This window comes from Aptenodytes patagonicus, chromosome 7 (assembly GCF_965638725.1).
Source record: "Aptenodytes patagonicus chromosome 7, bAptPat1.pri.cur, whole genome shotgun sequence".
In the NCBI taxonomy this organism is placed as follows: domain Eukaryota; kingdom Metazoa; phylum Chordata; class Aves; order Sphenisciformes; family Spheniscidae; genus Aptenodytes; species Aptenodytes patagonicus.
In genome coordinates, this window is record NC_134955.1 from 67,181,971 (window position 1) to 67,323,798 (window position 141,828).

Sequence of the window (141,828 nt, forward strand, 5' to 3'; positions counted from 1 at the left end):
GCAGCCTTCATTATCTATTCACTATCCCCATCCCTAAGAAATTTTTGACGTAGGGACAGGCAGCTCCAGCATGGCTGAGAGCGAGGGGCCAGGGTCCTGCTGCCCATGTGGGTGTCCCTGGCCTGACCCCTCAACCCCTCAGCTTGTGAGATCCCAGCCCGGAGAGTGGGGGGGGTGGTCCCGGCCTCTGCCGGAGTGTCTGGGGGTAGCTGGCCCCTGCCCCTTCGTGATGGGCTGCAGGGCTGTGTGGGGAGAGGGGCCCTGTCGGGAGAGGGCTGTGAGGGGAGAGGGGCCTTGTGGGGAGAGGGCTGTGAGGGGAGAGCAGCCAGGAGGGGAGGGGGGCTGTGCGGGGAGAGGGGCTGTGAGGGGAGAGGGGTCCTGCGGGGAGAGGGGCAGTGGGGACCCGTCCCCGACTCTGGGATGGGGACGATGCCGGTGTGGGGTGAAGGGAGGGGTCCCTGTCCCCAGCCTGGCCGTGATGGCCGGGGTCTCCCGGCCCCGCTGTTCGGCTGTGGGGGCGCCGCTCCCCCGCCTCCGGGCCGCGGGGCGGGCGGGCCGGGCCGGTTCCCCGGGCAACGGCGGCCGGGCGACGTCAGCGCCTGGCGGGGCCGGCGGCCCGGCGCGGGCGGGGAGCGCGGCGGCGGGCGGGCAGCGCCTCTGCAGCCGCCGAGCGGGCCGGGGCATGAGGCTGCGCATGGAGCCGGCGGCGGCAGTGCCGGGCAACCTCTCCCGCGGCGGCGGCGGCAACGAGAGCGGCGGGGCGGCGGCGGCGGGGGCGGCGGGGTGGTCTGCGGCGGCGCTGGCCTCGCAGGCGCTGGCGCTGCTGCTCATCTTCGCCATCTCGGCGCTGGGCAACGGGGCGGTGGTGCTGGTGATCGCCCGGCACCGGCAGCTCCGCACGGTCACCAACGCCTTCGTGCTGTCGCTGTCGCTGTCGGAGCTGCTGGGCGCCCTGCTCTGCCTGCCCCTGGCCTTCCTCAGCCTGCTCAGCCGCCCACCCGGCGCCTGGCTCTTCGGGCAGCGCCTCTGCCTGGCCAGCGCCGCCCTGCACGCCGGGCTGGGCATCGCTGCCACCCTCACCATGGCCCTCCTCTCCTTCGACCGCTACTGCGCCATCGTCCGCCAGCCCCGACACAAGATGGGCCGCCGCCGTGCCGCTCAGCTCCTGGCCGCCGTCTGGCTGGCCGCCCTGGCCCTGGCCGGACCCTGGTATGGGCTGGCGGGCGAGGGGCGGCGAGAAGCCCGGCCCGGGGCCTACCGCTGCATCTACGTGCTGCCCTGGGGCTCCTCCCGGCTGGGGCCGCCCTACGGCGCGGCCCTCATCGTGCTCTGCTACCTCCTGCCCTTCGCTCTCATGTGCTTCTGCCACTACAACATCTGCCGGGCGGTGCGGCTGGCCGAGAGCCGTGTGCGGCCCCTCACCACCTACGGGCACCTGCTGCGGGCCTACGGGGAGATGCGCACGGCCACCACCGTCCTCATCATGATCGTCTCCATCATCTGCTGCTGGGGGCCCTACTGCATCCTGGGGCTGGCTGCTGCCGCTGGCCACCTGCCCTTCTCGCCCACCATGGACGCCGTGGCCAGTGGGATGGCCTGGGCCAATGGTGCCATCAACCCCCTCATCTACGCCGCCCGCAACCCCAACATCTCCGTGCTGCTGCGGCGCAGCCGTGAGGGCGGCTACAGGACTAGAAACAACGTGGCAGCGTACCTGTCGGCCCCAGGCTACCGGCCGGAGCCCCAGAGCCGGGCTGACCGCGTCCGGGAGCGCTATGTCAACCGGCACAGCGGCCCCCCAGGCAGTGCCCTGTCCTCCTCCAGCCCGGCGAGCGGGGGAGAGGTGGCCATGTGGGCCTGCAAGAACCCCGCCGTCCTCTTCTGTCGAGATGGGCAGCCAGACACCATCTCTGAGGCCGCCGTACAGGCCAAAGCGGATACCGTCAACACCAGCCTCTGAAGGGATCAGGGTGCGGGATGGAGGCTTTGGGTCCTGGGGCTGTCTCCCTGAGGAAATGCGGGGAGCCCTGGTGCTTGGAGCCCTTTGCAGCCAGACTACCAGGAAATCGGAGAGATGGGACTGCGTGAGCCACAGTGTGATTTCTTCTCCATCGTGCAAGCCCTGGTTTGGCGATCCAGTCTGCGATCAGCGAGAGATCCACGGGGAAAGGGAGTGCCCCTTCCCTTTTAGCAGGCCTGATGCACTGGTGATAGGCGCTGAACCCAGTCAGCACAAGAGTTTGACTGCAAGAATGAAACAGTGTTTGCTCCAGTCCTGCAGAAAGTGCCACAGTGAAGCTAAGAGACAGACGCACAAATACAGCCCAAACCGACTGACGGTGTGAGCTGTTTGTTAAGTGCCAAAAAAGCAACTGGAAGCTGAGCTCTGGCAGCTGGAAGACACTCTGAAAACACCACACTGTGAAAACCGCATCATGGCAGGAAATGCTGCTTTAACCCGTTATATGTGGAAGTGCTGATAGAAAGTCATAGAGTGTAGGACAGGCTAAAAAAGCGATCTATTAAGATGATTTTTTTTTTTTCCAAACTCCCAAGCATAACAAAACAGCAATTGTGACAGGGAAGATGTATGATACCGGGAGGGAAGGAAAGGAAGATGAAACCTCAGTTGTCAGAATTTCAGCAGCCTTTTCTTTTTTTTTTTTGCAGGTACAGTCAGCTTAAAATACTATGAATATGAGAAATGAGAGTTCTTCAGACAGACTGAGGAAAAGGGTATGGGTGTAGACTATGGTATCACCGAGTTTGTGAACAAGGTGTGCGTTTTCTTTTTGGGCTGATCCGAAGTGTCTCACATCTCTAAGAGTTTAACCATGTTTAGAGGAGCCGTGCGAGAGAGGTGAGTATCTGAAAGGAGAGGTAAAGCAATACCATGCACTCTTTGTGTGCTCTTAAGCATGTGAAAATGTGTATATGCAGAGAACAGATAGTGTTGTATTGATAGCAGCAATCCATCTGGAGTATAATATTTAAAAAACAGCTCTGTTTGCCATTGAAAAAAAGGAAAATAACACGATGGAAGTGCGATTGCAAGGCATAAATTCATATGAATTTATCAGTATAATTTTTTTGTCCAAAGGCCTAAAGCCTTAAATTAGTATTTTGAATCAGAAATCCTTTATCTTTGCCAGAGTTAAATGTGAAAGACAGGCAGTGTTTTTCCTTGTACAGGCTTTAAAAATACAATGTTACTGTTTTACTGGCTTTTTCAACTGTTTGTGACCCAAGTGAACATACTATCATTATTTTGTAAGTGAGACAAGAAATAAATTGTCTTTTATGCAGGAGATTTAAGTGTCTCAGCCTGGCATCATTCTCAGCCCAGCTTTGAGAAGGGAACTTCTGTAAAAAATTGCTAGATGAATGATCGTAGAGAGAGACCTAATTGTTCGTGAAACTTTAACGCAGCCGTTTTTCTTGCTGTGAGCATTAATGTAATTTCATTCTGTGATGCTCCTGAAGTCCACGGGGAAAATATTTGACCCTTGACTACTTCTCAGCACTGATACTTTGCCCTGCAGATCCTGGATTTTGCAAGTTGAGCAGTGTATTCATACTGTTTCAGAGAGAAGCTGTACAGAAAAACCACAGCTTTTCACAGAAGCTGTTTGACAGCGAGTGAACACTAGTGACTTGTTAGAAAGGTGGGACAGGAATTTCTTGAATACCTGCCCTTCCGCAGCAAGGTATGGCTAGTGTACAGTGAAAGAGGTGGTTGTGAATGATGAGATTAGATTTAACTCTTACCTAGGTAGCTGGCAGGTGGTAACAAGGAGATTGGTGCAGGCTAATTTGCCGTACAGAGAGTGCTCTGATGTTTGAAACAGTTTCAAGAGCTTTTGCCTGAGTCCCAGTAGTCATTGACTCTTGTATTAGCTATAGAAAAATTCAACTGCGATCCAGTAGATAGATAGCAAAGAAAACCCGCACGGTTCTTCCTTCCCAGAAGGGACATTTCTCCATGAGTTGTAGCCACAGTCCATAGGTTCATCCAGGAGAAGGAGACCTGAGGGTTACCTCGCTGTTTTAAACCTAGCTCTGAAAGCTCTGCCCATGGTCGCAGCTGCTTGTTCCCGGGTAAGAAAACATTGCAGGAGGTGGCTCCTGGCCAAGCCTTTCTGCGGACACCAGCTCCACACCTCTTACATGCCCATGCTGGTGTCAGCCCACTTTGAGATCCTCTTTCTTTGGGCTGAAGAGGAGTTCAGAAGGTAGCAAGACACCGAGGGTTTAGACACTGCAAAACTAGCTTTGAGGCTCCAACCCTCCAGCCATGGCTCTGCAATACTTCTTTCCTTCTTCCTCCCTTGAGATGAGCCTGGATGCAAGGCAAACAGCAATCTCATTTACAGAAAGGCTCTGTGAAGGACGTTGGGATGCTTTGTAGCACCCCAATTCAAAAATCACGTGAGTGATTCAGTGCAGGATATTAGGCATAAGAGAGAGAGCAGTTCCCATGATATGAAGACCAGTTCAGCCCTGGATACCAGTGGCATTAGTCAAAGCCAAATCTAAACATTAGTCCTTGGGCTCTTCAGTCCCTTGTCTACTTTCCAGCATACTTACCCTCAGTTTAAGAGTGCCATACTATTTGGCAATGATACACATGGCACTGATATGTCTTAGGAGGGAAACATTAAGTCTTGATGAATGAAAAGCGCTTTAAAAGGTACTGGTCCAACTGGTGTCAGTGGTAGTTTTGCCATTGATTTGATCATCAGATTCATTCAAGTCATTATTTTCTGCTCCCTTCCTAATCTCTAGATGAAGTCTGGGTTCAAAGCAAATGCTTTGTGCATAAGTTACGAAGTATGAACAATTAACAGTTTATAAGTGGCAGCCTGATGGGCTGTATTAGCTGACAATAATCACCAGAACTGGAATAGCTCACGTGAATGAGATCCCCCATCCCCGCTTCTCTTTCAGCACTGGTGTTGGTTTGCATATCCAGTAGATGCCAGCAGAGATCTGAGCAGCCAGCACAGCTTTTCCGCTAATGATCCTAAGAAAAGCCTCCTTCTGTTAATGAGATCAACCACTCTGCCCTCGGGACTGCCACGTCCCAAATAAAAACATTCAGAGCAAGGGTTGTGACCAATGCAGTGCAAGCTCTAAGTGTACCTCTCTGAAACCTGGTTTCAAAGATGGATTCAGTAGTTGTTGTTAAACTCAACACATGCTGCTCTTTGGAAGGTTTGTCATAGAGGCCGAAATGAGTAATTTGGAAAGCACATCAGAAAAGTGACATTTTGTGCAATGCTGACTAACGTCTGTGCTGCATTCTCTCCAGAGCTGCAAAAGCTGCAGCCTGGATGCCTGGTGAGATCAGTCCTGATGCTGGCAGGGCGCTTGGTTCAGCAGCAGAGCTGCCTCTTCCTTCTAGCTGCATTTGTATTTTTATATGGTGACTGATTATTAATAATAAATGGGCGAGCCTCTAGATCTGCTTGCAAAGCATTACACAGGCACAAGGTAGTAACTAAGCACCAGAAGAATAAAATGGTCCCAAATCCTGCAGGAGTAACCCACAATGGGATCCAGGCTTGGGTGACCCCATGCCTAGCTGCGCTGTGCTGCTCTGCTGCTGCAAGCCGGGAGCTTGCCAGGATCAGCAGGGTGAGTCCCAGTGGCTTCACTGGGGCTGGATGTGGGAGGACGAGGTGCTACCCATACCATGGCCAGCCCTCTTGCTGTTCCCAATTTGCAAAGGAGCAATGGGTTGCTAATGCCGTGCTGCTGGCAGCACACTGCCTGAGTCTTGAAGCATCTACATTCACCCCAGCTGAAGTGCCTGGGGAACAGCTCTGCTTTTCTAGGTATTTTTTCCTGGGAAATCACCACTGTGAGAAGCAGGAGGAAAAGTGACGTGGAAAGAGAGACTGTAAATCCCTCTTGGTGGCATAAAATGGATGAGTCACTGGGGAAATAAAAGTGAAAGTAGCAGAAACCCCAGGGCACAACATCAGGGCCTGCATTAGTCTGGCTGGAGAGTGATGGATGATCTGCTCAGCCAAGAAGACCCCATGAGGCTGTGACCGAAGCCAGAGGAAATTTAGCAAGGGGGACTCAAAGGCAAAGGGAATACTGGCACAACATGATGTGCGCTGGGGGTCAGATCCTGCACTGGGTTCACTCGCAAAGACCCCCTCCTCGTCAGGCATCTGTGCCAGAAGGAAGGCAGGTGGTGACACCTTCCAGCATTTCTGTCCTGGGGAGGTGGCAGCCGTGCCCTGCTCCTGTCCCCATCACTGTAGGCATTGCCACTCTGTGCTCAGCTCCACACACCTCAGAGGCGGGTTTTTGGCTGAGCCTTACACCCAGGCTCTTCTAGTGCAATCTGTAATAGTTGCAACTGAAGAACAATCCATGTGTTTTCTGCAGGGATCGTTGCGCTCATCTTGTTACCCCAACTGGAGGGGCTGTGCTGGTACTTGCTGCTCAGGCAGCAATCAAGCCCTGAAGCTTTGCTCGGGCTGTTTGTCCTGGGTGAGGCAGCACACCAACGTGCCCACAGGCTTCTGGGATGATCATGAAAGATGAGCTGGATCTAGCTATGATTCAGCAGAGGAGGTAAATTCGCTCTGAGAGGAGCCATTTGTTATTTGTGCTATTTCTTGTCTCGCTGGCACTGAGCTCCTCCAGGTTCAGCTGGTTTCAAAAAGGCAAGCCCTGGCAGAAGCCCACAAAACAGATTGGGGAGCAATTTCCAAATACTTGAGCTCCTTAATTTTATGCATCCATTATCCTTGCCTTTATAAACTATTTTCAACCTTAGCTCTTCCATAGTCAGCTCAGAAACTAATAAACAAGGGAGCATGTAGAGAGATTCACAAACTGAAAAAAGGTTCTTTTAAAGCTTTGCTCTGAAAAGAAGATTGCACCTTTTCTCAGAGGGGTTTTTATTCTTGTGTGCACTGAAGTTAAAGGCATTTGCAAACCTCAGTGCTTCACATGTTGTGGGTGCTTTCCCTTCAAATATGGGGACACGCGCTCCTCCTTGACCCCACCATAAGGAGAAGCAGAAAGGTGCAGCGGGGGTGACTTTGGGGAGGTCACTTAGGAAGCCAGCACTCCTCAGCTCCCGGGGTGGAGATCGGGAGTGGAAATATTCAGCACTGCCCTTCTGCATCTGGAGTAACATCTCTGCTTCTCCCAGGGGCTGGAGCAAGTCTGGCTGAAGGCAGCAGGAATCTCTCTACCTGCTTCTGCCAGCAGTACTGATGTGCAGGCTTAAACACGTAGATTTATGCTCGGGGGCTTGACCAGAGGGCTTCACTGAAGTGTGCACACTCCGAGCAGGTGGAAATTGTCCCCAGGTTGGGGCTGCCCATGGGCACTGGGCTGGCTCCTAGGCAAGGCTGACAGCTAGCACCATGCTAGCCCACCCCACCACGGTGGAGGGCAGCTGGGGAGATGCTGGTGCTGCAGCTGGTGAGGAACGAAACCCCCTGCATGAGTCCTACAAATTAAAAACCCTCAGGGTCATAGATGTGGACAAAAGCAGCAAGATAAATTTCTCTTAAATCTCTCACCCAGCAATTCCCTTACAACCACATAAATGTAATGTGCTTACCCGACCTTGCAACATACTCTGAACTAATCTCGGCATCAGGGAAAAAAAAAATGCTCTGAGTAACCAGGTCACTTATTTCTCCAGTGAAATCTAATGTGCCGTGGCACTTGTGATCCTCCCTGACCTGTGCCTGTGGCTGCTGTGCTCAGTCTGGTGCATTTTACAGAACATTTGATAATATACCATCCCTGAGGTCATGTCAAGTTTTGAATAAAGTATCTGAATTGTGGATTCTTTCCAGAAAATGTAACTCAAATGGTAATCGCCCCCTGCTATTAAATTGGAAAGATTTGCCGTAGAAACTAGGTCTTGCCTGGGTGCTTCACACTCTGATTTCACAGTAAAAAGGGTCCCAGGCAGAGGTTGGGAGCTGGGCAAAGCGCATGGCTGGGGCTTCCTCACCTTTCCTTCAGCCCAGGGGATGCTCTGTACAGAGCTTGGCAAAGTAAATCCATGTGAACATACACAAGTGCAAATTCAAGCAGATGGAAAAGCTCCCGGTACCCCGCGGCGCTCAAAGCCCGGGGAAATTCGTAGGCACCATGCCAGCCCGGCTTTGCTTACAGCAGCGTCCTGGAAAGCCCAAGGGATGGGTTAGGCAGCAGGAGCATAGCTATGTTTGGCTGTCCCATGTCCTCCAAACTTGCTGTTGTGGTGCCCAGGATAATCCTGGTTTAGAGCAGCTCTGCTTGCCGTTGCCGAAATACACAGTGACTGTGTCCTACCCCTCCTGCAGAGCCACGGCTGAACTGAGAGCATGGGCACGTGAGCAAAAGCTGGAATACGGGCTGGTAAAGAAAGTAAAGGAAAAATGACAATTCAATGACTTATCTTCACAGAGCTGCCCTGGGAACTGGGAAACTCCACCTTAACGTCGAGTTCATGCAACATGACAACAGAGCGCAAGGAAAGCTGGGTTTTAGCAAGGGGAGCCTGCACTTAGGAGGCTTCCAACACAGACCCTAGCGTCAGGACAAGTCCTGGGGTGGACTGTAGTGGAGTGGAGCATTCTTTGATTTCAAAAGCCATGGTGGTAAGTTCAGATGACCCATGAAAGTATTTTGGGTTAGTTTATCTTACACGTACATGCATTTGTGTTGCCTGCATCCGCACATACAGAGTGCACCAACCTGAAGCTCAGGCAGTGCCGAAAGTCGCAGCGAAGCCACATGTTGTGACCTTTGGCTATTTGACTTGAATTATGATGGATAGAATTAAAATTATCCCTCCTCAACTATGTTGGGAGAAACTTAAATATAAAATTTAGCATTTTGACTGTTCCACAGCCAGAGAACACTGAACTTTTCAGACCACAGTAGAGATCTGGCAGAGGAAAGCAAGAGGCAGGATTGATTTTATACTCAAGACAGCGCTAAAACCATGAAGTCAGGAAAGTGCCAGCAGATGGTGGTGCTGCCTTTCCTGAGGCTCTGCTGGGGCCTGGCAGCACAGGCTCCCGGCTTTCTCCCTGGCTCACCTGCACATACTCATCAAGCCTGGTTTAAGGCTAAAAATAATAGAAAATGCTCAGAGGTTTCAGGTCAGAGTACCTCTGATTAAAATGCAGAACTCTCCTTTTCACATGCATGTATTGCAGGACCCTGAGAAATGCCAGGGAGAGAGCTCACAGGGGAGATGTCTGCAGGATTTGCTGCAGCAGAGGGGATGGGGACGGGGATGGTGCTGGCTCACAGCCTCCCTCCTTCACCCATCAGCCTTCGTGTCAGCTTGGCCTCTCCGCCCCCCCCCCCCCCAAAAAAAAAAGCACAGCTTGAAGGGCACGTTCACCCCACAGCACAGGCTGGTACGGAAATACCCAGGTGCTTTTATGGGGTTTTATTGCTACGCTGGTCTCTGCATTGAGGGATGAGCCTGTTCCTGGGGTGCTCCAGCAGTGCCAGCCCTGCACAAGGGCCACAGATCTGGTGATTGGGCTGTGCGAGATCATGATGTTGGCAAAGTGCAATTTTACCCCAGAACATCTGCTTGAGCTGTGACATAGGCACTGGCATCGGGGACAGAGCCAGGTCCAGCCGCAACACAGGTGGGAGCAGGACTGGCAGTGTCCCCGCTTTGCTTACCCTTTCCCGAGGGTCTCCAGGAGGGATGTCAAAGCCTGACAGATCCATCGGTCCCATTGTACCCTCCCTTGGGAGTAAATAAATATTTTTGGACATGAAGTCCAGCAAGCTCCCGCTGACCCGACACCCTGCGACCCCTTGCCAGTGGCACCAGAGCAGCAGTGCTGCCAGTGGGGCTGGGAGCCTGGTGTCTGCCCGTCAGGCTGTGTCTGCCCTACTTGCTGAGCTGAGTTTTGCATGCAATGCTGTGTCTGCATCAGGTCATCACCCCAACCTCTTGGCTCATCTTTTCCAAGCCGGGGCGTGATGCCAAGGATAACAGGTTGAGTGTGGGAGATGACACCTGACACTCCTCGCTCCGGTGGGACTCCCAGTCGCCCCAGCCTTCGGCAACAGGGAAAGCCGCCGGGCTGGAGTGGAGCACAGCCAAGGCTGGATCAGCAGGTTTGGTGCCACCAACCCGGGTGGCCCCATGGGGCAATTCCTCTGGGAGCGCCATGCCTGGCAGCTCCCCTGGCACCGGCAGGTCTGGGCAGGTTTGGCCCATCCAGCACACCCTCCTCATGGCTTTAACTGGAGGGAGCAGCCAGGATTTGGGGCACAGAAGCCCTTTTTCAGATGAAAACCCAGACAGCCAGGCCATCAGTGGACATGAGTTCCTGGTGACATGGGCTCACACAGCACAGCCGTGCCAGTCCAGCACAGTGCCTGCCCCAGGCCCCTTTCCTCTGGGATGACAAATGTTGTATCTTGAATTTATGTTCTTAAGCCATAGATGCTGCTATTTCAGCCCTGAGGAGCGGTTTACAGGCTAGGAAGCTTGCACATTACTAGGCTTTTTTTCCCCTCAAATATCTTGGTTGAATAAAAAGCTATGCCCTGTCCTTGCTCACATCTCCCACCGCCACCCCGTCCCCGTCCTGGGGACCGTCCTGTGTCACACACTGGTGTGGGCCAGGGAACCTGCAATCTGCCATCAACCAGAATTTCAGGTCCTCATCGGGTTGTAGGGTTTGGCTGGCTTGTTCACATCCATTTATGGATGCACCCCAGAGCACCCCTGTGCTGGGGACACAGGGATTTATGAACGGAAGAGCAGCTGAAGCCATTCCCCTTTTGCTTGGGTCCTTTCACTACGCAGCCCAGGGCTGCTTTCGCATGGCATCACCAGCCCACCCGACCGCCGGGCGCTGCAATGGTAGCCGTGCTCTTCACCACCGCCCCGCGCTCCCCACCGGCCCGAATCTGACCAACGCTGGGTCATAAATATGCTCTGTGGTAGAAAACACCGGCCATGGGATATAAATAGGAGAAAGCTGCCGTGTCTGCCAGCCCCAACGCTGGGTGGGATCGCACCAAAGGAAGCCCCAACAAGCCCAGGGACGTGTTAGACGCCCCATCTGTGCTGGCTCGGTGCCGTCTTCCTGGTTATACTGGGGAAAGCCCTGATCGATGGGGGAAGCGTATGGGTCTGAGCAAGATACAGGTGCTCCCGTCGCTAAGGGCAGCGGGGTCTGGGGATGCTGGGTGCTGCAAAGGTCACTGAATGCAAAAAGCATCGGAAGAAGAAGAAAAATAACACAGAGCCCAGATGGAAATGTGTGCGGGAAAGGCAATGGTGAGCGTGAATAGGCCAAGAGGGGTTTGGGCTACTGCCAAGAAAACATCTCTGGTGTGTCTAGGTAGGCTTGGCTAGAGGCACGCTGGCCAGCCCAGCCAGCACCGGCTCGGCTCCGTCAGCTGGAGAAAGGGAGATGATCCGATCCCGCGATGCAAAACTGGCGGCTGCCTCAATGCAGGCTCCTAGAAAAGCCGGTCACCAAGGTGAGAACAGGCATTAGCAACAACGCAGCGGAGAGAAATGAATGGGGTCGCTAACTGGGAGGCATTTCAGAGCCCACAAGTGGGCGACCATGAGGATGCTGCGAGCCAGGAGGGTGGAAAACCCCCCGATCCCCTAAAACCCAGCCCGCAGGAAAGCGGTGAAGTGGGGTTATCAGCCAACCCCAGCAATGACTGCCAATACACCCGAAAAAGAGCAACCCGCGGAGGGCCTTTTCTTCAACACCTGTCTCAATCCCCAAACATCCCATTTTTTTTCCCCCCAAAATAACTCGTGGCTCTGCCATGTACACTCACCGAAACCGTTTTTCTTTATTGCATATTGCCGTCTTAGAAAATGTACAGTCTCGTAACATTACACAGCATCTCCTGCTAGCTAAGACTACTAACATCCTTGCACCTAACAGACTACCTTGATCACTATGAAGCTAATAAGGTCTAAGACATATACTTCAGTTTACAAATTATTATGGAATTTTTTTTTCCTTTTTGGCATTATTAAAAAAAAAAAATAATCTTTAAAATACACACCCAAGAGAAAAGAGTGGCTACTTACACCAGCACCAATCTAAAGTAGTTTTCGACAATGGCACATGGAATTACCTGCACACAGCCTTTGTATTTATTTATAGAGATATAATATTTTTTCTCTTTTTTTTTTTTTTTTTTTGGAAAGAAAACAAAGAAATGGCAAACTCAGCCTGGTAATGAGGCTGTTGTAAAACAAGGTAAAAAAAAAAAACCCAAAACCAAACAGGTTTGGAAGGGCAAGAGGAAATCTGTCAGGAAAGGTCCTAATGTGGCACTGGGGTCGCGGAGGCAGGAGCCGGGGGTGGGTGCTGGCGGCCGAGCCCCGCACCCAGGGACCCCGGGAGGCGACCGCCCTTTCCGACTCCCACCGCCTTTCGAATTAAACACGTGTGACCAACCATTCCTTAAACCATCAGAGGCCAGACTTTTTTTTTTTTTAAACTTTTTTTTCCCTTCTTTTTTTAATATTTTAAATTTCCCCCAAAGTCCATTCCCTCAATTGTATCAGCCCCATTTTTTCAGCCATAAATAAAAAATATAAATAGAGGCACTTTAGTTAAGGAATAGTATTATCATTACCTTTTGTCTTTATTTCCCCCTCCTTCTTAAAGCAAAGTGCTTAACTCCACCTTTGAACATAATCTGCAGGTTTTGCAGCTGCTTGGATACGCGGTGCTGGACTTTTTTTTGCGCTTACCTGCTTTATTTATTACTGCTTTAAATGCTACTCAGAAAGTCTTTTTTTTTTTTTTGTCTTTTTTTTTTTTTTCTTTTTAAATCTACAGTGCGTCAAAAGTTGCAATGAAGAGAAGAACAAAATGGTAAAACCACAGCTCTTGACAACTCTGGTTAGAGAGAGATTTCACAGCTTTCACTCAGCACGCAGACCCCGCGGCCTTCAGGTGCTTAGAACCATATTTTTTTATACAAATTAGTTTAAACAGCACTTTTGCTATACAGTACATATAGTTAACTGACATCCCATACCCCACCAGTAATACCGATTATCTGACAAAAAAAAAAACCAAACCAACCTTATTTCAAATAGTGTTAATATCTAGTGCAACAGGGACAAACTCATCTCTCCACAGGAAAAAGAACAAACAAACAAACAAAAGGATCACAAAAGTATTGGTGGTATAAAAAGGTTTTGTTTTGTTTTCTTAAAAAACACACCACAAATAAATAAAAGTAAAAAGTAACAGTCCTCTATATACTCAGCATAATTTAAGAATAGAAATGTTAATATGTTAATGGTGGTTACTTTTTATTCTCCAATTCTTAATTTTCTAAACCTTTAAATTATTACTCCCTGAGAGCTTTGAATTATTTTTATTATTTTTTTTTGTCTTTTTTTGGACTGACATTTGACAGGTAGTTCTGCTTAAAATTTGCAATGACAACAAACAGCAAACCAGTCGAAAAAGGCCCTGGCTAAGAGACGAGCGTTTCTTGGCATCGCTGCTTCTGTGTGTCCGATAAAGAAAAGAGAAAAGAAGGTGGGTGAAAGCTGGCGGGTTTTGCACCAGCCCCTTTGTATATCAGAGACCTTCGGTCCTGACCCACCTTTACAGAGGATACAGTTTGTCCCATTGAACAGAAAGCAAGAATAAAAATTACAACTCAAAAGTTTATGCTCTTCGTCTCCTCCGAGAACCGACCTTTCCCACCATCTCGGGCCAGAAAACGTTATAAAAGTATAAATACATCTGTGTGGTGTTAGAGCGATAAGCACTTTGGGGTAAACTTTTTCCTTTAGCAAGGTGGTGGTAAGAGGAAAAAGAGCGTTTCCCAAGGATGACGGGAAGAGCATCACCGGGAGCGCCCACGGCGCCGAGCTCGGGAACCAGCGCGAAAGCACGGATCTGCGAGTTTTTTGGAATAATCACAACGAGGAAAAAAACAACCAACGGATTAAAGTTCAGTCAACTTTGTTTTTTTTCTTTTCTTCTTTAAACCGCTCGGCTTGTGCGCAAGGCATCCCCCGCAAACGGCCTGGGGGGATCCGAGCAGGAGAGTGGCGGGGAGCGGCTTCCCATTGCCTTTGGGGACCACGGGGACCGCTGGCGTCTCTGGATTGGGTCCCCTCTTGCTCCGCGGCCGCGGCATTGTGCTTGTGCATGGGGAGAACTACTTTTCAGAGTGGGTCGGTGGGGAGGAGGTGGCGCTGGCACCCATCAAGGTGGGCTGCCCAGGCACCTCCATCCGCGCCCCCGACCCGACTATATACACAGTATATATACACACACACACTGGCCTGCGGGGAGAAAGAGCGTGCCACTGTTTCGCTTTGAATCGCAAGGCAGTGTAACGGAAATAAAAAAAACCCCTAGCCACTTCAAAAAGACTAACCCGTGGTTTTTGCTGGGTTTTGTTGTTGTTTGTTTTTCAGAAGTTGAGCTTGGTGACGGGCCTCTCGCGGCCGCTGTCGGCCAGCTGGTTGGTGATGCGCTTGCGATTGCGCTTCAGTTTGGAGAGGTCCTTGTCGAAGACTTCGCCCGAGCGCAGGGCCGAGACGAGGTCGTCGAACTCGCCGCCTTCCTCCCCGCTCTCCTTCGCCTTCCTCGCCTTGCGCTCCCGCTCCCGCTGCTCCTTCAGCTACGTGCCATGGCGGAGGGGGAAAAGGAGACATCTCACTCTCATGCAGGTGGTTGTGGGGGTGCCCAACACATGCGTGGTGACCCCCAAACTCATGAAACAAGAGCGGTTTCCCACCCTGGTGCTTAGCACGCGAGAGCTGGTCAGGGTTATTGACACAACCCATGGGCTGAGGTCCACAGCCCCATGGCTGCTGCTGGTGGGTCACAGCAGCCCACAGGCAGCACCAGCTCTGCTGCACGTTTTAGCTCCAAGATCTCACCAACCCAAGGCCATTAGTTAATTAAGCAATCAACAGTGAAAAGCCAGTGGGTCTAAGAGCACAGAAGCTCCTTGCCCAGTCTTCAGTGCTCCCCGGGCCACGATGGCCACCATGGGGACAGCACGGCACGGCTGCCATCCCCAGGTGCCCTGGGGGTGCTGCTGCACTTGCTGGTGCCTGCTCACCTGTGCCTCCATGCGCGCCCGGCGCTCCTCCTCCTCCTTCCTCCTCCTCATGTTCTCGTTCTCCTGCTTGGCCTCGGTCACAGCTTGAAGGAACTGGTCGAAGATGCCAAAGAACTCGTCAGGCTGCATCTTGTCCGTGTCTTCTCCAAAGTGCTTCACAGCCTTGGAAAACTGGGAGAGAGAAGACAGGGGTCCGTCAGTTTTGGAGATGCCCACCGCACCGGCGAAACCCCCCATGGGAAGCCTTCGACCAGATGGAACAGAGAGAAACACTTCCAGCGGCCACGGAGGAGAGCAGGGCTTTGCTTCATCAAGCCTTGACTTGAACATGAAATAAATCATCTGATGTTTTACCTGCTGCCCTGTAAGAGCCAACCTGGATCAGTCCCGAGCCCCCTCTGCCCTTCTCGCCTCTGGCTCTGCCGAGCCTCCCCCCGCCCCAGCTCAACTTTATTAACTAAGCAGCAGTAAAAACAAGGAAGCAAAATATTGTGGGACCGAAGACATAAAACTAATAGTAAACACGGCAGGGGAAGGGAAACTCGCACTTTTAAGTTTTTCTTTGAAGTATTTTTGGGGTATTATTTATCATTGCCACATGCTCTGCTATTGAAACCAAATGTGTTGGTGAAACTTCTAAAAGACATTTCTGCCCGAGCTCAGGCACAGCCCTGGGTAGGGAAATAGGGAGTTTTCCGGCCTTTCGTGCTGTTTGCACACCATTAATATAACGGAGTCGAATGAGGCTGTAGCAAAGGTCAGGACAGGACATCCATGATCTGCCGATGCGTCCTGGTCCCCAAGGAGCCCGTGAGTTGTCCTTGGGACTGACATCCTTTGTTCTCACTTCCAGTTTGAAGGAAACTCTTTGTGCACAGAAAGTTTGTTAAAATTGTGATGGCACGTTCTGGAGATAAGCACGCTTAAAAGAAAAGAAAAACAAAATCAAAGCATAAACAGATTTATTAGTTGCTTTGATTTTGCTGGGTAGACCGAGAGGAACATTTTTAAAGCCTGCCGGTATGATTTAGCTTTATTTGCAGGGGTGCCCCAGGCTCTTCAAAAGACATTTAGCGCATTTTTATTTCTTTGTTTACTTAAGAGACTTAGCACTTCAAGATGCAGGGAGGAATCTGAGAGGTGCCACTATATAAGTCAAAATAATTGAGGTTATTCTTGTTGATTTTCATCAAGATATTAAATTCTCTGCCATGTTACAGGAGATTCTGGTAGGGGGGAAAGGCTGAAAATGTTATCTTTGCAGAATATAAAGTTTATAAAACAATGATATTTCTGCTTTCCTAAGAGAAACCAGTAACACAACTTGAATCTGGACACGTGTTTAAAAAGCGAAGAGCTGGTGCACTTTGCACAGCCCATCCTGTCCAATAATCATGGGAACAGCTGCGCATTGCTTCAGAGTGGACTTCAGTGGGCTCTGGGGACCACAACCAGACCTTCTCCTCCAGATCCAGCCAAGTCAGCAGAAGACGACACAGTTTGCAGAACATTTGTCACCATCTCCACAGTCCTAACTCACTGCAGGCAAGATCTGCCAGGTTACCATCAACAGTTTAAAAGGGTGGCCTGGGTTAGCCATGGCCTCAGGGAGGCAATGGTCAATCATAATGTTCAAGCATGGGTGGATGGTCTGAAGGACAGTGCCAATTGGACATTGGCACAAGCAGGGAGAAGGAGGTGGTGACACTTGGTAACTTGTCTTTGGAGAGGTAGCTCATGGGACAAGGATGGGACCTCTAAAATGGCCTGTGCTGGACTATCTCCCTGCCACTTCAATCAAGGTGAAGGCCAGGCCAGGGAGGAGACACTGGAGGACTGTTCTTGGAGGAAATGGAAACCAGCTGTGTGCCCCTTTGCTGGAAGAGGGGAAGCAAAAGGTGCTTGGGAATCACAGATGTCAGCCAACGGCCACCCCTTTGCCGACATTTAAACCAGCCTGGTAGGGAGAAAAGGACAACATGGCAAGAGGTCATTACATGTGACTGCGAAGCACTCACCAAGGCATTACTCTGGGCAAGGCGAACCTTTTAAGTAGCTTCTCTAACCAGGTCTGAAGTTGGCCTCAATTCATGTCACTGAGCTCCTCTCCCTCTTCTCTGGAGAGAAGAGCTGCGCAGGTCTCAGACCAAAGTTACACATCAGATGTTATTTTGCCCTATAGAAGTGGGGTCACTCGGACAGCCTGGGTTGTCTCTGATATCAACCTCTGGGTGACCTCATGTCCAGCCTGAAGGCCTGGTTGCATTTTTTCCTCCTCTTCCATCAACACCAGGCAGAACGGCCTGCTTTCTTGCCACCTTTGGCCTTCATTGGCCAAGATGCCCCAGCTGCCACACTCCTAACTCTAAAGCCACCAAAACTGGGATTTTTCCGTTGTAAGACATGGAAAGCAAAGCAAGCCCTCTAGGCTTGAGTGAAAGCTCTTCACCAAAACTCAGATCCTCACAAATGACCTATCATCTCCTCCCCTGATGGACACAACTCCCACATGGCTAGCCCCTGCCTTGCACTTCCAAAAGATAGACAGGTATCTCATAGCTTTGTATAGCATATCTTGCGTCCCAGAAGCAGTCTGTTGGCCTGACGTGTGATCCCCTGGCATGTTGGGTTGTGGAGCAGGAAAAAGGCCCTGGGGACAGACAGGGATGTACCCACCCACCCACTCCAAACAAACCATGAAGAACAGCCCAGCACCTTTCTCATGTCAGGGTCTCAGCAAGACACTCGCATGATCTCGTGGGGGAGGTATCTGAGATGTTAACACACAGCATGTGCTCTGGGAAGGCCAGGACCACCCCTCTCCTGTTGGCTGGAGGAAAGGCTGAAACGCTACCCAGATCTCAAAGACCTTACCAGCTCTTTTGCTTCCATCAGAAGATCTTCGACATCCGAGAAGCTGAAGCTGGCTAATGTGATGAACTGGCTGACGACAGACACAAACTTGTCACCTGTTTGCTGAACCTGAGACTTCTGGAAGTCCAGCTCCTTTGGGGAAAAAAATGTAAATCTGGTCAGGCCCTGGCTGATGAGGGACACAAATACCATCGGCCTCCGGTAGTGCCGTTGGGTGTGCCTGCATCAGTGCCATGGGTACTGGCTGCACCGCCACCGCTGCTCCCTCCTGCCATGAGCGAGACCATGGATTACCCCGTTTTACAATATCATGCCTGCAGTACGCTTTTAAGGCCAAATCCTGCAGGAGAGACGGTGGAAGCAGCATAATTTAGCAAGACAGCGAGTCCTTCGGGATACCTCCACCATTTCATCACCACTCCAGCCAGGCTGCAGAAGCGCTCCTCAGCCCAAACCCCAGCCCGCTGCGGTTTTACAGCCAAAGAGAGACCCCTCGGCACATCACAGGTCCTCCACGGGCATCATCACTAAACTTACTCAGCCTCCCTTGGTGTATTAGATATAAACCACACACGTGCCTAACCACATACAGTAACTTCGGTGCCAAAACAGCCCTAAGAGGACAGGCGCACGTGCAGGGCAGGAAGGAAAGACAAACAGATCTCCAGGATGTGAGATAAAAGCAGCTTTGGTGGGAGCTCCCTCGCCTGCCTCCCTAAGGAGGGATGCCACGGCTGGACTATATTTGATTTAAATAATACTTACAGTCTCCACCGCTCTCAGGCCGCTCCTCAGAGTATTTATTTCTTTCTCCAGCTCGGTCATGCTGTTGGAAATGGCAGGATGTTAATTTTCAGCCTTCCCCAGCAAATTCTACAGCTCTCCGACCAACTCGACCGTGTTTTTCCACTGAAAAGACCCCAGCACTGCACACATTGCCTCCTGTTTGCAGACCAGCATGTTTCGAGCAGCAAATAGGGCTGACAGCCTCTAAGCTAGGACAGCCACGCATCTCAAAGTGGCTGCAGTTGCTTGTTTTAAAGCAAAGCACTTTTCTGTATTTTTAATCAAGGGGACTGTGCAGGCTTAGCAAGCTCAGCAGCCTCCAGACTTCTCCAAGCAAAAGGAGAGCTCAGGAGAGGGTTTTGTTGGGCACAGATTTCTCTCCCCCTCTCGAGGGCCAGCAGAAGATAGGCTTGTTGTCCCATTGCACAGCGGACAATTTTTCAGGGAACCATGGTTAGGTGAATGCCATGCAAAGCATCCTTCTGAGCAGCAAGGCTTTCATAAAGGGAGACAACCCAAATATAGAGAAATAAAAAAAAATCATCACGTCTGGCTCTGACTGTGTTTACACAAGGCTCACGCCCCCGATGAGCGTCAAGTTCAAGTGCTTATGGGTTTCTACCACTACATCTGAGTGGAAGTTTTCTCACAAAGACTCGATGACCACAGGCTTGACTTCTTTCCAGGGGTGTCTGTCCTAGGGCTGGGGTCCCTGGAAATGCTGACGTCGGGTCACGGGGCAAGTGTTCCTGGCAGGTTTAGTCTGGGAAAATGCAGTTTTGGGAATCCTGTGCTCCAGCAGTTCATTACTAGTGGTGGGATTGACAGAGGCGGCATTTTGCTTCACAGCTGCAGGGCTGGGGGGAATTTAGGGTTTTCCAGAGCTTTAGAAACTTTTTGGTTTCACTCTATATTGGACCAAACCCAAATATTACATATGGTGTCCAGTTTAGAGCAAAATGATAAAGTTTAGGGGGGGGAAAAACCCTCTATGCAGACTTTTTCTTTCCCATACGTGTATCTGTACAACAGCTGCAGATACATGAGCATGAGAAAGCAGGAGCCTGCACCGGCAAGGGAGCGTGCCCTGCTCAACCATGTCCTCAGCCAATGCCTACCAGTGCAGCAGCCACACACTCCTCCTCGCATGCCAAGATTTGTCTTGTCACTTTGTTTAATCCCTATGGCTGACAATTATTTTACATTTTTAACGTGAGAATGCTTGCTTTGCACGTTACAGATCTTCCGCAGGGAAGCCACTATTGCTACAAGAGCACTTTGAAACTTGAAAGACCCTTGAGCCGCCGTAAACTCCGTGCATATTTGTCATCCCCTCTCTAAAAAGGTGCAGTTTCAGGCCCTTTTCATGTCCACGGCTAACACGAATGCATGCTCACTGCAGAAACGTGTGATCTTTGCTGCTCAGGTCCCCAAAGCAGCAAAGCCCGTAAGCTCCTGCTGAACTTTAAAACCGAAACAGAGCCTCATTGATTTCAGAGGGACTTCAGCACATACTTGAGGGCTTTGCAGAGCAATAGCAGATTCCTCCTGCACTTAAAAGTTCAGCATGTGTTTAAGGGCTTTGCTGAACGGGGGCCTCCGCTGGCAAAGAGACGGCAGCAGCCTGCTCCGAACAGGTCACCGGGAGGCAGGCAGGGTTTAAAAGCTTGCTGCAGACACCAGAAACTCCATGTTGGTGGCAAAACAAGGGCCAGACAGGACCCAGAGGCAGGTGAGCCCCTCGCACCGCTGCCCAGTCCTGCCTGCACTGCAGGCAAAGCCTCCCCACCACATGCAGATAAACAGCTGCCCTTTATCTGCAGCCACACCGCAACCGCTTCCTCCCGGATTACTTAACGTACCATTAGAAATTAATTAAATGCTTCTGTGGTGAGATAACAACAGGAAACGGCTGCTCCAAGCAGCTCCCCTCCCTCGCGGTCGGAGGCTTGCAGCCCTTTGCTGCAAGGGCTGAGATTTAAAGCCACCAGGTGATGTTTGCTCCTGCCTCCCGGGCTGTTCTTGGGCCAGCGTGGCCACAGCACAGGGCCCAGCCCAGCGGCCAGGGTCCGGCCGGGAGGGTGAGCACAGGAGGGCAACACGGAAAGGCAGGCTGAAGCGAGGGGAGAGGCACTCCCGGTGCTTCCTAAGCGCCACCTAAATCCCTGCTTACTTGACTTTGGCTGCCTGCGGGATGTCTCGCAGCTCCTCGTGCAGGCGGAGGACTTTGGGATATTTCTTTTCAACGATAGTGATGAGATAGTGCAGAAGGGTGATGTTCCTAGGAGAGAGGAGTGGTGAGGTCAGCATGGCGGCACCATGGGGAGCCAAGAGCTCAGTCAAAAACCCTGGTTAAATCCCAACCCTGGTAATGAACTATTTTGGGATTTCTGCAAGGATGATGCTCGCTGCCTGTCTGGGGACATGGGATGGGTCTGTCCCATGCACAGCCACAGTGCAGAGCAGCCTGGTCCCTGAACGCAAGGGCCCTCCACAGGAGGGAACCAGGGGAGGTGACTTGAGCATCACTGCTCCCGTCCTCCATTGTCTTTACTGATGGATGAGACCAGGCAGGTTTGAGACCTGACTCAGCCTCTCTTGCTCTGTGCACGGGGCTCGGTGGGGGAGAGTGAATCAGGCGACGCCTGTGGCAGCTTGGGGGCGGTGCAGAGGGGGTTCCTGTGGAGAGGAACCCCTAGGACACCTCCTCCGGCCACTGTGCCATAGCATGACGGCTCTTGGCTTCTCAAAGGGGGGAAAAAGCATTTGGAGGATGATCCTCCGAATCAGCCTTGGCTGCCATTTAGCCAGCCCAGGAGGGAAAGCCCCCATCGATCCCCATGGTGATCTGCAGCTCGGCTTCCCTCGAAATCTGTCCTGCTCCAAAAATGGACAATTGCATCATTGGATGTGCCAGATGAGGCGGCAGGAGGGAGGGGACCGCTCCCACCTACCCACGTCCCAGAGGCAACGCTAACGATCCCTCCGTTCCCCCAGCATCCCGGGGGCCATGGACGCTACCGAGGACGAGAGCAGGGCCTGCTCACTTGTCAATGCTGGACTTGGTGTCCGCGATCTTGTTGAGGCTGGAGATCTTAAACCCGAAAGCGTTGCCCCTCTGGCCTTTGTTCATGTAGTTCCCGAAGGCCAGGACCACCTCCAGCAGCTGCTGGAGGCTGCTGCTCTGCAGCACCGCCTTGGAGCCGGCGCGGATGGCTGAAAGCAGAGAGGTGCAGGACGTTACCCCCTGCCACGACAGCACACCGGACCCCCCTTTGGTGCCCCCATGGCCAAAGAGTGACCACCAGCTCCCTCTCTTCCCCTGCATCACTGCAACCTCCACGCACACCAGGTTCGCCCTGGCACGGAGGGATGCTCTTCCTACAAACATTCCCCGTGCTGGCACAGAGTCCCTCAGCGACCTTAGCAAGTCTGGTCACTTGCCTTCCACCTTGGGTTTGACTTCTGCAACTCTCTCTGCAAACTTCTTCTTGAAGTAGAGGGACTGCAGCCTTTGCTGATAATGGTTTATCCTGGAAAAAAAAGAGGTGCAGATTGAGCTTTGCTTGCTCCAGGCAGAGCTCAGTTGCTCTGCTGCTCGCAGCTGTGCTTACAAAGCACGCTTGAGCCACGGTGATTAAAAAATAATGATCACATTTCTCCCTGAAACTATGCTGGGATGGGAAAAAATGACAACTGAAGCTACAGCTGTCCTGGGGTGGATCCAGGTGGGGTCTTAAGCACATGCTTAAGCCTATCCTTAACTCAGCAGGTTCAACAAGTGCATTTTTACACCCTATTGCTATGAACAAGCAGTTCATTTACGACCACTCCTTAGCAAAGATGCCGATAAGGTCTGGGCTCCCAATGGCTTTGTGATGAGCTGTGGCTGGACACAGGCACACCAACTACCAGCACGAACAAAACTGGACCTTCAGATCCTCAAAATGATGGCCTGGGCTGGAAAGCCACCAACACAGCTCAATCTAGCCCTTTCCTGGGCAAGTTAGGGATGGCTCTGCTCATGTCAGTTGTATTTAGGCTAAATAAGATCTCACTTGTATGCAAATGGCAGTCTGATTTGAGTCATTTGGACCAAGGACCCACAGGAGATGTGCTCACAGACAAGGCCATGGGCTACACTGTTGTTGTACTAATCAGAGGTGACAAAGACATCACACTCAGTTACAGACCACAGGGCAAATTAAAAAGCCGTGCCGGAAACCAAGAAAAATATTTGCATCGGCACGTTGTGCTTTCTGAAAGATGAAGGCAAGGGAGCAACACTTGGGCAAGAGACTGTGAAGAAGAAAGGTGACCTGCAATAGGAAAGCTAATTCTGAGCATCTTCCAGCCCCGAGGGCTCAGGTCTGAACTTCATAGCTCCGTCCTGCCTGTCTTTGACACTCAGCAACGACACGGTGCATCGCCCCGGTGTTCATTGGCGCATTTCTCAGGGAGGACAGGAGCATTTCTAGTTTTGATCTCCCAGTACGATCTCAGATTGTAAAACTCACTGACTTTGCAAACAAGTAACTTGCTTGAAGTTCATCTAAGAAATTCAAAGAGCTCAATACTCAGCTGGATTTAAATAAGGAGCTTCAAGATTTTAAACCGGCACCTCTAGAGGATGTGCATGCAAAAGATAAGGTTATTCATCCCCGAAGACTTCTAAGCCTTAAATGATTGCTACCAGGAGCAGGAAGAAATGACATTTCCTTTCCGTCTCATATATTCTCAGGAGCCCCAGGGACGAGTCATTCCTGAGGTGAGGAGTGGGACTCATCTACACAGTGGGGCAAAATTTACATACATCAGTCTTGAGTATTCATTAGTATACATTTGTGTAAAGGGTAAAGGAGCATCACTACAGTGTTGTTATCATTCAAACAGCACTTCCCACCTGGCCACGATGTAGATGATGCAGTCTTTCAGAGAGTTGTGCCAGACTGAGCTTTTCTCCCCAAAACGAGAGGAGAAATGTGCCGGGACATCCCCTGGGAAGCCAACACCTCTCTCCAGAGGATCCATGTCCCCATCCCTGCCCCCCTGCTCTGTCCAGCTGCTGCTTGTCTGGGACGAACAACACTGATTTTGGGAGTGCAGCAGCACGAGTGATCCTTATGGATTCTTATGGATCCAAGGGAGCACCTTGCTTTGGCCCACTCATTTCTTGATGTGAAAAACAGCAAGCAGAGCTTATTTCCCAAACAGGCTCCATGAAACAGCCACCTCACGACCAGCCCGTGCAGCCGCTGGCCAAAATGGCTGTCCCCTGGGCCACCAACCTGCTCATTTCGAAGAGGAACCGGTCAGCCTTGGCCATGCGGTCCAGCTCGTGCTTATGTTCTTCCAGGAGGTCAATGTCACCTTTTTCAGGAACAAACTTCAGGAGCTAAACAAGGGAAAGCACACTTGTAGACATGAGGTCCATGCACAGTTCCGCAATTTTTCAGGAGCAAAACAGTGATTTATTCACTTAAATCTACTACCTTTCCAGCATGTACAGACAGTGACCCCGAGGCATCTATGATATAAGTGTGTTACCGCTGTCCCTGTGCCCTTCCTCCCATTACCCCATCACATTAGTGTCTCTTGCTTCTGCCCTGCCATCACTCTGGTTTTACAACAGATGTACTATGTCTGCTCCAAGGAGGTTTTGACATCAACTCTACCGGAGGAGATCTCAGGGACTCTCATTTGCTGCAACTCTACCTATTTGCAGATGGAAATTTTGTTCAATTAATCCTTCCACGTCTCTGCTGAAAGTGCAATTACCAGCTCAGCTTGAAGGACAGGTGAATAAAATGCTTCCAAAGGGATTCAGAGGGGGTGAAAAATGGGATTCCCTTTTTGAGGACTGCACAAATGCTAAACAAGCTTTCAAAAATAAAGCCCCACTGAGCACTAACTTCAAGCCACAGCCACAAAACAAGCAACTGGCTCAGCCTTGGGGTCCCAGGGCAGACCTGGGTACAGGTGTGGCACAGGGAGGCCATGCTGCTCCCAGTGCCGATGCTATGACAGAGCTGCTTTCCTGCTGCTCCAACCCACTTGGGTGGTTTTTCAATATCTGGTTGGTAAATAATTCAGGGCCCCGATGCACTTCTCAAAGCTGCGGTTTGGTCCCAAGCGCCTCGCGCAGCAAAGCCTTGGCATGAGGCAACCACAGAGGAGCACGAGACGCAATGCCCACCTGCTCCAGCATGTCTTTCGGGAGGTCCTCCTGCTCGTCCATCGTCAAAATCGCTCGTTTGATCTCCTCGTTTGAGAGTTTCAGCCTGGGAGGTGGAGGGGAAGGAGAGTTATTCCCAGCCCAGCAATCGGACAAGGTTCAGGAGCATTTCCTTACACACCCATGCAACATGAACAGCTTAACTCCCAGCCAGCAGCAGCATCACAAATAACACTATAGAGCGTGTTTTGAAGAAGAACGTGAGAGAAACGCGGTACAACCGCATGCTGCCAAGGCACAGCGCAGAGCAGCCCTGGCCCTGCTGTGAACGGAGGGTCAAACCCCACCGGCCAATTCCCTCTCCATGCAGTGCAGCTGCCATTCCCTGTTTTATGGCATTTTGTATAAATATTGTAAGCAGTATATTATGTGTATTAATAATATGTATCTTTAATACGTAATCCTTGCCCATAGCAATGCTGCTCCTGCAATGCCAGCATGCCCGAAGGCCACGGGGCCAGCGGGGGTCATAGTCCCCGTTGGCAGCGCAGCCCAGCCCAGGCTCAGGAGCGCAGCTCAGTACTACTCCTGAACCCTTTGCCACAACCCCTAAGGAAAATCTGGCCAATTTCTGCTGCTTTTCTTGGATTTGAACATTGCTTCTCCCACCCCTCCCAGCCGCCTTCGGTTGGGGTCTCCCTCTAGGAAAAAAGAGAAAGAAATCCAAAATTTGGGGAAGCGGATGCTCAGCATCCCAGGAAACCCATCGGCTTTGTTTTTGGAGGGGTGGGGATCCAATGTGATTTCAAGTATAAGAGGCTGGAAACCAGCCCCCCCTCTACCTTTTTCTTCCTCTACTTCACATAACAGGAATTGAAGACGTAGCCTCAAATTGGAGATTTCTAAAACCACAGACCATTGTATCACAGCAAGCAACAACAGGCTGGTCTTCCCTCGCAGTGGTTTATTCGACAGCAGCCTGCACTGAGCTGAGGCAATAGAGAGATGGAAAGACGCCCTCAGCTCCTCCTGGGCTAGAACAGCCATTAATTACAGTTTAATACATCTGCAGCACTCCCTGTGACCACTCCCTGCAAGGACTTTGATTGCAAAACCACACATATTTTTCTTCACGTTTTTGCATTGCGATTGATAAAATAATCTAAATGCAAAAGAGGGAAAGCCCAGAAACTTCTGCAACTCTGTCTGCCAATACCTTATCCCTTGCCCAGCTTGCAGTGATGGTTAAAGTCATTGCAATAGATACAGTTAAAAAAAATATAAATCCCCTGTTCTTGCATTCAGAGAAAAGTCGCACAGTTGAAAAGACCCTTTCGTGGGCTTTAAGGAAACCCATTGCCCCTGTCTCGGTGATCAGCGCTGCCAAGGGATGCTGAAACACTGGTTGTGGCTCAAAGGAATGAGCTGAAACCAGAAACACATCCTATGGTGGGATGTGAGACCTTGTGTCAACCTGATCAGCAGATCAAAAAGAAGATCGGGAACTGACTTGATCACTCCAAGTAATTAAACGAGGAAGGTATTTTTCATCCTGGCATCTCTTCAGGGAGCAGACTGAGACCGTAGAGAGCTGGCTTTTGGAAGATGAAGCTGAAGCAGGAAGGGTGCTGGTCTTTAAGACCAGGGTAGCAAGAGCTTGGTTTAGCTTGAAATCTTTTGCTCAAGACCTGAAGTGAAGGATTAGCTTTATCGAGGCTGGTGGATCTTACAGACCCGGCAAGTAAGTATTTGTTCCTTATGAGCTCATGTTTCTTGTCCTGTACCCGGTCCTCTCTCACCTCCTGCTTGAGGGAGCCCCCCAAGAGAGGGTTTGTTAAACGAGGAGTGGGTTAAAATCTCACCTCAGCCAGTGGAGGAAGCACAAAGGTTGCACTGAGCAGTGGCCAGGACAATTGCTAGGGTCACCCCACAAGAGGCAAACCCAGGATCCATGGAAAATGTCCCCTCTGATGCTTGCAGTGATGAGCAGCCATGTCCTGGGGACACCCTACCTGTCCTGTATGAGGGCAGTGGCCGGGATGGACATGACCCGAGGCATGAAGCTGCAGGAGGACTCCTTTTACACCCAAGCAGTGACACGAGAGCTCAGACCGCCAACAAATGTCACATTGGTCCCAACCCTGGTGAAAAGCAGACACTGGCTGGGTTTGGACATTTGGGGGATCTCTGGGAGGCAAAAATGCTCCTAGGAGAAGGGGGTGGGTAGGCAGCTACCCCTCATCCAAAGCCAAAGCGAACACCTAAAGCGCACACTTTCCACTGTGATCGTCTCCAGGAGGGTGGTGAAAGATGAGGGTGACTTTTGTAAGCCCTGGTCATTAAAAGCAAAGTCAACAATAGAATATATTTAAAAAAAAAAAAAGAGGCTGAAAAAACTTTTCTCAGGAATCATCAAAACCCAGTGCCAAGAACAAGAGCCTGCCCCAGCATCGGCAGAGAGCAAGCGCGGGGCGCCAGAAGAAAACGGCTTCTCAGACAATTTGATGGGAAAGGGGCCAGTGAAAGCTAGAAGCTTATCTACAACCACAATAATTATCATTGTTGGCAGCAGCTGTCGAACGCGAGCCGTCTGAGAGGAACGGGGTCACAGGACTTGCTGTCACAGGGATTTAAAGCCAGCAGCCTGCCGATGCGAAGTGACAGCTCACCAGCCTGACGAGCGTGGGGCTGTTTTGCGTGGCTTTTGTAGAATCCCACAGAGGATGTAATAAGTGTGAAGGGGAAAAACGAATTCCGCCGGGAAAGGGACGCGCCCTCTTGAAAAGCCACATTCATTTGAGAAAAATGCTCCATGCCGCCTCGCTGGAGAGAGGAATCAAATGAGCTATTCACCGCCAGCACAGGCAGAAAGTGATGGAGCAAGGGCTTGATTTACATCTTGCAGAACGCAGCACTAAAAATACACACACGTACACAGGGAGCAAAAGCAAGGACATGGTGGGTTCACGGAGGAAGACCCGATAATGACTCACATTGTCAAAGCATTCTCCAAAAAGAAAAGAAGAAAAAATATTCTTGTGCTGCATTACAAGCTGGAGGAAAATCCAGTGATCTCACTGCGCAGTAATTTCTCCCAAAGCAAGGGAAACAGGCAAAAAAATAAATCTACAGAGAGAGATAAAGTATCTCGCTGGCCGTAATCTTTCCACGCTGCAAGCCAGACAATGCCTGGTGAGCTTACAAACGTCTGGGCTAAATCAGGGGCCAAGCTTGCAGGTCCTTTCGCATGTGAAAGTCTGCTCGTCCCTGTGGTGGCCGTGCGAGCGAGGCAGGAGAGAAGCAGCCCAGCTGCAGCGAGCCACCCTGCGAGAGCAGTCCCTTTGCAACACTGGGACCAGGGACCCGCTGCTTTGCCCAGCTTAGGGATGGGCAGCTGGGGCGGGCAGAGATGAAAGGGTTTGCCCAAGGTCACAAGGAGTCTGCTGGAGATGCAGGGACTGGACCTGAGCCCACCAGCAGGATGCTTGGGCTTCATCCCGACACTGCCCTTCCTTTGAGCCACTTAGCATCAAGAGTAAATCACCCAAAGGGATTTTGGGGAGAGAAACTCGATTGTGGTACCTTGCAGAAATGGGGGAAGGAGCAGATTTGGCTGCTGCTGCAGTGCTAGAGAAATGCCCTGCCTGGCTGGCCCCTCTGCCTGCACATCCCCGGGAGCACCATGGGACGACCCCCAAAGCACGTCCAAAGCAGCGGCTGGCACAAGCCACTGCTTCCCCAGAGCCACTCATCCCTACAGGGCCCCGATGCTGCGGGACGTGCACAGGAACAGCTGTATGAAAGTCCTGGGGACCACCCTGCAGGGCAGGTCTGATCCCGCTTCTCCCCTAGGAAATGACCCAAAGGGAAGGACAGACAGGCAGCGGCCTCCGTCATGCCCTTTTTGTGGGATTAATTACTGGCGAGTCGTTTCCAGCCATCAGTTTCTTTGGAAGAGAAAGGTTTGCTGGTGAGATGAAATTAAGATCTTTACTCAGTAAGACACACAAAATGCCTTTGAAGTTAAGTGCTTGGGTAGCTCCCCTTCCCACCAAAGGGGCTATTTGTGTGCTTAACTTTCAATAACACACTTAAACCTCTGGCTGAATTACACCTAAACCCACTCTGACTACGCTCAGCCTAAGTACGCCGGGGAGCAGCCCAGCCAGTGCCCCGAACCCCATTGTTTTACTTGCTAATAGCTGGCTGCCATAGCTGCTGCATTTGCCTGCTGCTTTAAACTCCACTTTCATCATCACCTTTTTTATTTGGACTGTTAGGAAGTACGAAAATCCCCAGAAGCAACCAAGAGCAGAGGCAGCCATAAACATGGCAATTTTACCACTGAACGCTGCGGCACGGGGCTGCAGACCACCTCTGGGAGAGCTTGAAGCAGCACCAGGGACTGCAAGTTACCCACCCAGAGGGGTTTTTTTTTGCAGACATCAGCCTCTGCATGCTTTCTAGGGAAGGAAACCAGCCGGGCTGCCCAAGCCAGGCACCAGCTCCGCCAACCCACAGTCCGGGAAAACACAGAATTTGGGTGCTGCTGCTGCAAGCCTAATCTGCCAGCAATGCTGCTCCATCCCGGCCGGTCCTGGGTAGCACAAAAGCTTCTGCACTTCCAGGCAGCAGAGCTAATATTTCTGAATGGAGCTGTATTTTACTGCTGTTGGAATTTTTTGTTTTCTGGGTGAGTCAGAAACAAATGGCATTTTCTGCTGCTGTTTGGTTTTTTTTTCCAAGTAGCTATGCTGACGGTTCATCCTTTCAGACCACCACAGCCTGGCTTCTCCTTTCTCAGGAATCAGTCTTATTGGTGTAGTTTATCTTGCCAAAAAAGGCCCTTTTTATCCTCTTGGCTGCAATCTGGGGATTGGATTAAATTGCTGGTAGCAGTGCTGAGCCTGCCTGGCGAGGGGCATGTGGGAGGCTGTCATCCCAGCGGGGCTGGGCAGCTGGAAGAGGGGGACGTCTCCTTTCCGAAATCCAGATGTGGCACAGGATACCAACGCGGGCAGCCAGGCCCTGGCTGAATTACGCTGCCGCTCCCCGCACCCTGCCAATACCCAGTGCTTTCCCCAGCCTAACAGAGACCCTCTTCAACCGCCACCAAAGAGCAAACAAAACCCAGGCTGAGGAAGATAAGAGGTGAAATCAAACGCCCTCCCATCCCCTATAAAGGCTCACTGGGTACCCCGGCCCCTCTGGGGCTTTCCAGGGACACCGAATTGCCACGCACCCGGTTAATCGCATCTGCCCCCCCGTGCCACCCCGCCATGAATGGTGTAAGGCTATAGCTGGGTTCAGGTGTCACTGGCTCTCCTCCCATGCTGGCTCCTGTCATTAACTGCCCCCCCACCGGGGATGAGGAGCACCCCCCCAGGCCAGGGCAGGGTATCAAGCATCCCCCCGCTCCCCGGAGGGCGAGAAGGCATTAACCGTACCTGGAGAGGAGGATGTTGCAATTCTGTGCTCTCCGGCCATCTATGACCGAAAGCTCCTTGACTTTATGCCGGGAACTCAAAGTGTCATCGATAACATCTTCCTTCTACAAAAAAACAGGGGAAAAAAAAAAAAAGCCTGGAGAAAAGCCACGGAGAAGCAAAGACATTCAGTACTCTCAGCACATAGCAGCGTGATACACAGCGGACCCCCATTAATCAGGATTGTCACCACGGGCTATGGGTAAAACCCATCGCCTGTAACTGAAACACAGTAAGTCATTTCATAAACCAGAGCTGGCTTTGAAGCCACTGGTTAGAAATGTAAATATTTTCTCAGACAGGGAAGATTTAAGAATCTGCAAACACACAGGCGCTGCTGAATAAATAAAGCTGGGCTTTTTTAGCGAACATATTTGTGATACTTCATTAAATCCTCGCATGAAATATTTCATTACGGGCTGCTGCACACACTCAGCATCACTCTTGTTCTTCACCCCCGCTCCAAACATCTGCAGTCGCCCTTCACGCATCAGTCCTCCCGAGCAAGCTAACCAATACAAGCTACCAGACTTGCAAATGTAACCTGCAGCATTTGCTGCACTTTCAGGGAAATTCTCCCCAAATAAGGGATTTGAAAGCAGGAATCGGTGTGGCATAACCACCTACATCTCCTAAGCAGCTTAAAGATGTTACCTTTAAATGAGTAACAATATACCAAACTGCGGTTGCGGGCGAATGGGCAGATCTACGTAAGAGCAATCTTGCAGGGTTACCCAAGGGGTTCATGTTGCCCCCGGTTTTAATTTACCATATCGCATGTTTTAGTAAGGTTAATCAATTAAAAGGCTATTCAATCCTTCTGGAAGGAACACAACCTGGAGCTGCAAGGTCCTACGCACTACAGATCCGCACTAAATGGCTATGAGTGTAGGAGACCTGGCACACAGCCACTGCACGGGTTGAGAGTGAGCACAGAAGTTCCCATTTTTTACTCTTTTTCTTGTTTGAATGAAAAAAACCAGCTATGAGAAGTGGGAAGCTGCCGGGACAGGTGGCGTAGAGCGAAGGCAGTGGCAGGTGAAGGAAGGTGAGCCCCAAGTCACCTACCACCAGCTACCCCTCTCGTGTGCCTGGCCTGCTCTGACCGCGATGAAACAGAGCGCTTCAACCCATAGGTACGAGTTTGTTTATTTCCATCTTTTGAAAAGCGAAAATGCTCAGGGGTAGGAGCTTCTCTGTGTTAAGCTGCATCTGAAAATTCAACCCCTGGACTCAGACATTGGTTTCGATGTCTGGCCAGACAGCAGAGAGGACAGCTTCATACTTACCAGCCTCCCCCGCATCAACTTTCAAGCTGCTTCTCCTGATGATCTTCATACCTCTCTGATTTAACCCCCACTTTGCCACATGTTAACCCCCCGCGTCCCCTGCGTCCCCAGCCCCACGCTCTCCCTGCCCTCGCCACTCACAGGCACCGGGCTCCTGCGGATGCTCACTTACCTGTCTGGAGTTACCATTCACAAAGAAGTCCTACGGCCATAGCAGAAGCATGGAAAAAGGCAGTAAAAACACATGCAGTTCAGTGATCTCAGAGAAACCAAAAGGAATCGAAGCACAGCCAAGGGTAGGGTGCAACACGGGGGCTCGGCAGCATGGGGAGGCACTCAGGGTCTGCCAGCGCCGAAACAGGGGGGATGCACATGAAAATGTGGTGAGGATTAAAGGATGCAAAGAAGGGGAGGGCTGATGGGAGAGGCGGCTCCATGAAGGGATCAGGCCAAGGTGCTGGTGTGCAAGGAGCTGAGGAGGGGACATGGGACGAGGCAGGAGGATGCTCGCCAAGCCTTGCCACCGCTCTGCGTGAGAGTCAGCAAGCGCTGGCCCAAAGGCACAGCACCGCTCAGCCTGCTGTGCCGGGGAAGAAAATTGCTAGTTTTTGCGAATCTGAGAGACTGAAATGCCAATGCGACTGCCAGGAAAAACAGGGCTTTCAAGTGGAAATAACGAGAGGCTCATCCCGGAGCAAATCTGGCCGCAGCAAAACTTTACCATTTGCCATGGCAACACGTTTCCCCTTGATTTCTCCTCCGACAGGGACAACCTCCCTTCTCCAGGGCTTGGCAGCCTGGCCAAATGCCACCCCAACACCCCGCCAGTGCCACGCTCCTCCGAAGACCTGGTTGTCCTCCCGGGCTCCCCCCACCAGACTGGAAGCATGCGTGGCAAAGCCGGCACCGCACACGCGCACACACACACGAGGGTTTTCCCTCCTTATTGCCTGGGCTGCATCTTATTTTTCTTTCGTGTTTGGCTCAAGAGACCATCCAGCAGCTCCATGATGGGGAGGGAGGTTTCAAAGGTGCATAAATGGTTTGTTTTGATTTTTTTTAGTAAAAAGAGAAGGCAGGCGGTGAGCGGAGGAGGTAGGTGGGTCCAAACGCAGTTGGTTTACGAGGGCGCTTCCCTCCAGCCCCTCCGTGCCAAGGCGGCCCATGGCCCATGTGCCTCGTTCGAGTTGGTCATCTCCAAACACAGCCCATCACTGCTGCCTTTTTAAAGGAAACCTTTTTACGCAGGTTTTCCCCTGACCGGCTGCCAAGGCTGGATCAGCCCAGGACCCACCCGTGGCTCAGGGATGGGCACCCACCGGGGGCTGAGCTGTGCTGATCGCAAGTCCCGTGGCTAAAAACCAACGCGTCAGGCTTTCCTCGAGCCCACAGAAACACTGTGGCCATGAAGCAGAACAAGATGTGCCAGGAGGCAAAGAAACTTCAGCCAAGAAAAGAAGCGACCAATCCTTTCTTTGGCAGAGGGATGGGCACCCATGGGGTGCAGTGCAGGCACCCCAGCATGGCGCTGCGCCGAGCGGTTCCCCGAGGCAGCGTCGCACCCATCTGCGTAGAAACATGTGTTGAAGAGCTGCCACAACCCTCCCCAGGAGCAGAGCTCTGGCAATGCCACCACACTGGGGGCTTTGCAAGGCAAGGGGGACCTGCAGACCCTGAATATGGACACCCAAGCTGCCGCTGCTGTACTTCAGGGAGGTTAGGTGAAAAACCGTACAATTTAGCTGGACGTGAGGCTGTTGCAAAGGCAGAATTAACTCCGTGGATCAGTCAAGGTTGTAAAGGATCAGTGTTTCACAAAGCAACCTCTTCCCAGCAGGCTCCTTCGTGGGACAGGCACAAAGCACACCCACAAGCAGCAATGGGTATCTTCTTGTTCATTTAACTGGTCCTTAATTAGGAAGCCCTCCTTCCATCCCGATGCTCAGACCTGCCCCCTGATGCTCAGACTTGCCCCACACTGCTGGAGAGGAGAAGACGCGATGGTCCTCCTGCAGTCTCCTGCTCCAGGAGAGGGAGGGCTCCCCGTGCATTAAGGTACAGAAAAGGTTCATTACAAAAACCCTCCCTCTCTGCCTCAAACCAGCCTCATCTCTGCCCCTTTCCCTCACATGAACCGCGATTAGCCTCTGTTGCAGGATGGTGGTGTAAGAAGGAGTAGCTTTAAATCCGCTGTCACCGTCCCCACAAACGTTCCCCACCCCTGTTGCCCCTGGCCCCTGCACAGGTCACTCTTGCTTGCACAGAGGAGCTGCAGGCTTTTCTTCTTTCATCCTTTTTTGGGAGATGAATTCTTTCCCAGCTCACTGCTAAGCCCCTGGTTCAATAACACGTATTTTTTCCACTTGGCCCTGGCTCTTTTCCATCACTCACCGCTGCGGGACCTGCCAGGACTGCCCTGGCTGTGTCACTGCTACTTATCAGCATCACTCCCAGCCTCTTCCCCTTGCACGCTCTCAAAACATCTCCGACGGAGGCGCAGACCCCTGCGTACCGCATCTAAGCCCTGATGGCCCTGGACTTGCTTTTCTTCATCACCGCATGCACGTCCTTAAGCAGCTACTCCCAGTCCTGCTGGGTCCTCACGCCACAACCTGAAACGCAGAGCTCCTGCAGGTTTTTCTGTTATATCTAGCAAGATTGGTAAACGCTGGTATCACACACAGCTGCGGGGCTGAGCCCTCCACTGGGGCTGGGGACATCTGCAGAGTTTTGGCAGGAGGACGGGGAGGATACGGGCTCTCCTGACAGCACAGGGCAGGGATGCTCCCAGACTGAGCCCCAGGAAGCCCAGAGGGCTCCTGTCCTCCCTGTGTGGAAAGGGCCTTTCCCGAGAGCTGCAGAGCTCACTTTATAGCCTGCGTTTACATCCCAGCCTGTGATGTGGGAAAAGCATTTAAAGAGATGCTTAAAATTAAGTACATCATTAAGTCTTGGGTCTGTGCACTACTTAGGGATTCCCAGGCACTCCTGCAATAAAATTAGCCAAGTCCCATCAACAGCAGCCCTGCAACAGCTACTCGCAGGGGTCTGAAAGCTGTCTGCACCACGCACACCTCTGCATGCTGCCCCCGAACCCTGCTGGGACATTGGCCACAGCGATGTACCACCCGGCCATGCGATTTCGGAGCCCCGGTTTGCTTGGGGCACAGGCAGGCAGGCAGCCCCCGATGTCCCACATTGTGTCTGAGGATAAGTGAGAGGTGCGATCACCAAGGAAGTGATTTTCGGCCAAGGGCTCAAGACGGGGAGCAGGGAGGAGAAATCCCTGCTCCTCCGCTGCTTGCTCAGAACAGAAACCAACTTTTGCTAGAGCTCAAAAACGCTGCAAATTATTAAGGCATTAGTTCATCCTCCTTCCCTGCAGGGACAGGCCATTCGCATGGAGCTCCCCCAGCCCCACACCATATGCGAAGTGCCCCATGGTGCGTGTGTTATCTCAAGGAGTGCATCTAACCCCGCGTGCTGGTGCGTGCACGGCAGTTGTCTACAGAACCGTCCTGCCAGCAATGTTGGGGCACGTGGCCAGGCACCCCCTCCCGATGCTGGGACTGCAAGTGGGGGCACCCTGGGGACTCGCAGGTGAGCAATCACGTGCCTCACGTCCAGGGGGATGTGTCCCATCACTCGACTCACACAAAATGGTGCTAACATGAAGCCTCGGTGAGCCACAAGGAACTTGTGCATCATGCTCCCAAGGGTGGCTCTAGACCCAGCACAATCTCATGGGTGGGATTTCATCTCCTCTTTCCCAATCTCCCTTCCAGACACTCGCAGCATCTTCTGCCAGTCCCACCCCAGTCCCTTGCTCCCATGTTCAGCTCCTTTTTGGTCCTCATCCCATCTGGGGTGAAAGCCTGTGTCAAAGCTCTCCTTGCAGCATTTCCCCCTTCTCGCTAGCCCTGAACCTAACCAGCCGCTTCACCCAGCAGGACCTCGGCCAAGCCAAATTATTTTTAAATTCCTGCCTGGCAATAATCCGCAGCACACCAGGTGATTCACGGACTCGGGCAGGCAAGCCAGAGGGCAAACTGTCCTGCTGACACACGAGGTTTCTATTCTTGCTTCCCTTCCATTTCCATCTCGTTTTCAGATGTGCCCTTCAGTAGGCGCAAGTCCAGCTCCAAAAACGCCGGGGGAAAGAGCCAGCACCGTGGTCACCTATTCCCAAAACACACTGGGGCAGCACGTACCTCTGGTGGGTTACTCTTGATATTTGCCCTGCTTTAATCCGCCCTGATCTTTGCCTCAATTAGCCTCTGGAAGAGATTAAACTCTCACGTTGCCTAACGAGCTTATGTGTCGGGTCCACTCCTTTCCAGCATTGTCCCTCCACCTGAGCCTGGCAAGAGCGGGACAAGCTGTTCTCTCCTCCCAGCAATGCAGCCAGACATTCAGCAGGTGAACAGAACTTTTTCAGCCTCTCTTCTTGCTTTTTCTCCTGCCCTCTTGAAAAACTCATTGCTTTTGCCCATCGTGGTCCTGCCTGGGGTTAAATAAATGTCTAATTTTCTTCGTGTGCTTTGATGCCTTCCAAACTGGGGCCATATTGCTTGAGCAGGAGATTAAAAAGCAGAGACTTTTGCCTGCAGTGTCATTATTTTGGTTTGGGATTTGCTTTTTTGTTCAAAGCTCACATTTTGCTCTGGGCTCACTACAAAAATAAAAGAAGAGATCCACCCATGGTAGATGTGGGCAAAACTTAGTCCTTCTTGGCCAGAGAGGGATAGAAATTTTCCACCCAATACGGAGACACGAAGCAGTTGCTGTTAAGAGTGATCCAAAAATATTACCCAACCATGGATCCAAAAATATTACCCAACCATGGCCACATCTGGGGGCTATTTTCATACATTCCCTCTCTCTTTTTTTTTTGTTTTTTTGGTGATCCATCTTCATGATACATGTGGTCAGGTGCATGGGCAGGGGCGAAATCAGGCACACCGAGCCGTGAACGGCCACTTCAACGCAAAGGCACTGGCATGCGGATGAGAGGATAAAGCAGATTGAGTCGATCTGGCAAACCCGGCGTTGGTATGAAATAATGACAGGAGACATGTTTTGAGACCACAAGTGAAACAGCGCGATCTCCTAAGGGCGGCGCCTTGCCCAGATGCCTGCACGCGCCCCAGGCCAGCCATTACCTGCTGTCTTTGGTAGGCGGAGAATGTCCTTTCCAGGTCTTCGAGGTCCAGGATTTTGAACACTTTTGTGTCATCTATGTCGGTCCACACGGTGCCTGCCAGCTTGTTCTGCAAGACAGCGGGAGGATTGCAGGTTGGGGGTCCCCTGCCCACCTGCCCCTGTGGCACCAGGTGGCCATCCGGCACCTCCGGTTTCACTGCCTGAATTATTGCCTGGCTTACCTCTGGCAGCTTGGACCAGTTGAAGGACTTGAGGGCATTTGTCGGCTGTGGGATGCTCTTCTTCTTGAGGGCCAAGCCCAGCGGTGCTCCAGGGGGAGGCATCACCCCATCCAGGGGTGGGGGGCCAGGCGGGGGTGGGGGACCGCCTGGAGGCGGGGGAGGCGGAGGAGGCGGCGGGGGACATCCCCCTGGGGGCGGTGGTGGTGGTGGAGGGGGAAGGAGGGATCCAGGAGCTGGAGAAGGTAAAGGACCACCAGGAGCTCCTGGCGGCAAGGGAGGTCCTCCGGGGCCGGCAGCACAGATCGCCCTCTGGGAGAGAAAGAGGAGGGGGGACTGGTCATACGGAGCCAGGGGACACCACCCAACAAATGCCCTCATGCCAATTTTTAAATTCTTTTGCCAAAATTTAACCAGCATAGGAAGCACCCAAAGGCTTCAGCACTCCTGACTGAGGTCCGATGCAGCTGGAGAAGCGAAATCACCCTGTCACCAGGGATGGACATCGTGGTGGTCTTCCCACCAAGCACGTTTTGCAGCCCCCTGTGCAGCTCAGCCTCCAGAAATCACCCCATGGTGTTTGCAGGGGGGTTGGGACTGGTCCACAACGGGGAGGAGGTTCGGGGCCTCACCCTGCTCATCTCGTGGAGTTGCGCTGTGAGATCCGCCACCTGCTGCTTGACCTGCTTGTGCTCGCTGGACTCCTTCTCCAGCTTCTCTTTCATCTTGTTCAGCGTCTGCATCATTTCTTCCTTCTCCTGGGCCTTGGCGTCGCACTCTCGCTCCTTCTTCTCCAGCTTCTGCTGAAGCTCGGTGTGCTCTGAAACAGTCCCATGAGGCCACTTTTGGGTGACAAACACTCCCTTTTGGCAAACGGCAGCGTGCAGGAGACTAACCCCCACGCTGCCCTGCAAAGAAGCTGCACAGTTAAGAAAAGGGAGCACGTGCTGTGCCTTAAGGCCTCAGCCAGGGCTTCTCCATGAAAAAATTAATATCTACTTTGCCTATTTCCCTTGTGAGCCCCATAGCATGATATTATCTCAGCCACTCAGTAAAGCCTGCAGAGTCCATCCAGCTGAATACATGTATATGTTATCTGTCTAGTTTACTGTGCAGGCTAAGGTTAAAGTTAACGCTGTATCTCTCTCCATCACTCACCTTTTCGCATTTTTTCTGCTTGCTCTTTCCACTGTTTCACTTCATTTTCATTGACTAACCTAAAAGGAAAAGACAAGTAGTGCAATGAGATAATCCTACCGCAGTAAACAAGCAGCCATCACCAGCAAGAAACACAACTGAACAAGCCTGGACTGTGGGATTTAAGGTTCCCAAACTGGTATTTCCAACACCTCCGCTCTGCCTCCCCCCAGCAGTGTTTTGCAGGCTGGGATGAAGCGCCGTCTCAACAGCTCCGGGGACGCTGGCTTGTCCAGTCGAGGAGCAGAAACATCACCGAGTGACAGTAAGTGATGAATAAGGAACAGTGACAGCAGCAGTCAGGGGAAATAGCTCACCGAGGACACAGAGCTTGAGGTTAATACACCTGCACATCATGCTCAAGAGGTCGAAGCGATGCCAGCCCGGCAGGAATAATCCCGACCCTGGCCCTCTTGTCTGCTGGAGCGGGAGGCAGCGGAGCCGTGGTGGCCGTGCCAGTGCCGCTCAGCAGCCAGCCCCGGGAAAGGCGGGTGAGCACTTACATTCGGACGACGTTTTTAATATTGAAGTTTTCCAGGGGAGTGGCGTCGGGGTCCTGCCCTTTGTCACTCTGGATGACGATCTGCTGCACGATCCTGTCGAGCAGCAGCCAGTACTGGACTGTGTTGCCGCTTCTTTTATCTGGAGGGGAAGAAGGAGGGAGACTGAGGAGAGCAGCAGGGAGGTCGTTGCCATCCCCGGGGAGGAGATGTGGGCTGCCAAGCCCCCGGCAGCCGTGGGTTTCCTTGCCTCCCCTGGGACTCACAAGGCATTTGGAGACAGTGGTGCAGGATAGACATAAAGTGCGGGTACGCCTCGGTGTGTGTCAGCCTCTTCCTCGTCAGCTCAAACATTTGAGTCGCACTTTTGGTGTCGATGTGGACCTGAGGACAGGAGCGAAGCGAGGTCAGGCCATCGGACTGGCGACAGCACCGCCTGTTTCCTGAGTCTCAGCTCCAAACCCCACGAGCCATGCCCACCCCACGCCTGATGGATAGACAAGCCCCACTGCCCTGCAAGGGGCAAAGAGTTCTGGTCGGCAGCCAGGGATGAAGCAGGCTGTAGGATGGAGGCTACAATGGAGCAGGGCAACAGGAGACAGATTTCCAACCTCCCAATTTTATCCAAAAGACTGCACTTTGTCCCAGGCCATGTAGGTGCTTTTAAAAGGAACCGTGACATCGAGTGCTGGTGTCTGCATCAGCAATGTTCGTACTCACCAGTTCAAATCTTTTGGCAAATTCCAGTTCGTCTTCATTTCTAAGCATTTCGAAAAAGTCTAAGTGCCTGAGGAAAGAAAGGGAGGAAAAAAAGACTGTTAAAAGTAGATATGAATGTGACAACTAATAAATTGCAGGCAGCCAGTCTGGCAGAGCTTCCAGAGCAGCCCACTAGCCGGCAGCGGTCCAGAGACAAGTGGGACTTGAAACATCAACTGGATCTTCAGTCTTGAGCTCCCAGTCATTACAGCCTTTCCAAGGAGCCTTTTGGGGCAAGAAGAGGAGGAGGAGGTCTGGCAGCATCCCCCAGGCCCTCAATAGCACATCCTTCCTGGCTCAACCCTACGCTAGAGCGCAGCGGAACAGTGCCGGGGTTTTTCCTCTCCCTCTATGGCAACAGCAAAGAATTTCCTCAAGTGGGGCCAGACTGACAGTCTAGACTCACATGCTTTCCCCAAAGGCCAAGTCCAGAAACCAGAAAGCAAGGGCGCAAGGCAAAGGCCTTGCTAAACGGTTATTTTTAACCGTTGGGCTGTGGGTTACTACTCACCGGTCGAGGGTTGAATTTTCATGCTCTCGTAGTTTATCAATGACTGGCTGGATCCCAAGCATGAGAAATTCGTATCTCAGGTGGAGTCTGAAATCCAGGCTTTCCTGCAGGGGACAGTTGTGGGGTCAACACAGCAAGGTGCACGTCCTCGGAAACCTTATTGAAATAAAAACACCCAAACCCACCAAAACATCTCCCGCTCCAAGAGCCCCGGCGCTCACCACGCCTGCCCCCTGGCTCAGGACTGCGTTGATGAAGGACATGATGGCTGTCTTGAGGCTCACTTCATCCCGATACCGCCCCGTGCTCTTGTCCAAGTCATTGATCAGCGTCTGCCAAACACGCAACATCAGTTAAACGCCCAGCGACACCCCCAATGTGGCACAAACGACCAGGGGACACATGCAGGAACAACTCCTCATGGTGCTCCCAAACCCCCTGTAGCAACCCGCTGGTGATGGATCATCAGCTGCCGCCTGCTGTAACGCAGCCCACCCCAGCACCCGTTTCGGCTAACATCAGCCCATCCAGATGTGCTACAGCCTTGCAGAGCTGCAATCCCAGCGACCCTGCACAAGCAAGCATTTTTTTTTTTGGGGGGTGCTGCCTTAAATAACTGGTTCTTCACTCTTTGCTCAGCTGCAGACCTCATCAGACATGGTTCTGGAGTAATTCCCAGAGTATCTAAGTTGCAAACGGCCATAATAAATCATTTGCAAACGGTGTTTACATATCCAGGAGGAGGAAGGGACAAGAATGCTGAATTTCAGGAGCTGAGGGGTGAGTCGAGACCCACCTACCTGAAAACGAGTCCGTTCGCTGGCGTATTTCTGGTAGTGCAGCATCGCCTCCAGTACCTTTTTGTGGCCCCCGGGAACCAGGCACACAGCGCCCATGATTTCCAGCACTGCCACCTTCGTCTTAATATTCTCCGTGCTCAGACTCTGAGCGATTACGTTAATACTCTCCGAATGGGCCAGGACGTGAGCCCGGCCCAGGGAGTTGTTCATTAGTGCTTTTATACATCCAATGAGCGAGGTATGTATTCGAGACTCTGCCGTCTCATAGTCCATGCTTTTGAGAAAGTTCAGAATACACGACAAGCCATCCAGGTCGATGAACCGGGTTACAAACCTGCCAGAAAGAGCCTTTTTAGCTTTAAAACCAAATGCTGAAGGACCCTTTTAACCTCAAACAGGGCTGACTTGTCTGTTGTTGTAAACCCAGAACTTTCTTATCTATTTTTTCCTGGACTTTGGATAGCAGAAAGCCTGCAGGCTTAGAGCACAGGGACGAGGTTGCGAAAATCTTAGCAATTTAATTGGTGCCCGGTAGTGTAGGCAACCAGCCATCAGCACAAGCCCCAGGGTGAAGGTTAGGAGTTTGCAGCCACGCTGCTGCAAAACCTTCCCAGTCCCCAACCTGAGTCTTAAACCTCACTCGCTTGGGACCAGTTTTGCACAGGACTGGAAGAAGCTCCCAAGCCCTGGAGTCGCCTCCTTGTCAGCCACAGACACCCCAACACCAACCGAGCCCATGATGCCTGTCAGACTTTCTGCCTCCTGCTACCTCTCCTGCCTCACCACCCACATCCTTATCCTCCCTTCAGCACATCTCACCAATTTTAAGGGATTTCTGATTTTTTATGATGACTTATAACGCCACTAAATAGAAAGCAGACAGCAAACGCACGGCAGTGCCCCAGGCAGATTCACTAGAGCATGCAGACATAACACTGCACACTGCTCAGGCATTTTAAGGCCTCCCTGCCCGATGCCATCCAGGCTGGGTGTATTCTGGTTTGGCAAAAGGCATGGGCTCGGAAAGCAAATGAGCCAAGAAGATCCCAGCATTGGGATGATTTTAATTCGCAACAAGCTGTGCTGATGTGCAGCAACAAAAGGGGTAATTGCAGGCTCGGGGAAAACTGATTTCTCTGCTTCAAAGCCTGCTCTTCTTCCAGCCAAAGTCAATAGGAAATTAGATGTTCGCTTCCCTAGGAGCAAAAGCAGGTCCAACAGGTAAAATTTTCTATAGAGCCTGCAGGATCCTTCTGACTTCCAGTGAGACAGACTCACAAACCACTTTTAAGGACTTTGCAAAGTTTCATGGCTCGGTACCAGCCCTGCTCCCAGGGGATTGCTGGGAGCACCACCCAAGATGTCCGGGTTCCATGGAAATTGGGTGCTCACCCTCGACCCCGGGAATTTCTTACCAAGTACCATCACTGGAACCATTGCAAAAGAGAAATGGAAGAGGGGAATGCAATTACAAGCAAAAGCTCTTTCTTCCGTAACCAGACCAGGTCATGAAACATTTTCCCATCAGAAAATGTAGACCTGAGGCATCTTCAAGGTTTTGCAGATGTCTGCATGCAGACTCCAGAGAAACTGAATTTAGGAAAAACTACAGACATTCAGAAAGAGTCCCACTCTTTCTTTATCCTCCCAATCAAAACCTCCTAGCAACATTTTTTTTTTTTTTGCATTTCATAAAAGCCTCAAGATTCATGTGATTTTATTCCTTTAAAAAGTGCAAGAGAAGTTGAAGTTGAAACAAAGGGCCTGGTTGACCAACAAAAATTGGATTTTTTTTTTTTAAATTCAATCTGGAAAGAATTTTTACATTCTGTTCCAATAAGAACAAAAGCAAATTTGGAAAAAAAAGAAGTCGCCTGATTTGCCTGAACAGATGTGAAGGTCCTGATGGCTCTCGGCCACTAAAAGGACCGAGGAAAAGGAACAAAATGACAAGAGGTGAACTGAAAAAAGCAAGTGGCGTTTCAGGGTCCTTGCCTCCCTCGTCCTGAGCAGGCCCCATTTATATGTCTATCTAACCCCCCCTCCACCCGAGGACATGAATCAAGAGCCATGACCACGGTGATAAAGCCAGGAAACAAAAGGGAATTGCCTCATTGGTTTTGTCCGCAGTGCAGTCTTCAAACTTTCAATTGTTTTATTTCTCTCCTCCTCATCTTCTTTTTCCAAAGCGATCAGCGATTTTCTCTGCGAAAGGAGAAAGGCAGATGTGAGAGGGGAGGTTTCCCTGCGAAGCTCGTGCCTGAGGAGTGGGAGCACCCACTGCCTCACCGTGCCAAGCCACGGGGACAGAGCTAGGACCTTAAACCGACTCTGGAAGTCTAAAAGTCCAGATCCTTTTGGCCATCGCAGGACTCAGGAAAAGGAGCAGTTTGGAAAAACCCCCGCGGTCTGCAAGGAGACAGCCTGGTCTGGGGACAGCAGGGTGAACGCGTCGCTTTAGGCTGAAGACGCTGCCTGGAAGCACCCAGACAACTCGCTAGCACATGTAAAATTAAGCTGCGAGTGTTTGGGGCATCACAAGACAGCAACACCCCAACCCACATCGGCTTTGGAGCAGCATTGCTGATGGCCTTCCATCTCCCCGGCCACTTGGATTTTGTTTCAAAGCAGTGGGAAATGAACATCGGCCAGTGCTGAGTGAGGCTGCAGTAAGCCAGTGCCCTCTTCCCCAAACAGGTCTTCATGTCCCAGCAAGCCCTCGCAAGACACCAGGCTTCTGGGAAGAAGACTGGGACAGCTGGATCACCACCTTGAGAGGACACACTTAGCATTGTCCTGCGTGATCATTAAGCTCCAGAGTTAACGCCCTGCAGGTAGGAGTGGTGTCACCCCAAACTGCTGACCTGCAAATCATCCAGACAAGCCCATGATGGAGGATGCTTGCGACTGTCCCCCTGCAACCCTCAGGCTCAGAGCAGAGAGAGGGAAAGGCTGCAGTTCAGGAGAGGAGCATCCCAACTCATGGACTCTGGATATAAATCCTGGCATGTCCCCTACAGCCCATGACCCTCCAGGAAACACACTTTGTAAAAGAAAGAGGTAAATAAATGGATCCGAGTATCCCATAAGAAAGTGTCCAGCTGAACCCTGCTCAGAGATGCTGCAGGTGACATCTGGGTGACATGAATCTTGATGCGTTTCCAGAGGACGATCCCAGGGCTGGAGCGGGCTGTGAGGATGCAGGGGGCTAAGCCAATGCTAACTGGGGGGTCCACAGACGGAAGGTGCTAAATTGGGGCAGGGGAGAAGGAGGGGTCCTTTAGCCTCCCCTGGTACTCATGCATCCCAGCAGGTACCCATGTGTCCCTGCAGAGGAGGTTGGGGGCTCAGGGGACACCCCACAGCCTGAAGGGGATGGGATGCTCGGGGTCAGCCAGATGGGTCCTGCCAACCCTGTCGCTCCCAGGTCTCCCAGTGCAACCCACCAAGTGTGTGCATCTGGGTTGGGGACAGTGGCTGTGTGCACGGGATGCCCTTTCCATCTCCCACACTGGATTTCGCTATCCGGCTGGCGCTGGGGGCCGGGACCCTGACTCCTGCAGCTCTACCTGGGTAGCATGGCTGCCTGCAGCCCCGGGCATGCAGGGGGTATGGCTTGCTCACCCCAACTCATGCAACCAAGGCCACAGCTAAAGCAACACCCCAGGTGCTTCCTGCACCATCTGACGGTGCTGGGCCCTCAGAGGTGTCAGGGTGAGCCCTGCCAGCACCGGCTGAGGCTAAGCCAAAGGAGAGAGAAAGGGTCCCAGCAGATATAAAGAGCTGCGCTGACCCCTGCATTTAACCCAGCTCCTCTTCGGCAGTGTGGCAGGGAGATCAAAGCCACCCTCCAGGCATCTGGCAGGCTTTGATCACAAGCTCTGCTCAGGCTCGGGGCTTCATCCAGCTGGCAGCCCGTGGCCAGCCCTGGGTGTCCCTGCCTTCCCGGAGGGGAGCAGCATGCTCCCTCCTGCCTCGCAGCCCCCTGCTCACCCCTCTGTCCCTACTCCCACCCCAGCCCTACCTTCCCTGTCACCCTGTCCCTGTGACAACAGGGCAAAGAGGGGGAAAAAAAAAGAAAAATTATACTTTTCTTTTTAATTTTCCATGCTGCTTCCATCCCTAGTGCAGTGGCCACGAACCTTGGCACCTTCAGCCTCTGAAAGCAGGAGCGAGAACGGAGGGGCTCTGAACTGTGCAGCCTTGCAGGAAATACAACTGTATTTCCTACAGAAAACAGCACTATTTCTGTCTCGCCTGGCACGATGTCGACAAGAAAGTATTTCATAAAATTACATCTAAACACGTCCCTCGTGGGACGGACAACCCACAGCGTCATGTTTCACCGCGGCCGCCCAGCACGGAAGGGTGTCTCGGGAGCAAAGCGGTAGCAGGCATCCATGAAAAAGCACAGGAGCTATCGGCTTCAAAGCAACCACAGCAGCTTGGTGCCCCAGCGGCATGCACAATCAAACGGGGTCTTTAAAAACCAGCCTGGTGGCTTTATACCGAAAGCTGCTGTTTGCCATCTGTCTTGCAGCCTCCCAGCCCCAGGCAAGATGAAATGCCCTTCCTGCCATAGAAAATGCCTCCCTTTTCCAGCTGTATCTGTCGGTCTAATGGAGGATATCCTTAAATCCTTACGTCAGGGGTTTCTGAACTGCTGGGACAAATTGCAAACTACTGCCAACTGCAAATTATTGAGAGGTCCGCAGACCCGAAAGGCTGAAAACAGCCAGGTCACAACCTTGTGGCTACAACACCCGTCGCCTTCTCGGGTGCGGTGCTGGCCGTGCCACAGACTGTCACTGCTGCGCTGCTGTCCCATATGGGCTTCACAAGCGCCAAAGCGTTGGGGAAATACTTACAGCAGCCATTGAATTCAGCTGATCGATATAAAACTCCGGCCAGCTGGTGGCTCCTTTATTTTCTTCCTGGTCCTGGATGGGGGGTGGAAAAAGTGAAACGAAGACAGCAGATTAGTAGAAATAATATTGACATCCCCTGCCCTTCATGACCAACTACCTCTGAAGTGCCCTTGAACTCTTTCATTACTTTCTATCAATATAAGCTCGACTTACTACATTCTGAGCTCACCACCAACAGCTCCAGCTATGGGAACATTACCTGATTTATTGAACTAGCATATTTTATATACAGTCTACGTTACATCATCTGCCTGTGACCAAACTCTGCCCCAATGATACTGCATCAGTCTTGTGGTTATCAGCTTTGGAGAAACCACGCTGAAATTTTACATCCAGATTTCTCTTGTACCGACTCTACAGTGCACTTGAAGTTTTGGCTGCACAGCCTTGATGAACGTGCTTTGGGGGAAAAAAAAAAGAGTCTCTTACAAGTAATGAAGAGTGAATAAATGTGACATGAACTAAGCTCCACTCTTGGAGTAGGACCATGACTTGCCAACATCCTAAGAGAGACTCCAGGCACAACAGACAACTCCTCTGGGGGCTTCATTAGTTGTTAGGAGGGAACATGCACCTGGCAATGTCCCCTGTTAAAGGATGTCACCCCTGGGCCCATGACCTATGACACTGAATGATGCAGAGCCTCATTTGGTCATCCTGGTCTACAATGCCCTACGTCTGGTGGGACTCACAAGGGGTTTTCAGGTTCTACCATGTTCTTGTAGGATATAAATGAAGGACCTCTGAGCCCAGCTCAGATAAGTAACACTGCATGTCCCCAGGGACTGCTTGGAGCAAGTAGGCAGATTTTGAGGGAATACTTCAAAATCAGTCCTTTTCCCCCCTGTATTTTCCTAAAAACTTGTATTAAAAGAAGAAAAAGGATTCACAGCAGAAATGCCACACAGGTCTAGGCTGGAGTCAACCGATACTATGCAAATCCCAGGCATCTTCCCTTGGTAACCATCTTCCGTTCACAGCCCGACTCGCTGCACGGCTTTGCCCCCTCCCTAACTTTAAGAGATGTTTGCAAAGGTCATCCTACACCGCAATCGCCTGCGACAGTGGGAGCTGGACGACCTACCCTTCTGCCCCCACATCCATGCATGCAGACAACTACTGATCCTCCGGCTGATTTCAGCAAGCCCAAGGAGCACAGTCCCAAATATTTACTGCGTTTCAAGAGGCATATGGGGGAAATGTTTGTGCATCCAAACTTCCCAAGCTGCAGCTTGCCAGGATGAGAACACACGGAGTCAGCGATAGGTAATTTGGACGGGACTCAGTTCCCCCACGGGCAGCGCAGCCCATCCCTGCAGACCTTACCCTTCACTGTGCCTGGCTCTGGGATGGGAACAAAAGAAGTTTGAGAGCAACAAGGGACCTGGAAACCCCTCTCCTCTGCTTTAATACTTTGGGCTGTTCTCCCCTCCTTCTCCTGCCAAGAACTGAGGTTTTGAATGAAACACTTGATTCACCTGCCCTCCACATTTCATTTTTTTTTAAGCAAGCAGGAATCAGCAGAGAGTGAGAATTTTTCTGAGATGTTAGAAAAACAACAAAAAAATCTGTCCTACGCATGCTAGTGCCAAACCTAATAAACCTGAAAGAGGTCCCACCGCCTGTCTCTGCATGGATGGAGGACCATTCACAGTCATGCTCTGACAATTTTGCCAGCAACAAATAAAACCGTCCCTATCCTGTCCAAATAGTGCTTAAAAAAAGAGAAATGCTTATCTGCTGCCCGAGTGTGCAACACCCAGCCTGATGAGGAGAGACAGGGATGCCTTTGGTCTTTTCACAGCCGGGAAAAATGGGATGTGCTGGCTTCTCTCTACTTTTCCCTCTCCTGAAAACTTGCCTCCAGCAAAGGCAAGAGGACAGAGGGGCAGAGACCTCTCGCCGTCCGCTGGCAAATGGATTTGGTGAAGCAGTACTCTCCAGATAACCTGGGGACCGTCCAGCTGCCCATCCTGCCACATTTCTGGCCACGTCTGGGATCACGTGCAGGGACTGTCACCTGCCAGTGTCGAGTCTGGCCACCCGAAGCCATGGCCAGGGGGAGGTTTCCGCCATGGTGGGGGAAACCCAATGCCTTCCCAAGGGGTTGGGAAGAGGACATCCATTTGCAGCTGACTGGTCGGTCAGAGCTTCCCACCGCTGGATTGTGCAGAGAAGCACCTGCCGTGCCCGCAGGAATCCCGGCAGCCGGCGTGTCCACTCACACACAGCCTGCCGAAAGGCATCCAGGTTGTCGGAAAGATGCTCAGGAGCACTGAGAAAGTGTCAGGGGGCTTGAGAAACAGGGGTGTAATTTATATTTATGAGTAGAATGGAAAGGCACAAATTATATCACCACCTCCTGCAGAGCCGAAGGAAGGTCTTCTGCTTCTCCTGAGCAGGGTGGGAAAAGTAAACCATCATATTTTGCAAAGTATTTGTCACCCCAGGGAAACACACATCATTTCTGCAACCTGTGGGTTAGAGCCATCAGTTTAACCCAGGTGGGACCAGCAGCCCCCGGGGAGCGAGGTGGGAGCAGGATATAGGGGAACTGCCCATGGCCAACCACCATGGGGACGCGGGGATGTGAGGTCAGGCTGCACCCGATGGCAGGTTCAATCTGCAGAGCATTGCTTGCATTATTTTCCTGCAACCAAAGGGCAGTTTCTTGGTGCTAGCCCTATTCAGTGCTGCCCCCACCCGTCCTGCTGGATGACCCCATGGTCAGTGGTGCCAAGCAGCTGGGGGGGAGGCTCCGGCCACCTTCCTGCTCGGTGACAATCCCGTCTGACACAGGCACTCAGGTTTTTCTGCTTTCTCAGCTGACATCGCACACCTTCCTAAAGAGCACTCCCATCTGCTCCTGCGTGCAAAAGCGCACCCCTCCCTGGTACACACAGCCATACACAGCACTCTGTCTATACGCACCAGAAACAGGAGAGCACGTACACGTGGCGAAGGCACTGAAGAAGAAGGGAGGGATGCCAGAGAGCCACGTGCATGCCTGCCAATCCACCCCTCCGAGCCGGGGGAAGGCTCTACACAAACCCTGCAAAGCCTGCGGGCAAAGATTGTGATTTTCCCAGCTTTCCTGCCCCGTTTTAGAGGCTGGCATGCAAACAGTGCCCTGGGGGATGGCGGAGCCATGGCACCCACATGTGCCTTGAACATGGTCCAAAAAGGGACCAGCTCCTGTCACCTCCTGGAGACAACACTGGAGGTCCTCCCCATCACCCCGGGGTACCATCAGCACCTCTTATGAGGAGCATCCCTCTCCCACCAGTGCTCCCAGCAGTGACACCAGCTGGGAAGGGTGGTGAGGTCACCACCAATGCACAGCACCAAGAGATGATGGGCTGTACCCAGCCGGGAGATTTGGGCAGGGAGCAAGACCCATGCCGAGGAATGGGGTGGGAAGGCAGCGGGGCCGGCTCACCACATATCCCAGGGCCTTTCCACATGGTGCAAACACCTGCGAGGCGGGCAGGGATCCGGACCTGCTGCTCGTTTAAGGCTGAAAGGAAGCGGTGGAGCAAAAAAATAAAGGTCTCCGGGGGGGGGGAGGGGCGGAGGGGAGGCTGAACAACAAAATTGGCTAAACTGCTCATTTATAATTAACGTGCTGCATTATAAATATTTCCCTTTGCTCGGCTCCCTTGGGCTCTTGCATTTCCTCCCTGAAACCCCCAATTTAGAGAGCGCTCTCAATTAAGTGCAGCAGAACCTCATTAATTCAGATGAGCAGCCGGGCAGGCTCGTCGGAAAGTAGCTTCCCAGGCAAAGGGGGACTACACAATAAAGCAGGCAAAGATCAGGGCACGGGCTTCCCTCGGCTCGCTGCAGGACGTTGCTCAGTGGTAATTACTGCAGCTAATGGTCTACAGCACACCGATAAGTGTCCTTTAGTGCATTCTGTGGCGGTAGAGAAATCTCCGACAAAGCGACGAGCCCGGAGGGAAGTGACTCGCAAGGCTTTGCTCAGAGCCAGGAGGAGGGAGGAACCTCTCCAGGCATCATGGTTTGAAAGGGTGAATTTGTAAGATGGTTTCCCATCACCCAGGGTGGGTTTTGGGGATGTGAGTTTTGCAGCCTGCCTTTGACGAGGGATGCCCAGACGCAGAGCTGAGTACCGCCAATGTCGGCCCTCCAGGATGCTCCATCGCATCGTGCCCAGCTGGCACTGGGGAAATGTGGGAAAGAAATCTCCTGATTTCTTCTTCTCTGGGCTGTGTTTAGGTCTTTGCTGTGTTTGCTCTCAAGAAGCATAGAAGTGAGGGCTGATCCGAGCTCCGCTGACGGCCCGGTGCCATGCTGTGGCTTACTACTACTACTGCTCTTTTAGAGGCACGCTGATGGCTGTAATTGTACAGTGCAGGGACGGGTATCCCTTCTCATCTGTAACGTTTGCATCAACACCCCTCACTGTCCTCCGGGAAGCAGCCCCGATGTGCCACCACACACGTGCTCTGCTGCAAAAATTAGGAAGCACCAAAGTCATGCAGCCAAGGGCAATCTTTGCCCCATCCCTCACTTCGTTCCCACCCACTCCCCCCAACACCCACTTCTTCCTTCCAGGGACCTGGCAAAAATACAAATCACATCAGCTGCAGCCCTGGCATCGCTGTGCCCTCTCCACGCCTCCACTGCCCCTTTGCCCCTGGGCTCCGTGTGTGGGGCTGATGGATGCTGCCACTTGGCTGTTTCACACCGCGGTGGCAGTAGCAGGGGGGCGTTTTGGTGTGAACCCGACGATCAAGCTCCATCCCCTCCGTCGGCACCGTGTGCCGCGGGGCAAGCAGCGCCCAGTCAAGATGCCTCATTAGCGGGAGCTTTTCCAAGCGAAGGTCACCAATGTGCCAGCTCCAGCCATCCCTTTGCTCTTCCCGGGGAGATTTCACGCTCCCCAGCCCTGCCACATCTTGGTTACAAGCCTGACACTTCCACAGCCCGTGTGCCTCCCCCTCGGGGTGTCAGCAGCTCCCACAGCCAGAAGTGCCCTTGCTCTTCCCAGTGACCCTCCTCAGGACACCGGACAGCAGCACAGAGGTGGTGGCTCAGCCAGCGGTGGCACAAAAGCAGTTCGCAGGCTGGTCTCGGCTGCATTTAGGCACCATTATTTACACCTGGAAGGTGCATCTCCATGAGCTTCTGCCCCTCTGGCCTGCAGGAACACAGCCGCCAGGAGCAATGCACCCTCTTGCTCGCAGCATGTCCCCATGGCAGCGGGGAGAAAGATGCCTGTAAAGCTCCTCTGTGCTTCATTACAGCTGCTTTGCTTCCAAACCAGGCTTCTGGCAATGCTTTTCAGGTGCCCAGCCTGTGGGTGATGTCTCTGTCTGATCCAGCAGCCTCCTTCCCGCACCCGCAACCTGTGGTGGTGTTGATGGATCTGGAGCTGCTCTGCGATACCTGAGCCCCAGAGGGTGGCTGGCCGGCTTCCCCAACCGCCTGATGTCCAACACACCAGGTTAGATCCTTCAAGGTGAAACCAAGTCATAAGGAAAGGGCTGGCTCACAGCAGCCAGCTCCAAGCAAACCCCAGAGAGCCCTTTAGCAACAACGCTCATGACTTTGATGGTTCGCCTCCCTCTTGGCACCACCTGCAAGGCTGGTCTGCTCCAGGAGAACTTCACACCAGGAAAGTCACAGCAAGGGGTTAAAAAAACCCAATCCTCTTCAGTCGCCACCTGCTGCAAAAACAGAAGCAACCTCCTTCGTTTTTACGCATCCTCCTGATTGCATTTTTATTTTGCACAGTGTTCCCCACCCCTCCTTGCTGCTGCATAACGGCGGAGCAAGGGAAAGCTGGCAGCAGCTGGCAGCCCACCGTATTTCGGCAACGCCCCCTCCCTGCCTACTGCGGATGATCCACCTGGATGCCGCTTGCAAGGTCAAAAAAGAAGCAGACAGTGGTGTGGATGGGTTTTAAAGTCGACGGGTCTGCAGCCTGCATGGGAAGTTTAAATCTAGCCCAGCTCCGCTGATACAGCCGAGCCTTTGCCAAGCGTGCCGCGGCGGCGGTTTTGGCCCACCGTAGCCCTCTGGATCTTCCTCGTCCCTCCAGCTGCTCAGCTCCCCCAGGTATCCCTGCAACAGAAACTAAATGATGCAACTAAAGCCGTTTCCCCGTGCGCTGCCAAAGGCTCGCGGAGTGATGCCGTGAAGGGCTGTAATTTCATCGGATTCTCCCCAAGTTGGGATCTCGGGGTCCAAACCGTCCCATCCCAGACCACTCTGGTTTTCTGTATGCTAACACTTCCTATACCCTCTCCTCTACAAATACACACATGCCCCCGTACACTTTTCCCAGGGTTTAAAAATTATGCTCCCCATAACCAAATATAGCATGACCAGATGCCTTTCGTAGTCAGCTGGTTCATTGTTTGAAAAGCTTTGCTTTAAAATCCAAAAAGATTGCTAACAGATGAATTTTTTGGCTGGAGAGGGAGAAAAACCTCGCTTAAACAAAAGTGTGTTGTGATTGGAACTAAAAAGGGAATTACCTTTAAAGATAAAAACTATAAACATTTCCTATTGAAAAATACCCCCAGCCATGAAAACAGCCCATTTCTCTTGGTCAGCCCGAGAAAATGACACCCGAGATGATATTTCAACCTGCTGCTGCAATAACCGCAGGTATATCTGGATGCTCAGGGGCCATGAAACGTTTCTCATCCATCCCAGGTGACCAGGAACACAGCAAAACACCGAGCTATTTTTTCCTCCTTCCCTTGCATGCCATCTTTGTCAGCTTTTGCTCTTAGTTCTGCTACTGCAGCTTTTTGCTTGATGTTTTTTTAGAATAATTGATGTTTTTTAAATGAAGGAAATAGATGGAAACACAAGCCCCGTGAACATGCCGCAGGACTGAGCTACAAGTGGGAGAGTGAGCTGGAAAGCGAAGCTCTCTGGAGGAAGCGGATGGAAGGCGCAGTTAGAGAGGAAAGAGGCCGTCTGGCTGGGAAAAATAGTATTACTGGAGAGCCATCACTCATTTCCCTATTTATCACATTTTTTTCCATTCTCCCCTGCAAACACACCATCGCTGCCTTCTCCTAATGCGAAGGGATCCTGGTTTTATATCTGATGTCTGAGGAAATTTTAGATGTAAGCTTTGCTTGCTGGGGACAGCTTAACACTGCCGAGAGCTACACACCCAGCGTTAGCGATGCCAACGGGTTTTCAACATGAGTTTAAAGAGTGCAGCATCGCTCGGCATCCCTGCAGGTCATTTTTCCCCTACCCCGGCTTTACAGATGCTCAGAGAGCTCAGCCGAATCGAAAGGGAGGGGGGCAGAGTCAGACCCTGCATTCGCCTGAGCTGGTTTTCACTACCAATCCCTTCTACCTGGTTATTTATGCTGAGCTTGTGCCTGAACACCCCTTATCCACCCGTATTTTGAGGCTCATAAAAATTCCCTGGCGAGCTGCTTTAACAGCTTGACGTTACGTACATCGGCTGGCAGGAGCCAAACCTCCTGTAATTAAGAGGTGCTGCAGAATAAGCGCTAAGTGTTAATTATTAACTCCCTTTGGAGCGTGGCCTCCTGAGAAAGGCCATCCTGAGTCACCCTCTTCCACTGAAGCAAACCCGCAGCCAAAGAAACGGTAAAGCTGGAAACTCTCCCGCTTCCTCCCTGCGCTTCCGAGCAATATCCTCTCCTGGAGAGCGGGGCCGGCAGGGAGTGAAATATTTCGGGATGAGGTATGAAACGAGTCATCGTCCAGAAATACCACTTCTAAAAGCAGATTTCATCCCACTGTTAATGCACCTCCCTCTTCGCATTTCCCTGCTTTATTACAGCCGTAGAGGGGGCTGACAACTTCAAAGAAGGTCTCTCCAATCAACTTTAAATCTCCCTCCTGACCCAAGCGCTGCACGGCTGCTGGATTTAATGCCGACTTCAGTTCCCGTTCGGGTCGCTGCCGACAGACTCACCAGCCCCCATCACGAGATGTTTTTTATCCCTCTGCCCCCACCCAGAGCATCACAGGGTGATGCAGGTGGGACGGAACCACGGGCAGTTGATCCAGTGCATCCCCCTGCTCCGAGCAGGGTCAGGGCTGGGATCAGACCCGGCGTCTCCATGGATGGAGAATCAGGGAGTACAAAACTTCCGCCCTGCCCAGCCAGTACTGTGGGCTGGGATAAAAACAGCCGCTTGCGGGGCAGAGAAATCAGGATACGGAGCTGCAGGGCAGGGGGAAATATTCCAGGGAAGGAAATATGATGGTTTTCCCTTATTTCCTCTCGACGAGCACTGCCGAGGCCAGGTGCTGCCAAGTCCCTTGCCAGGACAACCCAGCATAACAATGTCTCATTTTGGTCAGCTTTTACCAAATCTTACCTATCATGGGAATATATAAAACATGCAACAACTAGGATATGCTCTGCAGAGCTAAGTATGACTGGTGATGCCGACGGCAAAGCAGAAGTGCCAGAGACGGCACACAGCAGCAGGGAACATGCTGAAAGGACAGACATTTAGATGCTTTCTGTGCTGCACATATCTTTGCCGTCGATGGAAGCAGGGGAATGCCCTGGCTCCCCGGGCTATGGCCACAGTGCGAGATATTTTGGAGCCTGGCAAAGCTGATTTTCAAGGAAATTCCCCGGGAGAAGGCTGGGCAGCGTTTCTGTCCTGCCTTGCGCTGCTCTTTCAAGGGGGAGCTTGTTGCAACTGGGCTCAAACTGGACTTTCAGACTCAAAGTCCAACCAAAGTCGTCCGACCGAAGTCATCCGACTCAGCAGCTCGTTTCCAACAGGAGCCAAAATTGGCAGCAGAAGAAAGAGCAAAAACTGCTCAGGGGACAATATTGGATTCTTGGTAAGTCAGGCAGCTGCCTGTGACTGATGTCCACCTTTGCCAGCCCCCTGGGACCCACCAGGTGAAACTGGGTGTTACCAGCATCTCAAGTGACGACTTGCTATTAAACACAGGCAGGCCAAAGGGTTTGGGCGCATCCCGGACTTCCCAAATCACCGCTGCTCAGCCTGCAGCTGAGGCACGGAGGTAGGACCCCTGCCCTGTCTCCAGCTCCACTGCCCTGGCCAAAACCCAGCCACTGCTCTCAGCTGAAGAATCTTTTTGGATGTAAGCTGAAGCTTACATCCTTCTCCAGGATGCCCCAGGAGAGGGGCATCGACCCCTCTCCTCGATGCCAGGCTACCCTGTAGGTGATTTGTCCTCATAAAAACATAGGTACATGAGTAAGATTTACTGCGAGCCGCTGGGATAGCCACCGATGTTTCTGCTGCCTCATCCCATCGGAGCAGGACTGCCTAGAGCCTGCTGTGCAGAGACATGTTCTCCAGCCCACGTGATTCCTGGTTTCCTCCGCTGCTGAAGACTCTGTCGATACGGTCTCGCTCATTTTTAATTAAAAAGCAGGAAAAAAGCATTCGTCTCCATGAGCACATCTCCTTCAAAGGAAGCAGTGGCATGTATGCTCTGCAGCTCGCCGAGATGACATCACGAGTAGGGAAGGAGCGGCTGAGAGGGGCCAGAGGAACGAGGACCAGGGCAGAGTTGCAGCCAGGATCCGGCCTCGGACGGGCGCCTGCTCCGAGGACCTCTGAGGATGCCACGGGGTGCTTCTGTGGCTCCTTCCTTCAACACCCCCCAGGAGCAGGGAGTTTCTCAGCATGGTTTTTAAAAAACCATGAGCGCAAGGAGGTGCTGGAATAGGAAAGAGGCATCATCAGCCCCATCTAAACCCTTCCCTGGGAGATTAGATAGCACGTAATCTCCACTCACAATAATAATTTCACGGCTTTGCTTGATTTAAGTCTCTGTTGTCTCCCCTTATCCAGACACACTGGAGCACGGCCCCGCTTATCTGACAGGCAGTGACGAGCAAGCATCTCCTGCCCATTTTCTTGTTGATTCAGACCAGTGCCTGTAATTTGTTAACATCTCTTCTCCCCTCCGATTTAGATCTCGGGCATGGCAGGCCTCTGCCTAACAATAATACAGGGATTTCAGGGGTATTTATGAGAGGCTTAAAACTTAATCCTACATGAGCAAGGTAAGCCTGCTCTTGGCCTAAAACACGGCTGGAAAATCTGGTGCCATTGCTACAGCAAGAGAAAAGAGGCATTAATGGCAGCGAGCGCCCTTCAAGCGGGGCCAGGTGACCGCCAGCACTGCCGAGCCAACTCCTGCAGCCAGGTTAGGGGTCACAGTGGCAAATTTGGGAACTGAATCACAGAATCATAGAACCATTGAATGGTTTGGGTTGGAAGGGACCTTTAAAAGTCATCTAGTCCAACCCCCCTGCAATGAGCAGGGACATCTTCAACTAGATCAGGTTGCTCAGAGCCCCATCCAACCTGACCTGGAATGTTTCCAGGGATGAGGCATCCACCACCTCTCTGGGCAACCTGTGCCAGTGCTTCACCACCCTCAGCATAAAAAATGTCTTCCTTAGATCTAGTCTAAATCTACCCCCCTTTAGTTTAAAGCCATTCCCCCTTGTCCTGTCGCAACAGGCCCTGCTAAAAAGTTTGCCGCCATCTTTTTTATAAGCCCCCTTTAAGTACTGACAGGCTGCAATAAGGTCTCCCCAAAGCCTTCTCTTCTCCAGGCTGAACAACCCCAACTCTCTCAGCCTGTCCTCACAGGAGAGGTGTTCCATCCCTCGGATCATTTTTGTGGCCCTCCTCTGGACCTGCTCCAACAGGTCCATGCCCCCAACTGGGGGCAACTTCCCTCGCAGGCCTCGGCGTCCTTCCATTTGCTTGTGAGATTGAGGATTTTTGCCCCATTTCTCCCCACGGTGTTACGTCCTGCAGGATCTCTGCTTTGGCCAAGGCTGGGAGGGAAAATGAGTCCCAGCACAGATAGCTGGGGATAACTCCTGTGCCAACATACAGGGGCAAAAATGTTCAGTTTACTGGGGAAAAAAAGAGTGATTTTGGCGACCTCACAGGTGGCCAGCCTGCGGTACCCCGTGCCACTTGGGCTGCCCGCCCCCAGGAGCAAAAGCAAACGAACCGAGGGAGAAAGGTGGCGAGGCAGTCTGCTCCATCCCAGACGGACCGTGAGAGCCAGCACCAGCATCACTGCATGCTGCAACTGTGAACCACAGGCACCACAGGCTTTGGCCACCCTGGCATTGATTTACCGGCAGAAATACAAACGAACCTCAATTCTTGACCTCTATCTAAAGGGATAAAGCAACCAAGCTCAGACGTCAGTGTATCTCGGCATTGGGAAGATGTCCGTGCATGTTTTCAGGTTAAGAAACACAGCCATGAGGGCGACATCGCAGAGCAGACACGTCACGCCGGGAGCTCAGCAGACAGATCAGCAACTCGCATCAACCTTTGTCTCTTACCAGCGGTATCTCAGTTACACCCGTGAGCCTAGAGCCCTTCATCACCCCAGGGGTGACACAGCTTGTCCCTAAAAGCAAGCTCCGCACCGCTGGGCCAAATCTCTCGCAGGCTGTGCTGCTGGGGCACAGCTTCCCCAGTGGCACTTTCCATTTGTGCGGTCCTCCGGGAAGAGCTGGTGGGAGGACAAAAACGACGCCCAAGCCTGTTTCATGGCAGCAAACTGGAAACCCAGGGGAGGGGGAGGCTTTCGGGAAGGCTGTAATCAGACCCCCAGACATCAGCAGAGAAGAGCGGGGCCAAGAGATGGTGACCAGAGCAGCCCCCTGCCACCGCAATGCCAACCTCAGGGGCCACGGAGCTCCACATGACCCTGCTTGTGCTGGCAGGGACGAGCATGGGGTGGGGGACACCCATGCAGGGTGTGGGGACACTTCCTCCGGCCTGAATGGGCTCGGGAGGAAGGGCTCTGCATTTTGGAGATTGAAGACCTTGCTTCCCCAGGGAACAGATGTGTTTCTGTGACACCCCAAATACCACTTGGCATCCCAAGAGAGCTGTGTCCCTCCCCACATCTCCTCCCCACCCTACACAGGAGGGAAGGAGCTCAGCCCCCGACCACAGCACAGACGGGTCTCTTACTTTCTTCTTGCTGCAGTAGATCTGCCACTTCTTCTCCGCCGGCAGTGCGAACATGGCCTCTCTGTGCTTGTCCGTGAGGTCAAGTTCATCCTGGAAAGGGGAAAAAAAACCCACAAAACATGCAACATGAGTACACAAACAGGTGATGGCACAGACACAACCCCCCAGATAAGCGGTGTAAATCAATGTGGGGCCACACCACAGCGCAACGGTGGTCCCGCAGCATCGCCCCGTGACTATCGATTTGTCAGGGCAATGATGCTAATTCTCATCCTGCTGTTGCTGACCTCCCCCTGACTCCTGGGCTACAGCTGGCTGTCGAGAGGACAGGGCTGCAAACCTCTCTGTCTTGTTCCTTCCGGACATTGCCTTCATTGCTTTTAAAGGCAGCAAGCGTTTTGGAAAGGACACTCATGAAGCTGGTACAGCTGCCTGCAAGATAGCCTCGTACGAGGATTGAGAGCTCTGGATGATAGAACATATCTAAGATACGTACAGCAAAGAAAAATTCAAATAGCACCTTTCTTTTTTTACCACCCCAGATAACTGCTTCACCACTGAGCACCCCGAGTGGTCCAGCCCATTTCCGTTGCCGACACCCTTATATCATCGAAAATTGGGGATTTTTTTGGGTTTTGGTTTGTTTTCCTATAACTAAAAATAGAAAGCACTTTTCCTAATATCTACAGTTCATAAAGAGGTACATCCTCTTCATCAAAACTGGACTACGTATTGCCTGGCAGAGATAAAGCTGTTTACTGACTGAAACCTTTATCAGTTTATCTGATTTTATTTTAAAGGACATATCCATTTTTGACTTGGAGTCTTGGTTAGCAGCATGCCCTCCACTGGGATGCCTGAGTATTATCAAAGCCTCGTCGCTTCCTGGTGCTAGATGTAGGTCAAAGCTTTTATCAGAGAACTAACTAAATAAAACATTCAGGCAGGGCTGGGAGGCTTGTTGCTAAAGTCAACATTGATCTTACAACCATGGATGTCTCTTAAAATCACCACTACTGATGACAACCCTTGTGTTGGTGCAGCAGTGGGAGCGCTGTAGATGCTGTAGAAGGTCACAGGAGAGCCCTGCCGTGGCCTCCAACCAACTCATCCCACCCAGCCAGTGGATTTAATTAAGAGGATCCCCATTAAAAATCACCCCCTTAATTCCAGCAACTAAAGAAGGAAAAGAAAAAAAAGAAACCACATGGAGACCCATTAAAGTTTCCCTGCCTGAATAATAACACTTATCAACTAAAGCTGCTAGCCCCTGGTACCCCAATCAAAGGTAAAAACCCCATTTGGCGAAGGCTGAACAAGATGCCTATGGGGAAAGACGGGTCCCTGCATCAGCAAGCCCACAGGACATGAAGAAATTCAGCTGATCTAAGTAAAGCTCATATTGCACCCAGTAGCCAAGGAATGGAGCCTTCAGCTATCTTGTAACCCAAACCCAAGGGCCCTCCAGTGCAACACACAGCAACGGAGGGCTGCGGGCAGTCCTGAACATCTCGGAGAGGCTTAAACATCCACTTCAGGTATTAATTTCACTTCCCGATGAAATTGCTCCTCGAAAGGAAAGGTGTCATGGAGCTTTTTCCATTACGTACGCATGGAGGAGCTTTGCCTCTTCCTTGACTTTTCCCCCCATATCGACTGACTCTTCAAACCACCGTTGCTGCACACAGCTGACGTTGGTGGAGCTCTGGAAGCAGACTTGCAAGACACCTTTACAACAGAAATAAATGTGCTGCCGTGACAGAGGCTTGGAAAAAAAGTGAGGACTGAGAAAGCCTGAGCCCAATCTGAGATACCACTCCTCCCCCTGCACCCAGGGAGGAGAACCTGGCTTAGGGACTCTTCCAATGAGCACCGCTTTCAAACCTCCCCGTGCCCCTAAATTTTGGGAGGTCAGGGATTCATATCCAGCAATTGATCACCTTCCCAGCCTTGGGCAAATCTTGTCAGCCTTGACAAGTCTTGTGCATGTGAAAAACAGAAATCGCGCTCGATGACCTTCTCCCTTTCTGTCTCCTCAGGCTACGAGCCGGTCAGACACCCACGCTCTGCTTCAGCCCCAATTCTGCAGGTCTAAAGCCGGCCAACAGGATGACACCTGACACAGGGACTCGGCTGAAATTCAGCTCGTTGGAAAAGTACATCTGGGAGTGTGGGAGAGGACGAGGGTCTCCTGATAATTATTTACCTCTGCAGTGAGGGTTTGAGTGAGTGCAGGAAAATGCTTCCACCATGACCCCATGTCCCTGCCATGGGAATCTGGGATTCAGGCATGAAAGCACCAGCAATGCACATCTGTACTTAGGTTCTTAGAAAAATATTTATTGAAACTTTCAGAATACCCATACACTAAAAATACAACTTGTGCAAACGTGAAGATTTATTAACCAAGAAAAAAAATCTAAACTGAGCTGAAGCCTAAGTGGGAGCAAGAAGGAATAAAGTAGAAGAACATATTAGGTGCTGGTACATGACAACGTGCAAACACATCCAAAAAAGGTGCAGAAATGCTTCTGAGTCCCACACAGCATGTTTCATTGCGCCCCGGCTCTAACATGTTCAGTCATCACAGCCCTGCATCACTCAGCAACACCTACCTAATGATACCTTGCAGAATGCTTGGGAGAAGTCTTTAAATAAATACTACGTGGCACCCAGTAAATATGAAAATCCTCATAATCAAACAGCGACTAACAACTGTTATTCCAAGCTGTAACAGCGACTTAACCATGAAGAGTCAGGTCTTTGCTGGTTTTATGTGCATGGGGATTCCTGCACCCACCTCCAGCCCTTCGTTTACGCTCACTGATGGGTATCTCAGTACTCCTTGGCCCCAAGCAGGCTGCTCATAAACTGCCCTTCAAACTCCAAAAGATCAAGAGGGGACAGGAACATCAGCCGTTTCCTGGTGGCTCACAGACCACCGTTCAAACACAGCTCTGACAGAGTGTTTTGCAATTGCACGGCGGAGTCGTAACGCAGCAGAGAAGCCATGCACAACCTCAAACCCATATGCGCCTTCAATTAATCATCACGAGCTCGATAATTAGGTGATTCTAACTGGCAATTAATTTTATAGGCCATTTGCAAGCCATGCACTCCTGCTACAGTGTGTGATGTTGGCGGCTGTTGAAGAGTGAGAGGATAACCCGTGAGTCACTGTCCCTCACCCCTCCCTTCAGCCTCACCTTTCACAGCTCTGCCCCTTCCACCTGGCTGCCTCCCACGGCAGGATCTGCCAACTTCGCTATTTTAAACATTTTTTTGGAATTGGGTCAAAGGCACGTAAAATAACAGCCTCATTTTGCTACCAAAAGGAAGTCTCTCCCAGAGTGTTTTTACTGGAAAGAGATACGCTCCTATTAAATATTTATCCCATACAGTTAAACTATTCACCTTTAGATCAGGAAACACGTTTCAACATTAAATCTTCATTTGAATATGATTTTTAAAAAAACTCATAGGGGACATTCGATTCTCAGCATGTATTTGCTATTTTTAGGAGGTAAAATACTTCCATGCAGCTTGCTTTGCTGATGGCTCTCCGCTCAAGCCAAGCACCTCCTCTCTCTGAGCACAGCACGAGCTCCAGTGAAGGCGATCGCACGCCATTCTCCTGAAGCTACCTTGGAAACACGTGGCTCAGCTCAGCATGCTGTGAGCAGGATCCCATGAGCCAAACAAGTTTTCATCCCTCCCTACACCTTTGCATTGGAGGCGCTCAGGGGGCAGATGTTCCCATGGTCCCTACCTCCCCGAGCTGGCAATCGGGCGGTATGAGGAGCCCACACCACAGGAGGTCCTCTGGTCCAACCCCCTGATCAAGCAGGGCCACCTAGAGCCATTGCACAGGACAACGTCCAGACAGCTTTTGAATATCTCCAAGGAGGGAGACTCTACCACCTCTCTGGATTGCAGTCAAGGTAATCGCCAACCACCTTCTGAAGGCAAAGCCAGATCAAGCAGAAAAGTGAGGCACTGCCGCTGGAAGAAATGTTTGACCCTCCCAGCAGAGAAGGCGTCAAGTCCAGCCCCAGGCTCTTGCAGGGACGCTCACGTAACGATGGCGCGGTCCTTCAGTGCAAGCTCCTGTCCCTGCTGCTTCACCCATGCCATGGTGGATGTTTTAATGAGCATCTTCCATGGGCTGAGCCATGGGCTTTAATGGGGGCAACGGCAGGAAGCCAGCGTGATGCTGCAAATCTCTGACCTCAGAAACAAGCTCCAGGACGGGCTCTCAGAGCTGGACAAGCCCACGTGTTGCCCACTCATGGCTGCAATGCCCCAGCACGACCATCACTGGTTCTTCCCCTACAGCCCACAGGTCCTGCGGGCCACCAAAAATTCTGCAAGAAGTAGCTGGGGAGTAGAGATTAAGTAAGGGATGATTCCCTTTACAGGGGTCTGCACCTCCGGAATATCTTCAGAGTGGGTAGGAAAAAAGATGAAAAACTTATCAGTCTAATGCACCTTTATGGCTGATAAATTGCGTAACTGTAATACATGGAGATGACAGGGGAAAATAAGGAGGTTATCCATTGTCGTAATTGAAATAAAAATTAATTAAAATTTGCTGGCTTGTTCTGGGTTTATATATACATACATATGTGTGCATATATATACAAACACATATACAGAAAGACATCACTGGATCAATAAATGACCAACATAATAAAGAGCAAGTGAATTTACTCCTGACGGATGGATGTACAGAGTTTAGAAACTTCTGTAAGGACACCAGTGAGACTACAGCACGTAAAGGCAAGGTCTCCTGCATCCCCAAATAAAGCATGAGAGATCCAAGATTGCTCAAAAAAGAAAAAAAAAATAGAAAGAAAGAAACAAGCGGGAACTTTTTGGCAACATTTGGCATTAACTGCTACAGCACGGGAATTAAAAAATAAATAAATAATGGCCTGTTGAAGCCTGCATCAGCTTCCTTTCTCAGGGGTCATATCGCTTTTTCGCTCTCTTCCAGGCATTCTTCTCCAAGTTCATCAGTTTGATTTATCCCAGAACGCTGCAGTGTCAAGGGAAACGACAATCAGCATTTTTCCCCCTGTACCTCATCTAATCTTCTTCCGCTGCGCGAAGGAGCTGCCCGCATGGCCAGCCGGGCAGCTGCCTGCCCGCGACTGCCAGCCCTGACTGCGATCTGCGCCGGCGCGTGACCAACCTCCACCTCAGAATCGATCTTCCTTAGCTCGTTATTTTCTTTTTAAGCTGTTTTCCTAAAGAAACAGACTTACTGGTCAGTGGCTGTTGCAGCGCACACAACAGCCGCCTTCGTGCGCGTCCTGCACCTCCTCTATCTGCAACATTTATTTAGGCGATTACAATTCTCAACATATGCAGATTTATCTTAGCGTGTTTTTTTTAAATAGGAAGGTAGTGAATGAAGTCTTTTATTTTTAGTATTAGTAATAAAAATACATCCTCCCTAGCACACGTCTTTTCAGCCATAGGACTCTGAGAACTTAAAAACAACCTCCCAGACAAACTGGTCCCAGCCAGTATTACCACTATATATTTGTAATTTACCCATGACAACCTGCAGCTGGAATTACAGAACATGAACAAAATGTAACTACTTATATTTATTAATGAATAAGTATAACGGATAAAAGATTTTTATTAATTTTGCCTTTATCGTGTAATGATTTTTTTAAATAAAGGAAATAGCCCACAGCAAAGGAATTAGCAGCAGCAACAAGGAATAATGTGTAAGCACTTTGAAGTGCTTACACCTAGTTGACCTCTTCCCACATTGAATTTTTAGTCCCAGACTGGAAGAGGAAAGACCCCAATCCACCCTGCTCTGCAGTTTTCAGTTATTGACCTGAATGCATTGGACAGACGTAAATAAAATATGTATTCCTGTCTTCTTCTGCAGGAAAGATTACGGCCATCAATAGCTGATTTAGCTCTTCAATAAATTCTAGCTGCAGCTGGTTCATGTTCCCATCAGTTCAAACACCTAACTGAGGCAGACAGCACATAATGCTTTAATATCATTTAATTTAATTCATTATTTTAATAGGCTAAAGGTTTTGAAGGTGTTCATATTCCAATATTAGTGTATTTTAAAAGAGAAGTATCCACTTAGGTTTCTCAATCTTTTTTGTTGTAATATATATCTAAAACCACATATATACTTTTTTTTTAATTTATTGAGCTCGGCCTTCTGTGACCTTTTCACCGACATTACCTAGAAAACCTTTCTCTCATTTTAATTAACACAGGGTACTTTTCCAGCCTGAGTTATTGATCTATGCAATTTTATCCCGAAGAGCACTCTCAGATCTAGAAGCCCCGCAGGTAGATCACCAGCGCACTTTTTCCACACAATTGTACGTAAACCCTGAAAACAAAAAAATAAGATGTATCAGCCCATTATTTACTACTGTGATAGCTAAAATGGATTAAATCAAATCAACTACAGCCGGGCATGACTGTCCTTTGATGGGTGCACCTCCTACCATAACAAAGCACAGAGCTGGGAAATAAATAAGAAGGCGGCTTCAGGTGTGGATTTCCCACCTATTTACGGACCCAAAGAAGCAGCTCCCTTTTCAATCAGTTTTTAGATACCACCTCCGCTGCTGGCGTCCCTGAGAGCTACTGAAGTTGGAAGTCAAGCCAACAGGTCAAGTGTGGCTTCAGATGTCCCCTGCCTGACAGGGATGCTCACGTAGGAAAGCTGTGCATGGTTGGTCTGGGGCTAAACTGCTGCAAGGTTTCCCCAGATAATGCCCTGGGAAGGGCTTCAAAATGGGGCTGGATGGGAATTAGTGGCTGCAAAGCCCCACGCCAACTCAATCCTGAAAGCTTCCCAAGATTTACCACTCTGCATGCGGGACCCGAAGGATGCAGCCAAGGCTAGCAGGAGCCAGTGACAGCCTGATGCTGATGGGCAACGTAAGATGGTAATGGACTCCTTGCATACCCATGGCTTGGGTGGGACAAGTGGTCCTCATTTCCCCACAACCCTGGCTTTAGTCACACCTGGTATCCTGAAGCCATTTTTAAGAACTTAATCAGGTGCAAAGCAGAGAGTCACCCAGCAAGGAGTCGATTTCTGACCGAGGTTTGACATCCAGCAAGATGTCTAGCACAAGCAAGCATCAGATGGCCTTATAGGTGTTAGGTTGTTGTTGGGGAAGGGAAGCTGACCCCCGTAAATAACAGTATTGATTTGAACACTGGAGTTGATGGGAATTAGGACCACCGGGTGCTCAGGCAGGATCCTGCCTGTGGGGCTGCAGAAAGCCTCGGCTGCCAAAAGCCGACCTCAGTGATGCTCGCACACCGAGAACGCCCAGACTCTGACAGCGACGGATACTACAGTGGTACGAACAGCTTCCACTTGCATCTGCCAACGGACACAAGGCAGGCACAGGCTATTCCCAGCAGGAATGCTTCCTGCTGAGGTTGGTGATGAAGCACAACCCACGTGCTCCTCAATCCTGCCCCTAACTCCAGCAACCACTGAGAAATCAGGAAGGAGAAGACCACTGCTGGAGCAAATGCCGCATCCAATAAGGCCGGTACCCTCCGTGGTGACCTGTGCCAGAAACATTTGGAACCGGTGTAAGCCAAAAACCTAAATGCCCCAATTAAGGTCATCGACACGTTACCAAATGAGCTGCCCAGGCATCTCCCAGGGATGTGGCCTCCTCTTTTACAAAGTGCAAAGTGGAAAGCATTTAGCAGGTAGACCATATAATTTTTCCACTTCAGCTGTACTTCTCCTGGAAACAAAAGGGTTTCTTACGTGCTCTCTGCCTTCAGCTGGGGTTCACATTGTGCTATAACATGGCTCCTTTGTAAAATTATGGGTTGGGAGCGGCATGGTTTTTGGGCAAGCCCCCATGCTAGTTTGTAGCTGTAACAGATATTGCAATTACACGAATGCTTCAGCTGAAATATAGTGTTCCTCAGTGGATTACTTCATTCAGGTCTGTGGAATGCGTGTAGGCAGAAAATCCTTATTTTCTTGCCAAGTAGGTGTGTGACTTCTATATCAGATGCTTACCTATCAAAACATACGTTTAAGAGATTATCTGCGAGGGTGTAACGCCACAAGGTGATGAAAACAAGCGCTGTGAGTGGCGGGCTGGGACGAGAGCATGGCAGGTCCAGGCTGTTCGCATCTAACGAGCAGAACCTGGGCAGCCCAGTAAAAGTGTCCACATGGTTCCCTGGAGAGTGAATTAAAGGAAGACATTACCAAATCACTTGGTTTTCTTCCTTAAAAGCGATTCACAAGCTCAAGGGAGCTTGGTCTTGGGAGACGGTGGTGGGACGGGGTCAGGAGCCCCGCGCTGAGTGTCTGGCCCTCGACAGACTCTGCAGAAAGGGGTGTTTTCTTTTGCCCAGAACACAAAGGCTACTGCAATCGTATTTTTTTCTGGGTACCAACTGCATGCTTTTCTTTGCAGATATAGGGGAAAATGGCTTCAGCCACTGTTCAGCGGTTCCCCAAATCCTGAAGTCCTTAATGCTGCAAAGACCAGGCAGCAAAAAACGACAGCTGACTTGCAAGCATGAAATGCAAAGCTTGGCTTTGCAGCTGATCCCTCAGCTGTCACTTAAAAGCCGTGTTGTTCTGCAAGGCCCAAAACCTCATACTTTCTCCTTATTGGATTAGAAACCAGGGGAAAAGCACATTACTTAAGTTCCTAAGTAAAACTGGGTATCGCTAGCAATGAGTTCCCAACCTGGCGCTGCTATTAACACGTAACAGTGCTCACACTGACCGCCCCACTGCCTTCTCCTCGCATTGGGGTTGTCCTCCGCTCCCTGTTCAAGCAGCATATAAAATAGCAATCATCCCGGCACGCCGAGGGGGCGGGAAGGTACAGCTCTGCAGGACAGTTATGGATGGAACATTTTACCCAAGCACCCCACATCGTGAGCCACAGACCAATCGCCCACCATGAAGCATTTCAAAGGCCACACAGAATTAATCTCTGTGACAGAGGATGCTATCTCCTAACAGATAGCATCCAAAGAGCAGCTCTGATGAAATGCATTAGTTGTCCCAAGTACAGCAAAAACAAATGCTGTGATAAATCTTGTAAGCTGCCAGAGACCTTTTTTTTGTTCCCCAGGCTCTTGAGTTTCCACTACTTCATAAAGCAGCAGGGAGGGATGGAGCAGCCTTCCCCATCGCGGGAGGGGAAGGCATAAAGCCCAGCACTTCAGAGACCATGTGTGAGTATCTCCCCTCCAGCAGATCACCGTGAAGGCAGTCACTAACACCATGCAACATCAGCGGGCAAGGGTCTGCACCCATCCTGAGCCCGGGGGACTGGGGACACTGTACAGCCACTTGCCTCCCAGCGTCACCTCCCCAGGTCTCCGAAAACTTGTCGGTTGCTGGAGTCTGGGCAGAGGGACCCAGGAAAGGTTACCCGCTCTGGTTTCATAGGCTAAAAATGGGCTGCTGCACATCACAGGTAGGATGCAGGGCTAGATGGATTTCTTCCGCATCGCTAACGACAAGTCAGAGGTGAAAAGTCTGAGAAGCCCCATTGGGAGCAGTAACTGGAACTTCCTCAAAGCCCGGGTATTTAGGAGGACAAGCCTCGAGGGGCGGCTGGGGCAGCATCTCCTCTGAGCCCATCCCTCCGCTGGCAGGGATGCAGGCTGGGAGCGAGGTGTGGGACCAGGGCGAGGCAGCACCTTGTGCTCCAGGGGCAAGCAAAGCCACGCCGGACCTGGCAGCTCCTCCAAGCATCCAGGTGGTCTGAGGAGTCGCCAGAGCATCGCTCTCATACTGCCGGGACAGAGACGCTGCTGCGACCTGCCCCACTGAGAAGAGAGCCAGCAAGGTGTCCTGGGTTGTGCCGGGGCTCCTGCTGCCCTCTCCAGACCAAGCCATTCAGTCCCCCCATGCCTCCACCCCCCTGCCCGGCGCATGTCCCACAGGGCCGATGCACACCACCACACACAGAGCGTTTCATTACAAACCTCAGAGTGACAAGGAGTGTTAAGCAGATATAAAGGACATCAGTCATTTACCCATCTGGTGGAAAGTCTAGTTGCTAGCAGAAAATAGAGAGGATTGTTACGGCAAGATCTACCATATGGCACCATTATGTGGAGCTTTGCAAGTGCTTTCTCTGAGCATGCAAGCAAGATTTCAGCCTTTGAAGAAACGCCGTATTGTTAGCCTGGATACGCAGGAGCCTCTTGAAAGAAGCCGTGGCAGATGGCACAGCTTTGTTCTCTTGGTTTGCAGGCAGCTCATGCAGCCCCAGATATTCCCCCCTAGCCGGGGCTGAGCAGCCCCATGGCACAGTGATCCTCCTGATGTGTCCGACGGGAGGACTAATGGCTCCTGAAATCCTTAAATCTGATGGATGTTGCTTGGCGGGTACCACACTGCTGCACGAGCCCCAGGAAGCAAACACCACTGACCCGAGCCGGTGGGATGCACCGGTGTCGATGCAAGGAGAGCTGCACGAAATGGCAAAGCCTTGTCCCAGCCAAGGGAGCTGCAAATTCGTAAATCTTCCTGAAATACTCCGCTTTTGTCTGTGCCTCTCTGCCAGCACCTGCTCCTCCCTGGGTGGCTGAGCCTGGCCGGAGCCCCGGCAGGACAGCGGACAAAGAAAAGCCTTTCAGAAGGGGCCGGTGCCCGCTTGAGCGACATCCCAACAATACCCCGACGAAAACCCATTCAGCCCAGGCAGGGGGAAAGGAAGGGAAAGGGAAAAGGTTCCCCTGGGAGGAAGCAGTGATCTGTCATTGACCACAGCAACAACATCTGCATCTGCCCTGTGCCAGGGACAAGCCATCGCCTGCTCCGTACTGCTAGCTGGGACAGGGCGCATCGTCCCTGCAGCCCGGGATGGAAATCGGGCATTTCTTACAGGCTAATTGCTCCTGTTTGTGCCCAGGCAAAAAAAACATCCCCTGTTTCCCTGTTGTTCCTCCTGAGAAACACTTGCACAGCCACAGAATAAAACCCTAACTATTTAACTATTCCATTGAACTATTCTAGTTAAAATCCAAAGTGTCCATATAACACATAGCAGGCCAGGAAACACACACCGGGAGAGCAGATCGAGCCTTTAGCTGACCTTGGAGTCAGCTGCTCCAAGTCCCTCTGCAGCTCAGGCCCTTGTCCTCTGCCGCTGGTGCGGGACAGTCACTGATTTCTCGCGCTACGGATGTTTCCCGACTCAGATGAACAGGTACACTTAAAAACACCCAAAGCCCAGAAAATATTTTGTGGGATGGCTCCAAAAAGAAAGAGTTTTTGCCCTCTGATGTACACAGCAGGCTGGGATCTGCAGAGCAGGGACCCCGCTGGGTTATTGGTCTCTGTGGGAAGATTGTCCATCCTGGTGACCAAACCCACTGCTGCAACGTCCCCAAAGATACCACCCGTCCCAGGCCTGAAATCTTCCACCCCTGCCACTCCGAGTCCTGAATGGGAACAAATGGGGCAGAAACGTCACTATTAAGCTGCAAGAGAAGAGCTGGCCAAGGACCAACTCGAGCTGGCAAAGCCTCCAGATCCCCTCCAGCCCCTTTGACTTCCCTCAACCCAATCAACCAAGACAACCGAGGACTTTGGAGGGAGCCCTGGTCCCACAGAGTGGGCGCAAGCCAGCCCGTCCCGGACGGTCGAGCGTGACAGGCCGGGTGGCATCGGGCTCCCGCAGGCATAAAAATCAGCCCAGCGCCTCTGAGTGCTTTCTCTGTCTCTCTTCCAAATGTTACACAGTGGGTTTATACAGAAACAGTGGGACACTTTCCAAACCATTTAACTAATGCTGAAATTTAATACCCGACACCAACAGGTTACCGAGAACAAGAAGGAGCTGTTGTAATGGAGGGGGGGATTTGCAACTTCACTCCCCCCGAATGGGAATCTGCCCTCCTGAGCCCGCGGGGCAGAGTTCCGCTTCCCCCTCCCTCCCACCCGGCGCTGGCTCGGGTCGAGATCTGCCTGATGAGTTTTTTGGGGAGCCAGGGGGTTGCAGCTGCTTGCACAGGAGCACAGTGAGCACCCGCTGTCCCCCCTCCCTATATGACTTCAGTCCCTGGGGAGCCAGCACTGCTCCTTGCTGCCGGCGTGCCCTGGAGCAGCAGGTGCCTCCAAGCCTTATTCTCACCCTTGGCTGGGGGAAAGAATCCAAAATCTCAGCAGCACAGAGCAAGGGATGGAGAGCAGAAGGGCCACACCGGGGCATGCCCCAGGCCCGACTGGTCCCTGCGAGCACCGCTGGGCTCCTGCCTCGCTGCACACACAGCGGTTCCCTGCAGCACAGCCTCTGCACGAAGCATCTGGCTGAATTTGGGGGAGACGCTTTGAAAATCCCGGGCTGAGGAAAGCACTGTGGGCGTGCAGGTTTGATGGGGCTCCAGTGCATGAGCCTCTGCAGGTGCCTCCTTCAGCCCAGCTGGCGACGCCGAGCCGCAGCGCAACAAGCCCTTACACTGCCTTTGGCAGGGGCACAGCAGGAGTTTTCCATGGGAATGAACTTCCCCAGGAAAATCTGATTTGGCCAAGTTATCAGTGGAGAAAAACGTGGAACAGAGGCATTCGCTCCACCTGAACAAACCAAATCTGACTGGCAGTGTTTTGCTTCTTTGCAAGAAGAGGTCCTGCTGCAGGGACATCTCACTCCCATCGTGCTGCGTCGGGTGTCCCAGTCTGCCTTCTCATCCCACCCATGGAGAAAGATGTCTGGGCAAAACCGGCTCTCGTAATACAACCTGGAGCCCTCCTCTACCAAATGGCCTGGCTCACCAAAACCATGCTGCCTGGCATCTAACGGCACATGCTACACCACGAGGTGTGACTGACCAGCATCACAACTCCCAGCTCCCTCTATGCATCAAAGCACCATAGAGAATCATAGAATCATAGAATCATTGAGGTTGGAAAAGACCTCTAAGATCATCGAGTCCAACCGTCAACCCAACACCACCATGCAACTCCATTACACTGTTAAATCAACCCAAAGTGGAGCACTCTGGGTCCATCCAACAAACCACACCAAAATGTTTTTGCTTAGAGGAAATTAAAGCTTTTTTTGGCTGTCAATTTTTTTTTGATCCATGTTTTTCAGAGTTTTGGTACCGAGGGATAAAGAAACAATAACCTGACTCTCCAAATCTGAATTTAGCCCACACCCAAGGATTTTTGCGGGGCAGAGTGCCCAGCAAGTAAAGTCACTTTGCACCTACGGGGGACAACCTGCTTTACTGGCTCGGACATCCCTGCATCACCCTGGAGGTACAAAAAGCCAGACCAGCCCCCAAGCCCTGCTGTAAGAAATCAAGGCTTTCTAATGAGAAAGAGGAACCACCCCAAACTGGCAGGACTTCAGGGATGAGCAGAGCTCAAGGTTCAGTGCAGAACCGCTCCCAACAGCAGCCCTGATGCTCCCTTCACACCAAAGCTTGCCTGAAAACTCAAACCCAAGCCTGGAGAGACTAGAAAAGGGAAAAAAAAAGGGTGGAAAAAAAAGAAAAATAAAAAGCATTCTACTTACCACCAGCTCGGTGAACATGACATCCAGCTCCTCCACTGGCGGCATGGGCAGCGCGGGCTCCATGGTCTGCAGGGCGAAGCTGCTGTCATTGCGCAGCCGGTACGTGATCTCAGGGTGGTCGCTGCTGCGAAAGCAACAGAAGATGAAGGAGATCCCCCGACCGCTCCTCTTCCTTGGGGCCATGGCCAAAATCCTCTGCGTCACTCCCTCCTGGGCACTAGATCCTGAGGGGAAGAGAAGAGAGGAGGCTCAAGCAGCCGCCCCGCAGCGCTGCGCTCCCATCCCACCGAGGGGAGGAGGAATCAAAGCCACCCACGCGTTCGGCGTGGAGGGGAAGAGCAGAGATGGTTTACGTGCCAAATATTTCTGCTCAGATTTGACATTTACAGTCCTGGCAACCTTGACGACCACGCAAATTAAAAAGATGCATTTGCTTGCCTTGTACTGAAGCCGGCAGCAGCAGGGGGACACGCTGCCGTTCCCATGGGGAGAGGGGTCCTGGACCCCCACCACTGCTGCAAACCCCAGCAAATGCCCGCCAACCTCCCCGTGCTGTGGCAGCCAGGCCAGCCCCTGTCTCAGTCCGGCCAGGAGTATGGCAAATTTGGGAGGCTGCTGCCAGGAACAGCTGGATGTGCTCGGGGCCACCAGGTACGTGGTCCCCAGCATGGGTGACTCGGTGCTTGAAGACCTCATGTGGCTCAGGATGCCCTGAGCCACAGACAGCAGCAGAGCTGAGAAAATATCCTATATTCTCCCCCCAGCTCTTAAACGTGTCCCTAAACATCCACCAGCAACTGCCGGTTGGGCGGCTCTTTTTCATGGAAAGTTTTACTTGGCTTTAATTAGATAAACCCTACTTGAAATTCCAGTAAATATTTACAAGATGTGATTTCAGCTGATAAAAATCACACGGTGCCGGTAGCTCAGACTTTCCTATGCAGTGCTTACGTTGGGCATCGCTCACGCCGGCGGTCGCTTGGGTTTTGCTGATTTCTGAAACTCAGGTTGGGAGCAAAGCTCAGGGCAGGAGACACGTGTCTTGCCCAACTGGTAATGGCAAGGACCAGGCAAATACTGCCCCAAAATTGGGATTGTCAAGTCAACGATACAAGAGGAGGGCCACCTACAAGGAATGGGGACAGCAGAGAAACACCCTAAGGAGAAAAATCAACCAGCAAAGTAGAGAATTTTTAAAAAGCCTAAACATTTGTCTTATAAAGCCACACACCCACACATTTTATCTCTGCAAAACAAGACACTGAGACATTAAGAGACAGGACAAACAGCCAAGGTTAATGCAGAAGGTTGAAATATGGATGACTCAGATTTATTAACAAAGCTATGAAAAGACTTGGGAAAAAAGGTCAGCATTTGGAGAGGAGTGTCTGATCTCCCTGGAGCCAGCCATTCCCCTCCGACTACGGATTTATACGCCTAAATAAACAGCTGCTGTGCCCCACGGAGAGCCAGCGCCGGAGGCAGGTTGGGGGCAGACCCATGCATGGCAAATGCTGCCCTTCCAAAATAGGGACCTTGCAGAAAATTCAGGCTCTACCCACATTACTTTAACAGAGGATCTGAGCCTTGAAATTGTCTTCAATCGCATATTTTTAGCACATGGTGTAATCATCTGCTGAACCACGAACGATGGGAAATGGTTATTGGGTCTTCACGGGGGATAATCCCAGGCTGTGCAACTGCTCTGTGCCCAGTCCGGAGGGTCCCCCCTTCCCAAAGAGCCCCAAATCTCATTTCACATTTAGCATCTTGCACGTAGAAAAATGCAGCCACCGGAGGAATTTCAGCTGCCATGAAATCTCTCTCATCGCGGCTCCCCGGCAGCCAGCACCGCAGCAAATCCATTAGCAGCCTGCTGGCATCCCTTCAGTGTTAGGAGGGTTTGGGGACCTGCTGGGGAGTTTCTTTCCTAAAGGAGGGAGGGAAACAAAAAAACAAAGGCACATAGACCTCTCTGTCCCCTCCAATGCGGAGGAAAATGTTGCAGGTCTGGGTTTTAAAGAGCCATGAGAACCAGGGTGCACAAGGAGATGCTGGTGGCTGCCCAGCGCTTCGTGCCTGGCATAGGAGCTCGGTCCCAACCCGCATGTCCTCATCTGTGCAAAGTTTGGTCACTTGGTCATTTCCAGTCCGTGGGTACGGCCATGCATGCCCAGACCAGGGCCTGATCCTGCTCCTGCAGCCGGTCTGGAGCAGACTCGTCCTCCTCTTCCACAGGGCATTTTCCATCCCCTTTTCAATAACCACATCAACCTCATCCTTGAAACCCACTGCTACGTGCAAGCTCTGACTTGGGCTTGCAAAAATGTACAGAAAGCTTTTATCAGAACACCACCTGCTCTTCAGAGCTACACACTCCTGACGATGTTTTACGAGGAGTTTGAATGACAGACCGAAAAGCAAGATTTTATTTCGAGTTTTAAAGCAGACAGTCATGTAGCAACCAAGACAAGGTATTTTTGACCTGCTTCCAGCTTCGGAGCTACTGAGGTTCCTCATTTTCATCTATAAACAATTCGAAAAACCAAACCACCCTATAAGTGCAGGCTGAGTGGGGTGTAGGTTATTAGCAACCAGGGCTAAAAAGGGAGAGGCTGAAAGAAAGAATATGTTAGCTACCAGGCAAATAGCATTAAACCTTCAGAAGGCTGATGAATATTCATTGACGTGATGGATCAAAATCAAAACACAGCTCCCTGGCAGGTCGTGGGGAGCTGCAGACAGCACAGATTGCACCGTCAGAACAAAGTCCAGCTACGCAGACTTCTTCCCTGCAAATCCTACAGAAATCAGTTATTCATGGAGAAAAACTGACAGCCCCTGGCAACCTGGAGGCTTGCGTTAAGGAGAGCAGAAGGGACCAGTTCCACGCAGCATCACATGTCAGGTGTCCTGCTCCCACCTCCCATTTATACCTTTGAGCACTAATTAGATCAATAAATTTAAGTCAGATTGTGATCTAATAGTGCCTTCTGGCCTTTACTATTGAGCGGGCCAGAATAAATTAAGTTTAATTGCCTCTGTACATACAGAGCCAGGGAAGATAGGATAGGAAGGGTCATTGAGGGAACTTCTAGCCAAACCCCAAATCCCAAGGAAGGACTAATGGAGCTGAATCATTCCCAAATAGCTCTGCTTCCACAGAAACAAGGGTGGAAGTGTGTGTGCGATGGGTTCAGCCTGAAAGGCCAGGGAGAGGAGGAGGAGGAGGAGGAGGAGAAGGAGCTTAGCCCATGTGTGCCACCAGGACCAAGCGGGGTCCCCACGCAGGACAGAGGCCATGGGCTGCAGCTCAGCGATGCACAGAGAGATGGGTTTTGTTGTTTTTCCCAGCCCTAAAAAAAAGCACCAAGCCTACATCGCCCTGAGCAGTGCTTAAATAAAATCAGTCATTAGGAGGAAATTGGACCCCGGTGTCGCTTCCGCCTTTGCTTTAAGGAAACAAGAGCAGCAATTACCGCTTGCATATTCAACAGCCTCCTCTGCAAGCTAAATTAGCCCGCGTGGAGCAACGTGCTGCCAAAGCCTGCCTGTGACCAATGCCCCAACAAGCTGGTTTAAAACCAGCACTGGTATTGCAGCGTTGCGGTCTGCAGCCTAAAAATACCCAGCAAGGGTACAAACACATGCAAAGGAGCGTACACGCTCCCCTTCACACCCACCTCCAAACCCGCCCAGAAGCTAGAAGCTAAATCCTCAAATATGAATATTAGCATGTTGTTCTTCTGGCTCCTCTCCCATCCCCTCCCAAAAGAAGGATGCAAGATCCCGAGCAAGCTCTTTCTCAACAGCAAGCTTTATTTCAGCGCATTGCACAAGGGGACAGTATTTTTGTGCAAGTGTAGTAACGCTCACTGACCATCTCTGCCGAGCCCTGACCGATTTTGGCATTTTGGGCCACACCAAGCTTTGCCTCCCCCCACCCCGCAGAGTTTTGGCACAGCCTGGGATGCTCCCGACCGGTGGAAATTTTCTGACTATCTTCCATCGCTGCAAAGTGACCTCCTTGGCTGGCGGTGGCTGGGAGGCGCTTGGCTTCGGCAGGCAGTTTTAGAAGACTGTCACTCCCACCAAGTGCTAGAGCCGGGTGTCCTGGACCACTTTTTACAGCACGTAGAAGGCAGAAATTTGGCATCCCACACATTGCACCCTATGCTTGTCCCATCCCACCACTGAGCCGTGGTGCACCCTCCCTCGGGGCTTCTCCCCATGCATATAACACCCAGCGCAGGGCACAGTGCCAGGGCACACGTCAAACCCACTAAATACCTTGCATCATTTTTTTAAACAAACAATTCTAGATGATTTTCCTCCACTGTAAGTCACGTCCAGACCTCCACAGCAATAAAAACTGGATGCTCCCACAGCATTTTTCAGACCAGCTGTACGTTTGAGGCATCCCCTGAGAAGCATCAAAGCCTTCCCCAGGCACGTTTCAATTTTTCACCTTACAGACCCAAGACAGGCAGCAGTCTCCTTGGCTCCACTCACTAACCCGACCTCTTCTCAGGATTGGTCCTGATTGCGAGCCCTCCGAAATGTGTGCGCAGTGCTCTGCCCATCTGATCAGGCGGCAGCGTTTGGGCTCATCCCTCTCAAGAGCGAGAAGTGCTGCTCTGTTTCATGTTTGCACCAAAGCCGGTGCAAAGAAACCCTTTTTAATGAAGGGGATCCAAGCATTATTTAATTTTAAAAATAAAAGCTTTGAAATTGAGCCCTTGTGTGGATGAAAAGCCCAGAAACAGGATTGCCGCCCCCTAAGCAGGAGCCACCTTCCCTCCAACACAGAAGCCCGGAGGACCTGAGTCCGTCACCAGCACCTCCAGCATGGACGCCCCGCTAAGCACGGTGCTGGCATCCCTGGCATGGCTGTTCCTGTTAAAAGCAACCAGGATGATTTTTTGGCCACAAACTCCCATGCTGATTTCCAAAACCACCTTTCTCCAGCATAAAGCCGTTTTCAGGCACAGGCTGCACACGAGGGGAATGCCTGTGTTTGGTGGAAATCTGTGCGTATCAGCAGGAGGGGGAAAAACCCCAAAACACTCGGCTAAAAGGCTTTAAACTGTTTGACGATTGCCTTTTCCCCTTCCATCCACCTGTGAAACAGCAGCCGCGAAAGGGTATGGGGACAGGACCCTTCCCCCTGATGCCGCAGGAAAATCAGCTGCCAGGAGGAGCCTGACTTACCGCTAAATCACAAGAGCCGTAATTCTCAGCATAAGCAAATCTCAAAGACTTGGGTTTCATGGATTTATAAATACATCTGCGAAATCCTGAATTACCCCAGATCCTCCTTCCCCTTCCCAGAAATCCTGTTATACTCCATGAACCCAACGAAGAGCATTTTGCACCTCCAAACCTTGCTCCGGCTGCCCGGTAGCCGAAGGCCACCGGCATACTGCCCCTGACGCCGGCAGGAGCTGGCTGCAGGCACAGGCTCTCGACTCACTCCTGGAAAGCCCCATCTACCAGCATTGTCAAAAACCCAACACTCGCCTAAAACGTGTCGCCTCCTCTTTGTATTCTTTCCTTTTATTGTGGCATTCGTCACAACCTGAAGCAAACATCTGGGCCTGCTGTCTCACAAGAAAACATTTTGCTCTGCACAAGGGCAGACGAGCTTCGGCGGCTCAACGGTGAAATTCAGGGTGCAACAAGAAAAATCAAACCTGTTTATTCACAGAGCCAGTAAACACTTATATGTTCACCAGTGAGGAAAAAAAAATAGTTTCACTAATTTGTAACACACTAGAAAAAGCCTTCGTTTTTCCATCTAAACAAAGTTTACACTTACTGCAAGCAGCAAAAGTGCTGGGAGAGACTTTTTTTGTATGTGTCTGCATGGGGCTCCCATCTGGAGGTGTTGATGATGCTACTCAGGGAAAAGAGCAACAACCTCCATCGCACCGCAAGAATATCACGGTCCGGCTTGCAAGTCGCCTCTCCAGCACGTGAGCGAGCTCCCTGCGAAGGGAAGAGTCTGCAATCCAGTTTTCAGGGGGAAGAGCGTGGCGCACAGCAGGGTGAGACGGGATCTGTCTTAGTGCTCTCCAGCTGAAATCAATCCTCGGAGCAGCGCCGCTTGGTTTGGCAAGCTAGCAAAAGTCCAGAGCAGGGGATGGTTGCCAGCGTGTTGCAGGACCATGTCTGTCCCAGGGCATGGAGATAAGCTTGGGTCCAAGGAGAAGATGCTGCAGCATCCATCAGCTGCCCCAGGGATCCCCGCACAGCCCTTCAACCCCTGTGGTTACAGAGACCGGCACAGCTCAGCGCACAGATGAATCCAACCAGGGAAGATGCTGCTGGAGTAAAACTTTGTTTAGTTTTTGAGGATTAAAAACTAAACCTTGCTGGAAGTTTCTCAGTCAGCTAGACAGCGAGTGGCGCAGTAACACCAAAGGAGGTCACAAGTTCTCCATTAAAAGGGTTAACTTAACCAGTGATGGGCTGAACACCAGCGCCAGATCCTCTAAACCGCTACAGACTGCTTCTTACAGGAGCTCCAGCAGATCAGCTTGGGCAAATGCCATTTATTTCAGGAACAAGGACAACAAGCGCGGAACCACACACAAGACCCAGATTGGGAACCTATATAAATATGTATGTATTTCTTAATACTCACTAGGGTGCTAAATGACCCAATTCTACAAACGCACACGTGCCTTTTTTCCAGCAGCTGGGCAGATTTGTGGTCCTTCTTTAGCAAACCAAAAAGTGGGGTGGGTTGGCAGTGGGAGGAAGAAAGAGTTTTCAACTCGCATATTCCTCCCTTAAATGCCCTGAATGATTTGCATCCCAAAACCAAGGCACAACCCAGGCACTTGTTGGAGGTGGGTTAAGCCCAAGAGACTTTCCAGGAAGGCGGAGGGAGGCAGAGGCGGCGGGTGGCTCTCCAGAAAGGATGCTGGAGCATACCCCTGCCCTCCCTGTGCTCCGGCCCGGCTTCAAAAGGCAGCACAGAAAAACCCAGTAGAAAGGAAAGGCGACATGAGGGGCCATCCCTCCCAGTGCTCCCCTCACCCCGCTCTTGTTTCGGGGCGGCAGCTGCCAGCGCTGCATTGTGGTGGGGCTCAAAGGGGCAGAGACGGCCCTTTCAGAGCTGAGGTCACGCGCAGGGAGGGATTAGCACCGACCCGGGGCTCTCCTGAAAGCCCGCAGCCTTGCAGAGAAGACCGTCACAAAAAGTTGTCCTTTGCCATTTGAACCTGGTCTCTCAGGGAGCCTTTGCCGGTGTCCGAGCTGGGTGATGCCAAGCCTTGGCCAGGCAGCCCTCAAGGCCAAAAAACAGTCAAGAGAGGGATGCAAGACCCCCTGGGCAGCTCAGGGGGCTGCTACAGCCCCGCCGAGCATCCTGGGGTGAGCATCCTCCTCCATCCTGGGCTCCATCCTCATTACCTGGCACAAGCACAAGCCAACATCGAGCCCCACTCCATTTCCATCACTGGTTTTGGCCCCAACTGGGGGAAAACGCTCATAGAAAGCACAAAACACCTCCAGGAGGCTGATAATACCGAGCTGTGAAGCCCACCCCAGTGTATCACAAGTTACATATAATTAGCCAGGAAGAGCAGCTTCGGTGATCAGAAACCTCTTGACATGACAGGCGCCAGGACCACCTCCCAGCCTGGCTGCTGGAAGCAGACCTCCCCTCTCCATCCAAAAGGACGTGGGTTTAAGTCGCTTCATTTCTGAGATCACTCTCAGCTCTGACTCCTCCTTTTGACGACGCAAAGCTTTTGTCAATAAAAACTCAACAGCCTGGCAAGCGGGGAGAGAGAAGCTGTATTTCCCACTGGAGGAGGATATTTGTCTGCCAATTAGCCTTTTCCTGGAGAACAATAGTTCAATAAAAACCTTCCTTTATTTTAATTCCCCTTCCCCCCCCCCCCCCCCCCAGCCTCAAGCCCTGCTCCTCCAATGAATATTTGGGCTGTGACTTTGATTTATCGTATGCAAAGCCTCACTGCTGAGCTTTCCATTTCACTGCTCCCCGTTTCAGCAGTAATCCCCGGGGTGAGACGGGCTCTCTGAGTGTAAAACCGAGGGGGAAGGCAGGCAGGTTTTTCCTCTCTTAAAGCCTCTTAATTAATTTGGCTTCACAAACTGGAGTTTCTGAGTTGCTCAGCAGCAGATGCTTCCAGTACATCAGCACAGCAACGTCTGCCGTGTGGCCACCACCACAGCAAGGCAATGGAGGAGCTACCGGTTGAGTCCTGACGGGCTAGTTTTGGGTTGTGTTTGGAGATTTTTAGGATTATCCATGCTTAAGGTGAGGCTACTGGAAGCACTGGTGTTCATGCAGCTTGTGGTGTGCAGCAAGCTGTTTTTTTTCTCTTTCAAAATGGAAACTGGATGGAGGCTGCTGTAAATAGGAGTGCTTCCTAACAGGGACCCTGATGGGTAGATATCATTAAACTTCAAGATATCATTAAACTTGTAGTCCAGAAAGTGCCCAAAGCAAACAAAACAAATTTGTCAGATCTCTCAGCTGGCCTACCCATCTGCAGTGCTGATTTCCCTTTAAAGATTTTTAAATCCTGATGTTAATCCAGAGTGATTTTTTCCCCCTAAAGTAAGAACCTGGGGTTGAGAATTCCTTGATAAATACGTCTGATGGCAGAAATGGCCCACCGGCCGCTTTCCTTCCAGTACATGCTTCAGCAGATGAACACTGAAAAACAATATATGTGAGCTTGCATCAGGCACAATGCGATCCCAACAGCTCCAGCGCAACGCCTGCTCCCACCCGGCCTGGGAAAAAGCAGCAATTTTTATCACATTACACTAAAAGACTGTTTGCATTTAAACATAATAAAGAAAAGCAGGCGAGCACAGCAGGCGAGACTAATTGGAAGGCTTGATTACATTTTTTTATGTAGATGCAACACAATGTAGCTTATGGCAAAAGCCCCGCTTTGACCAGGATGGAGCTGCACCACCCCATGCCACAGGACAGCGGGACTCAGGTTTCCCGGGAGAGCTGCTCAAACCCACCACCTGCAATTCGGAGGACCCGGCTTAATGGAGGCACGCCGTTTTAATTGCCTAACTATCCTGCCTCCCACTGATGGCAGGGAGCAAGGAAGGGCTCACTCCGAAGTTGGCCGACCCATCGCTGCCAGGGCTGGACCAAAGGAAGGTCGCTCTTCCCCAGCAGGAGCATCCAGAGGGGAACATCCGTCCGGTGGAGATCCCAAGGGGAAGCATTTAAAAATCAATAGAGCCTATTTTAATGCTTAATCCAGGAAAGTATCAGCATCAGCAGCATCAATACAAACCAAATTTAAACACACTGAGTACATGCACAGGATTTTTATCTTTTCTTTTGTGCATTGATTTAACCAAATCTGTTTTTCCCCAGACACTTTGAAGTCCAAACAGGGCATCCGTAGCATTCCTAATGCTTCAGGCATCCTGCCTGCCTCCATCTCTATACGCTGCTTAAAAAATGAACCTCTCCACCCCACTGGAGCAAACGTTCCAGTGAGGAAACCCCCCATCGAAGGTGCAATATTGCAGAGACAGCGGCCACCTCCCCACCAGGGCTATGTACAGAAGTGGATTTCTCTTCTTTGCAGGTTTTCACACTGCACCCGCCACAAATTGCAATACAAGCTTCACATCCCTGTAGATATTTATACAGTGATCTCCCTTTTCATTAAAAAAGAAAAAAAAAAAAATATCAGCCTTGCAATTGCGAAGAACTGTTTGAAAAAGTGACCCAAGGGGATCCTGAGAGGCTCAGATACCCCGAGAGAAGATAACTTGTGTTTGAAGTTTTTAATTTAATCTCATCTGCTGCAGGAGGGCAGTCTGGTTGTTCATATATTTGGGACTAGACACACTCCAGACACACCCACAAGCACAGATGTACCTTCCCAGCGGCCACCGCAGGCACGACACGGGCTCAGAAAGCCACAATGTCACCCATTTCTGTTGCGGTACAGCACCGCGTTCTGCCCTCTTCCATCCACCAGCTCCCTCCCGTGTGCTCACTGCTATCTCTGCAGAGATGCTCTGTGGTTCAACACCATCACTTTGCTCGCCTTCCTGAGTCTTTGAACCAGTCCTCAATGCTCCTGGCCCTTTCCAAGCTCACAACTGCTTGCAGATGACTTCTTGCTTGGGGTTGTAGTCCACCACTCAGGCCAGCAAAGTGAAAGTACTTCTCCTCATTGACACCAGTCCGGTTTACTCACAATCCAAAGCAATGGAGAACTTCACCTCTTTGAGGGTTCCCGAGTCCTGGTGGTGGCAGGGTCTTGTAGAGGTCTTCACATCTGCCACCTGGGCAAAGCTTCATGGTATCGCTGCTGATCAGCACCTTTGTGACATTCCTTCACAGCTCACCTCCTTTCCTGGCTTCAGGGTGAGGCATTTGACTGACATCAGGTCCGCCCAGCTCTCCTGTGAGAAAGTGCATCCCCAACACCCCAAACCACCCCCCCATTCCTTTAGCAGCTTTGAAGCTGAAACAGCTCTAGCAGTGGAGGTGGCGGCTGAACTTCTTGCTGAGAGGAGCCACTCAAGGCTGCAGCTTTGCATTAATCAGCTCACCAGACCTTTCAACACAGCCCAGACAACACTGTTGATAAAGTGGGGTCCAGCAGGTCTAACCGAGCTTGAAACCCAGTGAGATGAGCCTTATTCCTCAATTCGTGCTTCCTCATTCCCACGCTTATGAGGGTCACAAGCCGGCCAAGCAAAGGCTTCAAGTGGGACGAGCCATGTTCATTGGGCTCCTGAAGTGGCTAAGCAGAACCCTAACAACAAAAAAAGCAAAGCCAAGCCAGCCGCAACAATGTCAGAGCATCTCTGCTCAGACACCCAGAGGTATCGTTGCCGTACACTTCGCCACAAGATGGAGGTCACCATGAGAAAGGGCTGAATAAGGCTGTTTTCTGCTTAGCTTTTAGCACAAGCACACCCATCTCAAACCCTCCCTACAACGGAACAAGAACATCCAGAACCTCCAACATCCAGAACCTCCATCTCAAACCCCTCCCCACAACAGAGAGCCTGAAGGTTTGCTGCCTAGCCATTGCACTAAACCTTGAAAAACATTTTCCTCCTTGTCTAACCTCGGTAGTCCATTGCTCCAGGTTAATCCTGCAGTTTGGATGCCCTAAACACACACTAATGAAATAACTCAAAGAGAAAGCAACCCTGAGATCATCCACAATCTCGTGACTGTCCACAGGGGAAGGAAATTGAATAGCTTTTGGATAACAAATCTTTGCAGCATTTTCCAGCACAAGACCTGTAACATTGCAGCAAAAGCTTGAAGAAGCTGCACATTGGATTTAGGTACCTGAAAACTCCAGATTCACTTCACTACTGCAGGAGATTGCCACAGAAAGAGAAAACACCCTGAAATAACTGCTTCTACAGAAAAAAAGCCATTAATGCAGGTTTTTAGAGCTGGCAAGAGCTACCCATCCCCATCGACTGCAACACGAGCTGTGAGAGCAGGAGGAGGGGAGAAAAAGCATCTTCCAGGCAATCACAGACATTTTTTGCCCAGCTGAGTACCTCATGGGGGGAGCAACCCATGCATCAACAGGAGCACTTGAAGCACGCTGGCACTTTATAAATTCACTTTCAGTAGCTTTACCAACACGTCATATGGAGAAGGAATGCAGGCTATGCAAATCCAGCCCCAGACTGCTCCCTGCCTAATCTAGCTTTAGATTCAAATGCTTATTACCATGGCATCTAATCGGGTAATGCGTAATAGACAGGTTTAGTTTGGGCTCCCAGTACTTCAGCTGTGTTCTTACTAAGACACCAAATGCGAAAAAAAAAAAAAGAAACAAAGAAAAAAAAACCCCAACACTGCAAAGAATTCAAGCTCTGGTGGAAAGCAGAGAACAAAAACCAGGCGTGGAAAAAAAGTATTGACACCTACCAGTAAAAGCCAGGCAGATATGCAAACATTTGGCAGCTCACCAAGAACACCATGAACACTGAGTCCTGTTCACACCCCATTGTATCCCTGCAGGGAAGTAGGTGGCTGGTCTTTCAGGGTCTCTCCCTTCCCCACCATGAGACATAAGGTGATGCAAGGATCTCACACAGGCACGTAGGACCCATCTACCAGCAGCTAGCTCCCAGCAGCACCAAGCACAGCTGGTCACACCATAACCTCCGACTACCTTATGGATGCTCTGGGCACCGATGCCAGGACCTCCAGAGCCTGGGTAACACATGCCAACCAGGAGCTGTTTGCTGATTTGGGGAGGAAGGGGTTCCCTTACTGTATCAGAGTCTGCAGCAGGACATGGGGACCATGGGAACATCATTCCCAGAGGCCACCACCTTCCTGTTTGCTGGCACCAGCCACAAAGCAGGGCTCAAACCACGGCCAAAGTCAACTCTGCCCTTACCTGCACCAGGCAAGGTGATTAATTTCACTTCTAAGTTTGTCAAATACAGTCGGTCTGTCCAAGCCATACGTCATCCCTGGTACCTCCAGGATACAACCCAGATGCCAACCTCTTACCTCCACCTGCTCCAACTCAGCCACTATGCGCCAGAAATAACCCAGGGCAGGGACACAGGACCCACCACTCAGGCTTGACAGGTTCTCCTCTCCATCTGCTGCTCATCTGCCACATTAAGCTTTCCTGTGATGGAAGACGGTGAGGTCTTCAACACCATCGTCTAGCTCCCACCTTCAGGATGCCGAATCCCAGCAGCTTGTCGTCCCCTGCCTCCGCAATGCCGAATGGCACGCAGACCTGCAACCAGCTCCAGCAAAGTGTCAAGACATGCAAATGTTGCTACCAGCCTCTGAAGACCCTACAAGACTGCGTTGACCCTGCTACGCTACAGAAACTACACTCGGTGGGGTAAGTAGCACTAGAAATAGCAAGACTAACAAAGAGGAGATTTCCCTCTGTGAACCTAAGCGATATAAGCCACATTTATATTAAGGCTGCAGGATGAAGTTACATTTATTAGACATCCGAGAATTCACACAGGCAAACATCCCCCCTGCAACGCCTACATGTCTATGCAGAGTCCTGCAGCGTAGGCTCTCTGGTGTCTCATAATGTGGTAAATCCAACCAAAGCACTCTTTATGGCTTGGATGTTCGTAACATTTATGTGTATTCCCTGGTGTCTAGTACAAACTGAGTTTTCATTGCATCCCTTCCCTTAATAAAAATCCTCCACAACACCCTTCTAACCTCATGCCTGTTTTGACAAAACTTGCAGCAGCTCCACATATTTGAGATGAAAATAAATCTGGAAGCGAGGACAAAACCAGCCAATGGACTTGATAAATTGTCAGTGATGGGGGAGGAGGAGCAGATGGACAGACCAACTCTAAAGCTTCCTTTCATTAGGAAACTAAACTAAAATCATAGGTTAACTTTCAATGATGCACGTTATTACTGAGGAAAGTGAGGCGGCTGATATTCTGCCTCTCAGGCACGTCCTCTACGCTTCATCATTTACTGAATGAATATTCAAATGTTTTGAAAGGAGAAGGAAAACAAACCCAATGAAACCAGAGGTTGCAGCTCGCAGTGTTTTCATAAGCCTGTTCAAAGACCAAGCCAGATTTACCAGTGCCTGCGCTGCTGCCCAGCTGTGTGGGCGGCTGGCCGGGCTCTCCCTCCGGCTCTGCATCTCCCCAGCTCACAGCAGTGCCTGGAGCTGGTCTGGGGGCACTTTTTTCCTCGCTCCTGTAGCTGAAACAACAGCAGGGATGGATAAATGAGGTGGAAAGAACCCCTTTCCCACACAGCCCAGCCCACAGCACAGAGGGAAGAAACCCTTTGCAAGACTCCCCGCCCGAGGACATGGATGGAGATGCTAGTGGGGGAGTCCTTCCCAGCACTGAAGGAGCCACGCAAATAGTATTCACCTGACCATGCAGACTAAATACCCCAGCAAAGTCATATTCATTTATGAGCCAAAAAAGAAAGAGTTCGCATTCCTGTTATTTACAGCACTACCGCTTCTGGAGCTCTGTCTACAACAGTCTCCGGGACAGGGTCATTCCCAGTGATGACTGTGAAGAGGTCCTTCATCCCACCTTGGCACAGGGACTCATGGATAGTTCACACACGTATTTCCAAGGGAAAAAATATTTCAAAGCTTCAGAAGCTGCATTTCTGGAGCTGTGCGTAACACACATGCGAAGAGCATGGTTCGCTTATGATAACCTAGGATGGCAACCCACTTGAGATGTAAAAATAATTTAATGAATAAGTATATTTAGATTTATAACCCCACAGCAGCTTTATTTATAGGGATGCCAATCACTTTTACACAGATATAAAATTGGCTGGCAGAATGCCTTAGACTATATCCAGAAACCCATCTGTAACAAATCTAAGCCGTGATATCTCTGCATACGTTTGGCCAAACAATAATGCTAATGCCAGCCATCTTGACTTTAAACGTACAGATGGGCCGAGGGGGGCTCGCCAAGCCTGCCACACGGCCGAAGATGGATGAATTTTGCTATCACCTACTATAAACTGGTTGGAGAAAGGACCAGATGAAGGAAAACCAGTCACTGTCTGGGCTGTGTGGATGCTAATACCAATGCAACGCTGGCTGGAGAGCAAGCCAGCATCCAGCTGGCTACAGGTGAACCTCTTTCAAAACCTTTCATCACTGAAATGAGGAGCTATAAGCAAGGAAAAAAGACCCACTGGAGCTCTGCAGCACCTTTTAAAAGTTGAGGGGATTAAGTGAGGGCTCTTGCATATAGTTTTTTCGATCCATCGCTCAAGACACAAAGCTGGGACAGAGGAAGATGCAGGAGAAATTAATTGAAAGTCATTGCTTGGCTCTTGATCTCAAAGCAGACGAGGATTTCTCGTGATACTTCTCCTCTCCCACCACTGCCCAGGATCTCACAGCTTTATCTAAACCTGCAGATGTCAAGGGAAGAGGTTGCTGTTGATGTCCACAGGGCTGGCGTTGCGGCATCCCAAACTACCCCGTGTCGTCGGGGTGGATCTGGGGGCTTTCTGTTGCTGCCCCTCCAGCTCAAGCAGGGACCACCTGGAGAACTGAAAAGTCGTGTCTAATTCACAAGAAACAAAGAAAAAACTGCTCTTCGTCCCAGTGGGGCTTCTGGGGTCTGGTAATCTCAGAAATGGGGCAGAACAGGGATGGCTCCATGTCAAATACAGACTATGGGTAAATGGATCTCATCCATGAAAGTTGCAGTATTTTGGCAAATGCCAAGGTGGAAAGGTTACTCTGGAATATTACTTTGAATAGCTCTGGGAACAAACCCAGCATTAATTTTCAACACTTATTCAGCAAATGATTTGAATAAACTGAGGGAGGCTTGCGCACACATACCGACAGCATTATTTGGTAGATTTTTTTGCCTCTGCTCCTTAGATAATTTATGAGAAAACAACTCCCAGCAAACATGATCGCCTTCCTGTTCGATGCATGGATTCAACTGACCCTGCCTTGGGGACAAGGTAACCTCTCAAGATCCCTTCCAGCCCAATTTTAATACCATTTTACACCGCAAACTGCTTACATGCTGGCATTTGCTCTGATCCAACCCTGGAAATAAGTATGTCTAAAAGAGTAATTGATGGAAAGAAAAACCAGAAACCCAACAGCAGTTCCCTCTCTCAAGGACAAAGCAAAGGAAAACACCCAGACGCAGAGCTATGACATCCTCGATCCAAATGTTTTCCAAAACATTTCCAAATGTTTTCCAAAGCTTCCAGCTGAATCTTTCACAGCTAGGCTGCGACTCCACCAAAGCCTCGGGCTATGGTTGCAGCCCGTGCCGTTATTTGAGTGCAGCATCACGGTGCGTTGCAGCATGTGCCGAGGAGATGGTTGGCGATGACTCTTCCAATGACACACCTGCCAAAACACACCCAAGACCTTTGTGCAGAAAATACAGCGTTTTGAAGAAAAACTGCCTCTGCTTTCTCAACAGGGCATCTTCCAAAGTGACGGAGCTTGACTGCTACGTGGGCTTTCAGGAAGAGAGAGTCAGTGAATGCACGTGGCCAGATGTCCTCACCTTCACGGCAGGCTTTTGAGTTTATTCCAAGCACCTTAGGAAATCACTCCTCTGCCTCTAATCCTTTGTAATTATGGAAAATAATAAAATAAATAATAAAATAATACAAAAACTATTTAAAAAGCCCACTTATGGAAAGTAAAGAGAGAAAAACATACATTTTCAACACTTCAGCAAGAAATACTGAAGTTCTGTCCGAACACCAACAAACGTGGACACTTATGGTTATTAGACAGCCAAAACCGAGACGGTTGTGGGAGATGCTGGTCTGAGCAGCTGACCCCAACTGCAGCAGCCAAAGGGCGAGCAGCGAGGTCTCAGCAGAGCTCAGCTGCAAGAACCAACTGCTCTGGGGACCGGGGGGCTGGCACACAGCAGGTCCCTGTCCCCAGCCTCCTCACCCCGCTGCTGACACAACAGCTTCCACCCACGCCAATGGCCTCATCAGAAACAACAGCGCCTATAAAGCAGAGTCTCAGAGGTCCTTCGAAAGCTGATCTCCACCTCTTTCAACTTGCTTCTGGACACAATCAAAACCCAGAGCAGGCTCCTTTCCGAAGGAGCCCTCCTATCAACTGTACGTGGGCTTTTGATTAGACCTTTCGCAGAGTTGAAAAAAAAGCCTTGCTAGAGGATGATAAAGTCTAGACACTACAATATATTTTCCAGCTGATCCAGCAAACCTAAAAAGCCCTCCCTTGATCTCGGACTGCCACGATCAAAGCCATTATCCCATTCAGAGCCCTTCTGAAACTTTAGCTTCCAAATGTGCAAGTTATTTTTAAAATCTAAACCAGGCCAAGCCTCTTGTTTGGAGTTCTATGAGGAAAACAGGGTGTGCTCCTCCCAAACCTTCCCCCGCCACGTCTGGAAGTGGCTGGTAGGCACATGGCGGAGGGCGAGAGCAGGGAAGCGGCCCCGTGTCTGGGGGCACTTCAGTGGCACCCGGTAGCCACGGTCTGCTTGCATGGGGGGACGTAGCCCGTCCCCTCAGGGTGGCTATGGTGTGTGGGAATATTCCCCATCCTTGACTGAGATGAAGTTTTTTGGAGAGTAAACATCCTTTGCATCCCCATCCTTAGGATTTGTGTCTGCCTTTGGCATCCTCCGTCACACGGGTGTGTTATTCTGGGGCTCAAGAGGAGGAAACAGCTTGAAATGCTTTCATTTTCTACAGGAATTAAATAAAACTAAGAGCTACACATTTCCTTTACCAGGTAGCAGGACGCCCAAGTGCACAAAGAACATCCAGTTCTGCATCAAGGGACAACTGAGGAAATAAGGTATTCCGGGGGGGGGGGGGGGGGGGGGGAAATAATTCTCCAGTCTCTTGGAGGAGTGTTTCAGGTGGCTGAAAGGAAAGAAGAAACACACAGCCCTGCAAAAGCGTAGGAAAGCCAAAGGGGCATCAGCTCTGCCTTAAGTAGGATGCTCAAAGAGAGGTGATGGAAGACCAGCCGGCTCATCCCAGACCAGCCGGTGCCGCTTGGTGAGCACCAAACTTCCTGGCATGCAGTGGCCTCCGTGGGAGAGGGGACCCGTGGTCAGTCCCAATCACCGAGGCTCACAGCAGCCAGACTGGGAGAAGTCAAGGGATGGGTGGTCTGGAGTGACAAGGAGCTTGGGGAGAACTGGAAGGGCTTTTTGAAAGCACGTGGCCACCAAGCTGCACCTCCTGTGTCCCAAGGTGGACTTCTAACAGTGGGACGTTCTTCAAAGAGAGATGGGGACAGGTGACTCCTGCCACAGAAAGGAGAAGAGAGCAACATGGAGCATTCACATGCTCCAAAGCTGTTTAAAAGCCAAACGTAGCTCCCTAATGAATGCTTCGTTTAACTAAGCAGCTTCTAAAGCACCAGGAAAACAAGCCAGTCATCTCCTTTTCCTCCCAGCATCTGCCTCCACAATGCTGCCCACCTCCCTTCCCCTCCGTGCTTTCACCCTCCTCAACTCCCAGCAGCTCTGCTCCTCCTCCCCACCTCTCCCTCTGCCCAAACCAAGCAGATCTGCAAAAGGCTGAGTGAAGCAGGCAGGCATACACCAGTAGGATGGGGATCAGAGACCCACCACCCACTCCAGAATCCCCTGCTGTGGCTGGAGGGGCCACGCCGGGCAGGAGCAATGGCTGTGCTGCACATCACACATCCCCAGCGCTTCAGGAGGTGTTGTCTGAACCTCCACCAGCTTTCCAGCTGGGTAAATCTCAAGGAAAAAAATCAGGTCGACAGCCTTCCTTAAGAATATTTCCATCAAATCAGACTTTTTCCACCCCCATGCACAGCGGAGCAGAAAGAGCAAGGGCCACCAGCAACCCGGTGCCAGCTGTGACAGCCACCGCGTCGGTCCCAGAAGGGACAGAGGATTTTCCGGCATCTCCCCAAAATGTTGCTTGGGAGCTGGGTGAGGCAGACAGGACGTGGGAAACCTGCCCAGCTTCAGCTCTGCCGCAGCACAGAGTCCAACACATGCCCTAACGCTGCGGTTCATCTTTACTCTCCCCAACAAATGCAGAGAGGAGATGGACCTGAACCTTAACCTCCATGCAAGCGCATTTTGCTGGGTCTACTGAAGCCACCAAAGCCCTGCAGATCACAATGGTCCCACCTTGCCCTTGCCCTGGCCCTGTCCCTCTAACAAGCTTCTCCCGAGGAAGGAGAGCAAAGCCCCGCTGTGCATCCGTAATCCCCAAGAAGGGCTAACACAAAGTTACTGACCTTGAAAATTTATGGTTCCCATCACACAGGAGAGCAGAGGAGCTGATGGCAATGGCTGTTTCTGGATTTAAAAGGATCTAAACCCATCATGGAAGCAGCGTGCACCCTGAACCCTCGTCCCCAGAGTTTGCACGCTGGACACGTTAAATGAGGCGGCGAGGGCAGCTGACGAGCCAGCATCCCGGCACTCAACCCCTACCACCCCAGCTTGGGAAGAAAGAAAAACCAAGGGAAAAAAAGCAAATCATCCAGCCTCACGCTGCCATCAGCATAGTGGCCACCCGAAAATATGTGATTGATCTAGGCGCCGAGCATGAACCAGGGGTGGGTTCAGCACCACATCTGTCTTGTTGCGAGGCTTTCCAGCCATCCCATCCTCTTCTGCAGTGTTTTTCTGTGTCTTTCTCATCTCCCGTGTTAAAGAGATGGGAAATGTGTGCATCACTGGTCTGCCTTCCCAAACCAAACGTGGAAATACAGGCTGAAAAACACCCAATTTCTAATCCCGGCAAACTTATAGCAGTAACTTATTTCCAGGCAGAGCTGTGATTTTTATAAGGGATACTACTGGCTTAAGGAGTCAAAGGCGTAACTGTACAAGCGAAAGCAAAAGCCCTTTATTTCTGTAAAGTCTTCCCCCCCGCTCCTGAAATGACAGGGAGTAACACAGTTCTTGCCAGTTTAGTGGGGTATACATGAAGGCTTGGCTGAAAGCAACCTCATTAAACTGGCTGGGTCGTTAAGCACCAATCCAAACACGCAGTCCTCTGATCACCGCATGACGGGCTGGGAACCAAAGGCAACTTGCAATTAAGCCCGTGACAATCAGGAAAAATCCTTACAATCCCCCTCCCCACCCCAAGCAGAATCCATCAACACCATCCCCACCCTCCCTTCTCTTTTTTTTTTTTAATTTACTTACATAAGCAGCATGACAGGTAACTTGGAGGAAATCAGATGCTTAATGATTAAGCGACACTGAGGCAGCACTCTGGAAGATAAATACGCCCTCTGGAAACCCTGCCACAAAAACAGAAGGTATAAACAGACAGTAACTATTTATTCTGATTAAATCTTGGAAGACCTGAAATACCCGACTGCAGCAGAACAAAGCTGGTGTGCGCAGGGCTGCTCACAAAAATAAGTCACACCCTTTTTAAAAAGAATTCACCCAAATAAACCTAAGTGCTTCTGTGTTGTTTTTGTTTGCGTGCGTGTTTCTTAAGGTCTAGGCTGATAGGAAACCTCTGTGGTACCCCGGAGGGATCCCATTGCCTTCAGCTAAAATTAGACTTCAAGGAAAGCAGGCGAAGACGGGTGTCTCCAACCTGTGTTGGCACAGCGAGGCTCCCACTGCGGGCTTGAGGAGCGTCGCGTCGGGGTTTTTCCTCCCCTCCCATCGAAACCAAAAAGAGAGGGGGTTTTGGATTAAAAGAAATTAAGGAAAAGAAATAAATAAGGCATGCTCCGAGGGAGAAGGGAGGGGACAGCAGGTCTACCCCGTTGCCAGGCTCAAAGGGACCCAAGCAGGGACCAGGATGCAGGGAGGTGAGGATGCAGCTGAGCCATGGGGACAGGACAGGATGCAATGGGATGCTCAACCCAGCAGTGAGAGGAACCGGCAAAGCCCACCAGCAGCTCACCCACCATCATGGATGCAGAGTAAGGCACCTGCTTTATCGTGGTCTGTGACACCAGTGCCGGGAGCCTCTGTTACAGCAGACGGCGTGCAGAGCAAGACAAGGGGATGTGCTCAGTAGACATTCCCCTGCTCTACTTGCCTTGGAGGAAAACCATCATTTTCCTCCTCCCCTTCTCTCTGCCCTCCCCCAGCACATTAAATGCCAGCGGAGCTCAGGGGAATATTTAATCTCAAAGCTCTGTAATCAATCAGTTCACCCTCACGCATGAGAAAGAGTCACAGCAGTAAGCACCAAATCCCATTTCTATCCAGCAATACGACGTTTTAATTACGTACACAAAATTTCCCGTTTAACATAAATCCTGAACAGATCCAGGCAGCCCCGGGGTGGTGGGTGGGGAAGGACATGGTGCCGAGGAAGAACATGGGGATGGGGGTGGGGGGAAAGGGAGGAGAAACCATCCTGGCAGTTATTTACAATGACAACTTTATACGGCTGCTCCAGTTTGCCATTGGCACCACAGTGCTTTGACCTCGCGTTCACCGTCCCAGAGGATGGGCAGCAGCGTGGCGAGCAGCAAGCCCGCATCCAGCCCTGTCACCAGAAAATGCATCGGTTTAATCCCAACGCGCCAGCAAGCATGCAGGAAAACGGGGACAGAAAACGCACGACGGACACACATGGAAAGGTTTGGGCCAGGCTGTGATACAAATAACAGCAAGCGGGCCTCGCCACTGGTGCTGCGAGAGTTACTCCAAAAACTGTTCACATCAGAGGGAGCCTTTCTAGCTGGGTTTGCGCAAGTTTGGGATAGTTCCCTGTAAACACCTGGTCTTTTCCAAGTGCAAGCACGGCCGGACCAGCAGGACCATCAGACAGCCGCCAGTGCAACATGTAGGCAGCTGAGAGCAACACCTCTCCTTCACCCAACCACACCAGTCACGAGTGGCATAGCTCAAACAGCTACGTTAAAATATATGCTTTTTTTTTTTTTAAATATAAACACACGCACAGACGTTTCTCATATATAGGAACAAAAGAGGGGGCGACCCCCTGAAACCCCGTGTGCAGCTCAACTGCTCTCTGAAGCGATGAAGGAAATGAGAAGCAGAGACCAGGCACACACCCGCTCGCCGTGGCGTGGTTTGGCTCTGGGAATGTTTTTGGATTCCCCAGCGTGAGCTCTGACCTCCAAGAGCTGCAAAACAGTCTCGGAGCCACTCTGGAGGCGAAGTGGAGGGGTCCCTGGGTGCTCAGCCGGGCAGGCGGAGCAGGATGGAGAGCCAGGCTCTGGGTGCCCATGGGGACGGCCGACCCCAGTCCATGCTCCATCAGCTCGGAGGTCCCCAAAACACCCGTCATGCCCCAAGAATGAGTCAGGAACCACATTCCGCACACGACAACAGCCTTGCATCCCTCAACACAAACAAAACACCCCAAACCCATGGTGTGTGGCAGAAAGCAAGGTCCCCTCCCAGGGGATGAACCCACTCACGACCACCACTCCAGCCCCAGTAGACCATGGTGCTCGGACCCAGCAAGGGAAACAAGCTTGGGATTGGGGATCTCAGGGTTATCTTTGACTTCTCTATATGTAGCAGAGCTGGGTTTTTGAACCCTCTTTTTTCAGGCCGATCCCATGGCAGGCTTCTTCAACACGCGTGCATTGCTTTCAAAAGATGCATGCTCCTTGGCTCGCAAAAGTGGTTTTTGGAAGGGGAGGTGGCGGAGCGGAACAGGAATTTTTCAATTCCTCTCAACAGGAAACATCATGCAGAGATCTACTGCATATAGATACTGCATGTTTCCTACAAAGGAAACCTACCTGTAACCAAGATTTCCACACCGTGTCTCCTTCCAAAGGCCAACACTGCCTCCCTTCCTTTAATTTTTGGCTTCAGTTTCCCCAAGACCTGTAACATCAGGAATTGCTTGGCACAAGGGACAAATTCCTCAAGCTCCACAGGCATACCTAGAGAAACTATTACACTTACACCCTCCCTAACCTCTTTAGCCCATGCTGGGAGATGCACAATTAAGAGGGACTGGGCACTAACAGCCGCCCGCAGCGTGTTCCTGGAGGATCCAGCCATATCCCCATCGTCTCCCAAAGAGCAGGACTTTGCAGTGCTATGCAGGACAGAGATACTTGGTGCAGTATCTAGAGCAAATTAAGCCTCCCATGCACAGCAGCGAGCATGGATTTATTGATTCATGGAAAACGTCCTTCGAAACGACTTCACTCAGATTAACGGGACAAGACAAAACGAGGGCTACCCTCAGCAGTAAGAGGCTGCAGCGCTATCATTTCAGTCCCATACTCCAGAAAAAACCGCTCTTTCGGAGCAGACACTTCTAATAGGGCTTCACGGGGCTGGCGGAGGATGATACAGAGGCCAGCATGGATCTGTGCCACGTCTCACCTGGTCCCCACCTCTCTGCCCCAAGGCAGGCAGACCCGATGGATGATTTTTGCAAGCAAGTAGGTAAAAATGCTGCTTCACATCCACAGAAGCTCCATCCACACCTGCTTGTTGGTTCATGTAGGGCTGCAGTTGCCAGGCAGGGTGGGATGCAGGGTCTGGATGCAGAGGCTGCTGCTGCCGATGGCATCCCATGCGCTGCTCATCCTAACGGGGCTGCCTGCCGTGGGGCAGGGAGGTGGGGACCTGGTGAGACGTGGCACAGATCCACACTGATCTCTTCTGCATCGTCCTCCTCCAGCCCTGTGAAGCCCCATTAGAAGTGTCTGCTCTGAAAGAGTGATTTCTTCTGAAGTATGGGACTCCCAAGCATTGCAGCCTGTTAATCTTATCCGCTTCTCTCGATACAGAGGGCTGAATGCACTTTTGTCAAGCTCAAGCTCCCTCCTGGAGCCGCCAGCGGTCTGGACCCAGGATGTCAAGATGAGGCTGAGGCCATTTTCTGTGAGTGTTTGTTCTAGTGCTTAAATGCAGCTCAAAAATAAATAAATATACGGATGTACCTGTGCCTTGCTCTGGATAGCATGCACCCAGCTCTGGCTTCCAGATGCAGGCTGTTTGCTAGACTGAAGAGCCGCTGGATGCCCACCACCGCCCCCCTGACAAAGCAATACACGCTTACATTTTTTAGCTTCTTGATGAAAAGGCGAGAGGAACACTCAGGCTCCCCCAACATGAAGCATTTCCCCAGCTTTTATGCACGTGTGGCACTTTCCCGCACCCTCATCAGTCAAACCAGCCCCATCAAACACCGATGGCAGGGTCAGGCACTGCCCTTCCACTGCGGGCTCAGCAGGAGCCCTGCTCCCAAACTGCCTTTGGCAGGAACAGTCTGATCACGGCTCGAACCGCTTTCCACGGCTCCAGATCACCTCCTGGGATCAATTCCCAGCATCCCCATCTTCAGATCATCTCCTAGTTTTTAAAATCAGCACCAATTTGAGACCTACTTTAAAAAAACATCAGCGAAGATGCTGAGTCACATTGGATGCCTCCAGGATGGTACCTGCGGAGGTCTTCTAGGAATGCCTCCACCTCATGTGAACTCCCTCGCTAGTAACATTAAAACTACAATTATCTCTGCAGATTAATAAAGGGTACCACATCTCTGGCAGCAATCTGAGGCAGGGACTCCCAGCAGCGATGAGTTCAAGTTATCAGGGCGTGCAGGCACACACAGCTGTGTTTGTAGTCCCCATCGCTCGCAGTCACCCACGCCACGCCATACTGCCTCACCCGGTCCCCAAAACACACCCCATCCCCCCAGCACCGATTCGTATTTTGATAAACAAACGTGTCTCATCACATCTATTCACTTAATTCGCCATCGAGGGGTTGCCATTCCCACGTGCATTGGCTTTGCAGAATAAAACGCTAATGGGTTTCGCATCCCTGGTGTGACACCGTCCCTTGCCTCCTCCCAGCCCCAGGGCACAGCTCCGCAGCATCCTTCTGACTTGGGGACTGGCAACCACCACCCTGGATGGACCACCTGCCCCCGCCCTGCTATTTGGGGGTGGTGGGGAGAAAATGGCTCCTTTACATGGTGAGAATTAAAAAAAAAAAATAAAATCAATGGATTTGTATCACTGCAGCAGCCCAGGATGCTTGCAATCATCCTCTTGCAGCAGATGGGCTGTGCACAGCTCCGAGAAGCATCCAACATGAGTGCAGGTGATGGAAACGGAGGGCACCGGCTGCCGCTCACAGCTCTCACTGACACAATAAACAACAACACAGAGCCCAGAGCTGGGAAGGCTGCAAGCCCTGTCAGCCCTTCCCAGCCCTGGCGAGAGGGAGAGCGAGCTGGCACGTGTGCTTTGTGCAGGTCCTTACACTCCTGGCTGTCAGGTCCAAGAGCTTTCTAGTTGTGCCGTCTCAGAAATCACCCTCATCGTGAATATCTTTGAGGCCAGGCACAGCAGCATTCAGGGACTATCACTCTCTGCTGCAGTCCTAAAATGAGCTCTGTGCTCTCACCGTGGCGTGGCTGGTACCCAGATGAGGCGGGTGAGCCCATGAGCATCCCTGAGCACCAGGCGCTTCCCTTCAGCTGCTGCCCATGCACACCCGAAGCAATACAGAACAGGTACAGATATACCTTTAAAGTCAGTGCAACACAGGAATATGCAGCCAGCAAATACCCACTTCTTCGCTCACTGGAAATCATTTAAAATGGCAAAGAGGAAAGGCAGAGCGCAGGGCTGGAGCCAACGCCAGCAAATGCTGTGGGGATGAAGGGGTAGAGGGCTGAGGACGTGCCACCACCCGCCGCGGTTTTCACCCTCGCCAGGGGACCTTCTTCCAACTATACAAGTGCTGCTCTGCCCCTGAGACACTGGGAAAGCACAAACCACCCTGCCCTTGGAAAGCAGATCTCTGCTTTTCTCAAATAAACTCGGGCATCACCACAGAAGCCGAGGAGTTGATCTTTCAAGGGTAAAGCTGATTCCCCCCGTCCTTTATCTAAAATTTGCCTCCCCTCTCCATCTGTAAGCCAAATCAGGGATAAAGCAGGTCAGTGGCTCATTCTTTTCAGTACCGTGAAGATATATACATATTTATTTATTTATTTAAATTAAAGGGAAACTCATTCACTTAAACACTTCAATCAGCTTAATTATCCCTTTCCAGGAGTTTTGTGGGGTTTTTTTTCAAGTAACAGAAGCAACGAATCATCCCACGGAGAGCAAAAACCCATTTTCCCCAGAAGCCCTCACCTCCAGCCACGGCTGCAGCCATCCGGGCTCCTCCCAGCACACCGGGGTGGAGGAGCGGGAGAGCACGGTGGGCCGGTATGGCACGGCACACCACGCTGCCAGCGCACAGGCGGATAAGGGGGTTAAATCCAGCTGCTCGAGGATAAGCTGGTCACATACTGCAGATAAGCGAATGGCGAATAGCGGTTTGCCAAGCTACAGCAAATACCGGCACAAGTCACTTGCATGACTGTCACTGGGTATTTAACTCAGACATTGCTGATATTGGAGACCCTGAAGCCACATTTCGTTAAAGCTCTCCTGATGAACTGCTTTCTTGGCTATTTTGAAGCCTGCAATAGAGAAGGCTGAAAAGACAAAGTGACTCTTGGCTTTGAGGCTGGCACCCTGGAGAAGATGCAGCAGCGCTTTTTACCTGTTGTGACTTTTTGATCTTTCGAGGACTCTCGTGGGGCCAAACACAGAAGAATCTGAGATGCTGTCACACAAGACAAACCTCGGGAGATAAAGCAACCAGAGACCCACCCAGCAGCTCCGGCAGAGCACCAACACAGACAGACCGGGGTGCAAACAGGTGGCCCCCAACACGCACACGGCCACAACTTGCCGTTCTTAATCCCAGGCACATAAATTCCGCGGCACCTTTGGACTAATACACTAAATTTCCCCACTGGCATTTAGTTTCCCTTTTGCCTTCCAAAACTAAAACTTCTTCCAATTGCTGCTCAAGCTGACCAATTGCTTTTTATTCCTTTGCATCCAGAAATCCTGAACTGCTGCCTCTGGGAATTCTGCAAAGATGGAGAGGGCCCTTTTCTCTGTCCTGAAGCCACCAGCCATTCCCAGGTAGCTGCAGCACAGCCACTAAACTTTAAAATCTGTCAGACGATGAAAAGCTTATGGCTACACTGCAAGACCTAGTGCTTCCAAAATCTGCAGTGCCCAAAAAGCCAGAGCTAGAGAACTCCATGCAGCTGCCTGTCGATCATCCTGCACCTCAGCCGTGGTCCAGATATAGGTTAGCAGGAGAGAGCAACAAGGGTCTTGGCCACGGGATGCCCCATCCCGCTCTCCTCCTGGCTCTGTTCAGAGGCAGCCAGCAGCATCCCGTGTTAGCGCATTTTGCATAATCAAAATTGGAGTTAGCCTCCATAACCACAACTCGAAGGGTATATTTAACTCAACTAGAAGACAAAGGAGATCAGGTCCACCGCAGATTAAATTAGCTGAGCCTGCTTACGCCAGGAGCTCCCGTCTGCCATCGACCACGCCTCGCGTGGATATATTCCTCCTAGCTCCACAATTTGGCTCATCTGCAGCAGCTACGTCCTTGCACAAGCACAACATCGTGATCCCACCACCAACGCCCCATAACCCACTGCCGGCAGAGCCCATGGAGCTGGGGCGGCAGCGATCGGGTGGCAGCCAGGAGGGCTGGGATGGGGAAAACAGGATCCTTTCCAACAAAGGGAGCACAGTTCACCTGGCGTGTTCTTTCCCTCCTTCCCTTGAGATCACTCTCCCCACCGTTTGGCCACGACAGAGAAGCCAGGCATTCAGGGAAGAAGATATTAGGCTACGCAATGCTCGTCTGTAGTTACTTTACAAATAAAGGCGACCATCATGAATGTTTGCACCCTAAAAGAAATCCCAGTGCCCTTCCCCCACCTACACCTCCCAAAGCAGAGCACAAATCCAGCTGCTCTGCAATCTTATCTTGACAGAGAAACAGTCTGGGATAGAGATATAAGGGTTCCCCGAAGGCACGGTTTATTAAAGGCATCTTTATTTAGTCAGTTCCCTTCAAAAACGCCGCACTGAAGCGCTTGTTCCCAGACCAGTTTTCATCACAGCAGCAGCAAACACCACCCAGGCAGGGTCCCCCAGCCCAGTGATGCAACGTGCCCCCCTTGAAAGCCACGGGGTTTTCCCAGGCTAAAAAGCAACCCAGGTCCAGGGGGATAAACCCAGGCCAAGGCACTTTGGGGTACCCACAGCTGAGAGTCACCAGGAGCTCCCAAATGTGCCCTGGTCTCGCCCCAGGGATGTTACAGGAATGGGGACCAGCACGTTAATGAAGTCCATGGGACGTTCCCTATTTATCCAGCAGCTTTGCCTCCGACCCTGTGCTGGGCACGCTACTGCAGAGGTTTGCACACTAGCAGCCAAATATACCTAATCCCAGATTTCAAGAACCGGAGCTACAAAACCACTGCACAAAGAGGCAGCGGTTCGCACGTGTCCTGGGGAACCTCCCCGCAACCAACGCCACTCCATTTATCCAACACGCGATCTTTACACGTTCAGCTATTTTCATCCCACCCTGCTATTAATGGATGCAAAAGGCAGTCGGGTAAGGTGTTAGACAAAAATCTCATTTAGAGATCAAGACAAGCTTAATTGGTTTCTAGCCAGACCTGCATAAAGATGGGTTACTCCACAAATACAGTTGCTAATCTGCCCATTACACTCCCTAAGCTCCCACCGACAAAGAAAAAGAAAATAAAGAAAAGATGCACAAAGGAATGCAGTATTTTGAGCATGCTACTTCCAGCGAGTAACACATCAGAAGCGATGAATTCTGCAAGAATAAGGGCTTTGCTTTTCTTTGAAGGAAAAGGATAACTAAGTGGTAAACAAAATAACAATAAAAAGACCTAACGTAGATCAAATCTGCATTTTCCACAGGCAATCCCCATCTATTTTGGGTTCTTTAAGAGCATTTCCAGCAGCTATTGTTTCTACAGGCAGGCAGAAGCAGGGGAAAAGCTTATGCAGCCGAGGAGACGTCATGTCACAAGTGACGGAGTAGAAAGGATGGAGAACCTCGTGATTAAAAAGCACAGGACTGAAACCCTGGAGAGCTGAATTCACTTCCTAACTTAGCTGTAAAAAAAAAAAAATTAAAAATCATGAGTTTCCTGTGTGATCACATCCTAGCTGATTTATTCAAAAACCTGGTGTTGAAAAGCGAGGGAGGGGGAGGAAGCAGGAGGAGGAAGGGGAAGACTCGGTCCTGTGGGCTTTTAATAGGCTTGGGGTTAGACCAGCACTGGCAAGCTGCTAATATCCATCTGCCCTGGGCACTGCACGACCCAGAGCCTGCCCCGAGGAGCTGGGACCACGGGCGTTTCGGCAGCCGAAGCCCAGGTGCTGTGAACCGAACCAGCCGTACCCCGATGGTCGAGCCGGCTCCTCATTGCAGTGTGGGCACAAGCGACAGTGCTGAGAAAGCACTGAGCATCCCACAAGTGCCGGTAAGAGACCACCTTGCCCCTCTGCCCAGATGTGCGGCACGGGCTTGCCAACGCCACATCCCCAACAGCAGCATCCTGCAAGCTTTCATAACGCGGAACTCCGAACAGAAACAAAACCACGTGCAAAATGGAAAGGTTAGTGATAATTTCCCCTCTTGGAGCTATGCAAGAATTTAGAAACAAGAACATAAAGCTGTCCTCCAAACGCAGCATATTATAAATTAGACAGCAACACAATTACAGTGCTGCAGAGCAGAGAGGCGATGAAAGGGCCGTTTGGTTACAACCTTCTCCCCTTGTGCAACAGCCCGGGACTCCCAGCTCCGACATAGGAGGTCTGTTTATTTTCCCAAATCCAAGCCAATTCTGCTCGGTGGGAAGCGCTGCACCCAAGGGAGAGTGGAGCTGCGGATCCCCCGGCAGGACAGAGCCGAAAGCAAGGCCAGCACCAGAAAGGACGGAGGTCGTGTGTTTTGGACCTTTACAGCAACATCCCTCAAGCTCCAGAGCGTCTTTGCAAGGGCCTTTTGGAGCAGGTGGGTTTGCTATAGGGCGGAGAGCAGGAAAGGTGTTTTTCCAAGACCTTCCTCAACCACAATGGGTGCTCGCAAATCCAAGGCTGAGCGCAAGCAAAGGGCAGCCCAGTCCCTGGCCTTGGACAAGGGCTGCCAGGCATGGAGACATGGGGCTGGTGCCATCCCAAAAAGCTGCCGTGGGAACCCCAGAGTGAACAGATTCAAACTTTTACTTTCAGCAGTGAGATAAGCTGTAATTAGCAGCACCGAGTACACCCCAGAGGCTGGGTACGGACATCCCCGTGACGTTTGCTGACAAGGCGACTGTTGGATGTGTTTTGTTTGGCTTTCCCCCCCACCCTGGAAAAACAAGCACCCATTTTTCACGGGTCTTTCTCCCTCCTCCCCATGTTGCCCAAAGAGTCGATTTCCCAGAGCAAGAACATGCATCTCACGACACACTGTAACAGCCCATTGCCGTAGCTGGAGCTCAGCCCCTGGCATCCCCAGGGATGGGTCCCTCCTTAATTGCTTCAACATCCCACAGAATACTGGGGACGCCAGACTCCGAAGACACAGTCTCGCCCCTGACTCCCACCAAAGTGAAAGACGTAGTCCAAAACATGAGGCAAAGGGAAGAAAATGTGGACATGGCAACCGAGCTACAGCTGTGAGACACATCATCGCCGCTGTCTCGCGCGTCTCTCACCTAGCTCAGCCTCATCCCCGGTGCAAAGCCAACAGAGCTTCCTCTGATGCAACTACAAGTGATCCTTTGGAAATCCATATGCTGAGTATTTTGAGGTTCAAGTCCCTCTTTACTCTCTTTTTCTCATGCTGAAAGCTGTCACGCTATAGGATAGCTTGAAAAGCCAGGGAGACACTGTATTTTATGGATGTAAGGAAAGTCCTGGCATGCCAACTAAGGGAATGACACAATTTCATGACTGTTTAACCCAAATCACAGCCCATCGCACATCACTGCAGTTTGAACACAACTATGACCACTGCTGCATCACTTAAGAAATAGCAAATTTTGTTGAACCTGGTGAATGGAAGAGCAGCATTTTATACAAAAGTAAATGTGAGAAAATGATGAGCATAAAGACTCATTTCCAGCTCCATACCCAAAAGCAAACTGACTGTAGGGATTACAATATTTAGCACGCTCCAAAAATTTTCCTCGACATCTTTTTGCTCCGTGTGATAGGTAGAGATATCTCGTGGCTTCAGAGCCACCGGCTATTTCACATGCAACTTGCCAGGCAGCACTCTCCACAGAAGATAAAAGGAGCTGGAGTTTATAAATGGATCCCAGTTGTCCCCAAAAAGCCTCCAGCCTCTTTGCAGGATGCCTCCAAAATGCCAGGGCGAGGAGGCAGCATGTGGGCTGAGGTCTCAAAACCAACCTCTCATACCCAGAGAGCTTTGGTAAGCAAATGGCTTACGTAAAATATCTGTCAGGATACCTGTTTGAAGTGCCGGCTCTTGTAAACAAGGTTGCTCTGGAAGCACCGGGGATTAGTGCAGTTCAAACAGTCCTTGGCGTGACTTACCGGAGCGCCCAGGAACAGATTTGCCAGTTCAGCTTTTCTCCTGCCCGACGCTTGCCTGGCACTGCCGAACAACACCCAGGGTCCTGACAGCCTTAACCCTGCCTACTCCTGCACATGGAGGCTGAGAAACAGGGATGGGAGAAGCCCCATGCCTGACCACAGCACCTGAGGGCAGAAGAAAACCCAAGGCGGCATCACCACGGGGCTGCTCTTCTCCCTTGCAGCTGGAGGAGCTTCAACACTGGGGTGTCCATGAGCAAGCTGGGTGAGTGTCCCTCGGCAGAGGCCCGGCAGCCAAAAGTTATGCACGGGATATGCAAGGGGAACAGTGCCAAGCAAAACAGGGCAGCTGAAAATCATCATGCATCCGAAAGGCTTAACCTGATATTAAGGCAGAGAGCAGCCTCTCTTCCCTGCACTGGGCACACAGCTGCAGCCAAGACACTCCTAGTGCCTTGGGGGCAGAGGGGAGAAAACCTCAGCAAATGAAGCGTCCTTTGCATGCGATTTCTGTGAAAGCCGGGCACGGCAAGGGTATCCACTTTTCCAGCTGTATCTCCCCCGTTCTCAGCTCTGGCTCGGCCGAGAAGGTGCTGCGGTTTCCAGGAGCAGCAGCATGAAGGAATGGGAATGCGAAGGGTGCCTGGCAGCCATGGGAGAGAAAGGTTTACACAAACAGATTTACAGTCGCTTACATCCACACAAGCATCCTTGAAGGAAACAGCTGCACCGGACCTCAGCTACCGCAGACTCTCCAGAGTGTCACGCAACAGTTCACAGCTTCTCTAAGCACTATTCACTTAGAAGATGCTGAGGCCAAGCAAGGAACAGGCACCCAGAAAAAAAAAAAAATAAAATTCATGACTAGGTGAAAGTCAGATGGACGTGCGACTCCAGAGAGCCGCCTCGGAAAGGTCTGCACAAAAGAAACACTCAGGAGCAGCAGGGGGACAGACCCACCACAGCCTAAGCTAAATGTCCTGCAACACACCTGAGCCAGAAAACATTCTGGCTGTGCTGCCTCCACGGCTGTGCCATAACAAGCAATTCATCTTGCTCGTTTGGGGTGTGGGAAATGGTCTCTGGACTGTTCCTCCATTCTTCTCCTCCCTGCTGGAGCTGGGAGCAAAATCTGCTGCTAGCAGAGGTTGCGGGTAACAGGCACCGAGCTGCTAGGACATCACCCGAGCACCATAACATGCCGTGGGTCTTTCCACCACCCTGACCTGCTGCACTCTCCCTCTTACACCCCAGACCTGAGCGACTGCAGGTCCCACCCCAGAACGATGCCGCTCTGCATCCCCCATTCTCACACTCCAGTTTTCTTTGATTTTTAGGACCCATACTGTCCTCTCCTCCCGGCCCAAGCGGTGCAAAGCTGGCTCCTGGGTGCAGAGCATAGCCCCAGCTCCCCTTCCCTGCAGCCTCAGCGTATGGGCTGTTTTGTTCCTGTCCAAAAATGGTGCGTGCACTTTCCTGCTTGTTGATAGTTTACCCTCAAACATTCAACCCTAAAATCTCTGAGCATGCCCCGCTTGCTAGAGGGACCTCCATTGGGAGGGCAAGCTGATCCCCACGCCTGCGAAGCATTGAAGGAACCAATGCCCTGCAAAGCCTTCCCCAAAAGCTGCCAAGCTCCATAGCTAAGTTTTGCATATTGGTACAGAGCCCAGCTGCTGGTGTTTCTTGCAACGCCCCCCCTCCCCGAGTCAGCCTCTGAATGGCACATTTTTGAATTGCCTTCTTCCTGCCATAGTGCCCTGGGCCAGGACCTGCCAGCAGCCCAGCCCAGCCCGTCGCAACCGGGAGACAGGCATGAAAGCCCCATGTGAAAGACGAGCAGCAGGAAGCAATGAACACCTGGAGATCCCACTGCATTTTCCTCTGCTCTCCTGAGGACGGGCACAGGTCAGATGAATTAATTGGGTCCTTCCCCTCTCCTTATCTCATCAGTGTCTGGCTGCTGCCGGGTTGCTTTGAGCTTTGGCGTGACTGCTTTCCACCCAGGGCCCGCGCAAGAAGGGATGAGGAGCCTCAGTGCAAAACTCCTGGCAACAGCCCAAATCCAGAGGTTGGGAATTGGGTCACTGGGTTCAGCTTCTGAAAACCGTCCCTTCAGGAGGGGTGGTAGAAGCAGCAACAGTCGCCTTCGCCACTGAAGCCAGAGCCGGACACTTCTGCTGCTCCTCCACCACACCCTCCACACGTTATTTCATTTACCCTCTTGTAAAAACACTCACACATTGACAGAGCAGCCTGGAGAGGGACAGCCCTGACTTCCAGACGGGGAAGCTGCATGCACAGGGAAGACATGATTCAGGTAAGCAGCACGTAGCTGAAAGCACATTGCTATGCAATGCTCACCTGGAGGAATGCAGAAGGCAAAACATGAAGCCACTTGTCTGGCAAGGCGAATAACCCTTCAATCATCCGCCAGGCCCTGCAAGCGCCAGGGAGCTCGGCGCTCTGGGTTGAGAAAGACGAGGATGCCTCCAACCAGCAACGTACCACCTCTGACTAACCGCACTGTGGATGTGCTGCTGTATTTCCTCAGTGCCGAGTCCAGAAGAGTTCAGCAAGAGAGCTCCAAAACAGCATAAAAGAAAAATCCAATCAGCAGCAAAGCAACCGGCGCATCCTCCGGGAAGGGACGAGGCGTGAAGAGCAACCCCGCTCCAGTGGTTTGACACGTTAGTGCCAGTCAGTGCCGCTGCGATGACGGGCTGGTGCGTGCTGCGGTGGGTGGGAACAAGCCCATCCACCAACACTGCCCCTCCGGTGGATCAAGGCAATATTTCGTGTACAAAGATGCTCAGGGCAACTCAGTCCACAAGGAGTAATATGTTGAGTAATTTATTGAGTCACGATAATAATGACTCATCAATGACTGTCACTAGGTTTGGCCACCCCATCCATTTGGCTGATTTCAGAAGAGGCCAGGAGCGACCTCTTCGCCCAGGTGCTCCAAGCAGCACGAACCTCTTCCTCTTAACAAATTCACAACAAACTCCCCCAAAGGGCTGGGGGTGAACACAGGAGGGAGCACGAACAGGACGGGGTGATCGGAGATTCACGTGGAATGCACAGAGGTTGCTCCAGACCTGGGCACAATGTGAGATGGGACGCCCTTGGGAATGTCCCCACCCAACTCCACCATGAGGAAAACATGGGCCAGATGTTCAGACAACTTCACGCGTTAATTTGGTTAATTTGCTATAATCCAGGTGGCTGGTGCTCAGGCCACACCAATCATGAAACAAAGCACTGTCAGCTCAGATCATGAAACTCCCCAGCCAACTAACCACATCTTCATGGTGTGCCAGGCCATTTCTCTCATCTCCACCTCCTTTGGTTTTCTTCTCAGCGGCCACAAAGATTTGAAAGCTTTATGACTCACTGAGCTGAGATTTTCTACGCTACCCCAGAACTCCTGGTTCTTCCGTGTATTCCAAAACATTACGACACGCCACGAGGACAGGAGATACCAAGCGCAAATGATCTCCTGAGAGGGCAGGAGGGTCAGAAGGCACCAGCACAGCCCTCCTCCCAACCCAGCTCAGGTTGAAGAAGCGGTGGGGGAAAGAAGAATCAAAGACAAGCAGCAAATCACAACCATCATCTTGCAAGGGGCTGAGGACCCTCTATTTTTTTGCATGAAATCGAAAGTTGGAAATATGTTATTAAGGGTGAGGGAGCTAATGCAATATGCAGAAAAGCTTCTGCTGGCATATTTAACTTCTTTCCAACCCTTTACTAGTTGTTTCTCTCATCCCCTAGTATGGTAAGCACATAGAATAAGTAAATCTATATGGTTTAGCATCTAGATTAACCAACACAGAAGTCAGGATCAGACATTCAGTATTTTTTCCCCAATTTACAGCCCTTTGTTCAGATCACCTCTTTTTTCAGTACAGCACTGACGTCTGTTGTGGTGCAGGAGTGAAAAGTACACATATGATTATCTTAAAAGTGTGGGGGGTGGAAAATCAATATGGACATGATTTGTATTTTACAGCATTCGGCTGCCACGACTTGCAAATAAACAGCTGTCCCAGCAGGTCCATGCAAGCTTAACAGCACAGCAGTAAAACACAAGATTTTTCTTCCCCCTTTAAAAGAGTTTTACTAATATAAAAAAGTGTATTTTTTAAAAAAATAGCAGGCTGAAGAACCGTAGTTAGGTCACACTTAATTCCAGCAGAACAAGCGCATCCTGCTTCACATGGCCTCACCAGTCACTCCATGGCAGCGGCAGCTTTCCGAAGCCAAGTTAAGATATTTAATTACCAGCATCGAGTCAGAAACCAAAGCGTCCAACAAAATCCTCATTTGTGAGCGAAGCCTGCAGAAATCTCGTTGAGCAGGCTTTGGCAATCTCCAAAGCTGACAGCTGGATGCCCTGGCTTATCGACTGCTAGAGCACGCACACAAAAAAGCTCTGAATACTTGCAGTGCCGAGCAAGCCTTCAAGGCAGCCCTGCCGGCCTCTTAAAAAGGCTCATATAAATAGGCAAGCTTCATTTATTAATACTTCTGAGATAAAAGTGCCTGTGTAGGAGCGGCTCAGTGTGTATCTGTGCGGCAGGAGGATGGGCAGAAGACGACCACCCGCTCTGGGCGGTGCGTCTATCAGCATCCCCAGCCAGTTTTTAACCAGTTCAGGTTATAAATGCAGCAGGTAAATTTGCTACCTGTGCACGTGGTGGGCTGCCGTAAGTGCATCAGCCAAAGACCTTCAGGCAGCAAGCCAGTGCCAACGGTCGACGCACGCAAACTGCAAAGCAGGAGTATGGAGCGAGAGGGGACATGCTCCTGGCTGGCAAACAGTATTTGCAAGGAGCCCAGCTGCTCAACAGCTCCGTGCCTCCCCTGTGCTGGGTTCCTCAGCCATGACAATGACAGCGTGAGAGAAGAGGGGGAAGAAACCAAAACAAAGCACAGAAGCAAAGGGAGATAAATGTGACCCAGTTAGACTGGCTATCCCCAGCTCCTGCCCATCCTCGGTGGGAGGGCTCGTCTGGGACCAGAGCAGCCGGCCCGCCACGGCCATCCCTTTCCTGCTCCCTCCTGCACCCCTGCTGCAAACAAAGGGTCAGATAAGGAGCCAGCTCAGGTCAAGACCGGTTTGACTCCGTTTCGAGCCCAGGGGAGCGGATTCAGCCCTGATTTTACACCTCACCCATCCTGTTTGCCTCCCCAGGGCGGAGGCTGGGACGCAGAGCGGCATGCATGCCTGGCTGGCTGGACCCAAAAACCCCGGGGCCGTGGCACCACCGGCAGAGCCATACGCCAGCCGAGAGCTGGTCGGAGCCAGGAAGCGTCAGTGCTTCCTGCTGTCCCGGTGTCACACGTCGGGCAGTCGGAGATCACGGACTTTGGCTTTTGCTTCCTGCTCCTGACGGAGCAGGGGCAGGTCCCGGCTTACGGCCACGGGGGAAGCAAGGCGAGTCGCTCATTAATCAAGGAACAGCAAAGTGGATGACCAACCCGCAGGGCTCAGGGGGCAATGCACGCCGAAATGAACTCCAGCACCCACAGGAAAAGGTCCGGACACTGCAGGACCCATTTATTTTCGGTGGGACCGAAAGAGGGGCAGGCAGGGAATGCCAATGACTTTGGCATATGTTGTTTTCAGCGAGGGAGGATAACGAGGTTGCATCACGTTTCACCACGGTGGCCTTAATACACACCACCACTCGATTTTGTATGCAGTATCAGAATCGACCTCTAGAGAGGGGGGAAAAAAAAAAAAAGAAAAAAGAAAAAGCCTTGTTCTGCCATCCCTCTCGGTGCAGCCAGGAGAAGCCAGCTGGTTGTACAATGCTCAGTGTCTGCAGTGCTCAGGACCGGTCGAAACCACTGGGGCAGCCCGCGCCCACGGACTCCCCTCGCCCTGGCACCTGGCAAAGGGGGCTCGGCCGCGCCCCATGATCTCCCACTCGCCTCCGATTTCCGCGGGGAGCTCCTCGCCCCCGGTTTGGCAGCGTGCAGTCCTGTCAGTTCAAGCGGCTTTCATCAGGAGGAGAATTATCATCCTTTTTTGCCTCAAATTAACCTTGATCGCTTAAAGATGCGGAAAGCCTGTTTCACACAGGCGCCGACGCACGAGGCAGCACGGCCATCTGCAAGCGGTGCAGACCCCAAGGATGAAACCCCACTGTTAATACTGATGACTTTGTGCCAAGTGAGTCAAGATCAGGCAGGATCCGACCGCAGCCATCGCACGCCAATGGCAGCGGGTGCCAACCCCTGAGGCTTGCATGCAGCAAGGGCATCATCCTTCCTCCACGCAGGCCCCCTGACCTGAAACACCCCAAATGTCCAGCCCAATGCAGCCAGTGACAGACCCGGCCTCCCCGTCCAGCAGCTCTCCAGCTGCTGCCTGAGCCACAAACCCACTCGTCCTCTGCCGCTGACACAGCCGTAGCCCGACACCAAGACACGCCGAAATCCTACTCACACCCTGGCTCCCACATCAGAGCATCGGGCTAGACCAGAGCGCGCCTGCAGCAAGGTGTTTTACACCAGCACTGGTGGCTCAGCACATACAGATGATTAGGCAGCCCCAAATTGCTGTGCCTGGTGGGGAGGCATGGGGGGGACAGAGACACCCCCCCCCCCCCCAAACCCGCTTTGCTCAGCCGGGGGAACCCCATCCCTGGGACTCTGCGGGTAAGCAGGGGGTCACATCCCGCCCCTGCGGGGCCCAAGCCCGGTTTGGGAGCTGCCGCAGGGGTGGGAGCCGCCGTGCCAGCAGGAGCCGGGGACGAAGCAGCCCTCGGCGGCGTTGCCATGGAGAAGGCAGCGCAGCAGCATCCCGCATCCCACGCCCGCGGGTGGGCGCCCCCTGCCCGGCGTCCACAGGGGCGGGCACCGCCCGGGCACGGCGGCGGGGCCCCGTTCCCCTCCCCGCGCCCCCCACCCCTCCACGGCCACACAGGGGCCGGAGGGCACGCCAGGCCCCGCCGGACTGCAGACCCGGGATGCCGGGCGGGGTGGAGGCGGCGGGGGGGCCGGGGGGCGCCGCGGGGCCCCGGCGCTCCCCGCCCGAGGGGACAACCCCACGCAGCGCCCCGGGGTGGGGCGTGGGCTCGGCTCCCGCCCTCCCCACCTCCCCCACGGCGGGGAAAAGGCAGCCCCCGAGCGGAAAGGAGCCCCGGCCCCCCGCCCCGCTGCCGGCTCACCCGACCCCCCCCGGCACGGCCAGCGCCCCCGGGGCACGGGAGAAAGGCAACCCCCCCCCCCGCCCCGCCAAAAAAACCACCCAGCCGAAAGGGAAGGAGAGGCGAGCGGCGGCGGAGCCGCTGCCCGGGCGCGGCGGACTCACCCCGCCGGCGCGGACCGCCGTACCTGCCGGCGCTGCGCTGCGCGGCGCGGAGCCCGCCCGGCCCCTGCCCACAATGGGCCGCGGCCGCCCCGCCCCGCCCGCGCGGCCCGGCCCCGCCCCGCGCGCTGACGTCACCGCCCTCCGTCGCCACGCCCCCTCCCGCCGCCGCCGCCGCCGCCGCCGCCGCCGCCGCCGCCGGGAGTTGTAGTGAAAGCCCGGGCAGCGCCGTCGGGACAGCGGTGCCGGTGTCCAGAGCAAGGGGTACCGCATGGGACGACGGCCTTGCGCAGAGCAGGAGGCACGGTGCGGGTCTCCCGCCGCCGTGCTGCAGAGGAACCGCGGGCCATCTCCTGGAGGCGGGGTGGGAGCAGGGCGGGGAGGGTCCGGCTCCCACCCAGACGAGCAATGAAGGTAAAGTTTCGTCCGACTGGCGACATGGGTGATCACGGACACGCAGGATCAGCGTCCCAGCTGCCTGACAAAGTTCTCCCAAGCTACAACATTCTCCGCTTGTCAGCTCGGATTTAAGAAATCAGTTTTCCAGGGGTTCCCGTTTCACGTAAATCGGAGCAGCAATCTGATACGTGGCTGGATTTCCACATGCACTGGAATAACCTCGTCGCCTGAGATAAGGCTGTGGGCTTCATGCAGTAGTAGTTACTGGTTTTGGTGCAAATCAAAACTCCAGATCAAATTAATAGCGTGTAACATTTTAGCTTAAGTAAACATTTTTTTTTTTTCTGGATAAGAGGTCAAGCTATTTATATCTTGTATGAATTATTTTCTCGGCGACAACCGTATAGGAAGGTCTGAAAGGCTGGAAGGGATTTACAGGGATTGTTTTTCATATGGAGCCTGCACAAATTGATACAAAGGAAGGGCCAATGATGGGAAAGTAAAGAAAGAGCATCCTCAGGGGAGTTGATACCAAAGCATGGAACAAAACGTAATGTGAGAACCGGGGTAGGTTATACACAGCCGTCCAGACTCCTAGGTGGCCTTCTGTACAGGGGAGGGAGACAGAAATGTATGTATGTATGTATAGAGTCCATGCAAGTGCTAGACTGGTTAAGCACCTACAGGCCTGACACTGCCTTTCTCTGCCCATCTAAGCTCCATCGCAGGGCTTGATCTGCAAAATAAAGCCAGGGTCGGACCCAGAGAGTTTCAACGCGTCCCATGCAGTTTCAGTCCCAAACCCCACACTTCATACCAAAATCCATGTTCCGAACAAGTGGTCTAATACCACCCCTGGAGGAAAATGCAATGGAGTCCCAGGAACGGTTATGCCCATTAGAGAAATTCGTTAAGACGTCAGCTGGACTTTCTGTTCTTAAAGCAAGAAGGTATATTTATCTCAACAAAGCCACACTTTCATAAAATGGATTTTCTCCTTCTTCTCACCATGCCCAGTCCTTTTCCTAACCTCTTCTGGTCTCCTGTAGCAATGAGCTCCACAGGATAAGTGTGACGTGCCAAGGAAAAAACTATTTCACTTTATTGGTTGTAAATTTCAAAGTCATCCCAATTCCCTGTTACTGGGCTGACTTCACCTCTAAGCTTTTTTAAATCGCTCTTCACAGCCTAGCCTTTGGAAAACAAGCACCAACCCTTGAGCTGCCATCCTGAGAATGAATCTTTCAGCAGGGAATCCATCCTGCACCTTCCTGGAAACTAGTCAATACTCTGAAAACTGAAATAACCCCTTCTGAAACCATCGACACCTTTCTATAGACATGCTTGTCTTGCCAAGGACTTAACCATTCCCCAGAAGCACGAGAAGATGCAAACTGCCGGAGATTCCCCAGAACCTGTCTCGGTGTCCGTGCCAGCCCACAGCAAGAGATGCATTACTCTAATTCCTGTTCTAATGCAATGTGATGCGTGAGGTGTCCCATCTGGGTCATGGTGGGGCTTGGGAGATTCTCAATGCTGGGACCCTTCTTTGCAGAGGGACACGTTGGAGGCTTCATCTCAAGCTGAAGTACCAGAAAAAGGCCTCACAGATCATACTGGCAAAAGGAATAATTACAAATTGCCACAACCAGCTGATTTTTGCATAGGGGTACTGCAGGGACCCAAGGTGCAAATGGCAACATACTCAGCATAGGGTGCAGGTGCTCTCTTAACGTTACCTTGGTGTTGGAGCAATGGGAGGTGGCAATCACGGAGGCAGTTTTGGGATAAAAGGTGTGAAGGGCAGTTTATTGGGAGCAGTAAGGCCAATAATGATGGTGCTGTGAAACTGGTGGGACACGAGGAGAAGCATATCTGTACTGGGGAAAAGCCAGCACAGCTTTTGGCGAGAGAAATTATAACTCACAAAATCTACCACAGTCCTTGGATGGAGCCAAAGATTTGGTGGACAACAGAGATCTAATGGATATAACAGATACGGATTTTCTAAAGGCTCTGACAAAATCCTTCATCAAAGGCTCCTGAGGAGAGTAAGGAGCCATGCAAAATTAAGTGGTTTAAAGACAGAAACCATGAAGGCCAGACAGGGATAGTCAGTCTCTGCAGCAGAGGGATGCCCAGGGGAGTTTGGTGGAGATCTGTGCAGGGGTCTGTGCTGCTCAGCGTCTTCACCAATGATGTGGAAGTTGGGGTGGGTGGGGGGGTGGTGATGGTTGTTAGTGACACCGAGCTGCTTGGAAAGGCCAACGGCAGCAAACCGCAGAAGGACCTCAGGACACTCGGTGGTAAAATGACATGAAATTCAGTGGAGATAAAATGTAAGTGATAAGCCTCAGAGGAAGCACTCCTAACATCATGCACACAGTGATGGGCTCTGAACTGACCGTCTTCCCACAGGAAAAGGATCCTGTGTTATCATAAGAAATTTGATGAAAGCATCAACTCATTGCTGAGCAGCGGTCAAGAAAGCAAATAGATGGGTAGGAGTTAATGAGGAAAGAGGAAAAACTACTGTACAAATTCCTGGTTTGCTCTTCTCTTGAATACTGTGAGCAGTTCTGGTCTCTGTTCTTACCAAAGAACTAACGATCAAAGATACGGAGCATTTTTCAGCTAGGTAACTGGCTAGGCTAGGACTATTCAATACAGCATTTCTATACAAGCCTTGGGCTCAGGAAGTCCTGGAGCTGCAGCCTGCTGCAGGCTTGGAGAGTTTATGGGAAAATATCCCTGTACACTTCTCATACCCTTGGCTTATCATGCACCATTGGCTATGAGAGAGAGAGGAACGCTGGGCGGGATGGTCCCCGCATCCGACCCAGCGCAGCTTTTCTTACATTCTTGCATTCATCTTTTTTCCTCCACAAAATGTCTTCCCAGGACTCCCCTTCCCACTCCCCTCCTCAAGGACATTCATTAACCATGTAGTGATGGTTTGATCTGGAAGCTCCCAGCCTGGGCAAGCAGCTGTGTAACGGTTGGCATCTGGCAATGCATCTTCCTCATCGAAACGGCTCAGCCATTTTCTTGTAATTGCCTCCTCAGAGCTTGTTTGGAGGCTGCTTATCAAGTCCCATTGTGTTGCTTTCCTGCTTGTTTTTCCAACAGCTGCCTATTAAATTAAGCTGCTATATTCAGACAGGAAAGCCCAATAACCAGCTGCCCAGAGCCCCTCTGGCTAAGTAGGACACATGTAATAGTCATCCCGTAAGACAGATGAGCATCCAGCCCTGAGAAGGGGAGAACGTGGGTACCAAGCCTGCCTGGAGAATAATCCCTATAATGCCTTGTAACAGGAGGTTTTTGAGAGGGTTTGTTCATTGGATGCAAAACTAAACCAGGACTTTTTCTGAGCTGAGGGAAAGAAAATGGGTTTCTTGTTCCAAATCTGTAAGAATATACTTGGTCTTGTTCATCGTTAGCTGCTCACTAGACCCTATAAATGTTCTCTGAGCTCAATCCATGTGAGATCAATACTGTCTTATCCCCAGGGGAGAGTTTTTATGTGTCTGCTCCAGTGAAACTTAAAAGGACGCTCTTGATTCAGCTGAGAGTAATGGAATATGGAACCCATCCTCTTACAAAAAATTAAATAAAATTGATTTTGGAAGAAAAAAGCCCTCTCTTCTTGAGGTTATAGTCTTTCATGTTGTACAGATGATCTGCTCAGCAGAAAAATGGGCTGTAGCTTTTATTTAATTGTTGTTTTGGTCTAAGCCGAAGACTTGCGCCAAACAAACAAAACCACACTCTGAGCTGCTACCACCATCCTGCTCCGCTGGAGCTTATGGGAAGATTTCCATTGACTGCAATCAGGGCTGGTTTTAGCTCAAAGGTAGGAGACAGTGTTATGCTTTTTGCTCTTTCTTTGATATGAGGCTTTTAGAGTATGTAGAGGACCTTTTGCGGCTCTGTATCTGAGCTGGGAGGTTCTGCTTGAAAACAAACCGCACCCTAAGCCAGCATTATCTCTAACAGCGCCGAGCCCAATCTCGCCCCAGGATTCACATCAGCTCCCGGCAGCTGGCAGGGGGAGGCGAAGCTTCGGCGTAATGTTTCATAGCCTCAAAAGGGAAAATAAATGCATTCCCAAGGCAGGACTCAGCCGTGCCTGTGTTGGCTGGGAGCATTAGCAGAGACTCAGTGGATTTAGGCCCTGATTCTGCAAAGTCCTTAAGCTTGTAAGGAATTTGTAATTTGCTTGTAAGCAAATTTCCGTTCGCTTCAATGGCATTTAATCACATGCACGTAAATGCTTTATGGTGTACATGGGAGTTGTACCTCGGTGGAGGTGGAGATATTTAGCCCAAGCAACCGACTTCTTTTCCAATGTGTTCAGAGAAGGGTAAAATGTAAGAAATAATTAGAGAGCAGATTGTGAGACTTCTTGCAAACAGCTACTGCCTCTAGTTGAGGTATTCCTCCAGACCTGCCCTGTCCCAAGCCCACTCTCTGCTGGGAGGTGCTGGGAGAGTGCAGCCTCTGCCGGCCACTTCCCCTGCACAAACAGTCGTGCCCTGCAGGGAACGGATGACTTGGATGAGTGGCAGTGAGATATAAAGCACTTGCAGGCGTGCTGGGGGTGTAGGAAGCCATTAATAATCTCAGTGCCTTGGCCAGGGTCTTTCACCCTGCGCCTCTCTGAAGCTCCTGCGGTTGCCTTCCTCCCCTCCCCTCTGCTTTCTGCAGCCGCCAGAAGTGCCTCGTGCTTCCCTCGCCATCCATCCTCCCGGCTGTCTCCCGCAAGATGCTGCGTGTGTGGCCGTGCCCTGGTTTGGATCATCTTGCTCGTGCCTGGCCTGTCTTTGGCAGGCTCCTGCCATGCAACTCCTGACTGCTCGTGAAGCCAAGTGTGAATCCTCCTCCCCGGATCCTTCTGCCAGTGCTGGGCTTCACTCACAGCCTTGTGCCAGCATCAGATGCTGGGTCTGGAGGGAAATGTGCTGCTCAGGGTGGGTCAAGGGCACTCTCTCTTCCCCCCTAGATGCCTCAACCCTGCTAGAAAACAAGCCATTCCTGTTTAGGGATCTGTAACTTTGCCCACGTCTTTTTTCTCCCCCCTGTTCCTGGCAATGACTTTTCTTGCACTGAATTGCTATCGAAGGTACCAGACAAACCCCTCCCGTTTCAAGGTAGATGGAGCAAATTCTCAACGGATGAAAGTTCAGTGCCCCGTTATTTTCCTCACATCCAGGGTTATTTACCTCCCAAGAGCAGAGAAAGAGGGAAGGTGAGGGGTAGCAGCCAGGGAAGATATGAAGCAGGAGGAAGAGGAGAGAAGGGGTGGGAGAGGGGTGCAAATCAGTGTCTCTCTCTCTCAAGCTCAGAGACCACTGCAGATTTACACCAGCTGTTGCTCGGGCTGTCAGAGAGGCGTTTAACAGGGATGCGTGCATACACAGCCTACAAGGAGAGCTGCTTTTATTTGTTCACATCTAGCAGGGGTTGAATTTATTGCCATTGCAGAGGGGCCAGCAAAAAGCCAGGGCATCACTTAAATCCCATTTAAAACCCCAGATTAAGGCTTTGCAGGAAGTGCAAATGGGGAGGTGGAAGTGGCCTGGCCAGATGCTGGCTCCATTGCTTGGGGGAGCAGGCTACAAACCCACCCTGCCATGACGGCCAGGGAGCCAAGTGAGGCTGTTGCCTTATCAGTAGAGTGTCCTTTGCTCCAGAGCTGTAGCAAAGACAGAGTGAGGAAGTGCCAGGTCACCTTAGGCTCATGCTGAGCCTCCATCCTCTTAAATGGAGCATAAAACAGTTAACCCCCAGGGTCACCAGGTGGGTCCCAGCCCAACTCCGCCATCCGTTAGGGAGAGGAGCTTATCCGACGGGAATTAGGAGCCCTCATCAAGGGCCTAGCTGCATATGAAATATCTTAATCCTCCTGATTTTTTATATGATTCAGTCTTCTAAGCACCTATCTTACTTTTGCAAGATGCCTAAGCCAATTCTTGGCAGCGTTTGTCCCTAGTGACTCAGCCAAGGTGACACGTGGAGCCTGTGGTCGACCTGGGAACTGCTCCCAGATACCCCAAGTCCTGGCCGAGCGCATTAAATCACAAGACCGTCTCTGTCTTGCTCGCTATTTTGGTCACCCTGATTTGTCCTGCATCATTAAATTTTTACAGTGCCTGACTCCAGATGACTTCAAGTTTGTGCCTCCTGCCTCCAGTAAGTGCAGAGCTAAGATGTTTTGTTCCTCCCAGCACAGGGGCTGGAATGTGAAGACTCAGCGACCAGCACAGGCAGGAAAATTTCTTCCATCCCTGACAACTGTGTTACTGGACGTACACGCTCCCAGTATCTTTCAAAGCATCAGTGTGGCTTTTTCAGGTCCTCATACTGGATTTCTTTCTAATAAGCAGGGTTTGGGACAGGTCTGATACAAGACTTGAACAATGATGTTACAGTCAGCAGAGCAGCGGGTCCTGTCGCATCCCTGTGGAGAGATCACAGGGCAGGCGTCTTGTGTGGATGGAGCCAGCACAGGACTGCTCCAGCCTCCCTGCTCCATCCCTGGGCACTCCTGGGGTGACATCAGCGCCCTGAGATCATCTCTCTTGGCTGGGTATATTTGCCTATGGGTTTTCCCTGGAGGGCTTCTGGTTGCTTTCCTGTTGCGGTTTCTTTGCTGGGAGGACTTTCGTAGGCTCGCGTGCCCTTTTCCGTGGTACCCAGATGCTGCTCCACCCTAGGGTCTCTGTGCTGCTGTGGCTTCATCAGCTCGTCAGAGCCACTGTGCTGGGAGCAGTGTTTGCAATGGGGAAGAAGTATTGCAGTCATCTCTGGCTGCTCCAAGCTGCACATGCAGGAATAGCCCTACTGGAAAGTTTTCCTGGCTGGGCACGGGGTTGGACACCGCAGGAAAGCTTTTATCTTTCCTCTGCTCAGCCTGTTCCCTGATTGCCCAAGCACATAAACCTCTCCTCCTCCTCCGTCCGCCTTGCAATAATTTTAGGTCCACGCACAAGGCTCTGTCCGATATCCTGGCAGGACTGTTGTCCTCAGTATCTAAAAGCTCTCCATGGCTGGTGCTGCTCAGAGGTCTCAAACTCAGATTGCAGCCTTGTGAGAGCACCACCTCCCCGGCACAGAAGGAGCCCCTGGGAGAGCAGGGGTGAGCAGCTCTGCTGTGCGGTGGAGGGCTGGGGGTGGTATGAGACGCGGCGGTGACAGCAGCGTCCCTGCACCACCTGCCCTGGTGAGCTGGATGGACCCCGGCCATGCCCTCCCTGCCTCGAATTGCTGGTGACACAAGGGTGTTGCCAAGCTGGCAGTGAGGGAAATCATGGTCATACCAACAGCAAGGGGGACCTCCCCACTTGCAACCTCCTTAGTCACAGCTGGATTACTAACCCCATTCTTATATTTTCCACGGGGGTGGCATGAGTAAGAGCTGACTCCTAGGGCTGGTTGTCGCCTCCAGAAACCCTTAAGGAGAGAAATGCTGACGGGACTATCAGGCTGTTTAAGTTTCGGGCCAAATCAGGGGAGCTGAACGGTTGCTCTAGGAGTGGAATGCTGACCCAGGCACAGGACAGAGCCAGTCCAAGGGGGCCGGGATGGAGAGGGCTGCCTCAAGCATCCTCCAAGGCAGTGTCACTAGGAGAGGATGGGCATGCATAACACAGCCTTTTCCACCATCTCTGAAACACCTCAGTCCCTCCAGAGATTATATTTGGGACACGGACTTGTCTTGGAGAAGAGCTCCCAGCTCCTGCAGCAAGCCTGGTCTGTTCATGGCTCTCCTCGTTTTGACACATGGCGAGTTGGGGGTGAGATCAGATCTTGGGACCGTTTTTACACCTCCCGGATGACTGGCTTATGTATAAGGGACAACGCAAATGATGAGCATAGGTTACAGGTTTCAGGACTCAAATACATGCCAAGTCTCGCATGTCTCCCGCAGCTCCCAGCCGTGGGTATCGCAGCAGCCCCAGGCTCCTGGCTCCAGCCTCCTCGCAGCTGGCCAGGTGTTCGCAGTGCAGGAGGTGGGAGATGGTGGCCCCCCAGCTCCATCCGGGACTGCAGTCAGGGTCTGCCCCAGACCCTGGGGCGATTCCTCTCCCTGCGCAGACCTGGGAAGGTGAAAAAGGGGGAAAGAGACCTTTCCCACTTGGGCTGAGACGATGGGAACGAAACCTCACTCTCCGGGCACCGACTGCCGAGGCGGTGGGAACGTGAGCTCAGCCCCTAGGCGACTTAATGAGCTTTTAAAAAAACCCTTTGTATTGGATCCATTCTTCTTCCCAAAGCTTGCTGGCTCCGCTCCAAGGGGAAACCTTTGATTCTGCAAATACACCACAATTATCATCCTGAGGAGTCTCAGCTATTGGGCTCCCCCCCTCCAAAAGATCAGCAGGATGCCAGAGAGGTGCTTAAATCATTTCACCCTAAGAAAGCCTTGGGCTGTAACAGCTTCCCTGTTGCTCGGAAAAAGCCACCCCTCTCCCAACAGCTTGTCTCCATTTTTCTTCCAATGATACCGTCGCTAGTGGAGGCAGGGCAGACAGCACTGCGGAAACCAGGCCACCGGGGTTCCCGGTGATTTCATCAGTCCTGAGACCCGGACTTGCAGTGATTTATGAGCTCGCAAGAATCTCGCCATGGAGTTATCTCCCCCTCCCTGCTTTTTATCGCTGTGCAGATAGGGATTCAGCGATAGAGCTCTTCTGGGTACCGTAGCAAGCTTGGTCCGTTTGACAGTTGCAAATATTTTTCTCCAACATTGCACAGGTCCATGTGCACAGGCTGCTCTCGCCAGTGTTGCCACCACCCAGCACCGAGAAGCTCTGCTTGGCCTGGGGGAGCCCAAAACCAAAAGCTTGCCAACTACAGCACCCACTCCCTGACTCCTATCCCTTGCTCACGACTCCCCTAAGCTCTCTCCATCTCCTCAAGGTAGGCTTTTATTACTTTTGAATTGCTGGCATTTTTTTTCTTTCCAGAAGTATTTTTATTTTCTTCAGATTATACAAATCCTGCCCTTCTGCAGCGCTCTCCAGTCTAGGGCTGGGATTTTTGAAGCGGATTTAGGGGAGTTAGGTGCTCTGCTTCCAGCAGGAGCCCAGCGCTTCTCTCCTTGTTGAAATCCCCCTTTAAAGTAGGTCATCAGTATATTTCTGCAGCTGTTTTTCTTAGCAGTCTAAATAAAGCTTTCAAGTTACGACTCATTGATGTGAGGCCAGATTCAGAGGCTGTCAGTTCCTTTGTGTATCCTCAACTTGTCCAGGGGTGTTTTGTCTTATTTTGGGATGGCTGCTTGCTTCTGGGGCTTGCTGCAAAGCTGTGCGTTTAGCAGCCCCCTCCTGCCACGTTCTCCTGCTTGCCAGTGACGGCATAAGCTCGCAATGCTGCTGAATCCGTCCCCTGCAACTCCCTTGCACTGTGCCTGCTTTTCTGCAAGGGCAAAGGATTTTGCAAGCAGGAATTTGCTCTGGCCATGGGACCACCCTCCCTTTGCCATCACAGGAGCCCCAGGGAAAGGTGTGCTTCACTCCGGCTAAGCAGCCAAGGCCAGTGTCCTTTCCCAAGCTGCAGTCGCAGCCCTCATGGCCCTGGGACACAGATGGAGTTTCTTCCTCATGGAAATTAATTATATGGGGAAGGCTGATCCCCTTTGGCGACACACAGCTATTGCCACGTGGGTCCAGCAGAGGCTGAAAAAGGGGCTGAAACGACGCAGCGTACTCTTCTCCTCCCCATCCCCATCCTGTCTCTATGTGCTCGCCCCAGCCACATGCCACTCGCTTGGTCACACTGGTGTGGCCAAGCCAGCCAGTTCCCCAGGCCAGCACAAGATGAAGGCAATGGGAGCGCAGGAGGCTGAGCCAGCTCTGCCACCAGGAGAAACGTGGACCCACAGCTTAGGGACCAACACAGCTCACCCCAGAAATCTATAGGGAAGCAACAGGCTGAAACCAAAAATCCACTCCTATCCTTTATCAAAACCACTGCTGCTTACTTAGGATACTCCAGGCATGATTCAACACTCATTATCTTCATTGTGGTGGAGATTAGGCTGCAATCTTTCCAGATAATAGCTTTATTAGCTCTGTATTATTCTTTCTACATTATTTATTTACACTGAGTCCAGAACACTCAAAACTTTCACTAGGACAGTAAGATCAGTTCAGCGGATGACATTTTACACTGTGTTTTTTACACTAGCAAAGATCCTGTGTAGAAGGAGCTATCCCAGGCCGAACGTGCTCTTGCTGATGAGGTCTCTTTGGCTCAAGGAAGCTGTACATGTTATGGATGCCCCACCAGATGCTAATAATGAGGGAAGGTCATTTCCTAGGGCTTCAGCACAGGCAATGGGCTGTTGTGTCCCCTTACCTGCTGTGCTGGGCAGATGGCTCTGCCTGGGCTGCTCCTGGCCAAGGGACAAGCAACACCTGTGGCACAGCTCACCGGGGGCTCTTTCTTGGGCTCCTATGACCCGTCTGCCTCCAGCCATCCATCCTGCTCTGGCATAGGCACCAACCCTCTTTTGGCTGGGACAAGCTTGCACTCTTCCCCACCTCTCCTGAAGCAAGGCCTGGAAAAGAAATTAGACTCTACTAATTACTGATTTAATAATTGCAAGGGCTCCTGGCTTTGGCCTTGCTCATCAGAAAAGATGGCACATGGGCCACCACAAACTCATGGCAGCCCAGTGTACCAATCCTGGGTACAAGGGCAGGTTTGAGTCGGCCTCGGGAAGGGCTGCCCAGGAGGTCCTGCTGTATATGCTGGCGAAATTACCCAGCCCAGATTCTCCTCTGACTTGGCGTCACTGCAGAGGATGACTGCAGGGGATGACAGCAGATGAGTCTCCATTCACCTTTGCCCTGTCCTTCACTACCTTGGCATGAAAAACAGGAGCTGACAACCTGACCCTCTGGACAACCAGCTCCTCTCTTGGATGCAAGGTCTTTTTCTGGCACAGGGTACTCGACTCCCTCCATTCTTTTCTAAGTGACTCTCTTTGCAATCAGAGGTGCCAACCATGCTATTAGCACACCTCCAAGTCTGGCTTAAAGGGACCAACATGAGGCAGGCTGGTTTTTTGGTTCACACTCTCCCTATTGGCTCTTGGTACCCATTGCATCTGGCACCGAGCACTGCCCCGCGTAACACCCGACACGCTCCCTGGGGAGGATGCTCCAGGAATGTCCTACCACTCACCTGAGTTCAGTCACTGCAAAAGCAGAGCTGGAGACAGGCACTTCATGCATGTTCTTGATAGCCCCAAATGGCCCCATTCTCCCCTGTTCACTCCTGGAAGAGGGATTCCCACTCGGGGAGTGAACGCTTCCGACATACCCGCGACACAGGCGCTGCAGCTCTGCCAGCAAACCTGGCAGATGCCGTGGGCTAGCTTTGATATGTATTTCTTTTCTGTTTGAAACAGTCTCTCCTGGAACGGCTTGTACCAGACACTGTATATAAAAGCTGCCGTTGTTTTTATTGGGCTACCATCCATCTGTTTAAAACATGGATGCCCAGAGCGATTCTGCTGGTGGGAAGCAGAGGTGAAGAGGCTCCTTTGGATGTGCTCAGAAATTGTCTCTGCATCCAGGACTCCTTTTAGAGATGTTTAACATCATCCATCTTTCAAGCCTCTCAAAGCACTGCCACGTCTCCGGGGTTTGGTATAAACACTCGGCTTCAGAGGCGGTGAGAGAGAGCAGGGCAGGCGGCGCAGTTACGAGATGTCCTGCGTCAGAAGTGGTGCAACTTGTAGCTGCGTGGAAACGCCCCAGCAGAGAAACAGGGGATCTGGGAGATGTACCTCTCCGTTCCTGGCCCAGCCCAGAGGCAGCCTGCCAGCCCCAGAGCTGGTGCAGCAACGCTGCCCGCTGCTCTGGGAGCGCAGGGATGAAGCTCTAATGGAGCTATAATAGAGACCATGCTCATTTGTCTTTGCTTGCTGTCTGTACTCCTTATCAACCAGAGCTGTCTGGAAGCAAGCTCTGGATAATACTTCCTGGACTGTTCCTCTTCAAAAGCCCAGCCCCAGCTTTCTGGAGCTGCCAGCGATGTACTGCCCTGGCACTGCCTCTAACTGAAGCTCTGGTCGGCCAAGAAGGGATGGGATGGCTGGTACCTCCTTTTGTTTCCATCCCTCTCCCCACCTGTGGTCCACTCGCCTGTATCCCACCTTAGACTCTGCTACCCAACAGCCGGCTGCCACCACCCAGCCCAGCTCCACCTGCTCCTCTCTCCCGTACCCGTCCCTTTGCCATCGGGACATACCTTCCCTGGGCATCTGTGCCCAGGGAGGCTGCATGGCAGCACGAAGAGAGTCCTGGTCCCCCTTATGCCTCCTGCAGCCATGGCTCCTGGAACTCAGACTGCAACTAGATGACTTGCCCAAGACTAAAGAGTGGATCAGTGTCAGAGGAGGGACGTGAACATCCCTCCCTGCGCTGTGCCTCCGACCCGGCCTCATTCTATGTGAAAAGCACACAAACTGGACATTCAGCTTACCATGTCTTTGCACAAGGCTGTCCACGGCTGGGGCTGCCAGGGAATTATCAGATGTTCTTGTGGCTCTGCAGAGAAGCCAGGAGTCTGAGGGAAGGGTTACTGATTGCATTTTGGCCCTGGGGAGCTGTGTTGGACAAACTGCTGTATAATCACTGCACAATCCAGCCTGCAGAACAACTTTGTAAGATTTTTCTCTTATCATTGTGCAGCTTTGGAGGCTCTTATTTGATCTCCTTTATCCATGTGAATGTGTCCAAGAATGCAGCAGCCTCTGCGTGCAGAATGGCTCCTATTGTTCCCTTTGTTCCTGTGTCTGGGCTGTTCCTCAGCCTCCCCTCTCCCTTCCCGCAAAGAGACAAACTCTGCATGGTCAAAAAGTATCTTTACAGCTTGATCTTAAATATGAGCTCAGCCATGGAAAAGGCAGAGGGCATATTCTCCTGAATATTACAGATAGGCTTTCTGTGATCCAGAGGGGAGCGTGGTTAAAGGTACCCTGAGCTCACACGGTAGATTAGCTGCATTTAACTTCAGCCAGGATCTACTCACCCATGGCCACTGCAAGCTGCTCTGAACTAATGCTGAAAATAGATGGCATTGGATTGGGCATTTTGGCTGATCTATCTGTTCCTCCTGAAGTGCTTGACCCTTTTCATTTGAATAAATCCGCAATACACAGTAAATCAGCTTGGAAGAGAAACAAAGAATCTGAGGGACGTAAGAAACATAGCTCCACATTTCAATGTTTTTTCCTGATTTTTCTGATACAAAAGCTTTTACATGCCTTCATGCTGAAAACAGGCTGGCATCAACTTAGAGTTTAAAAGTATTTAACTTAAGAGACTTTTCTTGTGAGCATGGAACTGAATTCAGTGCTTTTCAAAACCAGGCCTCCAGCTTTGCAGAAAAGTCTCTCTGATTTCTAGATCAGCCCTTTCCACTTCTCATTTTGGACAGGTGTGCAGCAGTTTATCCTAACGCAATCTGCACAATCTTTACACCCTGTTAAGTGCGCAGTTTCAAAACAAACCTCAGCTCCCTCTGAAAACCCATCTTCTCTTAATCCTCCTCATGGAGAACCTGTAGGAAGATGTCAAATTATACAAATGAGAACTTTGGCACAGCTGGGTTAGAGTAGGCTGAATTAGTCATCAAAGTTACAGCTGGAGGTTGTTAATCTGTTGGTGACTTCCAAGCAAATTATTTTTATTTTCTGTTTACAAAATAAGAGAATGAGATTATTGGTTAGGCCTTGAGGCACGATGCGTCACCGGTGGTGGTAAAACAAAGATGACATGGAGCTTGCTCGCACACAGATGAAGGTGTGTTCCATCATTAAGCCTGAGTCATCACTTCCATTAGGAGCAGGACTGAAGGACGGTGCAGAAAGGCTGCGCATGCACCAGAGCTGCTCGCTGCCATGGGGCTGCCAGCAGTGGCCAGCGCCTGCTGAAAGCCCTGATCCTGCACTTTGCAACGCTCTGGCTGTGGCACGCACAACTGGTGAGACAGGTTGGAAATCGCTGGCTCAAGGCTGGATGCGTGCTTCAGCTTTCCCATCTGCCTCGCTGGGAATTGCTCTTTAGATTGAGCTTGTGTGGGCTGGAGGATGAAGATTTTTTTTTTTTAAGGTCTTGTTACTTTTTTGTACTGAATTAAGCAGGGGAAATCACTTACTGCTGTTCAAGTCTCATAGATAAGCAGTGCTGTTAATCTCAGACTTCACAAATTGTAAATTAACCTTCCCCAAATCATGAGGGTTTTGTTGTGGTTTTTTTTTTTTTTTTTAAATAACAGAAGTTGGCTCTCTTCATTGGGGTTTTGTGCTTTCAGGACATGTTTTGGCTTTTTTTCCCTGCACATGTAGCAGCAGAAACAACCCCTTCTGCAAAAGGTAAAACCTATAACACAATTGCCTGACTCCAGAAACAGGAATTTAGAAAAAACACCCACTTCCTAAAGACCCACATTAAACCTTTGGACGTGGGCACTATAGGTAGGAGCACTCATTTCAGTGCCCAGAGGCCAAGGTCCTTCTGACCTGATCTCATTGCTCTTAGCAGAGGACTCTCTTAGATTGCCACTGCTGGGCACCCATTATTTGATCCACAGACTGAGGAGGGAAAAAAAAAAAACAAAGAGCAGTTGATTTGCAACTTGGCCTCTCCTCTGCCTTGTGGCAAAGCCCCTTCCCATAGTGCAGAAAGCAGCAAAACCCTCCCGACCCAGCACTTCTACTTTCAAGCAATGTCAAGGTGAACTGTCCCCTGAGGTAACGTGGTTTGCGCATTGGCCACCCAGTTTTTCACATGCTTGCCTGCCGGCGAGGGAGAGCCGGTGATGCATTCCCCAAACTGGTTGCTGGAACGGGAGCACCAAGGCAAGTGAAACGCCTCAGCAGAGGGACAAAGGAGCAAATAACCACCAGCTGGCCGAGCTCCGAGTGTCTCTTTCCTCTGCTCAGCTCACAAAGCAAGAGCAAAGAACAAACCTCCTTTCCTGTTCCCTCCAACCTCCCCAACTCTCTTCTCATTAAGGAAAGAAAAGGTCAATATTGACGGTGTTGAAATGAAGCACAAGGACCGAAATGCCTCCTGAGCCTGGTGCAGGGCGCTGAAAGAGCCAAGTGTGAACCAACATTTTCCAGAGCCTCTGTCAGCTTCGGGCGACTGTTTTGGCTTACCAGTGTGCAAGGAAAGAGCCTGATTTCAGGAAGCAATTTGCAACCGGGCCCTTAGGAGGCTAGGGAAAAAAAAAAAAAGCACCTGTGAGTGGGTCATAGCTTGGCCTCCCCAGACAGAGGTTTGAAAAGTGTCTGGTAATTTGGGAAATCCTAGAGGTGGTGGGCAACCCCCACCAGGAGGATGTTGAGGAAATCTGAGGCTCACCACACCAGAGAGTCCTTGGCAAGACTTCCCCAGCTCGGCCCAAGGCACCTGCTTCCCTCCTCGCAGCATCTGTTTGCCAATCCATCCGTGCAGCAAAGCCCACACCCAGGCCTGTGTCGTTCTCAGCATGAGCACATCTTCTCAAATGCTGCATGGGGAAATGGTGTTTCTCACCCCACCACTTTACTCACCCACCTCATCTCTCTGCAGCTGTTGGCCAGCTCAGCTCTCCCCAGCACATCAAAACTTCTTGCTTCATCTCCATGGCCCAGCAGATACTCTCCTGGCCAAGCATGGATTTGGTCAATGGTAACTGCCTTGCTCCACTTTCATTCCACCGCCTTTCTGTTTTCTTCTGTGCTTCCCCTCACACTTCCCGTTAACATCTCATCACCCTCTTTGAGACCTGCTCATGGATCATCTGCAGTGATGGCTGCAGAGACCACAGCTGGTAGCGGCACCCAAGATGTTGAGGCTGTACGCTCACGGAGAGTAGACTCCTCTGTGTCCTTGTGCTTTTCTCTCTGTCCATCTCCATCCACCACTCATCTCTGCTCTTAAATCCCTAGGCACCCTGGGTGGAAAGAGATGCCCCTTTGGTCTGTATGTATCCATCTTCACTTACGATGCTGTCCTGGGTCCCAAGCAGGGCCTGTCAGGCTTTGTGCAATGTAGACCTCAAGGATGACTTGAAACAGTGGAGCACCAGGCTCACGTGTTTGTGAGCTGGAGCTCGCTTTCTCTTACAGCTGTTAAAGGACTTCCTGCTGAAAGGCACCTGTGAGGGAAATGCCTGTTGCTGCAAACAGAGACATCCTATGGGATGGTGCCAGTTTTGCTGACATTTTCCTATTCCTTATCTTAACCTGAAAATAAAACATTTTTTTCCCCCATTTAGTCATTCCAGGCTTCACCGTTTCAGTTTGGCCGGTTGCTTTTAGTTGCCGTGAGTTTGATGTTAATCTGTGTCCATCTGAGTTGCTTTTTACTTGGGTGCATTGTGAGAGGTATTACCTAAGCCTGGGTGAAAAACAGGGGCAAAAGTCGCTTGGGACCAGCATTGCAGTGAACAGCCTGCATGCTGCAAACTGAGCAGGGCTGGAAGGTTTAAACGTGCCCAGAACTTTGTGACAAATACTGCTCTGTGAAAAATAGGAATATTTTCCCTTTTCTTGCCCTGATTTGGTATCAGACCAAGTGTTTAAAGAACCTGACTTTTCCCTAGGAATGGAAAATTTGATTTTTGACCAACCTAATTGGTATTACCCCCAAATACTCCCTTCTTGTGTACCAACAATGCAAGACATTTACCTTGGCCTACCAGGTACAACGGTGCCCTGAGGGAACCTGAATTAAGCCCTGGTGATGAGTTACAGTGCATAACACTTCCCAAATACAATCACTGTGATTTATGACCACTGACATGACAAAGATTTTGTTTGGTAGTGAGGAGTGATGGCTGATGTCCCTCTAAATGCTTATCATTTCTGGCAGCTTAATTGAATCCCGTTAACAGATGCAACGAAACTGAGAAACCTTTCTCCTGCTAGCAGTCCTCACTGGACCAGAAAAGCCTGGCATTGGCCTTATTTCCCTGTTTTCAGGTATTTCCCTTTGAAGTCAGAGGGTGCAGAAATCATCTTCCTAAAAGGAATATGCTACAAAAGGAGCATATTATTCACATATTTGATGTTAGGACACCCTGGCAGGAGAACAACCTCCTGTGATGAGTAGTAAGAGGGGACCCTTGGAGAGTTGCTGCAGTTTTCCACCATGGATTGATGTGTCCCTTATTCAGCATGCAGAAGACTTGGGCTTAGGTCCAACTCAAGCCTTGCCCTCCTCTTGGGGATTTTGTAGCTCTTTGGACCAGTTGAGCAAAAACCCAGATAACTGTGACAGGAAGGGCATCCAACCCTGGCCTGCAAGGCATTTTGGGAGCAGCTCTGCAACACAAGAGCTCCAGTGGAAGCCAGGCATTTCTGGCAGATTTGAAGGCAGCTGGGAGCTGTGCCGGAGATCCCACTCCCTTTGGGTGGCCTGAGTGCTGCAGGAGAGCAGCAAACCCAAGCCCACCAGAGGCAGGTGGAGGGAGAAAGCTCATTACTTCAAAGCTGCTGTGTGCAGGAAGAGGCTAAAACGTGGGAGGTGGTTTTTAACAGGGTTCATCTGTAGCAGCAATGGACGCCTGTGGCCTGGAGTGACTTTTAGGAAAGATTAAGTTATGCATACAGCGGGTCCTCTTGCAGCAGCTGAGCCGGGCTAGTCTCTCATCCAACTTCATGCACCAGGGTGTTATCTTTTTCTTGGGAAAGCCATGGAACTGGGTAGAATTTAAATTATACCCCAGAGAAGTTGGCTCGCTTCTCTGACAGAGGTTGTAATGAGGGAGTCGGGATTCCAGTTATAGCTCAGCAGAGCAGATGTAGCTGGTTTTGCAGATGATAAAAATACAGCCTTGTCTCAGGAATGCTGCAGAAGTGAGGCATGCGTGTGGGGTTTTTTTTCAGAACAGTTCTTTAACTCTGGCTGTACTGTACAAGAGTTGTTCCCATTGGGAAATCAATATTTACAGAGTAAACAGCGATGAGACGTGGGCTGGGTGCCATCCAAGCACGTAGCAGGACCTCCTCTGTCGAATGCCCGCACCTCAAACTGTGGAAAATGTTACTCTCCTCTCTTTCGGGATAGGAGTTGTTTTTCATTACCAGTGATGAATACTATTTTCTTTTTACTCTGCTCTGTATGCTTTTCAAGGCCTGCTTGCAAGGAAGGAGGCAGTCACCGAAATACAGGAAGCTACACTATGTACTCTACTTTATCACGCATAACTCACCTCTTCTGATCAGAATTCAAGTCCTGGTGCACAGAATTAGCCATCCCCTCAAATAAAAGCAATTTATTGCAGAAAGCAATCAGAACTGACACTTCAGATATACTAAACTTCCAGCATAACTTGAGCTCCTGCTTGATCTCATCTGTATACCTCCTCAGGGCTCCTGCAACTCCACTGCCTAAGAGACCTTCACCTAGGAGACAAACACTGCCCCGCAAGGAGCACGTTACTGCTGGGGTGAGGCTCAGCTGGGACTAACACAAACCCACCTACGTGGACTTGGTGCCTTGCTGGCCCACAAGGCATTACCAATGGAGGACTGCACTGCAGGCAGAGCAGCAGTGCTGTTCTCACTTTACCTGGACGCTATGATGAGTCCACGTCCCATTTTGCAACAACACTCTTGAAGCTGGCTGTGTAATACTGCCTAGCACTGTGTTCCCTCATTTTTGCAAAAGCGGCTCGCAGTTGTAAGAAAAACTTACTGTTCTGTCTCTAATCTCTATTTACACAGGATGGTGATAAAGAAATTCCTCAACAATCACTTAATCTCTCTTTGGGCTGACACCACCATCTTTGCTCAGCCCAGCTCCAAAGCAGCAACACATGCAAACGCACCACAGTGCTTTGTGGACTAGGAAAGGACCATCACATGAAAACAAGCTCTGTACCAAAGTCTTTGGCTGAGCATGATGAGTGAGTAGCCCTGTGCGCTGCAAATGCTCCCCGAAAAAGGCAGGGTGATGCTGAGAGGAAGGGCAGCCCCATCTTCTAGAAGCTAACGTGTTTGAAGCTCTTGCCCATTTTTGGCACGTGATTTGAAGCAAGAAGCCTGCTTTTGGGTGGGTTTCTGCTGGTCGTCCGCAGCAGCAAGGCACCACTAGCAGACGTGCCGTCCCTACCACGAGCTGGCCTACGCATGTAAGTAAGCTCTGAGCAAGCTCTGCATGAACTCAATGCCTAGCCCTAAAGGATTGGAAAAACAGGAAACTCTTTCAAAGGTGTCTAAGGATTTGATGTTGACGTTTGAATTTCCCTTTCATATCACTGCAACATTTTTGTCCAGGCTCTTTATCCCTGCACTGCGAAGCTGTCATTTATTTCTAGTTACAGACTTTGTACTTTTGAAAATAAAGCCAAGGAGGACAGAAAATAAAAGCATTCCAAGACAATTTAGTGCATTAGACAAGTGTTTATTATGGGGAGCTGAGCCTTTCCAACCCTTGGGGAAAAGCATATCTTGTGTGCAAATAATTTAGCAAAAAGGACAAAGCTGTTCTGTCTACTGAGATTTTTGGTGCTATACAGATTGAGGAAAAAACTGAATGTACTCATCAGTAGAAACAGAGTTATAACACAGTAACAATAACCTAGAAGGAGCTGAAGGGGACCGAGGACAATGCAGGCTGCATGGCCACGCAGCTGGGAAAGCGGCATCCTTGCTCAAGCAGGCCCCAAAGCAAGCAGATGGGCTGAGGAAACATGGCAGGGTTGTTGTGGGGGCTCCTCTGGTGACAGTCTCACCTGTGAAATGGGCTCCGTTTGCTGGCAGCTCGTGATCATGGAGGCTGCGGGCACAGGAGCAGGCAGAGAGCATCTCGTCTTCTTTCTAGGAGCTGCTGGGAACCCGGTCCCAGAGCAGCAACTGGCGGCGACAGTTATTTAAAAATGCACCTTTGATGCTGCCGCTGGAGCTGGCCACATTTTGCTGCCAGCAAATTGTGCGTTGGGAGGAACTGTGGAAAAAAAATCCACCAAGAATCTATGAATGTAATCTCTCGGGTGAAACTCCATCCCACTTGTAACCCAACTCAGCAGATGTTAATGCCCTGTCCCTGCATTCACATTCCCATCAGAGCCATTTTCCCCAGACAATGGCCGCCTTTGCCCTGGTAGACACAGAAAGTAGGCATTTCCTCAGAGGAAGTTAATTTGGATTTTTAGACACAAAAAAAAAATAGGAAGAGTGGGAAACAAAATCTTTCCAGTAATCTGGGAAAGCATTATCGGACAAGACCTTGTCTGCTAAAGGGAAACACTTTCCCCGGGCCTTTGAGACGCTAAGGACCAACGCGTTACTTTAACATTATCTTTAAAAGAAGAAAATTAGATGGCCCTGTATTTAATTTTACCACTACACATCCCATAGTCATTGAAGTCCTGCCTTTATTTTAAAAATAAAGAGTGATTCCTGCATTTAGCTTTCAGTTCATTTCTGTCTTCGTTTCGGAGACATAGTAAATCTCACTTTGGGGGTGCAGAATGATTAATTTCTCAACCACATTTTGGCTTTGAAGTGTCTATTGGCTGTCAATAAAATAAGCCCCTTTACGTTCTCTTCAAAGTCACAAACCACAAACACACACGGATGCTTTGGGCCGAAGGAGGGAGCTGAAAACCTGTCTGACAGTGAGAATTTAACTGAAATGAGGAGGGGGGGGTCCTATCTCACCACCCTGGGGAAGAGTGCTGCATTTGTTCAGCCAAAACCGCTGCGTGCGGAGGCAATGGGAAAGTCGGGACTCCGGGTCTCCGGAGCTCCCGGTTTAGAGTGGAGTCTGGGGGGATGAACATTACATTTTGTTAGAAAACCGCTAGTGTTTTTACAGCAGATTTAATGAAGCTACTTCATGTCTGACTGAAAGTTAGATACCTTACAACCCTGCACTTAGCGTTTGCTCAGTGGCATATACTGTAGGGTCTGTGTCCGACCCACAGCTGGTTTAACGATGTCTCTAGAAAGACTCCTGCCTCCGAGACATGGAGAAACATGCGGCGATCAGAGGAGCAAATTCCCGGCTGGCGTAGCTGGGCAGCCACCCTCTGAAGCCACCAGCTCAGGCTGGCTGGGAGCGAGCTTCAGGCACTCGCAGGTTAGATTTCTTACAAAGGGCAGAGTAAGAACACAACGCTGAACTCAGGCGCTGATGCTCTGGGCCATTGGAGTTGTGCAAAGGTCCCCCCATTCTCGGGGAAGGATTTCTCCAGGAAAGCAGGTGGTGCACGGCAACCTCCATCCCAGGTCGGCAGCTGCACTGCTGGCATGGCACAGAAGGGGGAAGAAGGGGATGGAAATCAAAGCAAGCTGGAATTAAGTCAGGCATAGCCCATCAAAAGGGTTCTCTCTGGAAGAGGTAGTTTCCAAAAAAACCCCAACCCCACAAAATCTTCCTTTTGCTAAAATATTTCCCGTTTACGCTAGGGAAAGCCACATTTAGCTGTTTCGTTTCAGTCACTTAGCTCTAAACCAGAACGTGCCGCTGAACATGGCATGTTGCCGTTTGAAAAGAGCTTAGGATCCTCTGACAGTATTTTCCCATGCTGCATCTGATCTACAAGAGCCACCTTGCAGAGCTCAAGCCCCTTCTTAGGGGCAGGACACTTTGGAAGGCTACATGTCCTATGAATACCCCACGGCTAAAATTGTGTGATGCAGTATGGGAACTGCCTGACTTTTAGAGCATTGTGGGAGAGGAGGTTTGGGCTGGGAAGCCAGCTCATCACAGAGGAGGGGAAGGTGCTGCTCTTGGACTACAGTTCCCATGAGCCAGTGCGAAATGGGGTGGGGAAGGGGAAGCGAGGCGGCCTGCCACAAAGCGTTTCCACGTGAGGAGAACCTTTCTACTAAACACCTGAAACAAGGGACTCCATCACTATAAAAGCAGAAGGAAAAATCTGACTTTTACTTGTACAAAATGTTAGGGTTTGGCGTGAAAGTACATGCTGGCGTGTCCCAGGATGTCAGTATGAATTTTGCTAACCTGCAAGGCCAGACTTTGCAGATGGGGTCCCTGCACGCAAGAAATCCCCACTTGCTCTGTCGCCTCCATGGGACTGCCAACTGCCAGCACAAGTGGAGAGCCTTTCCTTGGTCTTTGCATTCAGCAGGGCCCCAGTTTGGGCAAACCCTGAATTCCCTATCAAAGCACGTCAGGTTTACAGTGGCATGAAGGGTGACAACAGAGGACAGGCAAGCTCAACAAGCTGCTAATGCAGTACAGCTTAGGCTACAGCTTTCTGCCTTTGTATCTCTGGAGCCTTGTAGGGGAAGGTTGGCTCATACGTGGGGTAGGTTGACTTTCACCAGCTCTCCTGCTAACAGCACAGGGCACCCTAAGGGTGTTTTGTCTCACCTGGTGCCTCAGCACAGGCAAGAGCCTAAATAAGCCCACAGGAGCTTTCCCATTTGCAGCAGTGGGAGCACGGACCAGAGCAGTGCCAGCAGCAGCAGCCATGAACCACAGCAGATGCTGAGCACCGCTGCCAAAATTAGCCAAAGCGCCTGTGAGAAGCAACTGTATAAGGTCCTCATGCCCACCCTGCTGTATAGATGTGCCCTGTGTGTCCTCTCGCTGCTCTCAACATGTCCATTTTCTCCAGCTGAGGGTCACCTGGGGGATGGGTCCTAACCTGGGTGGTCCAAGAAGCCCCACGGCTGAGCTAACCAGACACCCTCACCCAGATCTTACACTCGGGCACCGGTGAACAGCTCTGAAATCACTCAGCAGCAAACACCCCTCCATATTAGCAACTGTGAGTATGTAGACGCATCAGAGCAATAGCAAAGTGCACCGTGTGCTGCAGGACGGGCTCAGACCTATAGCTGGGGAAGCAGGAGAAATGATAGGGCTATTATTTATTAGGGACCGAGCCAAAAAACCCCATCCTCCAGGCCCAGGCCCAAGTGTTTCATTTGTTCCACTGCTAAAGAGAAGCCACTGCTAATGACAGGATGAACAACTCGACAAAATATGTACTATGGAGCCAAAGGTCCTCATTACAGAGAGACCCGGCTCCCCTGTCGCAGAGCGAGGCCAGAGTGAGCGTTACCTGTGCTGCTGCAGGTCCAGCGTCCCCTCCCCAAGCCCCTCTGGCACCACTTCAGCCTCCTGCCCACCTGGCAGGGAGGACACAGGTGAATTCCTCCCCTGCCTTCGCAGACCCCTGAGCCAAGCGAGGAAGAGGAGTGTGCAGGGAAGAGGCCATCAGCAGTGCGCAGCAGCTTTTCACAGCCATAAATCTCAGAAATTGCAAGCATGTATTAATATTCGTTGGGTTTGGGGTTTGGTTTTTTGTTTGTTTTCTTTTTTTCTGACAATAAGGCCTGTGGCATTTTCAGTGTTGGAGACCTGGATTTGACTTTTGCGCTCTCAGCCCTGCCTAGATCAGTCTCACAAAGGTGCCTCCGCCCGTCTCTTTCCTCTGTTATGGTGTGTGATTTTAAGGGTTTTCATGGGTAACACCAATTCCGTCTCCCCAGCTTGTGCTCAGGAGCTGGGAGAGCAGCTGACGCCCCCCGCTCTGACCTGAAAGCAGGCAGGGTTGTGCAATAGGGTGACTGAGCTGTGGCATATTGCTAGCGGGTTAGCTGCCAGCACCGTTCCCAAAGCCACGTCCTAGCCTATCTGGAAGACTCATCTGCAGGGCTGGAGTCGACTCACAGCTGCCAGCATCTGGGCTATATCCTGCCCCAGATTCATCCTGCCAACAATTCAGAGGGCTGCAGCAGGATGGCAGGGTGGAAATCAGAAGGGACTTCAGCAAACCAAGTCTCCTTCACACCTGGGCTGTCTCCGTCTTCCTCTGCTCCCATGGCCGGCTTGTCAAAGTCTTACCCTATGTAAGAAATACTGAAATACTATTGGAGTAATTTAATCATACATAATAATAATAATAATAATAATAGTAATAATACTATTGTAAGAACTCTATTGTATGATAAACAATATTGAAACAATACAGGGTCATAACACTTGCACAGCAGCTTCCATTAATTGTTACATGAAACATGCATGATTCCAGGAAGCATGTTGTTTGGAAATAGCAACTTTTCCACCGTTCCCTACCAGCGTTTTGTGTACATGTCATTTTAACCTGCTCGGCAAACACAGGCCGTAACTGATGTGGCTAAGAGACTTTATCCACTCAGTTGCTCACCCTGTTTTTAGATCTGTGCTTTCTGTGGTCTGCCTTCAGCTTGCCAGACATCTCTTGCAGCTTGTACCTCAACTCGGAGCCGTCAAAGCATGTGAATAGGGACTACAGCGATCACAGCCTTTTCTTGAGGAAGGTCTAGCCCTGGCAGAAATAAACCAACACCCCGCCCCCTGGCACGAGACTTTCCCACTATCTCTGATCCCACCAAAGCCTATTCTCCTGTGCCAAGGGTGAGGGTAGAAATCAAGATGAGGAGAGCGCATGGAAAAGGAGCTGCATCAGCTCTAGCATCAGAGTGAAGTTGCTACTAATGACTTTGTGAAATGACTCTACAAAACACTGTTTTGGTCAAAACCTGCTCCCCGTCATGCCTCCGGCTCTCGCCCACAGCTTGCCAAACTCATTGGGAAAGCTTCAGCAGTGTCATCAGCCACTGGTTTCAATAGTCTCCTGCAGAAGTACAAAGACATATTCTCCTCTGAGGTGATGCTTTGGCCAGAACTTAACCCTGAGGAGATGCCAGTGCCCACAGGCAGCGGGTGCTGTGGACAACTCAGTGTAGCACCATGAGGGGTACTGCTGTATCGTGCTTGCACAGAGAGGAATTTGAGCCACAGCGGTTGCACCCAGGCCAGGATTCAGCTTTGCCACCCTGCCAAAGTCTGGAGGCCTTGGCCTGGTTCAGGTTTGTCCTTGGGAGCTGCCAATCGCACCTCCAGTGGGACTGGCTCAGTGGTGACCAAAAGCCCCTGGCAGTGCCTGGGTATGCTTTACTCCTTCCTTGTGCCGGGGTGGTCAGGTCTTTCATGCCACTGCTGCCGTGGCCTGTTACAGCACTCCACGCTCGACACAGGCATGTTTCACTCTACCCTGTCCTTTGCAGTGGGTTAATGGAATAACCCCTGATCTTTGCAGTGACCTAACTTGTAGTCTGATTGATGGCTCTACTTGTTTTCTTGCATTTTGCATCACCAACACAAGAGAAAGGATCACCGTACAAAAGGAACAGCTGCTAGCGAGGCGGAAAGAAACTCAGCAAGCATTTTATGGGCAATGCCCGTCCTCTTTGTTCCGCAGTCGGTGTGACTTGGGGTAGCCAAACCTTTGGAAATGGCTGTTTCTCTCTCTTCCCCAGCTCATGTTGCTGTGACAAGACTAGGGACCAACTATAGACAATGGAAGACTGATGTTTTGGAGAAGGCAAGAACGTCTTTAGCCATTCACTTGTTATGCTTCTTCAGCACCATAGTGGAATACATAAATCTCTGGCTCCAGCTAGAGGCCGTCCAAGGCTAGGTTTCTAACCCGAAAGGAGCTCTCATAAAGTATTGCTATGCTGTATTAAGGTGCATGGTACAATACACCAAATATGCCAAAGAGAAGGAGAAGAGCAGAGACCATGGAGACTTTCACATGCTGTCCATCCCAGACATCTCCTTGTCTATCAAGCAACAAGACGGGATGCTGTTCCCTTCCCTCCACCTATGGTATCAAGCCAATGAGCCTTGTAATGTATTAACCCTACTTCATGTTGTGAAACAAGACCTCTGTTTGACGGAGCTGTTGCCCTGGTAGTTAAGCACAAACTCCGGCTGCTCTGTTAAAGGTGAAGCCCTGTGAGCGCGGCGCCTGCCTTCCCCAGCTGGGCAGGAATCGGGTAGGACTTGATTCCCGGGCAAGACTTGTGGTATTGCTCAAGCCTCACTGCACGTGGCGAGGAGGGCGCCCCAGCCAAAGACCAGCATCATTAAGGAGGGCTGATGGCCGGCCAGCCAGTTCAGCCCTGCTTCTGTCCTCCGGTGGGCGAAGCAGTGCCTGGGCAAGGGCATGTGCTGAGGGATGCTGGCACGTACTGTGGGGAGTGGTAGCAATACAAGGGGATATGCCAGTGAGCCCACTGGGCAGAGACTCACCCCCATGGCGTGTTACCACTGCTAGAAGCCAGCCCAGCTGGGATATGCACGGTACACTCAGACACCGAAGGAGGGAGGCTGTTTTTCCCCAGGAGCTCCCATGGAGAGACCAGGGAGAAGAGAGGAAGAACAAGGTGTCTATGTCAGTGCTGAGAGCTGAGTCAGCTCCTCAAGTACAAGGGAGGCGGTTCAACATATTTGGAGGACTGGGACCTCAGGGCAGTACCTATGAACCTCACCCGCGACAGCGTGAGGCAGTCATCCGGTGACAGGTAGGGGTGGCCAAGGCTGAAAGCGTAGGCAAGATGCGTGAGAATTACCAAGAGAAGTAGGACTGTGAAAAATCACAGACCAGGGCAAGAAGCCCTAATGGGGTGTAACTGGCAAAGGCGCGGAGGGAGGACAAGAGGACCAAACCATCTCACTGGAGACTTCTGCTCAGCACCTGTGGTTTGGGGAGTTTCCAGGGGAGAGCGCGGGTATTTGGGAGCCCAGAGGGAACACCAGTCCAGGTGAAGTATGAGAGTGGCCTAAGAAATCTGACATAGAGGAAGGTATCTTCTGGGTTCTTAAGCAAAGGAAAAGCAACCCTGCCAGGGGAAACAAGCCTGCCGTATGAGGAAAGGCGGAGAGAGCTGGGTTTGTTCAGCCTTGAGAAAAGAAGGCTTAGGGGAGACCTTATCACCGTGTTCCAGTATTTAAAGGCTGGCTGCAAAGAAAATGGAGACTCCCTTTTTACAAGGAGTCACGTGGAAAAGACAAGGGGTAATGGGTACAAGTTACCCCTGGGTAGATTCCGCTTGGACGCAAGAGGACAATTTTTCACAGTGAGAACTATCAGCCACTGGAATAATCTCCCCAGGGGTTCCCCAACATTGGACGCTTTTAAGATTCGGCTGGACAGGGTGCTGGGCCATCTTGTCTAGACCGTGCTTTTGCCAAGAAAGGCTGGAGCTGATGATCCTTGAGGTCCCTTCCAACCTGGTATTCTATGATTCTATGATCCTGTGACTTGTTTTCCTTTCTATCCATCAGTATCCTCCTCCCAAAACACAGCAGTTCCTTTAAGGCCACTCAAGCGCTAAGAAAAATCTAGACCAACCGAGAAAGCCCGTAGGAGCTCTGCTGGCTGCCTGGGATTGTCCCTCTTGCAACAGGATCACGAGCAGGGTTTGCAGCAGAGTTTGTGGGAGCTAGCGCTGAGAGTAGTTGGGTTTTCCGGATACCCCCTCCCTCTGTAACATGTATGGCCACTGGGCAGCAGAGCGGTTCCTTCCTCCCACACGTGAACCCACCTGGAGTGTACCTGTAAAGGTACAGACCTTTAAAGGCCCTCGTGTTCAAAAAAGGTGTCCTACCCAGCATGGTTACCGGTGCAGTTCTCCTCTTTGGGGACAGAAGCTAATTTCAGAGTTAAAAGAGAGGGAGTGTCAAAGATGCCTTGGCATATGCCTTGGGCAGGAGGGATGCCACAGGCTGTGACGTTCAGTGGCCCCTGCCGTAAAGAGGGGGGAAACGAAACACCAGGTAAATACAATGCACCTAAATATTGCCAAAGTGGGGGTGTGATAAATATCCAGACAGAAAGAGGCAGACAGCTCCCACATGCTTGCTCTAGCTACTCTAAGTGGTACATTTCCTGCTAGAGACAATCTAAAACCAAAAGAGATAGCTTAAAATCCTAAGAACCCATGAAGGATGAATATGATATCATAAGACGACCAAATGCTACTTGAAAAGTACAATGCTCTCAGAGAGGAAGTAAAAGCCAGTAAAGCTGGCCTCAGCCTACCGAATGCTTAGGAAGATGTCCGAATTGCCTTTCTACCCGCCAAACGCCAACACAATGAAAACGGTCCTCTTGAAGGTGTCAGCTAGCTGGAGGTTGCACTAGTGGGAGGAGGGCAGCACCATTACCTGGTAGGGGGGTGATACAGATACTTCGTCAGCGCATCCTCAGGGTGGTGGAGGAAGCACAACATGTTATCAGCCAGCCGCTCCCTCATGCAGGTACACTCCAGCTCCACGCAGATGCAGGAGTCTCTCGCCGGCATCTCCTCCACGGTGCCCAGATCAAGGTGGAAGGCGTGCCCAAGGAGAGGACGCAGGGGCACAAGCAGGTGGCAGACAGCATCGTCCTCACGAGGACTCCAGCCTTCAAAGGCGCTGCCATTGGCTGCAGCACCAGGAAGAAATTATTCAAGAAGAACAATCTGAAAAGGCGGAGGAAGCCGCCACCACCTCCTCCACCACCTTGCATTTGTTGGCCAGGTTCTGCGCTGGACACTGAATGCGCTTTTCAAAAACCATGCCCAAATCGCTATCATCACAGGGATCTTCTTCACTTTCTTCCTCCTCCTGCCCCTCACCCCCTCCTCCTCTTCCTCCTCCTCTTCCTGCTCCATGGCACTGCTGGAGCTCTCCTCCTCGCTGCTGCTGACCTCCTCACAGCTCCTTTTCCTGAGCCGCCAGAAGAGCCCAAAGAGCAGGACGAGGACTAGAGGAAAGGCCCAGACCTGCCACTGCTGCAAGGCGTCAAAGAGCAGGGCTCCCCAGGCCACACCACTCGGGGCCTGGGTCCTCTAGTCCTGGGTCCTCTGCTCCAGCTGCTGCACTGGATGAGTCATCTTCCGTCATGCACAGCTGTAGAGGGTGACGAGTTCTTCTCATTGCCCCAGTGCAGGGGCACGGGCAGGCAGGGAAGCCTTAGTTACAGAGTCATTGAGACCAGAGCCCACTGCACCAGCTCTTCTGCAAAATGCTCCCTGACTCTGTGGCAGCTGAGCAGTCAGCACCCTATGCCCGCATTCCCCGACAAAGTGAGGCACGGACACTCACAGACACAGCATTTGTTCAAACACGCCATTTATTGGCAGCTTTGCACAGAGTAAAGCTCCCAGAAGGAATGGGCTCTCTCGAAGGGGCGGGGGCAGTCGCTGTCCAGGTGGTGACGGGAGTCTCTGTTGCAAGGCTCCTTGCAATGGCCCCTTCAGCTGCATCGGGTCTGACTCCCCAGGGTGTGCTTTTGCTGTGGAGGAGAGGTGGGGCAGCAGTTCCCTCTGCCGAATGAGCAGCGTGTTCTCCGTGTCCAGCGTGCTCAGTCTGGCAGCACCGGCTCCCCAGGGAGTGTCTAGGGTTGTCAGATTCTCCACCCGGACCTTAGTGAACACACAGAGGCACATCAGCGGTGCCTCTCGCTTGGTGCCTGCACAACCGGAGCTGCCAGCAAGAATTTCTGGGCCCATGTGAAATGCCATCCCAGCTGCAGCCATTGCGAGGGGTAAGCAGGGCCAAAAGTCATCTTTGTCGCCCCTGTAGTTGTCACTGGCTGCTGCGCTGGGGAGACCATCGAGAGGAGAATGCTGCCACTCTCGGCAGAGGGCTGCTGCGCAGGGTTTGCCCTTTCCTTTCCTTGTCCCACATTCTCCCCTCTTTTTCCTTGCAGAATGAGGTGGTCGTCTGCCGTCAGCTGTGAGCCCCGCAAACACAGCTCTGTGCATGAAGACCTCTTTCAGCGGCCGTAGATCAGCAGTCTTGTGAGCCGATCGTGCAGCTCATCAAAGTCACGCAGTGCCTCAGCGTGGGCGTCCGGATCCTGTGCCAGGCGCTGGAAGAGGTTGAATGGCTCGGACGTCTGCAAGGCTGGAGGCAAGATTATCTCCTCGGGCACGTTCTCATTGCCAAAGAAGAAATGGTTGAGGCGTTTCTCCTCCAGGCAGCAGCGCAGGTACTGCGTGATATCCTCCAGCCGCAGCAGGAAATCCCTCCTGCGCCAGCCTGACAGGGGTGTGGTGGTCAGGAGGTGCATCACAGCTGTCTTCAAGGCATAGGTGGAAAAGCCTGTGCCCACCAGGATGCGGGCGTAGAGCTGCAGGCATTTGAGGTGGAAGCTGTTGGCCGGGACCTGCCTGGCCATATGCCTGAAGAACTTCACCTCTGCCACAGCGTAGCTCTCTGGCCACGTCGTGCTTGGGGTGAAGATGGCCTCTGTATTCTGGCTGCTCAGGAAGATGTCTGAGTCGCCTTGCTGCACCCCAAACATCATCTCAACGAAGAGGGTTCTCCTGAAGGTATTCGTCAGCTGCAGCTTGCAGGAGCGGCTGGAGGGCAGCACCTCCATATTGTAGTGATGCGACTGAGGCACCAGCACCCAGGCTGACTTCAGGAAGTTCTGGAACCAGAGGGCAGTTTTCTCCACATCTAGGTAGGAGCCGGTGCAGAGGGCAGATAGGAGGCTGGGGTCCTGATTTCTCCTCAGCTCCTCCTCGGGGTTGTGGACGAAGCACAGCCTGTCCCCCACCAGCTGCTCCCTCGTGCAGGTGCACTCCAGCACCACGCGGACGCAGGAGTCCTTCACCGGTATCCTCCCTGCGGAGCCCAGCTCCAAGTGGAAGGCGTGCCCACGGGGGGGCTTCAGGGGAACGAGCAGGCGGTAGACCACATCGTCCTCACGGGGATTCCAGCCTTCGAAGGCACTGCCCACCCCGATGGCTGGTTTGAGCACTGGGAAGAAACTATCTGACAAAAGCATTTTGAAGACACGGAGGAGGTCGTCCACCAGCTCCTCTACCACCTGGCTCCTGGAGGCCAGGTTCTGCACTGACCACTGGATGCGCTTTGCAAAAATCCTGCCCAGATCCCTCTCATCATCAGGATCTTCTTCACTTTCTTCCTCCTCCTGCTCGTCTTCCTCTTCCTGCTCTGTGTTGCTGCTGGAGCTCTCCTCTTCGCCACTGCTGTCCACCTCCTGGCTTCTTTTCCTAAGCCGCCAGCAGAGCCCAAAGAGCAGGACCAGGACTCCAGCAACGGCCCAGAATTGCCACTGCTGCAAGGCAGCAAAGAGCAGGGCTCCCCAGGCCACGCCACTCTGCTCCTGGGGCCTCTGCTCCTGGGGCCTCGGCTCCAGCTCCTGCAGCAGCTGACTCATCTCCTGGCTCAGCTGCACCGCACGCTGCTGCATGCGCTCGCGCGTGGCCTCATCCAGCTCATCACCGACCATCTGCGGGTGCTGGATCATGCTTTGCACAAGCAGGGTGAGGAATTTTGTGGCAGCCATGGCCTGCAGGAGGAGGGAGAGAAGGGGTGCAGTGGGGCTGAGAGGGAGGGAGCTGGCGGCGGGGGGAGAGGGGACGGGATCTGCAGGGTGCTGGGGGCAGGTAGGAGAGGGGGCGAGGCAGCTGGGAGGCAGCAAGGCCTGCGACCAGCCCCGGCGGTGGCGGCACCGTTCCCTGCCCAAGGCGCTCCCGCGAGCGGCTGGGCCCTTGATGCAGGCTGAGAACCCACCCCCCGGGGGCCCGTGTTTCTGCCCCTGCCCTCGTCCAGCCCGGCCTCTTGCCGCGTGCGCACTCACCACTGGCCCAGGCCGTACTGGGGCAGCGCTGCCTGCTGGTGCCCCTTAGAGCCGCCCCCATTGTGACTCGTCCCCTGTGCTGTCACAGGCGCCAGAGCGCATCACAGGCACGCCTGCTGGCCAGCCCCGGCTCAGCAACCCACAGCTGTCCCGGGCAGCCAAAGCCCCGACACCCACAAAGTACAGACCCACCTGGCAGGACAGGGTTCCCGGAGCTCCCTTTACAAAGGAGACAGAAGCCCCCCAATCCCTTACCAAACGTAAAATCAGGTGACAAGACCCCTGGATGCTTTGCTCCTTGAGATCCCATCCCATGAGATGGGATCGGCTCCCTTGGTGCTGACCTCTGTGCTTGTGGACATGGGTGTGCTCTTGGTGCCTTCGTGACACTGACGGGCTGGTGATGGTTTATATCCTGGTGGCGGGATGTGGCCCCTCCATGGCAGG

At 51.5% G+C, this 141,828-nt stretch overlaps 3 protein-coding genes across 9 annotated transcripts; 1 reads left to right on the forward strand and 2 right to left on the reverse strand.

Annotated features, from left to right (window-relative positions):
• The first annotated feature begins 682 nt into the window (after nt 1-682).
• GPR135 (G protein-coupled receptor 135) lies at nt 683-3,303 on the forward strand. Its single transcript, XM_076345660.1, has one exon. The coding sequence runs from the start codon at nt 683-685 to the stop codon at nt 1,958-1,960; it is 1,278 nt and encodes a 425-aa protein (XP_076201775.1). The 3' UTR covers nt 1,961-3,303.
• Nucleotides 3,304-11,805: 8,502 nt separating this feature from the next.
• DAAM1 (dishevelled associated activator of morphogenesis 1) lies at nt 11,806-109,621 on the reverse strand. Of its 7 annotated transcripts, none has more exons than XM_076345663.1 (27): nt 109,584-109,621; nt 90,982-91,079; nt 71,299-71,522; nt 57,764-57,853; nt 45,720-45,791; nt 42,962-43,056; nt 40,852-41,185; nt 40,237-40,383; nt 40,052-40,155; nt 39,502-39,568; nt 39,048-39,165; nt 38,785-38,923; nt 38,243-38,301; nt 37,717-37,904; nt 37,088-37,396; nt 36,866-36,973; nt 31,876-31,905; nt 30,376-30,479; nt 24,950-25,034; nt 24,042-24,148; nt 22,198-22,286; nt 21,801-21,969; nt 20,927-21,034; nt 18,733-18,793; nt 17,968-18,099; nt 15,094-15,264; nt 11,806-14,646 (listed from the first exon to the last, which is right to left on the reverse strand). In XM_076345663.1, the coding sequence occupies exons 3-27, from the start codon at nt 71,479-71,481 to the stop codon at nt 14,437-14,439; spliced, it is 3,279 nt and encodes a 1,092-aa protein (XP_076201778.1). In that variant the 5' UTR covers nt 71,482-71,522; nt 90,982-91,079; nt 109,584-109,621; the 3' UTR covers nt 11,806-14,436. The 7 variants fall into 7 exon arrangements, with proteins under 7 accessions (XP_076201778.1, XP_076201782.1, XP_076201777.1 ...); XM_076345667.1 differs by having other exon boundaries at nt 40,273-40,383; nt 109,561-109,613; XM_076345662.1 differs by having other exon boundaries at nt 109,561-109,613.
• Nucleotides 109,622-139,542: 29,921 nt separating this feature from the next.
• On the reverse strand, nt 139,543-141,102 carry LOC143162882 (inositol 1,4,5-trisphosphate receptor-interacting protein-like 1). Its single transcript, XM_076343448.1, has one exon. The coding sequence runs from the start codon at nt 141,085-141,087 to the stop codon at nt 139,543-139,545; it is 1,545 nt and encodes a 514-aa protein (XP_076199563.1). The 5' UTR covers nt 141,088-141,102.
• Nucleotides 141,103-141,828: the final 726 nt, after the last annotated feature.

Bases quoted from the DNA above. Each gene is read 5' to 3' on its own strand.
- GPR135 (XM_076345660.1), top strand. From the start codon at position 683: ATGAGGCTGCGCATGGAGCCGGCGGCGGCAGTGCCGGGCAACCTCTCC.
- DAAM1 (XM_076345663.1), bottom strand. From the start codon at position 71,481: ATGGCCCCAAGGAAGAGGAGCGGTCGGGGGATCTCCTTCATCTTCTGT. The intron at 45,792-57,763 runs GTAAGAGACCCG...CCCCCCATCCAG, and splicing joins TCTACTGCAGCAAGAAGAAA to GACCAGGAAGAAAATAAAGG. The intron at 37,397-37,716 runs GTGAGGCCCCGA...TTTCTCTCCCAG, and splicing joins AACTCCACGAGATGAGCAGG to AGGGCGATCTGTGCTGCCGG.
- LOC143162882 (XM_076343448.1), bottom strand. From the start codon at position 141,087: ATGGCTGCCACAAAATTCCTCACCCTGCTTGTGCAAAGCATGATCCAG.